This window comes from Balearica regulorum, chromosome 2 (genome assembly GCF_011004875.1).
Source record: "Balearica regulorum gibbericeps isolate bBalReg1 chromosome 2, bBalReg1.pri, whole genome shotgun sequence".
NCBI lineage: Eukaryota > Metazoa > Chordata > Aves > Gruiformes > Gruidae > Balearica > Balearica regulorum.
The window spans coordinates 88,371,354-88,515,532 of record NC_046185.1 but is presented as its reverse complement, the minus strand read 5'-3'; the positions used below and the strand labels follow the sequence as shown (position 1 = coordinate 88,515,532).

At 37.0% G+C, this 144,179-nt stretch overlaps 1 protein-coding gene across 1 annotated transcript; it reads left to right on the top strand.

Annotated features, from left to right (window-relative positions):
* Positions 1 to 36,224: 36,224 nt before the first annotated feature.
* On the top strand, positions 36,225 to 142,325 carry CDH9 (cadherin 9). Its single transcript, XM_075744855.1, has 12 exons — positions 36,225 to 36,514; positions 65,969 to 66,287; positions 91,160 to 91,454; positions 117,008 to 117,127; positions 119,468 to 119,635; positions 124,224 to 124,411; positions 125,740 to 125,993; positions 127,291 to 127,427; positions 128,806 to 128,927; positions 138,096 to 138,213; positions 138,305 to 138,556; positions 141,357 to 142,325. The coding sequence occupies exons 2-12, from the start codon at positions 66,054 to 66,056 to the stop codon at positions 141,842 to 141,844; spliced, it is 2,376 nt and encodes a 791-aa protein (XP_075600970.1). The 5' UTR covers positions 36,225 to 36,514; positions 65,969 to 66,053; the 3' UTR covers positions 141,845 to 142,325.
* The last annotated feature ends 1,854 nt before the right edge of the window (positions 142,326 to 144,179 follow it).

Here is a 144,179-nt window from a genome sequence, read left to right as displayed (position 1 = left end):
ATTAACCTAGCACGGCCAAGTCCAACCACTAAACCATGTCCCTAAGCACCACGTCTATGCATCTTTTAAATACCTCCAGGGACGGTGACTCAACCACTTCCCTGGGCAGCCTGTTCCAATGATTGACAACCCTTTCATTGAAGAAATTTTTCCTGATATCTAATCTAAACCTCCCCTGGTGCAACTTGAGACCATTTCCTCTTGTCCTATCACTTGTTACTTGGGAGAAGAGACCAACACCCACCTCACTACAGCCTCCTCTCAGGTAGTTGTACAGAGCAATAAGGTCTCCCCTCAGCCTCCTCTTCTCCAGGCGAAACCACCCCAGTTCCCTCAGCCGCTCCTCATAAGACCTGTTCTCTAGACCAGCTTCATTGCTCTTCTTTGGACAAGCTCCAGCACCTCAATGAGGAACCAGTGGCTCAGTTTTCTCATCACTCAAATATGCTAAAGATGGTTGTAGTCTACTCTATATTAGAGTTACCACATTAATTGGTGGACAGTGATTGGGGTTATTTCAACTCTTTTTCAGTAAGGCAAAAAAGGTTTATCACAGCTGTTAGGGTTAAGAAACACATGCCAGATATTATAAGTCAATTCAAAGAATAACTTTATAGTAAGAAGACACTTACAGCATATTATAAAAGACTTCCTTTAGGATTCCAACATTTATTGGAACCAAAAAATTGCCTAAAAATATGTTAATAAAACAATTATTAATATGAAATGAAATAATTATGAGATGCCACTTGCTTAACTTGAGATATTAAATGGGTGATAAGACAAAAAATATATTATATGGATTTAGACATATGCGTAGTAATTAATTTTATAATAAAACTTTAAAAAGAAGAATATGGCATTAATAAATTCACAGACTTTCTTTGGCAGAGCAATGAATGAAACTATCTTCTTCAGTGCTGAAGTGAAGCAATAGCTTTAAAAGCGTGTATAATTGTAAAAATAAATTGGATACCTGCAAAAACTCTTATTTTAAATATCTAATCCTTAAAAATCTTCCTCAGTACCAGTTTCAGAACATCTGACATAAACCCAAGCATGTCAAATTTACTGCTGTACTGAAAATAATTGTGTGAGCCAATGTAGACAGGATGCAGGAACAACCACAAAAGCACGGATGAAATGCAAAGAGTAAATTTATTTCCGTTACCTTGTGAACCAGAGGATCCCTGAAGCAGCACCCGGGCAGAGGCACACAGGCAGGGATGGCGGCACGGTGGAGCTTGGTCCCTGCTAGAGGATCTCTGAACCTGCTGTTTTCACCTGTTTATCAAGGATTCACGCAAGCGTAGTTTACCACTGTGCTTTGATCTTTCCCACAGCAGGGCAGGAATCTCAAGCGTGTTCAACCGGGTGCCTCTAAGTCTATCACAGGCCTATATTATCTAAACACAGATGTTCTACTTGTCCAACACACAAGGCTAAACAACAATTAGTATGATATTTGTGTTTTTCGACACCCCAGCTGAAAGTCACTTGAGTGTGTTTACAATCCTCCTTGCCAATCTTCCATTAGTTTCCCATAATTATCAAAATTCAGAACTCAATTAATGTAGAGATCTTTTAAACATAAGATTCACTGCAGTGCTACTTAGATAACAAAGGCAGGTGTAACAACTCCGCAAGGTGATGGAATGAGCTATGGAAACTAATTGTGAGTCTGAAAACATAATAAAAAAAAGAGTTCTGTGAGTTATGAAATACCCCAGGCAACTCCCTGGAGTCTTGAAGTAATCAGGAGAATATTCTGGTCTGTCCTTTTAATTTCAAATGTTTCTGTTCTGCAGAGAGAAGAGAGTTCCACAAATGACATTTTTTTAATGAAACACTCTTTATCTGAAAAATTATCAACCAGTTCAGTTATTATCTTCATGCAAGGCCACCTGAAAAGACATCTCTGACTGAATCAGGTAAGGAGGAATGAAGGTTGCCCAGGCCATTACTTATGCAGGCACAAATGAAATTATAATGAGACAAACAGTGGAAAAGGTTCTGATTCTTTCTTCTGTAAAGGCAGACAACAAAGAAAAGGAATTTTGGTCTGGTTATTCTTTGAGGGAATAAACGCTTGGGGTGGGGACAGGAGAGAGAAAAGATGCACATTGCTACTGAAAGGCAACAGGCAACCACTCCTAACAAGGATATCTAGAGTGATCTTACCACGGAAAAAGAAAAAGGAGAAAGAAATTAGGAGGAGATAAAAATAGCCAACTATCCCTCTGCATGAAGTTATCGTAATACAACCATGACAGACTGAAGGAATCCAAATTTTCAAGTGCCTTCCCTCCCATGTGTTCATGCAAGACTCCCTGTTTTGTAGTGACAGAAAATATTCCACATCAGTAGTGGGTGCTGTTTAGAAGTTAGCCAAGAGGAAATAACAGTTCTATTGTATATTTTCCTAAAATATTCACAGACGTTTTTCTGCAGAACTTGGAAAGATGTTATGGAGATACCCATATTCCAGATGCCTCTAAAAATTGGCATGTGGAAATGAATGATGTGTGGTTCTTCAGTGAAACTGCTTTGGCTGCCTCTAACAAAGACCCCTGCGTACATCTGAACACAACTTTGTTTTTCAGTGAGGTGACAAAAGAACACTTAGCTCTACTTATGTAGCAAAAGCTGGTCAAAACCTTGGGCTCCTGTTTCACTACAAATGTCATTTTTATTGGTATTTTTCTAATTTGTGGTGAAGGAAGGGCCCCTAGAGCTCTCTTCATTGATGACATGAGCATTTTTTCTGTGCTAAGGAAAAACGTCTGTTTCATTAAACTCTACATAAAGAGCTCTAGATCTTAATTTGCTAATATGCCAGAAATCTTTCAGAGGCCTCCTTAAGGGTTGGGGGAAAAGTCATCAGATGTAAAACCTGTCAAAGAGAAGATTACAAGCTTAATAGACCCACATTGTTTGAACCAAAAATTGTTCCACTGTATAATTTACAGTCACCTCTATTCATTGAAGACTGAACATCTCAACCACTCCAGATTTAATTAAAAAAAAAAGACATCTACTTATTGAATAAATATTGAATGTAGAAATTTTATGTAATTTTTGTGTAGTTTTCTTGAAAGCTTAGACTAGATGCAGTATTCAGATGGGATCTCACAAACGCCAAGCAGAGGGCAATAATTCCTCCCCTTGATGTCCTGTCTGTGCCTCTGTGAGTATCTCCCAGGGTGCTTGCTATCTCTGCAGCCAGGGCACACCGCTGGCTCATGCTCAGCTGGTGTCTGCGAAGGCCCCCAGGTCCCTTCCCTCAGAGCTGCTCCCAGCCAGGCAGGCACCAGCCTGTGTCCTTGCACCAGTGCTTCCCGCCCAGGGGCAGCGCTTGGCTTTATCCTCATCGAAATATATGTGGTTCCTGTTGGCCTCTTCCTCCAGCCTATCTAGGTCCCTCTAGATGGCAGCACTACCCTTGAGTGTCCTCAGTGGTGCCCCTCCTCCACTTCGATGTCCTCTCCAAACTTTATTAGAGTGCTCTCCCTCATCTTCTTCTCCAGGCCATTGATACAGATGCTAAACCATACAGGTCCCAGACTGAGCCTTGTAATAGATGCTTGCCACAGACCTCCAGGTAGAGTATGAACAATTAACAACTACTCTCTCAGCCTGACCATCCAACCTGTTATTTAGCCATCTAGTTCTCCATTCACCCAGAACACAAAGTTCCAACTACTTGGATACAAGAATATCTGGGAAACAGGTTGTCTTTCAGTTATTCATGGGTGGAGACTATTTCATGCTATTGACCTTGACTTCAGCAAGGCTTTCAATGCTATTTTATGCTCTGGGCTTAGAGAATGTTGGAGTTACCTAATAAGAAATTCAATTTTATTTAAACAATACTCCTTAATCTCTTTGAAAACAAAACTTCAAAGCAAACTTGTACTGTATCTATTTCAGTGGCACCTCAGCTCAGGAGCAAAGATCGCATCAGAGAGATTTCAAGATCCTTATTTAATCTGTAACAGTGAATGAGAACATTGATGGTAGCAGTTACTAACTTTTCTACAATTTTTTTTGTTTGTTTCAACCACTCAAAGTTTAGTGACTTTAAATGACAAAAGCTTATTCCCTCTCTTTTTGTCTGTGCATTATGATGCAATTTTTAAGACTAGCTCACAGATTATTTTTTTCCATAGGTATCTTCCCTACTTCATTCAGAAGGAAGCTTGTGTTGGTCACAAGCTATTGCAATTGCTTCACACAGATCAGTATGTGGCCTTAGATCTGTTTGCTAATCAAACCATTGGAAGAAATCTCCACGTCTTTCTCTCTGATCTTCATCACACAGTGTCTTGTGACCCCAGTCAAATTACTCATTTTACAAACAGAAAACTGACAGTTTAAGGCCAAATGCAGTCTTTCATTCAAAACACCCAATCTGAGATGCTTACACCTAGCTTCTCAGGACAGGTAGCACAATGCAGCATTTTATACGTTCTTAGTGCCTTTAGCTGCTCTTTGAAGAGTTCTGCTTTTTTGCATGCTAGACAGGAAGGTCTTAAGCACGGCACATAGAGAAAAAGGGTGCCCTGCGATTCCTCAAAATATTTTGCTTTAAATCACTGGTGCAGCCTAATGTACATTTGACGTGGTTTAGCCCCAGCCGGTAGCTAAGTGCCACGCGCCGCTCGCTCACCCCTCCCCCGGCGGGATGGGGAGGAGAACGGAAAAACAACGGCAAAGCCTCGAGGGTTGGGATAAGGGCAGTTTACTGGGACACCAAGGGAGGGGGAAACAATCAACAACAGTGCTGATAACAGATAGGAACAATGGTGATAACAGAGAACGATTTTACCGATCCCAGGACCAACCCACCAGATGCTCAGCCCGTCCTGGAGCCAGGAGGAGCCCACCCCTGCCTGACTAGCCCCCTTTTATGGTGAGCATGATGTCACATGGTATGGAATAGCCCCGGCCAGCTTGGGTCACCTGTCCTGGCTCCTTGGGAAATTAACTCTATCCTTGCCAGAACCAGGACAGTAATCTACGCTTCACAGATAAAAACAGAGGGTTTTTTTATGGTGATTTCCATTTACCTGTTCTCTGAGAGTTTTTTTTTCTGCTCATATTTAACCACATTCAACATACAGCTTACATATGAAAAACATAAAAATACATGAACAAATGAAAAAGACCAATTTGTATATGTGCTGGGTTTGGCTGGGATAGAGTTCTTTCTCTTCATAGTAGCTAGCATGGGGCTATGTTTTGGATTTGTGCTGAAAACAGTGTTGCTAACACAGGGATGTTTTCGTTACTGCTGAGCAGTGCTTACACAGAACCAAGGCCTTCTCTGCTCCTCACACCACCCCACCAGCGAGGAGGCTGGGGGTGCACAAGGAGTTGGGAGGGGACACAGCCAGGACAGCTGACCCCAACTGACCCAAGGGATATTCCATGCCATATGATGTCATGCTTACGTGTAGCAGAGCCCTGCTTTCCTGGAGATGGTTGAACACCTACCTGCTGATAGGAAGTGGTGAATGAATTCCTTGTTTTGCTTTGCTGTGTGCACAGCTTTTGCTTTACTTGTTAAACTGCCTTTTTCAGAACTCATGAGTTTTCTCACTCTCACTTTTCCGGTTCTTTCCCCCATCCCATTGGGGGGGGGGGAGTGAGTGAGCAGCTGTGCAGTGCTTAGCTACCAGCTGGGGTTAAACCACAACACTCTGGTGGTACCAGATATGAACTATCTGGACTCTGTCTCATTTTAGTCTACTCCGCTCAGCAATATCCTTTCTCTCCTGCTACAGGGCCTCATCACAGTTGTCCCACAAACTTATCTTTCTCTTTTTATTGTTTCCACTGGCTTATGCTGATGTCGTTGCCAAGGCAGCTAATGTCATTCCCTACTCAGCTCAAACTTGGTCCCTACATTTTTTTCTTCCCCATTCCCTTTTTCAGTCACAGTCCTGGTCTGGTTTAAAAACTTCACGGACAGTTACAGCACTTCCTTCCCTTTCTCACGAGCCTCCAATCAACATCCTTTATTTTTATCTGCTCAGACCTTTTACTGCAATGTTGCTCAATTTTCTCTGCACTCTTCTAGGATTGGTCTTTTTTCCTTCATTTGCTTTAGCAGTGGTGCATTCAGCCACAGGAAATATAGTTTTCCTGGCATGACTGAGATCCTGCATCCCAGCAGACAGACAAAACTGACACATAGGTTCTAAGGAGGACAGACATGTCTGTTGAAAGGGGTGGTTGTGGTTCTACTTAAGATATATGTCCTTTACCTCCTAAAGAGAATACTACACCCCTGAAGGAAGGTGATCCAAGAAGCCGTAGACAGCTGGCCACCAGAAGACCACACTACTTGTCAAATTATTAAGGCAGGACAGGTCAATTATGCTTTAGAAATTATTTCTTATCTTTACTAGTTTTACAGGAAAATCTAAATGACTACACTGACAACATTTACCTGAGAGATGAATCTCCCCTGTAAGGTCACTCTTAGTTCTGGAGAAATGTCTGCATGCCTGTATTAGTGTGAGGTTATATTGTTCTTAACCTTGGGAAGACACAGCATAATCAAACCATCCTTTGTGTATTACTCTTTGAGGAGATTTATTCAGAAGATGTGAGTCAACTTAAATATTTTACATGGTGACATACTAATAGCAACATATGCCACTGTGACCTCAAAGCTTGTTTATTAAGATTTCTTTTTCACTGAAATATTAGCAAGACTCATCTGCTGCTTGCAGCTTGTTCTGGATATAACATCATGATTGCCTATGAGGTTGAAACACTGTGTTAATATCCTCCCCAACCTTGATACAAGTAGTTTTATGAACATTGGAACAAATGCATAAATTTATGTCTTGAAGTTAATTGATTTTAGTGTCTGAGTTGCAAGCCCTGGTTGAAACTTTTCGTGTCGCTGAGGTGAGCAGAAGCAGTCACTCTAACAGATATTAAAAATATTTATAAAAAGTGGAAAATTGGAAAATCATATTCTAAAATTCCATTTTAGAATCTCTGGCTACATCAGCTGCATTGTCTCTCTACTTAATTTCCTCAAGGATTTACACATCTGAAAATTCTTTCCTTCAAAGATTTGATAGGGTACTGCACTTCTTTTGTGAGTTACACTGTGACAGTGATTTATGAAATATTTTAAGGTTTCCTAAACTTTTATGCTTATAAATTATTTCCTCCTGACTTGAATTCATGATATCACTATTTAAGAAGGAAAAAAAAAAAAAAAAAGGACTTTAGCTCCTAAAAAATTTTTTTTGCTTCTTTGTTTATTATATGGGGTCTTGTATTGGGTTTGTGTGGCAAGGTTTTGGTAGTGGGGGAGCTACAGGGGTGGCTTCTGAGAGGCTCCTGAAAGCTTCCCCCATGTCAGATAGAATCAATGCCAGCTGGCTCCAAAACAGACCTGCTGCTGGCCAAGGCTGAGCGCATCAGCAATGGTGGTAGCACTTCTGGGGTAACATCATTAAGAAGGGGGAAAAAAAACCACCATTCCAGCAGGAAAGAGCAGTGAGAATACATGAGAGTAGCAACTCTGCAGACCCCAATGTCACTGAAGAAGGAGGGAGAGAAGGTGCTCCAGGTGCCAGAGCAGAGATTCCCCTGAAGCTCCTGGAGGTTAACTGTGGAGCAGATATCCACCTGCATCCCATGGAGGACCCAACACCAGAGCAGGTGGAGGCACCCAAAGGAGGCTGTGACCCCATGAGAAGCCCGTGCTGGAGCAGGCTCCTGGCAGGACCTGTGGATCTGTGGAGAGAGGAGCCCACGCTGGAGCAGGTTTGCTGGCAGAACTTGTGACCCCGTGGGGGACCCACACTGGAGCAGTCTGTTCTTGAAGGTCTGTACCCCATGGAAGGGACCCACGCTGGAGCAGTTCACGACGAATTGCAGCCTGTGGAAGGACGCATGTTGGAGAAGATAATGGAGGACTGTCTCCCATGGGGGAGACCCCATGCTGAAGCAGGGGCAGAGTGTGAGGAGTCCTCCCCCTGAGGAGGAAGGAGCAGTGGAGACGACCTGTGATGAACTGACCACAACCCCCATTCCCTGTGTCCCTGTGCCGCTCAGGGGAAGGAGGTAGAGAAATTAGGAGTGAAGTTAAGCCTGGGAGGAAGGTGGGAGTGGGAAGGTGGTTTTTAAGATTTGGGTTTATTTCTCACTATCCTACTGTGATTTGATTGGTAATAAATTAAGTTAATCTTCCCAAGTTGAGTCTGTTTTGCCTGTGACAGTAACTGGTGAGTGATCTCTCCCTGTCCTTACCTCAACCCATGAGTTTTTGTTATGTATCTTTCCTTGTCCAGCTGAGGAGGGGAGTGACAGAGCAGCTTTTTGTGGTCAGCCCACCACAGCTCTGTGTACTGGGTCTGGTTTGGATGGAAGTAGCTTTCTTCATAGCAGAATGTATGATCACATGTTTTAAATTGGTGAATTAAAGAGTGTTGATAAAACACCTGTGTTTTGGTTGTTGCTGAACAGTACTTGCACAGCACCAAGGCCGCCTTTGTTTCCCACTCTGCCCCCCAGCAAGTAGGCTGGAGGTCAGCAAGAATTTAGGAGGAGACACAGCTGGGACGGTAGACCCAACCTGACCAAAGGGATATACCATATAATATCATGCTCACTAATAAAGCTTATGGGGAAGTCTTTCCAAGGTAGCCATTGTTCAAAGACTGGCTGGGCATCAGTGTGCTGGCAAGAGGTGGTGTGTCACCTTTGCATCACTTCTTGGATTTTTGGGGTGGTTTTTTTATCCACTTATTAAACTGTCTTTATCTCAACCCATGAGTTTTTCTTGCATTTACCCTTCCTATTCTCTCCCCCATCCTGCTGGGAGTGGGGAGTGAGCAAGTGGCTGGTGGGTGCTCAGTTACTAGCAGGGGTCAATCCACCACACTCTGGGACTGAACAAGTTCTGTTTCTGTAAGATAAGATGCATACACAAAACAGAAGATGTTATCATCCATATCACACACAAATATTTTTATGGTGCAGCTAACTTGAATTCTTTTGGTGAATTTTGAATGTTGCTTCATTTTTTGGACCTAGTCTCATTTTTTCCCATAGTCATATAGAATAAATTTTGTGTTTCCTAAGGTATCTGTGTATTTGTTTCATTCACCTATGTAGTCAGAAAAATTGTATTCTTGATCTCCCAAGTACCATAGTAATTTCTGCAAATAGGATTTACGCTTCATTATCTTGTAGGCATTTTGGAAAGTACTCAAACTGTATAGAAAATGAGTCAATATGTCCAAGTATTGATTGTGAACTTTCAACTTCTGGAGAATAGAATTAACATTTAAAGATAAGACTAAACTTGAAGTCAGAGATATTTCATAGTTTTATGGTCATTTGAATTGGAAATGAGAAATATTTATTTTCTAGCTTGGAAAGGGTGTCTCCCAAGGACGTGTGCATTTATAAGTGTTCTTAACTTTAGCAGTTTGAAATGTCATGAAAGTAATGGCTCTTGTAAGCTTTTCACTGGTGGAGAAAATAAGCCTTATGATATCTAGTGACATGGGATCTAGCTGTCAGGCAGTGTTGAAGTCAGATAAGAACAATTGTCTACATCCAGGTCTTCACCTTGCTTTCCATTTTGGTTCAAATTTTCTCTGAAGTTTCACATCCCTGACCACAGTGACATGACTGAAATTTAATGATAGATCAAATTATAGAGCTTTGAAATGAGGTTTTAAAAACCTCATGGAACAGTCAAAACACTTTTTGACTGTTTTCCAAGGCTATTGATTACACAAAAGCGACAGATCCCTCTAATACATTTTCAGATCAACAGAATTTTGTAAGACAGCTTGACCTTTGCTTCAGCAATAAGAAGAACAGATCTTGTCCATCTTTCTTACCAATGGAATACTCATTTGATGTAATTGCAGGCTAATTTATTCCTCTGTAAGCTCAATATCCAAATAAATTTTATATATATATATATATATATGTCTTCAGACTAGGTTCTTCTCTGTTTAAATTTTAATTACATGAATGTTTATTAACATAATTTGCAGAAAAACTGCAAAGGAAGGAGACCTCCTGGGCTGAAAGGACTATATCAGAAGGCTTCATCACACCTGCTAGCAGGTGTTATTGTGGGTTTCAGAGAAGACTGCTCCTTCTGAAGATAGCCAAGGAAGTGCCTGAAAATAATTGTCATTGACATCTAGAATTTAGAAGATAAAACTGTGAAGCAGTAACAAGCTGGAATGTGGGGAAAGTTCCTCTCAATGAAAAGGAATGCATACTGCAGCAGAGTGATGCAATTTGTGCAAGGTTGTCCAGAAGTTGTAAGTTAGCAGAGTCTAGAAGGTAGTTCACGGGAGGCTTTATTAATAAGGAATTAATACCCCACCAAAGAAAATCATATCCTTCATGTTTTACAGAAAAGCATTCTAGTGATGTTCCTGACAACAGTCTAGAAAAATAATTAAATAAAATACCCAGTTCTAAAAGCTATGTATGAAGGGAACAGAACATTTTTTGGTTTGTGTCAAGACAATGGACAGATGTAAAGATTTCATCACAAACGTGACTCAAATAAGTCCTGAAGTTTTGTGACCTTTCGCCTTCTCCATGCAGAATGGAATCCAGTTAACCCTCTCCCCAAATGGATAAAACATATTGGATTAGATGACCTTTTGGTCCGACCTGTTGGGGCTCTTCTTAGATTCTCATTCTAGGAACTAAAATCCATGGCTTTTGACTTCCTAACAGGTTGGCTAACATAAAGGTCCACCAAGGTTATTGGTGAGTATAATGTTGGGGTTTTTTTCTGCAGAAAAAATATCTTTGATTTCTATTGACTGTTTATAATTATTCATACGACTTTAATATCACAGTTCTGAACCAGCATCAAAGGAGGCAGTGCTGCACAGGTATAAAATAATTAAAAACTTGTGTACAACACAATTTACAGTCTATAAAACAAGAAGTATGAGATTAATAAGGCAAAAAACATAGATATGTATTGTCCTGGCAGGCAGTGATTTTGAAACATTAACAGCCTAAATACTGTCAAATTTCCTGTAGAAATTTTTGACAAATGAAAGCAAAAGAGGGTTTTGACAAGTAGCAGGACAATACCTGGACTCGTACTTCTCTTAAGGTGGAGGACAAACATTATAAAGAATTCTGAAGCTGTTTATTAAAATGTTTAGCAAAGTAACAATGGGAGTTAATGTTTGATCTTATCGGGGTTCCACATAACTTTTTTGGTAGGGAATAAAGAATGATAAGCAGAGTGAGAAATTGTGATTGATGTCCTTAAAAGCAATGCCTTCTTAGACAAGATATAGAAAGGTAAGCCAGAGGAAGGAGACAAAAACAAGGAGGCATTTATGGACTTGACAACGGAGACTATAAATAAACTTTGCAGCAGGATTTATATGAATACCAGAAAAAAGATTTCTTTTATTTATTTATCAAGGATAGATAGTAGATGGTATAGTAGCTGAGACAGGAGTTTAGCTTTGCGGGCAGCCATCAAAGAAGTTGTCTTAGAGGCATTATACAGACCAAACTGAAAGATTTAATATCTAGTAATTTTCTGAATTAATGATGTCCAGATGGAGTTGAGTGCCATTTGGGATGATCATGTTGTCAGCAAAAAATAAGAATACTCTTGGTAGATAAGAACAGTTCAGGGAAACCTTCTGGATAAAGAGGAATGTGAGAAGATAAGCTCTGCAAAATACATGTATTCACTGACTTTAATGGTGGAAGAGCAAATGGAGATGAGATGGTTATTGGAAAAGCAAAATGGTCACTGAAGGACTTTTTGAGGGGGCAGAATGTATGCTTTTATCATGAAGAAAAAGAGTCAGAAAAGAACTGACAATCAAGAAGATGATTGATTGTCAAGAAGAGAGCAAACCAGAATTGTTTTGAGAGACATTAGGGGAAGAAAGAGGATCAGGTAAAAGGACAAAATGAAGAAATGAGAGGGAAGAGCAGATGACTAGGAGATGTCTGGATGAATCAGGCTGTGTGAGCACTGCAGCAAGAGAAAAAGGATAAAAACCAAAAACAAAACAAAGAACAAACAAACAAAAAAACCCAAGTTAAAAACAAAACAAAACAAAATATGAAATGCATGAGGGTGACTCAATAGATGAGTTAGTATTTTCCAAGTGAAACCTTTCCCAAAACACCTTCCAATTCTTTCTATACAAATATGCAACATAAAGCCCCCTATTCAGTTTACAAAATTTTCTAACTCTTGTTCTTTGAAATTTTGTGGTCAGCAATGCTGCCCATTAAATCACTTCCCACAGTACCAAAATATTCCTTTGATGACTCTTGTCTGAATAGCTGACCAAACCCTTACTTTGAAGATCATTTTAAGAGTGGCATTGCTGCTGAAGAGAAGTAAAATGAAAATGCTGGAGGGCAAAGTCCAGGTACAATGAGACTTTAATTAGTCAGGTTGTTAGCCAAAGCTTATTTCAGCTTTCACTGAAGTCAAGAGAAAGCCTGCTACTGATTATAGTGGAATTGGATCAAAGGTTCATGACAAGATGAAGACTCTGTGAGAGTTCTTTGTCCTCAACTCTTTTTAATAATGAGGTCAAAATTAATAATTTTTCTTTGAAAGATATATTAATGTTTAGACTTATGTTCATATATTTTATAAAGCAAAAAAATAAAAGTAAATTTCCTTGGTTTTGTCAGTTTTTTTCTTTCTTCTTTTTCCACTAGACTAGAAAGGACAGAAAGAAACCAATTTAGAAGAGTCTTCAGCAAAGTGATACTTAAAAGCCCTCTTCAAAGAATGTTTCCTTCTCCCCTTTATATTTTTCTCCCTCCAGTGAATATTTATCTGGTCAATTGCCTGCTAGGAAGTTGGTTTAAATTGTTGCAGTAGTTTCCCTGCATGTGAGGAACCAGGGATGTTGTGACCTCCCTGCCCTCCTTGTTGGGTTAAAGAAAAGGGAAAGTCCTCTCTTCTCTGCCTATTACTATTTCCTGAAACAGTCTGCTTCTGTAGGTAATTGGATATAAATGAGAGCAACCTTTTCAATAAACTAGTGTTAATCAGAAAATTAACAGTTCCTTGGCAATGTCAGAACTGGTGGCCAGAAAATTTGCCGTTTAGGTGGATGAACTCCCTGTTCAGCTGTATTGATCTCACAAGCTCACAAGCCAGTCATATATATATATATATATATATATATATATATATATATCTATATCAGGGAAACCTTGGTTTAAATGCAGCTATAGAGAGATGACATTTAAAGTCTGATACAATAGTTGGTAATTCTGAAGAAATCACAGCTGCACTATGAGGCCTACACCTATCTCTAAGAAAATAATTATCAATGAAAATATGCAATATTTATAAAATAAAACTTACCTTTCAGTAATACACATTTTACATTTTTCAAAACATTTATGTGAAATTAGATAGGAAATATTTTTCCCCTTCCTAATAAATGAAAGGTGTTTCAAATTTCAAAAAAGAACAACTTCAAGTTTGGAAAATATTTTTAAACCTTTTTTTTATTGTTAATTAATATCTCCATTTATTTATTTTATCTTCAATTCACTGAAAAAAACCCAAAACAAAACAGAAGGGAAATGTTCTTGTTTATTTTTCAAAATGTTCAGCTTCAGATTGATAATTTTATCATTATTTTTTTTTGACTAAACTTCAAATCACACTCAAAATGAAAAATAACGTTCAATTCTAAAAAATATTTTGCAATCATTGCAATGGGATCCTTTTCAGCAATTTGTAAACATATCTCTGTTTCTTCAAAATGGGAAATTCATTGACACTATCCCTTTTACCTATAAATTTCAGTTTCCACAGTCATTATTCTGTAAAAAAAACCAAAAAAATTGAACTCTAGATTTGACTAAATTTATGAGCCACAAATTTGTCAGTTGATCAACCATATCTATATAGCATTCCAGCTTTCACATTGTTCCAACATTCCAGAATTTATTTAACATATTCCTTGAATTTATTCCCATAAAACTGATCTTGTACTTATTGAGTTGAAAAGAATCTTCTGAAAACACCTCCACTGCCAGCAGAGCATGAAGTAATAATCACAGTCACCTGAAAGAGAAATACTATCTATCTAGGAATTATTGTGTGTAATGATTAGTGCTATGAGGCATAAGTAAACTTTAACACACAGGGAACCGATCTTCTTTACAGAAATCCAAGAGTAAGTTAGATGACAACATTTTTTAATGGTTTGATAAATAGTCAGAATAAGAAGGCACTTGCAGTGCCTTTTAGCATTACCTTATAAAAACAAATTAAAATAAAGTAACAACAGAGTGAACAATAGCACCACAATTCCACCTTTGACATGTATGTAGAAAATGAATATTCCAATAAGACATCAGTGTGAAAGCATCTGTTACTGCAGAAAGAATCTAAGTAAGGAAGCAGAGAATTTCCTCAAACTGCTTAATATTTTCAAATATATAGGGTGTTTTTTCCCCTAGATTTTACAGTCACAAAAGCAAATAAACCACAATGCGGAAAAATATCTCCCTATTACTGACTCTGCAAAAAGCACACTTCATCCAGCTCCATCATCCTAAATTGTTCACTTCTTTTATAGCCCTGATATAGGGATTTAAAAATATATAGGTGTGAAGCATTCAAGTAAGTTCTAAATAAGACCTGTCAGTAAGACCTACCAAAATAAGACCTTCCAGAAGACTTCCTTACCTATAATGTGTTATTAACTTCAAACTCTGGAGATAAGGAAACAGAGATGCAGTTAAAACAGTGATAAGCAATATCAGAAGTTCATTGTAGAGTCCTATAACACTGCTGACAAAATGATCTGTCAGCCTTATACTATTTACCCTAGAGCTCTTGGAAAGCCCTTAGACTTCACCTGCTACTGAAACAAGCTTGTTAGATGGAAATTGAGCATTGCCATTAAACATCAAAACCAATAATTGGTGAAATAGTAGCCTGAGAATCAAACCCAAAAGGTTTGCATTCCACTGAAATTATTTTTTTTTTTTTTTTTTTTTGGGGGGGGGGGGGGGTAGGTGGGTAGGTTATTTATTTATTTTTTATTTTTAAATGAGTGAAAGAGGCTTTCAGGAATCTGAAGACTATCTGGTTTTATTGCTTACTGAAAATGTGCTTTTTTTTTTTTTTTCCTTCTTGTTTCAGGTTCTGCATGACTAAATTAAAAAAATTAATTAAAAGGAAAAAAAGAGCATCAAGTATATTCTTGGATTGTTCCTTACCTCAAGCCATGGTGATCAAGAATTATGTAAAAAGTTACATTGCAATGAGTTTTTCTTCACAGCTTTTGCTTCATTTAAGAAGGCCCCCTGGGCTCCTGATTGGATTCATGGAAGTTTATTTATAAATAACTAAATACAAGGTGTGAATACTGAAGATGCTTGTGGTCAAAAGCAGTTAACGTGGATTGTTGGAAATTGTCAAGATAGGCTATTTAAACTGAAGTTTGTTGCTTATTCTTAAACTGTCTAAGGACCTAATGCTTCATTTTCCTTGAAAGCCAAAGACACTAGAAGAAAATTCAGCTGGAAAACTAAGCAGTCAATGTGACTGGAAGAGTCACTTCTTCTAGTTCAAAAATAGAAAAAAACTCACAAAGATATTAAATATGGGGAGACCCAGGATCTGTACGACAAACTGAGCATAATTACGGAAGCATAGACATCTCAAAATGCCAAACCTAAAAAAATCCTTCATTTCCCTCCAGCTTGCTATTGTCTACATCATTCTTTCTACAGTTCAACAGAAACTTTTTTTTTTCCAGCAAAAAACCTTATTTCACTAAATTATTTTCCAATGAGAATAAAGTATATTGTGAAGAATGATTGCGTCTTACTGCATCCCTACTTGCCTTCCAGCAAGCACTATGTGGCTTCACTACAGGGTTCGACTAATGTGAGAACAAGCCAAGCCAACTTGTAATTTTCACATGAGTAAACATGTCAAAGTAAACTCTTGTCTTCTTCAAGACTTTAACTTGCAATAGTAACTCAGATTAAAACAACAAACCACGTTGTTTTCACCGATTTTTGTTTTAACTTGATTTCTTCAAACTAAAAAAGAAACACGAAACATTTTTTATTAGTTATATGAAGGTTAGACTTATTCTAAGGGGACAGCTTCAGCACTGTCTTAGAGAGAAGAAAGTATTCCTGGGTCACCTGTTCCTTGACTTTTATTGTGCTTCCAGCCTATATTTATCTCCTTCTCTCAAAAAAATTAGTAAGTGTCACTTACTGCCACCCAAACATTCATAATCCTAAGTTAGGCACTACACATTTGCTCAAATAACAGCTGAAATGAGCAGAAAATACAACTATAAAACATATTCAGTTATGAGATGGCGCTTTACAAAGGGCAGGCTGTCAACTCTGTCCCTTAGCCACATTTGAATTTGAAGAGAACTCAAGCAGAAGAAGAAATGAGAAGGACAATTGAAAAGTAGGTTAAGATAGGAACAAATAGAAATGCAATCTAGGATTATTGAGGACCAAGTAATTTCTATGCAAGCAAAGATTTTTTTCTAATATATATAAAATAATTTAGCATAGGAGAGTAGTTTTTTAAAACCCTTTTATAAAGTGACAGCAAAGTCTTAAACCCTGGCAGTACAGATAATAATAGTGGCCCATACTTATTTAAATAAATAGGATTCTTTCTGTAATCATACTGACCTGAGACAACTAATAGCTGTAAACCCTTCTAATTACTTCCTAGAATAGGATTACTTTCACCTGACTGAGTAAACTGACATTTTAAATTCCTTTTTACAATATAACAGAATGTGTTCTGTTCAATGCTGCATTTCTAATGTCCCAGTGTCTGGCAGAAGCATATTGTGAATTTCATTCAAAATACCAAAGCAGGTGTTTAAATAGATATCCCAAGCTCCAAAGAAAACACAACAAAAGCCAGCATTTAACTTTCAATGAGGAAGGAAAGGCAAGGAAACATGTCAACCTGTGCAATCCTTAAGAAACAGAATACCCCAGAATCTATTTAGATTTGCATCAAATTCATCTACCTGGTATGCAAATCTTTTCCCAAAGTCATTTTATTTCTTTAGAGTCACATTTCGTATGAAAAAATCACACACTGACTGCTCTGCTGAATGAATGTGCTCAGATGCAAATCCTGATATTACTGGAGTGGTAACAGTTAAAATCAGCAGAAAATAGAAGGACCAGACATGGTCACATATGCAACAGTTGTTTATAGCTAGATATGATGTAGGTGAGAAATACAGAAAAATTTTCACATATTTCTCCACAATGCAACTCAATTACAATAATGGAAAATGCCCTTGAAATTTAGTCTGCTTACTCAACCATGTAAAGATGATTACTTTTCCCACCAAATTCTTATTGGAGAATGAATGGATCTGGTTTTGGCTGGGGTACAGTTCATTATCTTCATAGTAGCTAGCATGGGGCTGTGTTTTGGATTTGTGCTGAAAACAGTGTTGATAACACAGGGATGTTTTCGTTACTGCTGAGCAGTGCTTACACAGAACCAAGGCCTTCTCTGCTCCTCACACCACCCCACCAGCGAGGAGGCTGGGGGTGCACAAGGAGTTGGGAGGGGACACAGCCAGGACAGCTGACCCCAACTGACCCAAGGGATACTCCATGCCATATGATGTCATGATCAGCATATAAGGGGCTGGGGGAAGAAGGAGGGGGAGGATGTTTGGAGTGATGGCATTTGTCTTCCCAAGTCACTGTTACACGTGATGGAGCCCTGCTGTCCTGGGGATGGCTGAACACCTGCCTGCCCATGGGAAGCGGTGAATGAATTCCTTGTCTTGCTTTGCTTGTGCATGTGGCTTTTGCTTTACCTGTTGAACTGTCTTTATCTCAACCCACGAGTTTTCTCACTTTGACTCTTCCGATTCTCTTCCCCATCCCAGCAGGGGACGAGTGAGCGAACGGCTGCGTGGGTGCCTAAGCTCCCAGCTGGGGCAAAACCATGACAGGATCTTATTGAAGAATTTGGAATATAAAGTAGAGAAAAAGACTTCAAGGATATCAGTTTGGCAAGGATACATGTGACTATACAGCTGAGTCATCCCACAAAGTCAAAGGACCAACTTATGTTAGCAGCCTAATGTTTGAGATTTAAAAAGTTAGCAGATGTAATTTAGCTAACTTCTTTCCTATAATTCCTCATTCAAAAATTTATTTCAAAATCTTTTCTGGGGGAGCTTTTGTAGAAACTCCAACTTCTTCCAGTGAAACCTGTTGGCTACACAAGACTGACTCCACAGAAAAAAGCAGAACTAAATAAAAAATTGGGGAAAAAAAAAAGTTCTTTTCAGGTGAGAATTGGTTATACTAAATGTATTCCCAAAGCCTGAAAATATATCCTGTGGAGACAAACAATTCATATTTTTAAAGAGTGTTAAAATGATCAGAAAGCACTGATCAGTAATCTGGGATTTAAGTGAAAAGCAAAACAAACATCCTTAAAAATTGGAAGTTAATGCATCAGAAAGAGGTGAAAGCTTGGCTCTGTAGTAGTCATTATATGATTTATCGTGAGCTCCAACGGATGCAGGATTTCAGTCAGGACGTTTGAATGTTCTTAAAAAGATTTTCATAATAAATGTGATTGTAAAAAAATGAAACCGATTATTACATAAAAATGTATAATCAAGACCACTAAACAACGTTGACTTTTTTCTTTTTATTAATTATACAACAGGAATACTCCTATACATTAAGAGTAATGACTGTTGGGGTCTTTTCATGAGATATTCATTACAGTTTTCCCTCTCTGGCATCATTGCAAAAGAGAGTTTTGGCAGTTTTAGAGTCTCAACTTGTGTATTTTAACATCAGTTTTTGGTTGTTTTTTTTTTTTTTCCAATAAATCTTAGAACTACATTTTCTGAATGTGTAGTGCTTGATTTTGTGATAATTATACTACTATAATCCTTTCTGCTCAGGAAGGATAAATATGTACTTCTAACTTTTCCTACTTTTCTTTGAGAACCTCCTATGAAAATATCTTAATCATAGACAAATACAAATCAAAGACATTCTGGAAAGAAAAGTTGTTATAGAAAGTTTATGGCAACTTAAAGATTTGTATTATAAAACATTAAGCTAAACTGAACATCAAAAAAGACCTTGCTGCTTTTGGCTTTTGGTTTACCTGTGTTATCTGGATCTTTTGTTTAACTCAGAATAATGGAAAACAATGAAAGCATGCTGACCAAATTAAAAAGCATTTACAGCTGATTTAGATTTCCAAGCATACCTGTCAGTTAAAGGCTGAAAAATCTAGTACACTGCACTGGAAAAACTCACAAAGGTGTATTTCTTCAACCAATGGAGATTGCACAATATGACTTTTATAAGGTGATTTGCATTGCAACCACAGGTATCAGGAAACACCTCCCCCTCTGTTTGTCTAAAATGTGGGATATTACATGTAATTTAGACAAAGTGATGTTCTTCTCCACAGAGATATTCAATTCTGTGAGTTCAGCAATGCCATCTCAGTTATGAGCAATTGTATCGTGAAGTAGATGGAGTTTTCCATTGAGAGAGCATCAGCTCTCTGATTTCCAGACTGATTATAGAGAAGCTGGGCTAATGAAATGCTTGCTGCAGGCAGTGTCACTGATGCTGTGAGAGGAGCAGAAGAGAAAAAAACTGGTTTGCTAGTGAGATGGGAACATACATGCCTCTTGTATCACAGATAATTGGATTAATCAGAGCTCAACTGCCAGCAGAGCCCCATATCCCTATCTCTTGATTTATCTGTCAAAGACTGGTAAACAGTGGCCCATGGGGATGTCACACCAGAGGCAAGGGCTGCGTCAGCACGAAGGCATCGTGGCATTTGATAGCATGTTAGGGAATCTGACATCTCTGTAAACAAGACATTTATATATTTGTGAAGAAGTTAACTATTGAATTTTTTAGCCTACCTAACCAAAACTTTCGAACTTTGGGGAAGTAAATGGTTCATATAATCAGGATCTTGAAAACATTTTATGTTAGTTTAGACTCTGGGATGTCTCCTTGCTGTGGACAACTGAAATTTGCCTGGCATACAAAATTTGTTCTGAATCAAAAGTGGTTTCTATGGAGAATTTATGCTTTCTGGATACTTATTTTAGTTTTAATTTAAAAAAATCAAAAACCAGGAAATGAAAAGCAGCTTCAGAAAAATATCAGAATTTCTTTGTTAAATTGTTTTCAATTTTTAAATTAAAGGAAAAAAGTTCTTGTTTGGCTTGTCACTTTAATGTTCTGTCAAAACTAAGTAATTTTCAGACTACTTTTTAATGCTGCTATTTTTCACTCAAAAAAGGACTTATTTAGTACTTTTTTGTAGGAAGGGGTAGTATAAGTTGTCCTGCCTAAATGAATAAGACTCCCATATTTTTCTGTGTGATTAGGGAACCCTGCTTTCTAATGCATGTGCTGTACACCCAGTTCTTGCACACATAACGTAGCTGATGCACGTGACACATACTATCCCTATTCAGACATGAAATTCACCATACATTAGCAGTTCAAGTGCATCTGGAAAGCCTTGGAACCAGGCTGCACATACTGTACTGTTGATCTACTTGTGAAGAATAAGACTGAAGCTTTCAACCAAGCTATAGCAGGCATGCCTACCCCAACTGGCTTCAGGACATCAAGAAACCACAGACAAATGACTAAACTTCTCAAATTTTGTATATTTTTTAATAGCCTAAACTACAGACAAATCTTGACGCATTATTGTCCTATGTATTTTGTTCCAAAGAAGTTAAGGTTGTTATATGCATAGTTTATTTCAGAAAGCAAAACCAAGGAAACAAAGTTAAATAAAAGAAACATAGATATCTGGCTCTCTCCAACAAAGAGGCATCAAATTTCCTATTATCACAAATATCCTGCACTCTAGACAAGTCATTGACACTTCAACTTCTATCATTATGGTTTATCAGGCTTTATATTCCTAACATTAGGAATATCATAGATGAGTTGTTCCGGTGTTTGGTAAAAAGAAGGGGTGGTTTGAACAAGGATTCAGTACAGGAATGTGATTACAGATGGAAAGGAGCAGGCTGGAACGCTAGTATTTCAGGGAATCTGGAACTGCTCTGCACATTGCAGTTGCACATTTTGTGCAGTACACATCAAAGCGTTTGAGAAACTTTCAAACTTTTCTGCTGGGGAATGTACTTCTTGTATCACCCTATAATCCACAACAATGCTACAAGCTGCTAATGTGCTTAGGCAATAAAGCATTAACCAGTGAATATTCAAGAAAGAATTGGGTGTCAAGTTGCATCTTTAAAGTTTAGTGAGTAAGTATCAAGTTTTCACTAATTCATAAATAAATTAATGGTTCTCGAAGTATAGGGACTGCTGTCTTTGCCCAGTGTGAAAGAGGGTCTCTTCTGGCACCTCTCTGCTCATTCTGTTTGCTGTATTTGCAGTGTGATCTTGCTGAGTTATTTGGTTTCCTTGGTTTTTTTATTCAGGTTTGCCATTCTTGAGGGGTGTTTTCAACATGAGCATCCTGAAAGCCAAATCATGTGGTATACTCACAACATGGTATCTTCAGACACCTCCTCCGATGCTGTTTGAAGCATACCACCTGATTTGCTGAATGACTAGAAGTCTGAAAAAAAAAAAAAAAAACCCAGAAAAAAAACAAGAAACCCCCCTCATACACACATTCCAAAACTTCTGAATTTTCTCACCGAAAGATCTAAAAGTATGATGTACTTTCTCACCACACGGAACACTGCTCCATCTATCTTCACTAGCATGCATTATTTCCTCTTTTGAAGCTCATGCTGTGTTAAAAGGTTGCTTTGTGTCTAAAAAAGGCAATAATTCATAATATATTTGCATGTGAGAACACAGTTTTATTATTATCTTGAACAAGTATTTAGATGGAAAGCAATGGTAATGACACACTGACAACACTAGTACATATAAAAAGGAGAATGAGCTAATGTTTCAATTGCAAAGAAAAACCTGTTATTGTATTGCCTTATCCAATAGGCTTAAATAATAACACTATCATGCCATGAAGTTTACGTTCAGTTTTAAACATATACTTTGCTTAAAATATCATTTAGTACAAATATACTTACTCTTTTTCCATGCTACTTTGAAAAATATTCTATAATACATCAGTTTCAAACAGTTGGAAGAATATCTTAATTTATAGCCTGAAGCTATACAAACTTGATCATATCAGTACAGCTGTCAGGAAGCAATTTTCCTGTCCTGTGAGAATTTTTGACATATCAAAAAATTTCCCATCTAAAAGGAGGTCAAAAAAGTAAAAATCCCCAAAATAAAATAGTGAGAGCTGATTAATCCTTCAGTCCACACCCAGTTTAGTTTCACATATTGTGTTTTGCATAGGCAAAAAACCAAACAAACAAAACTACAAAAACCAAAAAACCCAAACCACCGGTTGCTTTAAAATACATTGGTTTACTTTGGTAATTTTCTTTTAAACTATTTATTGGATATTAATTAAGATAGTTTTAATACCAGAAAAGAAGAAGAAAAAAAAAAAGTCAGCTCTAATAGAGTCAGCTCTATTTACTAGATCCCTAAATCTACACAGAGAACAACCATGACAAACTGATTTCTTCTCAGTAAGAAGAAGAGAGGCATGCATCTGTAAATGTGCTTAAAGGTAATTTTTGAACTTAAGAAACATCACACACAAACTAAAGATACAAGGTTTCCCCAGAAAACTACGAAAAAAATAAAATTAGAAGATTAGTAAATTCTTGTCTGATTATTAAAAATCTGGTTTGACTTTACACTTTTTTGAAGCCCAACTAATATTTATATCCTTGGGTTTGTAATTCTAAAAAATGCATTCATTCTGGGAAAGATGGGAGAAGCGATACTATGTATTCAGAACATGACTAGCAAATACTAATCATGGTAATAATAATAAATCCTAAACAAACAGTTCCTTAAGTCTGTTTTAGACAAACAAAAACATGTTATTTTTTAAAAAAATGTGGACATCTGTTGATATTATGTTATTTGCATGTTTACCCCGTGTTTATTATTTACATTTTGTACATTAAAAATCTAATTGTTTATTAAAAATGAATTAATGAAAGCAAACCTTATGGCAACAGAGGAACACACCAGGATGAAACAGAGACTGTCAGAATAAAGCAAATTTGCCCTGAAGCCCTATTAATCTGAGGCTTTATGATTGCCTGCTGCTTCAGCTAAGATGTCAACAACTGAAGTGTTGTAGGTCTGGGATATTTTTAATCTCTAAATGCAACAACTGTGAGTCAGAGGAGAAATTACATTTGAGTAAATGAGTGTGGGGTAAAGGGAAATGTGTCAGAATTATCACAGCGAGGCTGGCATGGTGTCTTGGCTGAATTCATCTATCTCGGAGGTCCTTAATGTCTCTGGAACAGTAGTGTCCGCGGACCGCGTGCTTCTTCTGACACACCAAGCGATTTCCCAGGAGACCTCGCTTTGGTCTGCAGTACCACAAACAGTTTTAGGCAGCTTGACGCAGACTGAGTTTCAGCAGTGGTCTAATTTCTCTAGGATTTACATTCCCCTTAATGCAAACAACAGTGTTTGTCCTTGGGGAAAGTTGCACATAGATTTATTTTTTTTTTCCTTCCTTTTTTCATTAGCATTATGAATGGCATTGTGGTTAAAAACAGTGAAAATACATAGTTTAAAGCTAATCAGTGACATGTAGAATATCATTAAATTATTTTCTCACTTTCACTACATCCCTAACTTGAAAGGGGAGGAAATTCAATTTAATCTTTTAAGAAGCTTGGCAGAAGGTATATAAACGGAAAGGCAACAAGACAAATAATTTAGAACTTATAAAAGAGAAGGGAGTCTTGGAAAAAAATCTCAGAGGGTAGTTTTAAAAGAATGCAACTTACACTTGAGGAAATCCAGCAGCCACTGGTAAGCTAGTTCCTGTATCGATTCTGACCGCAGGTCTGAGGGATAAAAGATCCCTGTCATGAAGGACCCTTTGGCTGCACTAGTTTTGTAGCTTAGCAGGAGAGAATTAATTTTACAATACAAGCTCTTCAGAGTCATACTGCAGAGGAAATTCCTTTAATTCAGAACCCCTTTTTTAACAGCCCTCTAACTGTTTGTTTTTCTCTGCTATAAAACATCCAGTTTCAAGCTAAAGGGCAGCGAAGTGGCGCCTAGGGCTCAGACACTGGGGAGGAGCATGAAAGTCCTGTCGTTCCTTCTCCCGTGAAGGTGGAAAAGAGCAGAGCAGTAACAGGAAAGCAAGTGTGGAGGCAGGATCCTGCCGGGGCTCTGGTTCGAAGGGGCCAACAAAAGGGTGGCTGCTCCTTTTGAGTCTTCCCAGCCGGGCCCATATTGGTCCCTGCAGAGAAGAATCATTGCTGGCAATGTGGTAAGATCAGGTCAGTGACTGAATCTGCATCTTTTATACCAAGAGCATCATTAACGGTACACTGTGGCTGAAGCTGAATGCACTGAGATTAAAACACAGGCATTTCTTTTATTTTGCTGAGCTCTTACACTCAAACTAAGTATTACTCAGAGCAATTTTTCTAAACAACTGGATAAGCTTGCAAAATTACATTTGCAATAGAAAAGTCAGCAAATCCCATGTAAAACAGTAAAATGATACCACTGTAATAAAAACATTTATCATTTGCTATATATTTGATTAGCTATGAAGGCCTCTAACCTGCAGATTTCCTTACTACAGTGGCCTCAGCTCTCTGCTTGACTTGGCTTGAGAAGTAGAAGATAACTTGCTGTTATTAACACCACATACAATAAGTAGCTAAGCTTATGTTCAAGACAATAATTTCTATTCATATAATGAAGATGGTTTCTAGGTAGCAAGTGGACAACATTGTCATTGAAGCTTTATAACAAAAATCCTTGTTGAAATTTGAGCAATAATGATTCTTACTCAAAAATATTAATATTTGAATTGGCCACAATATATTTCTACAATCAAAATTTTAGTGTCAGTACTCGGAAATAAGTAAGGCTATTGGAAAATTATATCCTCTTACTTATAGTATATATAAATTATTTGCTAACTAAATGTTGAAAAAAATGAGGAAAAAAATGTTACTGACAGCTTAATTAATGCAACACATCATTTGGGGTTTGTATTGCTTATTCCCATACTTTACCCCAGGCTTTCAAGAAAGGTGGTTTGATTTGGTTTGTTTTTTTTTTTATTTTCCCTACTGCTACAGTTGATGTAGCTATAATTTTAAGTTCTCTTCTTTATTTGTTCCAAAGCAAAGTTCTAAAAGTGATGTGCACAACAGCTAAGCTCAGAAATGTTACCACTTAGTTTGTCTGGCTCATCTCTTTAGAGTGATTTCTTTGGAAGTGTTTTGTTTTAATTCCAGTATGTGGCTTCACGAGTTTTGATCTTGGGGGGTGGTAGTGCTTCTGAGCCCTCTTTTAATTCAATAATAAATAATTGTCTTTAAAAGAGAAGGGCTCCAAAGGGAAAGAAATGGGAAGCTGGTAGGATTTGAGTATATTCATGTGGGCACTGTGATTTGCAACTGGCCAAAACGTGCAAGCAGATGGAGCTCTGTTATCACAACTTTAGCTTCCTGAATAATGTGTGTCATAGTCATTTGGCCACTGAATGCAATGATTAAAGTTGAGAAATACTGAATGTCTCCTGACAAGATGGAAGATAGCTCAATATTGTCAAATGTATGCTACATTTTCGCAGATGGTGGTCTGATGATCTATGATTATTTGAGGAAAGACCCCCTCATATAAGTGCAGGTGGTCCATTGGATTGTACCACTAAAAGACCACACACATGACACACACACACAAAGAACAACAACCAAAAAACCAGAAAATTCCAAAAGCTATCCATGGCAAAAACTGCTGCTGCTCAACCGGCAGGCAGAGTGCTGCTGAAGCACTGACTGATGCATCAGAGAGCCAAAGGTGCACATTCCATTCCCACTAATCGGGGCAATGTGGCCATGACTCAGCTTTGAACAAATTGCTGTAAAGTGGTCTGAAATCAGCATTATGGTCTAGGGGAGACACAGCACTCAAGGGGGAATGTGGAGAGCTGAGTCCTCCCATCCCTTCCCTAAGCTGCTATATGACTGAGAGGAGTTATTTCAGCATAGTTTCATATCTATTGTTCCTTTGCATCCCTTCCACTCACATCAAGAGGTCTTTGGCTATTTAAACTGTACATTCAATAATGTAAAAACACTGTCTTACAGCATGATTTCAAAGCATCTAGTATATTATGTTCCCAGTTCTACAAAAGCCCTCTATTCACAACAAAAATAGAATTAGGTAATAATAATAAAGACCGCCTGTCACAACATAGGGTTGGAGACTTATTCAAACACAAGTGTATGAAGCTGGCTACATCTAAACCACTGTGTTGTCCGTCTGCTGAAGTAACCTGACTATTTTGCTGTTTGGGGAGACTCAGAAACAAAGTACTCCACTACCCCATCTGCTCTTCATCCTAAGAGGATACCTATTCACTCCAGGATAATAATTTGAAGCTCGAGCTGTTCTGTACCTCTTAGGATAATGCATTTTTGGAGCATTGTGTATTGTTTTTCACTAACATGCAAATATCTTTCAGATTTTGAATAAATTCTGATTCTGAATAAATTTTGGATGCTATACTAGACAACAAAATAACCAGACAATCTGGCCTCACATTTAGATGCATTTCTCTAATATATTTTCCTCTCATTTCTCTCCTTTCTTTTTATCCTTATTGTGAGCTATGCTCCCTCCTGCTATTTTTTCGCCATCTCCATACCTAACTTAAGGTGCTTAGATAAGAGCAGAAAACAGTCACTGATTTCAGGTCATGCAAAAACAATAAGTAAAAAAAAAAAAGTATAATATTTTTGTGCTAACTTCTATAAGTTCAAGTGTCACTGTGTGCACACTTACAAAATATGGTTATGGATTTTCCATTAACCTCTTGGAAATATCCAGAAATTCAATATGATCTAGACAGTATTGCTTCTGATATTCATAAAGAATGGTTGATCTTACACAGAGTCCCCCGTAAGGGTCTCTCCTTTTGAATTATCCTGCTGTGGTTAGAGCAACAGTTACCAAAAATACGTGTTGTTTAGAGAAAACTGATTACATGGGATTTGAAACCACATCATTTTTCTAGTTAAGATAAATTCCCGTTAAGTCAATCACAGCATTATGAAAATAAAGGCCAGGAAACTAAGCACTATGTAAGATCATAGTCCCATAAAACAGGGCATAGGGTTTCGCATAATAAAACAAGAGACATATAACCATGAGAGTGCAATATTAGTTCTCTCTCTTCCTCTTGTATTAGGGAGATCAATGCTATTAGACTTGGCTGAAACAGAATTTGTTAAGTAGTTTAGGGTGGTTTGGGATTTTTTTTCAAATCAAAATAAAGGCAGAAATGCTAAAAAAAAAATCAAGAGGATGAAATATTCTGGAAAAACCCACAGACTCTTCAGAATATCAAAGTGGCCTGATTTTTTCAAAAGACAAGAGAAAAGTGTTTTCCCCATGTGCTTTAAACTGTCTTCCCAATGGGGAAGCCTACACAAGGCACCAGGAAGAGCTGTCTGCAGAGAATACTGCTTGTCCCTCAAGCCACATACCCCAGCTCAAGGCATGGACACTGGCTTCCCTCAGCACCACAGCTCCAGCGTGGGGCTCAGGCCTTGCTGTCTCCAAAACTATTGCTGAGTCCTCCAATCCGAATCAACTACCAAAGCCCAGGAACTTGCTGATTATCCTAAGAACAACCCAAAAGCAAAATCAGGTTTCATTAACTTCCTGATGCTGCTTTGGTGAAATCTTGAAGAATTCAAAGTGTTTCCTTGAAATCTACTGGTATTGCCAAACTGGTTTTGTTGTTGTTTTCTTGTTTTTCTACTCTAAATTATTTTTAATCAGAAAAATCTTAATCGTCTGTGTACTTCCTGTGCTTGCATGAGTAGTAGAATCTATCTACGGATTCTTTAAATCTGATTGGTTTGACCAGGTCAATCTGGTCAATAGCACTGCTTATTCTCTCAATATTGCTACATTTATATGATCTCTATAGGTACTTTTTTGTAATTGAGCAGCATGGCAAAGCCAAGCTCTGAGAAAACAGTGAGAGGCCATCATATTTTTTAAAAAACAGCATGCTAAAATCTTTCTTGCCCTCTTTTTCAGTTGCACTTTCATTCTTTCCTCCCAATTACGATGACTAGAAACATACTTTAACAAGTTAGGGGAAAAGATGAATCTTGAATAATTGGTATTATGAATCATAGATATTTCAGAACTCCAGGAGTTGGAACTTGAGGACAGGATTCATCTCGCCTATCATCAGCAGTTGAAAGTTAGGCAAACAGTTGAGCTTCTCAGCAGGATTCCCTCCATAGTCAGCTGAGAGAAAGAAAAAAAATCCAGATGAGGTTGCTTAGCAACTCCAATTTTCTTCAAATATCTTAGACAGCTATCTTAAAATGGGATGAATCTTCCTCTGGAGACCTCTTTCTCCTTCCAATGATTATAGATGAAATAGCTTAAAGTGTCTGCCTAACTTCCGGACCAGTAAAATAGGTGAAATTAATTCCATCTCAAGATCCAATTACAGCACAATTACAGATTTTGGTTGTGCTGCAAGGACTCTAGTGGAAGGGAACTTGAGTATTACCAGGCAGAAGATGAAGTAGTTCATCTAAACAACCTGATGTAGACAGAATAAAGATTTGCCAAACTGGTGGAGGACAGCAACAGCATGGACTGTGAAGATTATGCATTTATGCATTATTTTACATCCATAAGCAGAGAGCAACATGGGAGAAGTCTGGCAATTTTCTACATAGACAAACAGCCTCTTAATAGACTTATTTATGCATGTATATTTTTCCCCATGTAGAAAGAATGAAAGTTAGTTTATTCAGTTTTGAGATCGTTCTTTACCTTTCTCATATCAAGAGGAAAACATCATCAGACAGATTAAAAAAAAAACCAAACCACAAAACAACAAATGCTGCTGCTTCTGCTATTTTCTTTTTTCTAAATCAGCTTCTTCAATATTATAGGAAAACAACTCTCCTCCCACAATTTTTTTCAGTAACTCTTCACAACTGTCATATGTCACACACTTTAAGCAAAGAATTTAGGGATCAAGTTTATGAAGCAATGGCAGCTGGAGGGTTAGTGGTTCATCTAAATAAAATTTTGAACCACATATGAAGCTCATATGGTCTCTGGCTATGGAATTAAGGATAGAAATTTTATGTAAAGCTAAAGTACAGTGTGGGGTTTTTAAAAATCACAAATTTTACTGATATTCTAAAATTCTGCTCAAATTAATTATTTTTTTAATTTTTTGTGGGTCATATTTGAAAATTAATTTTAATAATTTTGGATATACCTCTACAAATAAATAACAAGTCCGACTACCATCGACGTGTGCACCCTCATTGCCTAGGGTTCATTATTTCTGTAGCAAGCAGGTGGCTTTAACACTGCAGAGCACTTTGCTTGTGTCTCTTCTGAACCACAAGGACTGCCATGCTGCCCTGAAACAGTTAGGTTGTTAGTTAATTGGTTGGTGTGTGCGTGTGTACACACATGAATGAGGATGGGAGCAGTTTCAGATCAAAGTGTCTGATCTAAGATGAGGGCTTTGCTGTGGCCCATCAGAAGGATGTTTCTATAATACAAAAGTGAGGGTGGGTTAGGTGTGCCCATGGGAGTGGTGCAGTTTCTAAAAGGAATTACATGCATTGTTTATACATTTATTTTCTCTAGAAGGTACTTAAATACCACAGTAGATCTGGTCTTCTGTTCTGTAAGTAGTGTGTGCATAGGTCCACCCTGTGCTGGAACATATGCTCTGTTGGGCTGGTCAGGAGTCTTGCATATTTTTAGTAATATATGGGAAGTCCTATTTTCTTAATGTTTGGAGGTTACAATGATGCTGCTTTGAGTAGAAAGTGGATTCAGGATACTCAAATCAAATTATTGCCTTAATTTTATTTCCTGTACCAAAAGAATATTTAACTTGACTATTTCACCCTTGCAGCTGAAGATAATTTTTTCATAAGTGCATCTTATAAAAATGTATTGCTATTACAATTAATTGGATAATTACTGTAAGGAGGTCAAGAAATTTTTCATTAAATGTGATTTTTCAAATTTATGAGAAATAAGACATCCTATCCCCAAGTAAAATAGTTTCAAAATATTTTGCAGGCTGAGATGCAAAAAAACCCCAACCCTCCAGAAAATCTATTTGGATTATGTCAATTAAAACAATGCATTTAAATCATTTTGAAAGGTTTCATTTCCTGCAGGAATCATGTGATCACAATTTTCTCTCAAAAGGATTGATAAATGAAATAAAAAGAAGCAACCAATATCTGTCAAAAGTTTCAGTAAATCAACATTTCAAAGAAAAAAACTGTGTTAAAGATTATGACCAGGTCTAATTATCCATGTAAAAAATGTTTTTATAAAACTGAAAAATAAAAGTGCTAAATAAGCCATATTATAGAGTTATGACTTGAAACTGAGCCTGGCACTCACTCTTTCATGTACATAATTTTATCTTCACTTTCTCTTCAACTATTAGCATCTCCCATCCAATATTTCTTGTTTCTATTGTGGTGGGTTGACCTTGGCTGGATGCCAAGTCACCACAAAGCTGCTCTATCAGTCCACTCCCCAGCAGGACAGAGTGGGGGAGAAAATAAGGTGGAAAAACCCTTGTGGGTCAAGATAAAAGCAGTTTAATATGAAGAGGGGTTGAGACAGTTGGGGTTGTTCAGCCTGGAGAAAAGGCGGCTCCAGGGAGATCTAATTGCAGCTTACCAGTACCTGAAGGGGCCTACAGGAAAGATGGTGAGGGACTGTTTATCAGGGAGTGTAGCAACAGGACAAGGGGTAATGGGTTTAAGCTGAAGGAGGGTAGATTTAGATTAGATATAAGGAAGAAATTCTTCACTACGCGAGTGGTGAGGCACTGGAACAGGTTGCCCAGAGAGGTTGCGGAGGCCCTCTCCCCAGAAGTGTTCAAGGCCAGGTTGGATGGGACTTTGGGCAACCTGGTCTAGTGGAGGGTGTCCCTGCCCACAGCAGGGGGGTTGGAACTAGATGATCTTTGAGGTCCCTTCCAACCCAAACCATTCTATGACTCTGTGAAAGTAAAGGCCACATGTGGAAGCAAAAGAAAACAAAAGCTTTGTTCTCTACTTCCCATCAGCAGGTGATGTCCGGCCACTTCCTGGGAAGTAGGGCTTCAGTACGTATAGTGGTTGCTCCTGAAAAAAAATGTCATAATAATGAATCCCCTCCATTATTTTCTCTCAGCTTTTATTGCTGAGCAGACGCCATATGGTATGGAACATCCCTTTGGTCACTTTTGGGTCAGCTGTCCTGGCCGTGTCCCCTCCCAAGCTCTTGCCCACCCCCAGGCTACTGGTGAGGGGGATGTTGGAGAGACAGCCCTGGTGCTGTGCCAGCCCTGCCCAGCAGGAGCCAAAACACCGGTGTGTTACCAACACCTTGCTGGCTGCCGAGACACAGCACAGCGCTGGGGGGGCTGCGCTGGGGAAAATTAACTCCAGCTCAGCCAGGCCCTGTACATCTACTTAAGTATACTGCACTTTATTTTTTGTTTATGCAGTAAATCATGCTTCTATGGTATCATTTTACTAAATTGATTGAAAATTAGAGCATTATAATTTTTATACATAGTTACATTGGTTACTATGTACTTTCAAAATCTTCACTAGCTTTGAACTCATTAAATGCTGAGACAACATTAAAGCCTCACTGCTGTAAAATTTGGCCTGATGTCTTAAAACTTCAGTTCAGCAAAACCTAACCAAGATTTATCTTATTTTGATATTTTGAAATAGTATATCTGCAGACTGAGGAAAGAAAACAAGATTGAATTGATCAATACCACTGATTTATGAATGACAAAATATTTAAAAAAAAATTAATAAATTTGAAGCTGCTAAGGATTTCTAAAAATGTTTTTCTACCTATTTAACCCATGAAATGAAGTTAATTTAATATCACTTTTGAATCTTGACTCAGATAAACAAACTTTGTCATAGCAATAAATGGAGAGGGTATGCATGTACGTAAATATGCATATGCATGTGTGTGTGTGTGTATGCAAATAACTGCAAGCATTTTGTGCCAGCTATCTAAAAAAAAATCACTGGGTTTTTACCAAGCTGGGAAAAAGTCACGTTTAGAGATTTAATTTATTTAAAAATGCTGTAAACAGAGTATACAGGTTAAGCTATGAAACTGATTATTGCATATATTCTTAACTAAAGATTTATATTGTATTTCTCAAACCAGAAACACAAATAAGTCTGGAGATTTGTTAACCTAATCCAATGGTCTATGTGGCACAGGGTTGCCTTACATAGGTGTTTTTTTAAACAGCTCAAAGTTTAGCAATGTGTAATTGTTCTTTCCAAGTTTTGGTCTTGCTACATGTTCTTCCCCCCCTCCCACACACACATCTTCCCTCCTCTCACATTTTTTTGTGAACTTGGAGCCATATACAGAAACACAATTCTCCTTCAGACAAGATGGAGAGGCTGTTCCTTGCATAACTGTACCAGAGGAAGAGGTTCAAAAATGAGAAAGGAGCAGAAGATTTCTTATTCTCTCTCTTATGCCCTATCCTATACATATCAAAGGAGGGAAGCCAAAATCTAGTGCTTGTCAGGTCTGATTTAGTAATGTTCTGACAATCTTTCAAAGTTACACACTTCCTCATATTCTTTAACAAATTAATCATTTAAAGTCTTTCACAGAAAGAGAGAAGAAAGCTTGAAGAAAAGCTGGAAAAGAAGCTAATAGCATTCTTTTGAAATGATTAACTAAGTGAAAATACAGATGTGTTTAGAACTAGTTTTTCAACTAGTGGTAATTATTTGATCCAGTGTCTTTATGTTTCAGAATCTTAAAGGCTCCAGTGAAAATGAACAGAGCTGAAGTTGCACAACTGTTAGCTTTGTTCTTGTGAATCTTGGGGAGCTTTTCTTACTTCTGTGCTTCTTGATTGTTCTTTTTTTTTTTAAGCTCTGTTCTTTTTTGGCATCACATAGAGTCTCTCATTTGAGAAAGATTAAATACATATTTAACATTTCTGACAATGGAAAAAACTCATATAAGTGGCATATTGAAGGGAAGTTGTTACTACCAAACCCCAGACCAATTTTTCTTTACAGATCCTAGGACAATTGGTGCGAAAACCAATTTGTGAGAATTCAGGCCTGCCTTGGCTTATCAGAAGCATGGGAAGAAATTGCATGAGATATCAAAGCCCTACTGGCAGATTTCTAGACATCATCTGCTGACTGGATATAGGTGGAAAAACCCAGGGATAAAAATAGATTATTCCTTTCCTCTTCTGAAGTTTTATTTGCATTTAGTTTTGCCTAAACAAGTTAAGTGTAAACATGTCAGGAGAAGAAAAAGTGATGGGAACCGGGGATTGAACTCAGAATGATTTAACATGGCAAACAGCCCAACTCCGTGCACTGCTGAGTGATCTTAGCCTCTGAGAAATAAGGAAATGCTCAGAATTTCAACAAAGATTGGGTATGTAATCACTGCTTCCCATGGATGCTAGCAGACAAATCTTTAAGAAGGTAAAGAAAGGAAGATGAATAGGGGTCAAAAGAAAAACGACTTGATTCCAAAAAAGACTTCATAAAACATAAAACTGAAGCACAGCATGTCTTGCCATAAAAACAATCCTGCCTTACCCTTTTGGTGCACTTTCTGCTTTTCCATATCTCTTTCTACTGCCCACTCTTTTTCAGAAGGAGCATTTTATTTTCCTCCCCTATATGGAGTAGCCTTCTGTGTGGTAGAGCACAGCCTCAGATTTCTATCCATCTCTCCCTATTTGCTGTCACACCTACACTTTTTCCTTTTTGGCCTACTTTTGATGTATACTCCATTTACAGTGTATATTGCAGAACTTTTTACCCCCGTCATGCATTGTTTGCATTAGAAGTGCCTCTTGTTTGTGAATGTATAGCATGTAATTTCAATTTTTTTTCCCCTGTAGTAGTTACTGTGCCGTATTTACAGCACCATGAAAAATACATGTGAGAGAGCAGGCATTATGCTGTCCAATATAAATAATGTTGCTTGTTTTACTACAAATTTGTAGATGGCATCAACAGAAATGGAGCCATTCCCATTTATCTGAGTGTCCTCTGCCTGGTATTGAACAGATCTATGCCTGCCCTTAAAGCAGAGGCCAGTACCCCAGCTGCTGCTGAATAATGCTTTCTGAAGCTCAAGGAAGTATTGTGCAAAGGTGCTTTGTACATCTCTCCAGTTTCAGGGATTCCTCTGTACCTGGATGGTCTCCTAATATTGATTAGAGTAGCCACAATGTTCCCAAAGAGCAGCCAAAAGAGTGAAAAAAAGCCAATATACTGAAAAAAGTAGAGCCATTCCTCATGCCTTTTTATCATCCAGACATCTTCCTATTAAGAAAATATCTTTTAGGATCCCCAAGATTTAAGGCTGCACTGAGACCATAGGGCATCAGAGATAGGCACTTGTCTGCAGCTTTTCTTTTTACTCTCCCACATAATTATTGAGACAAAAATTACCCTAAATATTTTTTTACAGTAGTTCCACTGCTAAAGTGGACTGACTGTGGGATGAAAATACTAATTAGAACTTTGCTTTATACGTTTTAGGTGAGGTACAGTAATTGATTTTGTTCTGGGCTTGGATTTTGCATTTTGATTTTCAAAATATTAGACCAAATTCTGCGCTCCGTTACACATAGGCAAATATTGTTTTAATGGATGTGTAGCATTCTCAGGGACGACTTAGTTCATGCAGGGCCCAATTTAACTGCCATTGAAATCAATGGAAAGGCTCTGACTGATGTCTATACAAATTCTATCAATCCCTTAATCACTTCAAATGGGAACTAATGGTGAAATGGTTCTCATTAAGAACAGTGTACTGTGAATGTGAGCCTGCTGAGCTCATCAATGGTAGTATTAAAGCAATAATAAGAGCATAAAGAAAAAGGAATAATTTACTTAGGTTTCTCAATTGGCTATTTAATGTAAACATTCCTTTTGTTATAGTAAAGTTTGTCTGCCAGAATAAACAGATTCCTCCTTTCACTCCAATTACTGAACCCATAGTCCTAATGATATTTCATAATTAGAAACTAGCCTCATGATCCATCCTTCCAAGAGGAAATGTTGGTACTACATTAATTATGCTACAAGCCCAGAGAACTACACTTTGCAGCATTCCATGCTCTTCTATTGGTGACCACAACAGACATCGGATGAGAGCCATCTTCAGGGTTTGCTGTTACAGAAAGTGATTGCAAAGTACCAGTTCCTAGAAGTCCCATTGCAAATGTTTATCTTAGGTCAGTGGCTGAAATAGTCATCAGTAACCAGAAACCCACATGCAAAACCAGCAGATCCAAAACCAGTTCTCCCATTTTAACAGGCAACACCTTATGCTTCAGTTGAAAATGCTGGTTCAAGCACACCACAATATTCTGTAATATTGCACATCTGGTGACACAGTAGGGAGCAGCGATTACTTGTACCCACACAGACTGCACCAGGAAACAGGAAATTCATTCCTGTTGCTGACAATACCATATATTTCTGTGAATGACCTGAACATTATTAGCCGTAATTCCTGAAATATACTTTGCCACTTCGCATAATGTCCACTTTCAGGTCAAGTGACAAGTCCATCATTATCAATATCTGTAAGTGACACTAGTGTTGTAAACCTATTGGGTACCAGGGGAAATCTCCCACACCTTGTCTTCTTTCAACTTAAAATCATTTGTCACTGTAGTGTTACAGGATAATTTTGCATTCTTCAATGAGTATGTGCACACAAATAGCACTGTACTGCTAGCGTAGACAATTAAATTTTTTCTCCACTTAATTCAGAGGTTATGGGCATGCCTTTACCCTTATTATTAAAACTGCTAACAGATCAAACTGAGCTGGTAGCATGGGTCTCCCTAGTTAAGCCTCAGTTAATAAAAGGGTTCTTAAGAAAGCCCTCCTCTCTGAACCCTCCCACTGCATTCATCCGCAAATCACTCTATGGCTGGCAAAGCCGGCGTCCCGTGCCCCCCCAGCCCCAAAACCTCCTCACGTTGAGCACTGCGGCTCTATCGGCAGCAACATCTCTCTCAGTGAGGGACGTTTCTTATTAATCAGGGGCACTGAATGGAAACCAATCAGACAGAGAGTCCCTTTGGCTTCAGCTCCCTGCCTGCCTGACTTAAAAGTGCTGCTGGGAGAGAGGGAGCCCTAGTTAGATGCGAGCGCACACAGCGCTGGAGATACGGGAACAGGCAGAAGGGAGGAAGCAGGTAGAGGAGCAGCGCTGGACCGACACAGCTAGGCTCAGGCTGGCGGACACGGTGAGCAGATTAACTTTCTTTAGCATTGATGTTGCTGACAGCAAAAGAGCAGATGCTTTTTAAAAAAAGTGTCTAAAGCACTACAGATGCCTTACAGATACTTTTTAGGGAAGGAGGGTGGGGGGCAGGGTCAGCAAAGCACTTTGGGGAGATTTCTTTTACGCAGTTCAGAAAGAAAATGATTGTACTAAATTGCTGACATCTAAACATCTGTTGCTATATGTATGACAACCGCTTGTGCATATTAGAAAGCTAGCAATGTGTATGCTATTTGGCAATACTATTAGGCATTATTCAGTTTCTACTGCGATATAGCTGTAACAATATAGTCTAACTTTTGTGCGAGACGCTTTTTTACCTGTCTAGAGAGAAGCTACCTTCCTTTTCATTCTTTCACATGTGTGTTTATTGAAAATGTCTAATCAAAACAAAGCCAGTTAAGAAGGATGAAAAAAGGAAGAGGTCTTTTACTACTACTAAGAATGAAGTACCGATGATTTGTTTTGTTTTTCTTTAGTGAAAGTAGCAAAATTAGTATTTTTATATATGTGTGTGTGTGTGTGTGTGTGTGTGTGTGTGTGTTACAGGGGGAAGTGGCAGCTCAGGGTTCAGAAAGATTGAGAGAGCTGAGGGAGATGTCCCTTTGGATATTCATAGCAGTAAATCAAACTCAACAGGCTTAAAGTGTAAGGCTGTTTTCCAGAAGTGCTACCAAACACCCTTATCAGCCTAATATATATAATCAGAGACTAGCACAGAAAACAAGGCGGAAAGCATAAAAGGTCAAAGCAACCTGCAAAAAAAATTGCCCAGTGAATGACATTTTGCTTTTTCTTTTCACATGTACGAAACGTGCAGTCACATCCACTCAATTTCACTGTATAAGCTTCAAACAAAAATGATGAATATGAACTGTAAGGAAATGTATATCCCTTGCAGTTGTACGGCAATGTGCAAACAGTGGGCACTTGCCTTCTCACAGATTTAAGCAGTAGGTCAGAAAATAGAATGGTATTTTCTTAGGATAATTTCCATTTTCAGTAGACAAATTTACAACCAACATATCAGTCTTGCTCTGGTTAAAGTCATTGACGAAAGTCATATTTTACTTAAATCACAGCAGGATTATGTTTCATTGCTGAGTACTACACTAGTTTCTCATGGTAAGGACAAATATGGATAAAAAAGCAAGTGTAATACTTGCAATAGTTTCGCTAATGGGATCAAAGGCTTTGTTTAATAACTAATATTGGTGGCAATTATAGGAATTGCTAATGATAGATCTTTAAAAATCATTGTTCCCAAATCATTTTCCACATCTAAAATGTTAATTTTTATTCCAAAAAGTGAGAATGGACTAATTAAATATTTAGAAGTCTTGTGTTATATTTTTTCTATGATTATTAAGAACTCTATAGAAGAGCTGTCAGTTTTAAAAAAGGTGTAGTTATCTGTATGTGAATTTGACAGGTAAAATACATTGTCCTGTCATTTGTCTTTCACTATGTAATAATATAAATTCAAGATAGGATTAAATATGTTTACAGCTAATGTGATTTTCTATTACCAAAAATATAAAACTTTTACAAGGTCATGTTATACAATCAAATGACTATGAAAGAAACAATTCTTGTTTTGTTTGTTTGTTTTAATTTAGATAAATAAGATTAATTTTAAATGAGGAAATGTAACTGCTATCAGTACTACATACTAAACTTGCACCTAAAATAGTTGTCAAGTCTTTTCAAACTTGATGGGGTGATTTCAACAATCAAAGTTTTTCCTATGTTTATTTGTGTGAACAAAGAAGAGCATTGCATTTCAGAGGCTTTCTTGCAGACGTTACTGTGAAAAAATATGTTTCATAAGTAACCAGTACACCTCACCTAAACACAAGAAGCAGTTTGGAGATGCGATTTGGAGAGAAAATGTAGAGAGAAACAGCTCCATGGTAAAAGTGCTTCTGCTTTTCAATATTTTCACACCTGTCTGCAGAAGTGACCATTTCGAGAAGGCTGTCCTCCCCTGTGGGCAGCAGCCCATTTGCAGGGATTTGCGTTGTCCCCTCGCCTGGCTGCTGCTCCACAAGGATGCTGATCTCAGCGGCAGTTGCGTGGTGTTGGCAGAGACACCCTCTCATCATTGGATCAGCCAATGAGGATGATTTCATTCCCCAACTTATCTGCCAAACAAAATGTAACAGTCTAAATCCACTAGTTTAAATGCTATCACCCACAATGCTGCAGAAAGAACCGTACAACTTAATTCTGACATTCACTTATGCCTTGTCATCAGGACATGGTTTCTGAAGCTGCACAACAAGGGTTATCCTCTGGCAGAAGCGTTGAGAAGTAGAGCTAGAAACTAACAGGGCTGACAATTTCCTCTGAGGACGAGTTTGTTCAGGAGATAAAACAAGGTAAACTGTGTCTCCTGTTGTCTGTCCAAAGCCTCATGATAACAGGACACATGAAAAAACAGTTATTATTTCAGAATTTTCATTTATCATAGGGTAACACACACACATAGAGTCTTGCACCTATTTTCAGAGATAAACGGAAACACAGAACTGTTCTCCTTTTCTTCCTCCTCCCTCTTTTCTGAATTTTGCAAACTGTTCTGGAGATACAGCAAGACCTTACTGAAAATCAAAATTCAGCGATGCCCACTGTTTAAAAATCCTCCCAGTTCCGGCACAAATCTTGTGCTTATAAGAAAACTGGGCTATATAGACCTGGATATAAGACAATATCGATATATAATTTTCTATGTTTCTCTCATGCAGTCAGTGCTATTTAACTGCAGAAGGCAACTGGAGCAAAAGCCTAGACAAAAATGCCTCTCCCACTCATATCAGAATGCCTTCTGAATTTCTAAGGCTTGCAGCAGGTGTTACATGCAAATGCTATCTGCAGAAGCACAAATATTTGAACATGAATAGGGATGTCTGAGTGAAAGCTAACTGCATTCTGCATGTGAGTGAGAGAGTTTATGAAAAGTCATTTGTAGGAATAAATCCAAAAATTTACTGAAAAGGGGTGGGAGGAGAAGGAAAATAAAGGAAAGGGAAATGATTCTTAGCTGTGAACAAGAAGAATCTTTGTAAGAGCAGTCAAGCATCATTTTAATAACTTTCTCCTTTTGCCTTTTAAAACAAATAGGAAATTGCTGAATGGCAAAAGGCAAGTTACTGTCCTGACTTTCAGCAACCGATCGTAATTAAAAAACCCCGGTGGCAGTGAGGCCTGCTTGCCGAGCATGACTGAACGGGAGAGACATATCTTGACAAGATCATACTATGTGTTTACAGTGCAAAATCCTAGCACAACTGGGCTTTGGTTACTTCAAGAAAAATGCTGTTACTAACTTCAGGGAAAAAGGAAAAATAATGGATATATATACTGTGGCTTACAAGAAAGCTCTGAAATAATTATGTTTTAGAGATAATTTTTTTTAATGCGTAGTATGTAATGTAATTATAGAAAAGATAGGAAGCGAAGCATGTAATTTATAATCTTCATCCTGCAATCTCAGAAAGATTACAAAAGGAGATGGTAGCATTGTCTTCATTGCATACACAGAGATAATTGCACTGAGAGTTGAATGGACTTGGCCTCAGTTACAGAGTAGCTCAGTGTCAGAGCCGGGGGTAGAATGGGGCCTCTGCTTTCCCAGTCCTCCAATTCTCTGTAGGAATGCACCAATGTTCATAAAAAAATGTGCTTTGAATACTTAAACAACACCATAAGTAGCTATGAGTGTTTCTCTGGAAATATATTTGTGCAACTGCAGAATGGAATGCCTCAAGTGATGACCAGTGTATTTCTTTGCCAGTTAAATGCAAATTTCTATATTTAAATTTCACACCTTTTAGTAGTAAGAGTAATAGCAACATCAAGACAACTTCACATCAAATTCAGTTTTCCCTGAAATGTGAGTTTTCGTATTAGAATCTCCTGGTATGAAAACACAAATGTCAGAGAGGTTTATGTAAGTACAAATTTTCTATGCACCAAATGGTGTTCAGGTTGCTTCATCTTCACAAACCCTAGTCAAGGGAAAAAAACAGCAGCTTCATTGAAATTCTGCCTGAAAGAATATTACAGTGTTGGACCATGCATGTCATTGCTTGGAGACTCCAATGTAAAAAAAAATAAAAATATTGAAAGCATTTTCCTATTATATGTAAATATGTTGAGAAAGAGCTCCTAAATTACTTGTCCAAATTCAAAAGATGTTCTTTATAGATGATACCCAAGAAATCATTCTGTGAAATAGAGAAAATTGTAGATAAAGCTTTTAAGTTTGGGGATGGAAACAGCAGGCCTTTGCATCATTTTAGACAAACTATACAACAACTCTCATAAGGAGATTATCTCAATTTGCATATTTTAATGGTTCAGTTGAAAGCAGTTAATAATGTATACAAGACTGTCTGGCAATGTATACAGACGTTATGACATTTAGCCATTACTTTCAGAAAATGATGATCAATTGCATTGATAATCAGTGGTGCAGAATTTGACATTTATATCTTGGCACCTCTTAAAAAGAATTCAATAAAACATCAGGGTGTATAAGGGTGTTCAATAAAGGAAATTTTAAAAGTATAACAATCCTCGGTTGAAGATCTTACCAAAGTAATTGTTCTTTATTTCCTCTGTATTCCATCATTCAATATTTGCTCCTGAGGAGATGACGAAGAGGTATAGTGAAAAAGGCGTGAGCTGGGGATAAGGGTGAAGTTAATCCCATTACTTCTGTTTTGAAAGAAAAAGTAGGCATAGTGCATATGAAAATTAACATTTTAAAATCCAGCAGTTATAGGTTATATATGATTAGAAGGTGCCAGTAAACTACTCATACCTGAATTTAACAAATCAAAGTAGCCTCAGTTCATGAACAGAGTTCTTCATATATATTCATATATCCATACATTCATATATATATATGTATACAGACATAAACCCAAGTATAATTCAGGTAAATTGTAAAAAGTATGATAAAATATTTATAAAAGGAATGGATTAAAAAGGGTTTGCTTAAGTTTGCAATGTTACTTTCTGGCTGAATTTGTTTGCCTGCTTACTTTGTTGTTTATCATAATACTTCATGTGATTTGCATTGTTCTTCATCATAATACTGTGTAATAATGGATTCAAATATCAAGTTTTGCAGTGGGAAACTATTGTAAACAAGTTCTGTTTTCTGATATTCGATACATAGGTGCTGGTTGTGGGTAATCTCATGGAAATTATTCTGCCTGTGTAGTAACATAAAAAAACCCAAAACAACGAACCAAATAAACAACAGGAAAATACAGTTATTTCAAAAGGAAAATCTTGCAGTTGTTTAAATTATTTGTTAGGAGAGCTGTTTGGGCTTGTGCCATATTCTGGAACCCCTATTCAGAATGACTAACATTTTGCAATAAGACTAGTCCCAGTGAAGCTGGTGAAATTGCTTTTGTGTATTTCCCTTACCCAGAGTAAAAATGAGTGCTGAATATGTGTTTTTATAATGACTCTATCTGATAAAAACATGTATTTTCCTCAGAGTAAAAATAAAAATATTATGTTGTAGAAAATATTTCTAATTTCCTGTAAGATTTGCAATAACCCTTACATTTGGGAAGCAAATGTAAAAGGAAATTTCACCTCTAATGAGAATTCTGACTTGCTGAAAAATGGAAATATATTTAAAAACTAATGTAGACTCTTCATTCCTTGCTGTTATCTGCAACCCAAAGATTACCATCAATTGATCCAGACCCTGCTCCTAATGGTTTTAAATTTGTGTGGTACATGCCTTCTTTCCTAGTCAAGACACGTTTTTGGATTGCATTTATATCTTTTCTAGGGGTAAGATACTAACTAAAACCCCTTGTGTTCAACAGAAAATTAATAGGTCTCTTCATTTTCCTTCATGGAGATAGAACCTCTTTATCTATGATACTGAAGATATTGTTCTTTGCTTAGTAGCAGCAGTAGCAGGAGTGGTTGTAGTCGTAGTGGTAATGGTAGTAGTAGTAGTAGTAGTATCAAGGCTGAGAACTCACCTATCACTTCAAGACAGGGTTTTGTAATATTTTAATAGCATTTGCCACATTTTAATAAAATCCAAGCTTCTGGTGCTGCCTGCTCTTCCAGTCATAGTACTACTGAAAAATCCTCACTACTCATGATGGCAAACCATCCCTGCAGCAAAAAAACAAGACTTACAAAACAGAAAGGTATGTCATGTATTTAATGTACTAACTACTTTTTAAGTCAATTAAAGAGAAGAAACTCTCCAAAAAGTTAGTACATCTGCTTTCAGCTACAAGTGGCCAAAAAACCAACTACTTGAGAACCTTTCCCTGAAGCTTTCATTCAGGAAAGGGGAAAATAGCACTAGGGAAGTCAAAAAGGGGAGTAAATTAGGAATTGCCTAGACTGTACCATACCTCAAAATTTTGGGAGGAAAAAAAAGAAAGAAAAAGTAAAATAAAAGATGCTTATTCATACTGTCTGACATAGATCTGAAAAGGTTTAATTTAATAGATAATGATTTAGGAACATACCTAGTGTTACACATTCAGAAACATAGCACTGTTAGTACTGCCAGAAGGAAAGATTTAGCACTCTTGCCAGTGATACTCACTCTATTTATTTATTTCCCATTTGACTTTACACTCATCCAATTCACCTTTACATTTTAGAGCAAATTTGTCTAACAGCCCCCTAGTATATAGATCCACAAGAATAAACTTCTCAAATATACAAAGATCATCTGTTTTTTTTTCTGTCCCCAAAATATTCAGATTCTAGTTCATAATACTTTCCCAAAGCTAAAAGCCTACAGGTAGAATAGATACATTTTTTAAACTACTTTAAGGAGTATGTTTACTAAGCATTCGTTTGATTAAATAGTGAACTGCACTGCTAGACACAGACACAGGACCATAGTTACCTTTGATTACACAAGAGATATACTCAGTAATAGCAAGTAATATATAAATGATGATTTCAAAGAAAACATACATCTGAAAATTTCCAAACAATTGCAGATGAGACCAGATAGTTCTTGTGTAGGTTGTGTACAGATCTGTGTGTGTAACACACTAGGAGTAGACTATATTCACAGCCTGGGTATTGAACAGAACAGCACCGGGTCTTAAGGGTTAACTAGCACAGGATTAAAGTTCCTGGTCTTGTGACATAAAAAGGATGTCAACTTCTATTACAAAAGGATTTCACTACTTTTTAACTGGCGGAAAATTGTATAAACTCAGGATAACTATTTAAATGATATTTTTTTCTGAAAGTACAGGTAGTTTGAGCAGTAGCTACGTCCCATGCGTGTCACTGGGAACTTCCCTAAGACCTACACACGGGGGTCACAAACAATACAAAGCCAGGGCAGAAACACACATTGAGTAACCCGATGCAATTGTTAAAGGACATGCCTAGAGCCACTAGAAGAAACCCTGAAAACCTGGCAGAAAGGATCACTAGTTCTCTTGGGAAGGGAGGAAGGGAGGAAGGGAGGCAGCAGGCTCGCTCTTCAAAAGTGGGTTCACAAAGCTGAAGCAGCATAAAGATTTGTATAAACCAGTGTAAGATTCTGGATTACTTGATCTGAGCTGTTTTAAAATGCAATACTGTGGGCAGCTACAATACAAACGGGACCAAAATGAATGTTGTAGATTGTCTATATCCTTTCTGTGCAAATAGCATCAGAATCATTAATTTGTACAGACCAAAAACTGAAATCTGAAAAGACATGTTTTTAAGGAACATAAATACGGGGTCATTGCTGTAGAATGGAAAATAAATGAGTCACATTAATTTTCTGCTTCCTTCACCTCAAGTTGATTAGCACTAACTAAATTTCATGCTAGTCAGCCTGTGAGTTTAGTAGGCAATGAAAAAATCTTGAAATATCATTGTGGTGAAAACGCACATGTGTTTATGTGTGTACATATATCTGTATCTGTATCAATATGTATAACATTTTAGAGATAGAGATGATAAAGACATCTAGAGATAGCTATATCTATCTATATATCTACATCTATATCTGTATCTGTATCTATATCTGTATCTATAATTATATAAATATAGATATATGTATATAAAATTTTTTATGTAGACAGCATCAGTGTCATGAAACCCATGCATGTACTCGCATTGTAAGGTCTCCAGTGGTATATGTTCTAGCCAGTGTGAGGTAAGGTAGGATGTTTATGTGCTCTGAGTTGAGGAGAAATCTGCAGGCCATTTCAAATTTCTGTTCTCTAGCTGCAGACACAGACCAGTAAATATCAGGGGAAAACAGCTGCTCTGCCTACACCATCAATCCAGATTCATGGAATCATAGAACAATTTGGATCAGAAGGGACATTTAAAGATCATATAGTTGAACTCCCCTGCCATGGGCAGGGACATCTTTCACTAGATCAGGTTGCTCAAAACCCCAACCAACGTGACCTTTGACAATTCTAATGATGGAGCATCCACAACTTCTCTGGGCAACCTGTTCCAGTGTCTCACCACCTTCACCATAATATTCCTTCCTTCTGTCCATAACAAACCTGTCTTATTTCAGTTTAAAGCCATTGGCTCATGTCCAGCTTTTCATCCACCAGTACCCCCAAGTCCTTCTCCACAGGGCTGCTCTCAATCCTTTCATCTCCCAGCCTGTCTTGATACCAAGGATTGTCCCCCAACCCAGGTACAGGACCTTGCACTTGGCCTTGTTGAACTTCATGAAATTCACACAGACCTGCTCCTCAAGCCTGTGAAGGTTGCTCTGGACGGCATCCCTTCCCACTAGGGTATCAACTGCACCACTCAGCTTGGTGTCATCTACAAACTTACTGAGGGTGCACTCAATCCCACTGTCCGTGTTGTTAACAAAGACATTAAATAGTACAGTTCCCAGTATGGATCCTCCAGGGACACCACTTTTTACTAGTTTCCACTTGGACATTGAGCCATTGACTGTAACTTTTTGGACACAGCCATCTAGCCAATTCCTTATCCATCTAGCAGTCCAACCATCAAACCCATATGTCTCCAATTTAGTAGCAAAAATGTTATGGGGGATCATATAAAAGGCTTTATAGAAGTTCAGGTAGATAACATCTGTAGGTCCTTGTCCACTGATATAGTCAGTCCATCGTAGAAGGCCACTAGATTAGTCAGGCAGGATTTGCCCTTGGTGAAGCCATGTTCACTGTCTCTAATCACCTCCCTTCCTTCCATATGTTTTCACATGTCTTTCGAGAGGATCTGTTTCATGATCGTACCAGGCACAGAGGTAAAGACGACTGGCTGGTAGTTCCCAGGGTCCACCAACCAGTCAGCCTCAGTTTATTCTTTCAAGATTTTGAGCACTTCATTCAATAACTTTGTATTGAGGCAAGAATTCCCTGGAAGAGGAACTGATGACTAAACCACCTTAATACAATTATGTGTTTTGACTGACTACTTGCAGTGAAACATCTGTATTTAATACCCATGCAATTTCTACCTGATTACATGTATTGACAAAATTTCTACCTTCAGAAAATTTAAGCGACTTTTTCAAAATGAGGTTTTGTCTTTCATCTCAAAGGACAAGGATTTGGGAAACTTGGAATCTTGTTGCTACAATGCAGGTTTAGGAATATCTTCAGCCTTACTATATGGTCATGAAAATTATCAGTCCCAAAGTAGACAAAGTAATACCCCTGATAACTTTCATTTAAATGTCCCTTTACAATGCAAATACAAAGTTGACTTCCTATTCCTGCTTCACTTAGTTGCTCCTGAAATTTAGCTTTATCCTGATAATTCACAGGTCAAGTGATGTGAGCATGCTCCTTTTAAACAGAAATTTCCATCCCAGTGGCCACTATCGGGTATTTGAAGGACTGGAAAGACAAGAAAGATATAGACATGTTCTTCCTCCTTTTCAGGTACTCTGTAGTGGTTAATTCTAAGGCACACTGAATGAAGTATGAGGTTTTCAGGATTGCCACAGAGCAGCCAAAATTTCTTACTCTATTTATAAAAAAGAGAATTATTAAGATTGAAACAAAGAGGTAGTCAAAGGACAAAACTATCACCTCCATTTAAAACCAATTGTTTTCTCAGGTGCAGATGACAAACAACAGCACCTATCCTATTCAAAAGATTAATAACTGTTATTTGCCCTGAAATATAATGATGTTCATCTTTGGAGGCAGCATGTATTGTAAATTTTTTTTTTTTTCTTCTTCAAGAAGTAGAATGTTACCATATGGTATGTTAAACTGTTGTGTCTGGGAGTTGATATATCTTAATACTTTGCCAGTCATATTCATTAATGCTAGGAATAGATGATAAAACTTGCAGTTCATCTCACTGAAAATTTAATAAGTATTTGTCAGTTTTCGTTTGGTTTATTGTCCACAGTTCTATGAAATTACATGTGAAAGAAATTTCAACATAATCAGGGTAAAAAAATTAAATATTTAAATGCAAGAACATACATATGCTTTACTTATGTATATATAGGTATTTATGGGCATAAATAAGTGTAATTAGAAAGTTGGAATTGCCTTACTAGTGAGAGTCAGGTGCATTATATTTTCATAGAGTGCATCTGCTAGTGAGCAGGAATACCTCAAGATCCCAGTAGAATCTTAATTTACGTGATGCCAATTACCAAAATTATTATCTGCCAGAATGACAGCAGTATCATAACATTTCCAACATTTATCTTTTCCATACTCTGTACTCTCCCTACGGTCTGGCCTCACTGCCTTCTGGAGCAACTGGCCTTGCTGTGTCCTTGCTGTGGTTTGAGCTGGAGGACTATTGAGTTTGTGGGGTCAGAGAGATTTGCCAGTTTGAAGAGATGACAGTGGAAGGGACAGAAGTTTCTGAGTGGTTCTCATTCTGAGGGAAGCAAGGAAAAAGAGGGTGTCTGTAAACTGTAGTAATCAAAAAGGAAGCAACTTAGAACAATATTTGTCTGCTGCATTTTCAACAGATTTGAGGTTTATAAAAAAAGATATGTGACCTAAGCAACCTTGTGTTCATATACTGCAAATACTGGAGGCACACAAAGGGAGAGGTTGTGAAAGGACTTGAGAGTGGAGAATTTTTTTATTCATACTTTGTTGTGATTTTGATATCACTAATAAATCTGGAGGACAGGAGAATAGACAGGAAGGCACAGTGCAGTTTTAAAAATTAGAAGTTTTAACCATTCCAGTTTTAATATACTGTTAACAAGTTCAGAAACTTGCATGGATATAAGTCTGCATTGCTTAAGTTCAAGTTTTGCCTTTGACTTCAGCTGAGATAAGAGTAAATGAATAATGTTATTACTGAATTTGAAGTTCTGTTACATTACTGATACAACAGGAGAGTATAGACAGATTCATAGTTTATTGTTCAGTAAAAAAAAAAAAAAAAAATACACTAACTTGAATCACGGATTTTCTTATTAAGCACAGAATAAAATATTGAAATTAAATCTTGATGAAGAAATAGTAGAACCTGAGAAAATTATGCAAATAATATTAGTGCATCATATGTAGTCTTTGTAACGATATGGTTCTATCTCACTATGACTGAATTGAAAGAAGATTAGTGTTGTATTAGAGACCAAACAAATTGGTATTCATGTGGTGCCCCTCAGAAATTGCCAATTACCAGTCGGTAATTACAACAAAGTATTTCAAAGTGTTCTATGAAAGGAGTTAAGTGTAAGCTCCAGGTAAACAACAGAAGTGCACATCGTCCTGATGGAAAGCTCAACATTGTCTAGCTGAATATTCCCTTGGACATTGGTAACATTTAGATTCAATCTTTATAAAGGGAGGAAATACTGTCACGGTCATTAATAAGCAGAGCAGAGGACCTGAGAGCTGCAAAGGGACAGAAAGGGCAGAATTCGCTATGCAGCTGAGCACCAGCTTGTTCAGGAATGCCTGAAGTGCCTGACCTGCACCAGAGCCCGCAGCCTGGGCAATAGCAACCAAACTAAGGGGCAGGGGGAATGGTCAACTATTGTCTAATCAGGACTAATGTTAAATGATAAGATTTTTTTTTCTTTTCAGCCTCTTCACGCCCTTCCTCCTACAAAGGGGTTGGTACGTGTGCAAAATCTACATTAATTTGTATACTGTGCATGTGAACTTAATGTGACTAGGTAGATAATATTAAATGGCAAAGACAAATTATGTGCAATATGTGAAATTTTTTTTTTTTTTTTTTTTTTTTTTAATGCATTACCTTCTGCAAATAAGTCATCAGTATTCAAACAAATAAGTGGAATAACTCCATGTTCCTTGCAAGGTAAATGTCAGAGGAAACAGTGTTGCAAAATGCCAACAAATACTGATTTCTGATACATCAGAGGATAAAGTTAGAGGAAAACCAAGATAATGTAGAGAGGCTTCTTCTTGCAAAGGCTGGGAGAGAAAGGGAAGTTATAGCTTGTTCAGCTATCAAAATCAGATTGAAATATAATTTCAGTATAACTTAAAATGGGATAAATAGAATATTGTGAACATATTGAACATGTAGCTCATGAAAGCAATAAATTCTTTTATTAGATAAAATAAATAGTTATACTTCAGTACTGCATAATTAGAACAATAGATAAACATGTAGTACAGATTTTAAAATTATACAGATGTCTAAGAAATCTTCGGTTTAAAAAATCAAAATCAAATGGATACATTAGTAACATGTTGAAGAAGCCGTTGCTTTGGAAGGCATTAAAATGTGTGTGTGTGTGTATATATATATATAAAAAATGAAAGAAAATTTCATTAGAAGTCAGAGACACTACACGACTAATGCCAGACAAAAAGCAGAAAAACCACAGAAACGCAACAAAAACCTAACTATAAGGCACTGAAGTTAGCAGAAACTTTTTACTGACTTGCATGACTTGGAAGAAAGTCCTAAAATTTCCTGCAAAATTAGAACAGCAAAAAATATGAGCACTATTACGCACACCTCAGCAGAGCGAATAGAGTGCAGGTAGGCAAGAGAAAAACAACAACAAACAACCCCCCCACACACAAAGATTAATAGCTTATTGAAATAATATCCTGTGTAAGTGATGGAGGAAAGAAGAATGGAAATAAAGAGTGCCTTACCATATTTAAGCTTTGAATGCATGACAAAATAAAGATGATACTGAAATAAACACATCAGAAAAATTTGGAAAACATTGGCTTTCCAAAAGAAAAAGCAAAATTATAATGTATGTGTCATAGAGAAATCACCAGAAATTGGGAATTCCAACTATGAACTAACTACCTAAATTCTTATTAAGACCACCTTTTCTAGTGTTGGTACAGATACAACTTGTGTTAAAAACAAACAGTAATAAATTATTAATCGTAATTCACTGTATGACAGAGGACTTACATGATTAAAACAAAATAATAAATGGAACATATGAATGTTTTCGACTTGGTAATGGAGTATTCAAAGTAAGCCTGATGGCACATAAAAGAACTTCAGTGAATGTAATTGGAGAAAAAGTGAACATATTTTCAAATGCCCACAGGGTAAACAGAAAGTAAAAATATGGCTGGAGTAAGTACTTTTATTTTTAATTACATTCACAAGGCTCACATCCAAATGAGGAACGTTTCTCGTGTAGTATATTTTCAATGCATTGTCTGTTATAATTTCAACACTCACAAGCTCATTAAAAAATGTATTTTCTTATTTATTCATCAAGACCAAAAGGGAAGCTAAATATCAAGAAATCGGTTTAACCTCAAGCTCATAATTTCTTTTATGAAGACACTTAATGGCAGCTGATAACATTTTTTTTTAAACTATTTTATGAAATTAACTTCTGTGCAAAATTACTCACTTTCATTATAACACAAGTGGGAGAGGGGTTCAATCTGGAAGTTAAGACAAAGTATTTCATTTTCTGTTAGATAACAAGGCCTTCAAAACTTGAAGTGGTTTTATTATTTCGTAATAATTACCAAAACATACCACGTCACAACAGAAGTGGTGAAGTGGAAAGCCGTTTACATATTGTGAGGCAATAAAATAAAAGCTCATGAAATATTAATACTAAAACTGAAAAGCATAAATTTAAAACATAACAACTAAAAAAATACTGGTAATGAGAGTAAATTATGAAAGGTGAACAACTCTTCACAAATAATAATTTGTTGAACATAAATAGCTGTAAATGATCTTATCTTTTTTTCAAGTTTTGAGTTCAAATATATTGTTAGAGCAAATTATTGGGAGGGCAAGTCACAAGCTGTTCCAACAAGGTGCATCATAGGCTGTACTGACCTTGTGTGATAAAGAGATATATGATAAGCAAAAGCTATCTAAAGAACGTCAGACTGAAGAAGAAACTGCCTAGATGCTTTGTTCAGCTAAACTATTTTAAGGTGGAATGTTTATTCTGTCATGCTTTATTCAGTTGATTGATATTTTTAAAAAAAAATCTGCCGTCCTACTTGTCTACTTTGTACTGGAGTCACTCAAAATTTATCATAACCCAAATAATACAGAAGTTTTCCTTAAATTTATCTGTATTTTATATTGCAGTAGAAACTGTTAGGTGACTTCAGATACCACTGTGGTAAATACTGATTTCTGTGAACAATGCTTACTCCCAGACATGTGTATCTTTGAAGTTCCACGAAAAGTAACAAAGGCTCTTCAAACACATGGAGAAAGTACTACTATTATATATGTTTCCAGTGAGGAAAAAGCTAGGGACAGAAAAGTTTAGTGGCTCTCAAAATAAATGAAACAATAGACCCAGGGTAACCTAGACTGTTTTTGGAGTTGCTGAGCATTTATAAAACTGGTTCAATTCCTGGACCAGCTGATACTCAGCAGCTCTGAAAAAGTCAGATCCATGTTTCTTGAACTGAGTAACTGAAAACAGTGATTCTAATGGACAGCCAAACTTTATCTAACAAATATATGCTATAAATGGAATGCTCACATTTAACTTTATACACTTCTCTGAAGAACACTTCTCCTCCTTTCCTGCAGCTTTTTTGTTCTCAAGTGTTTGTATCCTCTCTCTTCTCCTTTTTCCTCTCCTCCTCGGTACACTTGCACTGTGCCTTCCCTATATTTGCCTTCCTCTTTTAATCAGTATTCTATTCTATTTAATCAGTATTCATTTCACTAAAAAAAAAAACCATAATGGTTTAGATTATATAGTTTATGCATGTATGCAGGCTATGATGTTTAATTTTACTTAGGAATAAGAAAGAAAAATACCAGAAGCAATTAAAAAAAAATCACATTCCATGCAAGGGGTAACATATATTTTCACATAAGTTTCATATATAATTTCATATGTATTTGAGCATATGTTATTTCAACCACAGAATTTGTATTTGGACTTCCATCTCTCAGGTTTCAACTTGGCCTTTCTTTTCTTCTTTACCAAATAGGTCTATAATACCAACATTAACATTACTTTCTGCCAGCTACATTGCTACCAAATAATGAGATATGTTTATAACCAAACTAGCAAGCCAGCTTTTTTTGTCAAGCAACAGGCAAATTAGAAAGGGATTAAAAAAACTATCAATGCTCCTCTGATGCCAAAATACCAGAATTGCCTCCTCACATAGGCTTACTGGGGTGTGCTGGACTCCCCATGTGGTACTAAAAAACTCTCAGGAAGAGGTAAAGAAAATGCTCTAAAGAAATTACAAAAGTAAAGCAAGTGTTATTGATCACTCTGCGCTCTTCTGTTCTACTCCTTCAGATACATCCTAGTTCATTGACCTTTCAGGTATGAAGGCAGTCCAGTCCATGCTTTCCAAAACATAGTTAATGGCTTCACTGTGTTCCTCCAAGCAAAGGTCTTATAGAACGAGGTGTCTCATCAGGTATTAGGGGTGATATTTTATGTTGATCTCACTTTTTACAGAGACAAACAATTCAAGTATGTTTAGCAAATACCTTAAGCACTCTGCTTTGATAGTTACATATAATTATTTACATTTCATAAGGTAGGAAATGAGTACCAAGATTAAACACTTTGCTCAAAATTGGTAAAAAGGCATGTGGTGGAATCAAGAGCAAGAGGAATTACTATGACCTTTTTTTAATGACAGGATGTTTTTCTCTTGCTTGAGCATGTTTGACTTTAGTACTACCATTTCACTCAGCTCCAGTAAGATTATTAGCATTTATTATCTGGTTCAGAACTACATTGCTTATTCATATATATATATAAAAAACCAACCCACCCAAAAAAAGCCACCTCAGAGCAAACATCATCGTTAAGTACAATTAAGAAAAAGGAATAAAAGAATGTATGCAGTTTCACTGTCTCATAAAGTGGAAAGATATAGTATAATGTTATGGCTCCCTCTTTTGGATAGCACATATCTAGTATGCAATAATAAGAAAACTCATCATGTCCTTAACACCAAAAAAATAACATAAGCTTCTCTGTTTTTCCCCCAGATCCTGCTTAACAGTGATAAATGCAGCCAATAAACCCAAGCTTTTTAGAAGTTTCTTGCGAAATGCAATTATATTGCAGATCTTTATGTTCTGTTAAAAAAAAAAAAAAAAAAAAAAAAAAAAAAAAAAACATGCATTTCCCAGCTAGGACTGTAGCTAGAATATTTTTGAAATACGTTAATCATTAGTCTCTCAATACCTATAAAAACAGGAACATAAAATTCTTGCATGGATTGCTCCTTATTTTAGCAGTGCTGTTAATACAAAATGAAGCAAAACAATAAACAAAAGATTGATGGAAAACACTTAAGCTAACTTACTCTCTGGACTAGAGACCAGAAAGGAAAAAATTTTGTTCCTACATTATTATTACTTCGTTAGGAACTGTGAGTGAAAAATAAAATAAACGGTCATTTAGGTTGCTCTTTTAAAATCTTCAGCATAACAATAACTAGCTGAAATCCATAGACTTACATGCATTGGCTTCAGGAAGTTCTTGAACATACCCTTGAAGAATTAAAAGACATATAACATTTTTAAAAGGAAAAAAAGAATTCCTGTAAAATAAAAGGTATTTTATTAGATGGGAAAGGTGAGGAAAGAGTAAAACTGTTAAAAGGTATCAAAACAAAGTAGTGAATCCTGACAGAGCCTGAACTCCTATGGTTTAAGATTTCTTCCTAGTATAAGACTAGTAATCAAACAGTAAGCAAAGGTCTCATAGAACCGGGTGTCTCATCAGTTATTAAGGGTGATATTTTCTGTTGATCTCACTTTTTACAGAGACAAATAATTGAAGTATGTTGGCTTTACAGATATAATTATATTTAATTCTGAATTTGAATTTTGCTTTCCCAAGTATTGGAGGCATACCACCATTCTTCTACATTAATATCCAGGCATAATTCCACACTACACAACAGGTTCCATTTTCTCCATGTCTCCATGTATGCTACTGTGAGACAATTAGAAATAAAATTTTTGGCAAAAAATGTTTGTGAAAAATTCAGTAGCGCTATTCAATGACTTCAGCTGTGTCAGCTAGAAGACAGACTTTATTTCACCCAAAAATCCATCCTATTGCTTTCTTATTACCTTTATATAAAATATGGATGTTAGGTAGTTATATATAAATGAATTCTTCTACAGCATTTGTTTAGCACTTTCTATTACTAAAAACAACCATTTCTCAACATTCATTAAGATGTTGTGCTATACAATTAAAAAATTAGTTGGATTTGTATCAACTAACTTAAAATTGTTATATCATGATATCACCTTAATTATACCATTGCAGCATGTTTTCCCTTCACAGCATCTAGAATCGCAATAGGAGAATTGCATTTGACTATATTGGATCATTATTATTTGCTCTATTTATTAGTAACTGTTACTTTTAAATGTTTATTTTAAAACCAACACTGTAGAAATGAGGTGTAGATGAAGGTACATTCTTTTCCATGAAGAACTGCCTGTGGATAGTTCTTATGACATTTCTTCAGAGTTAGGAAAAAAGGGCAATTTAGCACGCTTTATTTACAGTAGTAATGAAACTTCTTCACTGATACTACCACTACTTCACTAATTTTACAACCATACTACTAAAAAGCGACATCGAAATTGGTCTGTAATAATGATTGCAGAATCAGAAAGATAGCAAGAAGGGAGCAAATTCACTTGTAGGAAGTATAATTTTATTTCATGTAAAATATCTATTACTACATAAACCAAGGAAAGATTAAAAAAAAAAGTGACTGACATACACATCCCTATGTACAGGTTATGTACACACTTTCTTTTTTCCTGTTATGTGATTGAATTGGTTTGCTTTCTATGAAGCCAGATATTTTATGAGTTGTCTTAGCAGTATGGAGCCCAAACATAGCTATGGTGCCTTATACACCCTTTTCCCTCATCTTCTTGCAATGCAAGAAGGAAGGGAGATGATAGTCACGCGCACTGGAGTCGCACGAGAAAGTTTTAAAGCTTGACTATGCCATGCCACTGCAGGCAAAGCTAGACAAAAAATACTAGAGCAGACAACATAAAGCAAATGCTTTGTTATTTCAACTTTTTTCAGGTATATTTCTACCCTCTTTTTTCACTCTGAAACTGGAACCATATATATTCATGCAGCTGTATCTTTTGCTTTTTACTGAGTTTTAATGAAAAGGACATGAAAATATAGAGGGTAATTCTGGAATGTTATCTGAAAGGTACTATATGTGTTAAATAAATCACATGAACATCTGCATGCTCTGGAAATTTATACTGAGATATAGACTATTAAACTCTCAAGTCTGGTTCAGATTTTACTAAAAGGAAACATTTCACATGTCATTTTAAAGCTAACTGGTATCTGAAGAGAAATAAACTAGTTATTTCTGTCTCTGGTTGCTAGAAACAAAGGAACAAAATAGTAAAACAGTTGGTATCAGAAATAAGAACTGCAGTCTCATCAGATCATGATTAAATGATTAAATGCATATGCAGATGACATATTTCCCCATCTTTAGACTCAGCTCCAGATGGGTCTGAAGTCTTCTGAAGTTGCCTATCATGGTAGCAACAATAAACCACATTATAAAGACTGCACTAAGAGTAGAATTTTGAGGACGGGAAATTCAGGAAATGCTATAGGAAATCTTGAAACCTCAACAGGGAAGGAAAAAGAAAAAAAAAAAAAAAGATGAGTTTTTAGAGGATTTTTTTCCCAGAGGGCTTTAAAACTTGAAGTAATCAAAATTTTAATATGAAATTTAGCAAAACTCTGAGCTATTGAGTTCTTGGTAAGCTTCTCTGCAGGACTGTCAAGCATCATTGGGAATTTGACTGACCACATCTCGGCTAGTAGTTCTTGGGAGAGAGCATAAACTCCTGGGAAATAAATAGCAGAGAGAGGCTCCGCTAGAACGGTATATACACCCAACAACCAGTGCCGTGTATCTGTGTGATAACCTTATTGTCATTCCATCAGAGGCTGGGGAAACATTTTGATTTTAACAAACTGCTATAATTAAAACCTGAAAACTCGTTTAGAAAGTTCCATGAAAATCTTTGCCATCAGCGCTATGCTTGTCACTACCTACTTCTCTATGGTTCATTTGTCACAGTTTTCAGGAAAAAACAGAAAGGGTTATAAACCTTTAAGGATTAAATGCCAGATTGTTTTATTATTTTACTTATTTACTTAACCAAGGACTCATCAGAAGATCTAATTTCAGTACAGTGGGATTTGAAGTTGTAGTAAATGGCAGCAACTTCATGCATACTATCAGGAATCTTAAAAATCTCAATGATGAAACTGCTGAAATATTCCTTGTTTTCTTTAACTTTTAACTTCAATTTCCTTGATACTTGACGGTTTCAAGGTATCAAATGCAATACCAACTTTTAAAAAAACAGTTTGAGTTTGACCAGGGACAGGTCACGGGGACAAAATCCGAGGCCTAAACTAGTGAAATTGCTAGCAACTCTTGTGAAGAATACATGTTGGACACATGACATACTGGGGAAAAGTCAGTGTAGGGTTTGGAAAGGGAAGTACTGCCTCACAGACCTATTCAAGACCTCTGAAAGAGTTATCCAGCTTATGGATAGCTTTGTCCTCTTTGATGCGACCTAGTTGTGCATCTAGAAGGCTTTTGACAGGGTCACTCACCAAAGGCTTTTAAGCAGCCATGAGCTAGAAGTGAAGGTCCCTGCATATATCAGTAATTGATTAAATGACAGGAGCCAGCAGGAAGAAGTAAATAACGAGTTTTCACATTGAAATAAGGTCTGTTGTAGTGTTCCACAGGGATCTGTACTAGGGCCAGAACTGTTCAACATACTCATAAATAAAGCGAAAACAGGTTTGAATATCAAGGTGAAAAACTTTGCAACTGACATTCAGCATAATAAAGCCAAGGGGCCTTTGCAAAAGCTTTCAAAAGGATCACATAGCTATGATTATACTAATATACTTCATCTGGCAAGGAAACTCACTTTTGCAATGTAATAGGCCATGCAATTTCACTGTTATTACAGTCCCTAACATCAGTTTAGCCTGTACCAATTGGCACTCTCCCAGAACATTCCTGACAGTGTTTGAAGACCAAGCCCAGGGTGATTTCTCATGGATGATATGGACATGGTAACTCCGCTTTGGAGGGAGGCAGGGAAGAGAAGAGAGTTTAGCCATATAGATTTGGGCCTTGCCATGCCAGGCAGTCTCTACCTTACAATGGTTTAATAATTATAGTCGTTTGCTATATATACAGTTGTAGTCTGTTCAATACAGTGAGTGGACACCAAAATGATGGGTGGTGAAATTGTTATGAAATTATGTAAAGCCACACATGTGGTAAACCTCAGATTTTAAGTTTAAAATAATAAAGTCTGACTATTGCCATTGGGGAATAACACCATAATGTAGCAATAGATAATAATAGGAAAACATTAGCCCAGAGCTCTGCAGTAGTCAAAAAAAGCAAACAATGTCATGTATCATGATGAAATTAAGTAGAGAATGTGATTAAGCTGCTGTCTATATATGCATGAAGCTCCTGCAGCTTGAATATTGCAACAAATTATGATCTACAATCTCAAAAGATACACCAAAAAAAAAGAAGAGATTCAGAGGAGGGCTACATGTGCTATCAAAAGTATGGCACAGCTTCCAGACAAGGAATGATTAAACAGGCAGTCCCAGAACTTTTCATCTTGGAAAAGAGACAACTGAAGGACAAGTTGATTTAAGTCTACACATTCATCAGTGGAAAAGAGAGTGAAGAGAGAATGACTGTTTACTGTGGCTCCCAATGACAGTACTAGTTGTCTAATGAAGCTGTCAGTTACAATGTTCAAAAACAAACAAAGTTGATTCTTTTCACAAGATTGTTAAACTGTGAATCTCCTTGCAGAATGTTCTGGCTCCTAGAAGCTAATATGGTTTCAAAGCAAAAGTGGAGAAAGTCATGGCAAACAAAATCTATTTGGGTGTCATGGTTTAACCCTGGTAACTAAGCACCATGCAGCCGCTTGCTCAAGCATCCTCTCCCAAGGGGATGGGGAGGAGAATGGAAAAAAAACCTTCATGGGTAGAGATACAGACAGTTCAATAGGATAACAAAGGAAGATAATAATAACAATCATACAAGTGATGCTTAAATGCAATTGCTCACCACATGCAAAAGGAAAAGAAAACAATCCAATGCCCAGTCTGATTCTGAGAAGCCAATCTGCCTCCTGGCTTGCTTCCCAGTTATATATATATATCCAGAGCATGACGTCTTACGGCAGGGACTATCCCTCTGGCCAGCCTGGGCCAGCTGTCCTGGCTGTGCTCTCCCAGCTTCTTGTGCACCTGGCAGGGCGGGGGAAGCTGAACAGTCCTGGACTTGGTGTAGCTACTACAACTACCCAGCAACAACTGAGATATAAGTCAAGTGCTTTTTTGGTTGTTTGGGGCCTGGTGGGTTTTGTTTTTAAGGAAAAGATTCAGACCTAAAAATAAGAAAAAGGAAAGTAATTGCACTTTATATTTCTGAGATCTCTATTATTCCTGTAAGTGGTAGAATTACCACTTGTAGGTATTTTAGGGTGTTTATTATGGAAATAAAATCTGAAGACCCAGCTGCATTAAACTCCTTTCAGATTAACTGAAATAACAAATAGCAAAAAAATTATGTTAAACCTATGCACTATTTCTGTGCACAAATTCCTATACTTGCGAGGGTCCTGCTCAGCTCTGAGGATGAGACTTCTCTTGATTTTGTGATCCCCTTGGAGACAGCAGAAGGGCATAAAAGGGGTTGAGCTCTGAAAAATGACAGCATACAGCAGCTGCTCAGTTCCTTCAGGAAGGAAGCAGCAACAACAGGCTGCAATTACCAGTCCAAATCTGCTACCTACCTTTAATTGGTCAGCAACTGAGTTTTTCCAGTCCAGAGAAGTGAATGTATATTACCTTGCAGGCAGTAATTAAGTCTGATTTTCATGATCCTTCTCTATAGGAACAAGATTTCTAGCAACTCAGATGTAAATGAGAAAAAAAAAAAAAAGATGGAAGAGATTAATGGTTTTTAAAAATCTGGGAAATACTAACTTGAAGATGTCTTTATTCTGAGAAATTCTGGCTTGTAACAACCTCTTGGACTATTATACAAGCTGTAGACCCAGAAAGTTTAGCAATCTCTCATCCTGGTACATGCTATGCTCAGGAGATATGCTGAGGTAGGAGGCACCTGACAAGGAATCTCAGAGTGATTTGTTAGGACCTACCGATGTGACCAGAGCAGACTGCTGCATAATAAAGCATCAAGAAAGAGGCATTTGGCAAAAGCACATAGTCCCAGTTATCAAGAGAACTGGTAAGTACATCGTGTCATTAACAGTGCTGCCATAAGTGAATCTCATCTGCTTCATGCAGAGACATTGATGAGAATTGATGCGTATGGAAAATAGGGGCTACACCTCCAGATAATGTTTTGGTTCGTATCAGGCACATAGAGGACTATACCGGTTTTGGAAAGAAAAAAAAACAAACCAAAAACCCATGCCTTAAATATTGCAGGGTATCAATATCAAAGTACAGCCAACCAGTTTATAAGTAACAGAACTTGAGACAATCTTAAAGGGGAAGCAAAGAGAAGAATTTTGCTTTGATGACAACATTTATTTTTCCTCCTGTCTCTGAAGGCTATTCTTTAAAAACCATGAATGTGATGAATGTGTTGCATTTGTAAATAAGGTGTGGTATAAAAACATATAATGCAGCTTCATTATATGATAAGAGTGAAATGTATTCCCTGCGGAGAAAGATCAATACTAAAGATCAAAGGAATATCTTCAAAAGGCCTTGTGTTAAGGATTTACAAGTGCTATATTTCCTAGTTCCCCTCATGTTGATGAAAAGCAGATCCTGTAAAAAGGTTCATTATTGGAGAAAAAAGAGTCTTCTATTTTTTTTAATGTGAAAGTACACATTTTGCTTTTGTAATCCATTGAGCTGCTGCCTCAGGAGTAGATATTTTAAAAGTCTCTTTTTAGCTTCATTGAATATCATTGCTAACAAGTGAGAGACCCTTATACAGGATGGGTTGGAAGTGCTGCAGGCTTCATTCACTAGCTGATGGAAGGATGGTTGGGGGAGAAAGAGTCCAGATACAGTTTCATCTGCACCTCAGAAGGGACTTGCTCCAGAGAAGGGCAGATGGTATTTTCACCACCCAGGGACAGTTGCTTTAAATCACAGCTGTGTCTCTGCACGAGTCTTTGCCAGTGGAGATTGTCCAAACACGAATCAACACATTCTCTTGCCAGATCCACCCACCTGGGGGACTGGCGTTACTCACTGCAAGTGCTGTAGAGAGGGTGACTCAAGCCATGTTGAGTTGAATTTGGACCAGTGTCTCCAACGTACATGCCCAAGAGGCTGGCAAAACTCTAAAATAAATGCTAACTCTCTCTTGTCACAGCATGATAAATGTTTCTTAGAATGTACCTACAAACCATAGAGTTCTTTGCCTAAAGACATTAATTCAACAGACATTTCACTTTCCCTAAAACTTCATATTCATGTGACTCCTTGACTCATGTAGCTTAGGGAACCTGCACTGGTGTCCCAGACATAAAGAATTGCCTTCAGCTCTTTCCTGGCAAAATTTTCAGCTGAGCTTATCTCCACTGTATATACTGCTGAACAGATCAGCAACCAAATGGGCAAAAAGCAGTTCTGAAAATCTGTTACGAAAGGTTTGCAGCAAGAGCTGCTGAGTGGGGAAGGGTTTCTTTTTTAGTGTAGCCCATGTTTCTGTGCCTGAATGGGATCTGAGTACTTGTACTCAAAGGATGGGTGTTCATCAGTCAAAAATCTACTCCTTAAGTTTTAGGGATGCCTCAAAAGGTACTTCAGCTCATACCAATAAATGAAAACACCTTTCTTGATTCTCCCAGGTTCAGCACGGGAGGTTGGTCAAGATGCACACTGACTGTTTTCATCCTTTCAATGTTACCCCCAACCCCATCTTTACCTGCGAAGAGGGGAGAGGGAAGGAAAAAAATTAGGAAGATGAAAACAAAAGGAGCTTGCTTTTTGAAAGTCAGCTGTCGGTGATACATCCACAGTCTGTATTCATGCTCGTAGCATGACTGCACTCAGACAGTATTTGAGCACTGCAGTCAGAGGGAAGCATGTGTATGCATACCTGGGCTATCTTTAATTAGTTAGGGGAGTAATAAAAGTGAACCTACAGTCACACAGACGTAGCCTCTAGCTAAGTCTTGGTATTATCAGTGGTAGTGTGCAGTTTATAGCACAGCCTTTTGTTGCTGCATCTTCACTGTTCTTAGTATTCAGGCTAGGTAGATTAAAGCTACATTCAGATTTTTTTGGCTTTTGTTTATTTTTTTGTTTTGTTTTTTGTTGTGGTTTTTTTTTTCCAAAAGAAACACAGCCAAAGTCAATGAGACTGCTACCATGCATGCAAGCTACACAAGATTTATACTTGCTATATCCTGTTAAAATACATATTTTAGTTTTACAGATTGTTTGGATCATCCTGAACATCAGTTGCATCCTTTCTATTTAAAGATTAGTGAGCACAATATGCAGCACTTCTGCTGCAGTTAACTCTGCTGTTTTTAGCTATACACGAGCATTAGGGCCTTTTTCTTTTAGAGCAGAATTTTACTTCACTATTAACAAATGAAACAAACTAATGTGGGATACATTATCAAGTTGCTGAAGGTTAGGTTTTCTTCATGTCATGCTTGTGAGTGACTGTGCTGCACTAATTAAAAACATTGCCATGGCAATTGCTATAGAAACATTTAAATTGGCATCATTGCTAACAAATCCGTGCTATTGATCCCAGCAGGGCTTATTTCACTCTACACCTGAAGAATCTAAATAGAATATTTTACATTCAAAAGGACTTTAAAAGATACGTTTTTCCAGTTGCTAATTTGCTCAGGAGAATGTCTTTCATACAGAGATAATTCATTTACCTGGAGCTGTTGTAGGATTCTGATATCAGAGTCCTTACTGGAAGGAGAGAATGTAATGGTTCTAGGCTACCACCACAGATCCCTCAAACCTCAAAAAATAAAAAAAACCCCCACATTTATTGCCTCCACACAGAACCTCTGATTTGCCAAGTGGGGAAAGAACGCAGATACTCCACAATTTGGGGCATTGAAATATTTCATACATTAATAACTCACCTTAAAAGAAATTTCCAATGCAACTAGGAAAAAAAATAATATTTTCCATTGTTTGACAAGAACGATAAGTTGACCATTGTACAGTGTAAATGGTGAGAAGAAGAAGTGAAGCAAGAGAGATTGCATATATAATTTTGATCACTTAGAACAAACCCTATTAAAATTCTTCTCTCTGGTTTCAGACTTAAGATCTTTGCTCCTCTTAGAAGAAATCAAATTAGACATTTACCATGATGTTCAGCAGATCCAGACTGATCCAGACTAATAACTCTTTAGACATAATACCAATTATTGTAAAAAGAAAAAGCGGGAAATGATAGACTTTTTTTTTTTTTTTTGTCATTCCAAAAACTGATTCTTATCCTTGACAGGAAGGATATTACTTTTCCTCTCAGTAGTAGTAAAGTCCTTCTGTTAATTAGCAAGGAAATCAGTAGAGGGCAGCACTACACAGAAAACCACACATTTTAAACAATCCCAGCTAAATTCTGCCCTGGCTGGGATAAAATATGGGAACCTAGATTCCTCCGAGAAAAAAACTCTGTTAAAAAATTGGTGTTCAGACAGAAATAGTTTCTTATAGCAGGCTCAGAGCATCTGTGCACAGTGCATTGTGGTCCCTTGAACAGCTGCTCTTACTTTTCCAGTCTACACCAGAATCCTTTGTTTCAGCACTAAAATATACCTTCTGAGTCTACCAAACACAACTCCGACCTGCTTGAACAGCTGACTACAAGACAAGATGCAGAAGCCAACGAACACCTTGAAGTATTTCTTTGAGTAAAGCTTATGCATTTGAATGAGTATGGCAAATAGTATTTGGAAAGAAAGGAATGAGGGCAATTTCAAGGAAATAAAAATGTGTAGTTTTGAAAAAGCAAAAGTGAAGCATTTGAAATTGGAAATTTCATTTCCATTTGAAATTATCACAAAACTGAACATACAATCATACATCTCCAAATGGTCAAATGAAAATATATTGATGTCCCCTATCCTTCCCTCTATTTCAAAAAAAGAGTAAAAATAAACCATACTAAATCATCTGAATGTTAGATTTCTCTAAGTTTTGAAATAATGATATTTTTGAAGAGAAAATTTAAACTGTTTGACATTTTTTGATATCTCATTTTTCTCAGCAGTCTTCCAAGGCTGAGAGGTTCTGTAAAATATATTTTTAGGATCTTTAGTAGTTTCATAGATTAACTATGTCTTAAAATTTTGCCAAAATTTTGCCAAATACATGTGTATTTTTCAGGGCTTTTAGTTTGTTTAGTGTTTTGTTTTGCTTTAATCCGGAAGAGCTGATATGTTCCAAGAAATTAGAGAAATAAATCAGTCATGACCTTAAATATATAAAAACATTTATTGGAATACTTAAGTAGCAACATATCATTCTTACACAAAGCAAAAGCAATCAAATCCTAAATTTGATCAATATGAATATTTGAACATGTTATAATTCAGAATATATGTAAAATGAATTATTGAATTATAGTCCAACAAAGAGTGCTGTAATGCAGCTGTGAAAGACCACTGTCTGAGGACACATCAAGCAAGAGTATCTCAAGAAGAGATAAGAGAGTTCAGAGCTACTGGACAAACTTGATAATCTGCCTTTTGAGTACAGTATTTTCAAAAGTAGTTCCTGTTGCTGTTTACTTTCATCCCACAATACCTTAACCAGGATCTAATTTACAAAGTCTGAAGAGGGCCTGCAATCTGCCTCAGATGGTGCAGTGGGCTGGTTTTGAGAATCTGGATGATCATGTCTTGTGCTCTACATCAATAAATAGTTTTATTCAGTGATAAAAACCATTTCAATCTATATTATACAGGGAATTAGAATCATCAAATGTAGACATGGATAAAATGTTGGCTGAGGGTTTTTTTTTTCATTTTGATCTGTATCCAGTAAGTTTCAATCACAAGGCAAGATCATCATGTACGCAATGTGTTTTCCAGTTAATGTCAAAATTTATTGGTGTGAAATTAGGCACAGGAGAGTTCGTCTTTGCCCCTCTGCATGCAACAGGAACATATTGAGCATTACAAGGGAGAAAATAAGATTTTGAGTATACCTACAGAATTCAAAGACAATACATCCACTAATGTATGCTAGGGTCTATGTACATGCATGATTTTATGCAAATAGAATTAATTTGCTTTATGCTTTGATTCTTCAATTAAAATAAAGAAGTAGAAGAAAATAAAAGTTTTCCTGCATTATATCCATGATCTTCTGCATAAATTTGACACCTATTAAATTCTTTTCTTTTTGGTTTTGAACATGATGTTAGAATGTGATAAATATTCCAGGCTTTCAACTCTTGCTCAGCTAAAACTCTGTTTGAAGTTACTAAAATGCTAAGACTTTGATCCTCCTTCAGGATTGCCAGTTAAGATCTTGAGACCATACAGAATATCATCATTTTAAGGAAAATTTCACACAAGGGCACAATTCTATCAATTTAATCATTAAAGCCTTTAGAGTACAATTCACTGAATGTTTTCTGTTAAATAGTTTTGGTTCTCAACTGACTAATAATTTTCACAAAAGCATCGTACTTCCAAAAATTTCTATCTTTTTATACAGAAAAATTCTCCCTTCCGTCCCCTAAAAAAACCACAAAGTGAAAGTAGCTGCTGGTAATGTTGAGTTATAGGAGAAAGGAAGATAGGTATGTATATATCTTAAAATTTCAAAATTTCAGTATTCTAAAATTTCTAGGTGTTGTGGCTTCATGCTACTATCGCTGTTCATGGACTAGGATTCCCAAAGCAAATGATGCTTTTGCTGCTGAATTGTTTTCCTATGCTTTCTGTAATATACAATGACACCTCAGCTAACGATATCCTAAAGCAAAATCAGTCTTCACAGGAAACCCAGTTTATGGAAAAGACTGGGACATCAGGCACCTCAGTTTTACTGCCAAGTAAAGACTATGGGTTTAAAAAAAAAAAAATAAAAAATTGATGGTTTTGATTAAATGCCGTTTACAAACTTCTACATGAAAATTCAGGGCCAGTTTCAGGAAAACAAAACAAAACAAAACAATAAGATTCTATATAATGAAAATTCCCATTGATTTAGGAGGGGAAAAAATAAAACACATTCCAAATGCAGAACTCTGTCCCAAATACAGAATTTTGTTACCCCCAGCAGGATTCCTATGAACTGAAAGTTATCTAACAAGTACTTTTTCTTTCTTTAATACGGAATCTGTTGAAGGCATCAATAATAGTTTAAATTTTATCTTGTTATGAGTTCCTTTGTGCAGAAACAGAAGCAGATCCTCTGGACAACTGGGGGATAGCAAAGGGGAAGAAGAGGTTCTGTTAATCATAAAGTACCAGAAAATTCAGATTCGCAGACAATTCTGAACAGGCAGTAAGAGAGGATAGCGTCAGGCTGAGCTGGGAGAGATTAGATTGGAAAGTTTCTTACTATTTGGGTTTTTTCGTTGTGCCAGGATGCTGCTGGTTACTAAAGTTTTCAGATGAAGAAGGATTTTACTCAGATTTTGCTTTAAATTAATGTGTGACAGAGTGAAATCGAGGAAGATGAAGGAGACATTAAAAATTTTGACTTAAAAATCTCTGAATAATTCTTGCATGTAGTTTTCTCAAGAAAATGTTCCAACATACAACTGGTCTTTGTTTTTATGGCTATATGTAATTTTCATGGGTTATTATCGTCATCACTAGGCTATTGGTATTCCTGTTTCCCTAAGACCATGGCCTTATGGAAACAAAATAATTGCAAATTAATCAAATACTTTTCTCCATCCCCTAGGTCGTACTTACAAGAGGAATATAACATTTGAAATATTTGTTCTGGTGAATTATTAGAGGAGTGGAGGCTAACAGCATCACTGTAAATGATGAGGACTTACTCCTTCTTGACAGTTTTGCTTTGGAGCTGTATGTTTCATGCAATTCATATGATGACATCCCAAAAAAGGACTAACAAGCACTCACTCATTGAAAGGATAACAGGATTGTCAGAGAAGAATGGTGGAAAAACATTGCACCGCACCAAGCGTGGTTGGATGTGGAATCAATTTTTCTTGCTGGAGGAGTACACAGGTCCAGATACTCAATATGTGGGCAAGGTAAGCCTTGTGTTTAAAGGATTTTTTAGAGATGATGCATCTGACACCCTTGGTATTTTCCCTCCTCCACAGTTGTTTTGCTTTTTATACAGCAATGGTCCCAATTTCTCATTTAAGTCAAACAAAGCAGGTCATGAACCACCCAAGGCTTCCATGATTGTTCAAAGTTGTGGGAGAAATGAAGTAGTTTAGTGAAGAGGAAAAAACAAAAAAAAAAAAGGAAACTGTTCAGACTAAAATGTTCCAATTTCTTATTATATATACCCGTGCCCCATGTAAGTTTTATCACTGAATCATTTTCAGTTTTCAACTGTTAAACATAGATATTAGATAAGGGAATAGAGAAGTTATGCCTTCACTCATCTACCTCATGGCATTTACCAGTGTACTGGGATGTGTACTTCCTCAAGTGAAATATAGAATTCTATTTATTAATAATAAAATTGCTGTCTATGCATGATTCTAAGTATGGATAAAGTGTTCAAGGAGAAAAAAAATCTGTTTTTCATCATTTCTGCAGTAAACTGAGGTCTTTACTTAATGGCTTGAAAGACTTTCTGTTTTTTGAGACCTGTCTACATCAGCTATTACCAACAACAGCATCTCTGAATTGCAGCTGTCTGCAGTCCTACCTTTTCTGATAACACACAACTCAAAGACTTCCAGATTTTTAGTCCTTTGTGGTGTCTCATCATCCACAGATCTGCTTTGTCATCTGGTATAACCAAACAATCTTGGTAGAGACCTAGAATACACACAACCACCACCCAGAATGTCTAACAAATTAAGGAAATGTTTATCATAATATCTTGAGTTAATAAATGTCCATTCCAGCTTCTGTCATTCATCCACAAATTGTCACTAGCTCAGATTGTCAGGTAGCTCTCTCATTTTCTGGTGCCTAACTACCAAACCAATTGAGACATTTTTAATTAAAAGACCCAAAAATGTTTTTGAATATTTGATAATATCTCTGGTCGTGGAAGGCATGATCATGTGGAAAATATGGAAATCATCTCTCCTTATTAAGAAACAAATGTCAAAGCAGCCAACCATGGTGACTATGAACTTGATTCTGACCTCATTTATGCCTACACTACACCCATACAATTCTGTTTTCAGTGAAATTAATTCTGACTTGCAGTACCAGAAATAAGATGAGAGTCAATAATCCTATTGCTGGATCTGTTTATCAGTGTGTAAAATAGGAAGGTTTGTTGTAGGCAAAGAGATCTTCAATAAAAGGTGAACTAACCTAATAGAGAGATTTCTAAACAAAATTTGGTTGGAAGTATCTTTTAGTATTGAGTAAACTTGCAAAGAAATCATACAATACTATAGATCTCCATAGCTGGAAGTTCCACCTAGGCTCACAGAACTATTTTTTTTTTTGTAAAAATAGAAAACTATCATAGAGAAGAAGTAAGTATCAAACATGAGAATTGATTCTAGTTTCACTCCCATTGCTATAGATTAATGGACTCCAAACCATCTATGCCATTCTAAACATCAAATAAATTAAGCTTATATCAAGACTGCCATCACCATCTCTGTTTCACACAAGGAATGCCTACATGGTATATTGCAACAGATGGAAACTTACTCTGCACGTATTCCAAACTAACTAAAAGCCATTGGACCTTATAACGATAGAGCTAAGTCCAGGAAGAAAAACAAATGGCTGTACAGCAGTTGGATCTGAGATGATTCATTTCTTACAACTCAGATAACATGTTGAGATTTTTCACATTTCATCGCAAAATATTGTCCAGAGGTCCTGAGGGAGGGGTCAGAATTACTGATTCTCTAAACAGATGGAAAGCACCCCAAATATTACCCCATGTTGCAAAGAGATGGAGCTGGATTGAAGATAAACTCCATATGGTTCCATTAATTTTGGAACAGCTTATGACATGGCAAAATGACCATAGTTCTGTCCTCAGTGGTATAAAACTACAGTAAATCCATTTGAGTTAGTTCAAATTATCCTAGGTACATGTGACATACAGCACCAAGAGGGACCTGCTACAACAAGAAGTCAACTAAGGAATTTCTTTTCTTTAAAAAAAAGCAACAACTTTTTTGAACAATATTATTCTGAGAAAGGCTTAAATCTCTGGTTTAGTATTCTTCTGCTCAAAGTGATGGTAATTAGCAAACTGGTATGTGTGAAGAGAAAGCACTTTTATTCCAACCCATGGGAACTAGTTCACAGCAAGTATTCTTATCCAGTCCCTCTTTAATATGGATATGCACAGGCAGATGGATTACTGGGGTAGAATAATAAATATTGTACTAAAAATTAAATAAACTGAATTAAGAAACTTTATCAGGAAATAAACTTCTAAGGGATCATACACTAATACTAAAAAATTAGTTTTCCCTCCCTAGTTCAATTTGCAAACAATTTTAATCTGTTAGGTCATTGTGTTTTGTTGGTGATGCTACTTTGTTCATGGGGGTTTTTCTATTATTTATTTATTTTATTTGCAGTGGGGTAGGATCACTCGGTATGAGATAAAGGGATAAAATTTATTTACTAAGAAGGATAGGTACATGGGATGGAGAGCTATTCTGTGATATCCACACACCCCTCCCTCCCACTGTGCAACCCCCCCAGCTGAGTTTAGACCAGCAGCAGGGACCCAGGGGAACTGGACACTTGCTTTGACCACTGGGCTGCCCAAGTCCTGGCTGGCAGTCTGGCCCCTGAGGCCACTTCTGCTTGGGCTCAGGCCCCACTTGGTGTCAGAGGTCCCTGGAGAGAGGAGTTTCTCCCCCACATGTGAGGTGTTACCATCTTAAGTAGTGCTTTTTAAAATTAGGTGGTTGGCAGCCAATGGCCTCACTAGCCAAGTAATCCTGGGAAGATCTCTTTCCCCATATCTAAGGCCAAATAGCAGTTGTTATCTGGGTTACTCTCGCCCTCTGGTCTGCTTCCCAAATATCTTCCAAGAACAGAAAGTCACTAACAGCTCCAACATCCCTGACTTTTTGTTTCTTTCCTGCACACACCAGACTAATTTAAGCAGTTAGAGCTGGCAGATGCAATCACAGTCACATTTATGTGAGTGGTGCTAGAGGGTAATGTTCACCCTGTGACAAGAAGTAACTAAAAAATCGGTCTGGTGTACTTGTAAGGTGGATGAAAAAACCAGCTCCACGCAAACCTCGCACGTGGCTCCCAGACTGCCAACAGAGGTAACACGGTGTTAATGGACTCCGAATGGCTGGAACAGAACTTACGTTGCCAATTATAGTTAGATTTTAGACAAAGGCAGTGGTAGTGATCATAGGTGACATAAAATGGAGACCAGTAAGTGCATTTAATGCACTTAGCAGAAACAGAAAATATTTTTTGATGAGCAAAGGAAGTTAGCATTCAACAGCTGCAAAAAGGCTTGATGGCTAGAACAATTGTGGTAAGGAAATTACTCAAAGAACAGACCTACATCACCAACCATCCTTGAGGGACCGGGCATATATGCAGAACAATTGTCTTGTGAATGTGATGGGAGCCAAGGTAAATCCAGACAATCTACAGTATATTCATCACATATCTTTCTTTGCTCAACTCAGAGGACCCATCTGTCTCATATACTGGTGCATGCATAAAAAATAAGTGCATAGGAAGTCTTTAAATTTGTTAGGTCCTATTACTCGTACCTGCAACAGTACAAGAATTGCTTATGACATCTTTCGATTTCTTATCTTTTAAAATTATATTTAGGAAATGCTTAGAGAAACCTGCGGCTCCTTCATTCTAAGTGTTGTATAAAAAATGCATAGGGAGATAAACTTTGCCCTGGAGAGTTTCCAGCTGAAATATTCAGTCACAGGTAAGGTAAGCAGTATCACAGAGTCCTGTTTACAAACTTGGCCCAGAAAAAAAAATAAAAATCAAAAACATAAAAAATGACCATATTCTTTCAAGATACCTGTTGCCTAGTGTGAATGTTGAATATATCAATGAGCTCATCAGTGTGAGGAATTTTCAGAGGATGTAGTGAGTGGAACTGTAAAACTCATTCTGGCTACTAAGAATTCACAAAAAAGCAAAAGAAAGAGTGCGTTAAAATATAATATTCAGAGTTAAATTTATAAGAGAAGTTTCTTTTTGAAGGAAAAGAAACAACTGGCAATTTTTTGTGAAATATAAAGGGGTTGAGAAAGTAGAACACCTGACTATATCATACTGTGGCGTTCCTTCGTTTCTGGGATCTCCTTTTCTTTCACTAGGGAGGGGCTGTAGAGCCAACTTCTCAGCTGCTGCTAACTTTAAGCCTGATACAGAACCTAAGAAATAGAATCTAAAACACTGACCTTCTCTGAGAAAAAGTCTACCAAATTTACTCGCTTCCTAAACAAACAATCCAAAGAGATAATAATCTTTAAAAAAAAAAAAAAAAAAAAAAAAAGACATGCAATTTAGGAAGTATTAAAATATTGATGGGATGATGTTTGTAATTGAAGAAAAAGCTAATAAAATGTGCAGAAGGCTCTAACCAAGTAGCCCTTTAGGGATGATTAGTTTTCTTTTCCAAAGCTAATACTGATTTTATGTGCCTCCATTTCTAAATAACTTTCGTGATACCCACTGAATGGGCATCAGTTGTGGAAAATGCCAAATACCCTGTCTCTTTAATTTAACCTTATGAAATATCCCTAGGTGAGAAGAAATAGGCCTTATCAAAACCATCAGTCATTTTGGAAAATGCATTCCTTTATGTTTTGCAACATTATACTGAAGTGATTTCAAGAGACAAGAGATTTTCCCCTCCATTTAAGTCACTCAATTACATTTTTTACATTAAAGCTAGTCTCTCCCTATATCAAACGGGCAGTTTGCTAATCAAAGGATGCTAATCTTGATGGGCAGGTAATGTATGAAGTTCCATGCAATGTATGTTAGACCAATCATAAACTGAGTAATCACACACCTGTCATATCCCAGAATTTAAAAACAATAAACAAACAACAACAACAAAAACATTTTTGTACACCACCTGCAACCTTTCTTTTTCATATTAAGGGGCAAAATACAAAATCAAATAAAAAAGAACTGACACTGCTCAAAATTAGCTGCTCCATAAATAATCTCATGTTTAATAACTTCCTTAAAAATAGTTGAACTAGGCTTTGCATGTCATAAGCCTCATTTAAATTGGATGCAATCTGAAGAAAAATTTCTGTTCTACCTCCAGTTAACCAGTGAGCTTGATTCATGACATTTACCTGTGTGTTATTAAATAGGATAAAGTGAAAAGAAATATATTCAGGTTTTGGGGGTTTTTGTTGTGTTGTTTTGTTTTTCAGGGAGGAGCAAGGTACAACATATGTTCAAATGCAACTATTTATTTCTTTATTTAAGTCTTCACTTACAAATATTCAGACATCTACAAGTGAGGTTGCCCACTCTAGCGTTCTTCCTCATAAGAAAAGGGAGAGACAAGAACAAAAGAACTTCGTGTAACAATTCAAGCACTCTCACTGAATTACCAACCTCACCAGATTTGCTGTTATTTAATACAAAACTTCACTAAATTGCCCCATTATACTGTGTGGGTTTTTTTCTTATTTAATGGAATTGTATAGTATTCCTTGCAAATATAGACCGAAAATGTACTAATGCCTGGAAATATTATTTCTAATTATTTTGCTGGCTGCATTTTGGTACACCACAAAAGTCCAGAGTAGGCTCCCTCTTAATATGCAAAGCAACAGAGAAGTCAGAAAATGGGATTAGTGAAGCCCTTACTCCATTAGTCTTATCCTGGTTCATCCATGTCCTCTCAACCACGTTGCCAAGGCCTTGGCCATTCTCAGCCTCTGCTCTGAGCAGTTTGGGAGGAAGAAGCTTATGGCCCAAACTGGTGACCCACTGAGCTATCTCCTGACAACACAGCAGTGCCAAACTCTGCAGTAACCTTAGTTTCTGCATCCTGAAGCATAATGTTCTCATCCATCTCAAAAATATTTTTTTATGAATTACCTAATATGGTTTTCTTTATTTATTGAATTTTATCTTAATCTTGCCTTTAGAGTACGTGAGAGAACTTACTTTTTCACTTGTGCCTTTAATCAATTTATGCAATTAATGCATAAGAATTTCTTTACAGCATTCGTTATTTTCCCTCCACAGAGTCAGCTTAAGAACCACCTATGCTTAGGATGAGAGAACACACAGGTGCACTATCCTTTCAGTGTTTCAAGTGTGCCCTCCACTTTGTTGTAGATGCATCCCATTTGTCTCATTTGAAAAACTGTTGCATTCAGTACAGCACCTAAATGCTGTTAAAACCAGCGTGTTTGCCATCTTTTGACTTAGCAGTATATTAAGTTTAAAAAAAACAACAGAACTATAAACAATTGTATGTTGCTGACATATAATCAGTTAGAAGTGTAATTCAACTGTGGGAAGATTTCATCACATCCTTAACATGTTCCATCTAGCATGAGCTATAACTCAAAGCCATCTTTTAAAAGACAGCTTTTGAAGAAAATTTAATAATATGTTTTCATTAGAATCTCTGCTCTTAAAGTAAAATCAGTATTTTAAGATTAAATAAAAGAAAAATTAGTGGGGTCTCCTGAGTGTCCTCCTTCTGTCTTTACTTTCCTCTCTCAAATCCTGTTTTTCCTTATCTTTCAATGAATTCTGCAGAAATAATGATGTATCAAAACAGAAAGAAAAAAAGTCATAAGGACAGAAAAGTTCAAAGAAATAAGAAAAGGAGTCTGACCAATATTTTAAAAAATAAGAAACAGAAAACCAATTTGATTCCAAAATTAATAAATTAGTAAATTATCTCCACGTACATTGCATTCTTCAGTTAGCACATTTTTTGAACAAACATTTGATCTAGTTTCAAGCAGCCATGTCTCTAGGCAGACGAATCCCCAAAATAAAACTAAAATGGAAACAAGCAAACCAAGAAAAAAAAAAAAGTTTTTTAAAAAAAAGCCACAAGTCCCTGTCTCTAGATACATGCATAACTTAATTACAAATACCAATGAAGAGCCATAGCTTTACTTGCTTAAAACCCCCTAATTTTCTGAAGGCATCCAATGTAAATTTTATTGAAAAATTGCTGAAAGTAAAATTTATTTTTGTCAAAAAATAGTAAAAATCAAAGTTTTCAATAAAATTTGATTGATACTTTTAAAAAGAAGGGTGGAGGGTCAGGGAAGAAAATGGTGAAAAAGAAATGCTACATCTTCCAAAACCAATAGGACTGTTTTCTTTTGGAGAAAGGAGAGCTGCTAATTTCTGACAAACTAAATACATTTTTAATTGAAATTTCAAAAACAGTGAAGACATCTAATCACATCATGCATAACTTAAGTATAAACAGTTTAAATATGAAATATCTTGAATGTTACATTGCACTGATAGGCCTAACCTTGAATTTTACAATGAAATTTGGACATCATATTTCACAAAATAAAGAATCATTTCTGAAAACAACTGCAATGATCACAAACTACAAATATATGAATAACAAGAGTGAGTTGACATTGTTTGGTACAGGTAGAGCAGCTGTCATGAGATGTGACAGGTTTTCTTTCTTCAACTACATAAAAGACTGCTAAAAAAAAATATCTCAAGTTCTTGTCATGTTCAGGGCAAGAAGTTGGGTTCATATTGTCATAAGGTTGCTTTACATTCAATATCAAAGGTTTTGATGGTATATACAGTCAATACAGTGAAGTACTAGGTAAGGATCACTCTGAGAGATTCAGGATTATCTTGATAGCAAAGGTTTTAATGAACTAAAAAACCTACATGCCAGAAAGTCCACACTTACCCTACCTGGAGGAAGGAGGATGGCACAGATAATCTCTTTAGGTCCCTGTCTGTTCTGTTTTCAAGGATTCTGTGTGTGTTTTTCAAGTTCAAATGCTAAATCAGCTAAACTGTTTGTGAAAAACAAGACTAGCAAGAAAAACCCCAAAGACATAAGAAATGAGGAAATGCTCAAACTGTTTATTCCAAACTCTTCCCTTTCCCTTTCCCTTCCCTGTTCCCTTCCCCTCCTCTCCCCCTCTTCTCCAGAGACAGAACATCCAGTATGCAATGATTTTCAAGTTAAAAAAAAAAAACCAGAAAGTTGCCAACTATGTACCTTTATAAAGCCTTTGTTCTTAATGGATAAAAGAGAACGTGCAAGATATTTTTTGAGAATTTAGCAAGGTTAAATGAATATTTCATCCATAGCATAAATACAGGCATGTGAGAAAACTACCCAGCTAATTTTAAAGCCAAAGCCCATACAAAACAATACAATACAGGCAAAACAATAATAATTCCTAATTCCTCTCCCTCTGTCCTTCCATGCTCCTCCTCTCAGGTGTGGAAAAATTACGCTCACGCAATACCCAACATAGCAAGAAAGGCTACCTTGTGGAGTCTAGTTTATTGTTCACTACATTGCTTCCTCGCTGCTTAGTCAGTGCTCCCCTTCCCCGGGGATCTCCTGAGTGTGCTCAGGACAGCAGTAATGGGGGTCTGGGGCCCACACGGTGGAGATCCCCCCTATGGAGTTTGCTGGGATTGAGGGTGTTGACAAGCTAACAAAAAGCCAAGGCTCGAAGTAAAAAAAAACTGATTTAAAGACAAAGTGGGCATGGAGAGTTCTCTTCTGTCTCCAGTGGTAACTTCCAGTTGCCATTTAAAATACCATTTTTATTTTAATAAAAACTGACTTTTCTGAGCTTAAAAGCCTCTTGGTCTTGGCAAGCTCCTTATGCTAAAAGGGCTAAGCAGGTCTGCCTCCAAGATCTGGCTGGCTCAGGAACCTGCTACAAAAGGTAACCGTTATTCATAGAACAGCCCCATCTTCTTATTAGAACTTCATAGGCTGATATTTCTCAGCCTTGCAGCTTTAAGCCCGTGGGAAGAGAAGATGAGGCTAGCGGCAATCTGCAGACCTATCATTATCTGTTATCAGGCAATCATTTATTGTGCATGAAAAGGTGGGAGGGTGACGAAAATGTATTTCACAAGATACTTCTCGTGATGTTGTATATTTATTACATTGATTACATTATGGGAGCAATTCTGAAAAGGGGAAGTGTTTTGAGTGTATTTTGGTTTACTGGTACCTGCCAGCCTGGTGATAAAAAGAGTGCAAAACCCATCAGAGCAAATCAATATGTGACTACTTAGAAAGGGCAATTTGACTGCATCAGAGGGTGGTATTGTGTAACATCTTGTCTGTCGGAGAAAGGTTTATGAATAGTCACCTTGAAGACAAACAGAGGAGCTGTCAACAAGCAACTCTCAAGAACAGCAAGTCTTTTCTTTCTGTAGGTATCTGATATATCAAATCCTGTTCGTTGCAGGAATCATCACACATTTCAGCCTTCTAGAAACTGAAAAATATGTTAGTCTAGCCAATGTAATCAGTCAATTTAACACTATGCTGGGTAGCAATCAAAAGAAGAATCTGTGATCTCTTACTGGTTATGGAAATACATAACTACGGTCAAATCATTGCTGTATGTATTGCCGTAGCAACACAAACACACTGGACTAACTTCTGCTCTCTATCAATCAATGGTCAAGAAACTCTGCTGAAATCTCTCTTTTCTGTTTTTACACGTCAGAGTGTAATAAAAAGAGTGAGAAAGCATTCTTGCCTCCATGAACATTTCAGAAGTTACAAATTCCTCCCTATTTTGCTTCACATTTCAGGGACGAGCATGCCCATTTCAGATGGAAGCCATCATACTCTTTTTGTCAAATTGGGAGAAATTGAGAAAATGAGAACCAGACTGATAATAGTAAATGAGTTTTAGCCTTAACTGAAGAGAAATTGTTTTTATGTATTCTCCATTTCCATAAAGGAAACCTACGGAGAAATGACATAAATTCCTCTCTGTTTAAGTTATAGAACTCTTAACAAAATCTCAAAGAGGTCTTTTGAATGGTTCATTCAGCCATAAAACTCTGCCATAAAAATAATTGGTGATGCTGGAAGTAATTATTAATAAAATTTAATTGAATGTTTGCTTTATGTACATTTTACTTTATTTTTTTCCATCTGTAAAATGTAATTGCCAACACTTATCCTAATGAAGCTTTTCCTCAGAACACATCTATGTATGAAGTATTCCCAGACAATACTACACAAAGTGCTCTGGAATATCATGAAAACAGCTTTGAATAAGCCATTTGATTGAAAGCAGGGTTTGGAAGTATTGGGCTGAATAAGATATCAGGACACACTATGAAATCGAGGAAAAAGCAACACTAAATATTTAATAGATACCTACCTAGTGAACAGTGCTTGAATACTTGAATTTGTGATATAAACAATTGCTTTAACTTTTCCTAATGCATAAAAATGACAAACACAGAAGTATTAAGTGGGATATTGTTATACTTGTACTCAAGCATTCATAAATGTATTTACCTAACTTAAAATTTGTGATTACTATCACAACCTGTAGCCATTTTAGCTGCTTGAACTTTTAGCTGTTGCTACATATTTCTGATTAAGAGCTGAAATAGAGTTAGCTTTGAAATATCAAGAGCAAATTTAGGTCTTATAAAAAAGCTCTGGTTTACAAATTCTATGCAGCTTCAGTGGAATTAACATTACTGTATCACCCTGTTAAAAATGTTGCAACTACTGACGCAAGCTTTAAAAATGATGTTTTTCTGATAGTTCAATCTTACACGGATTGTGGAAGTAAGCATATTTTTCTTTTTAATCAGCATTTGTGATGAATAAACACTGTCAAATACCAGGAGGCAACAGAGCATTAAGTGTTCAAATGTAACTGGGTCAGGTTGATAGGACTGAATTAACAAATGAAAAATAAAATATAAAAAGTATTTGCTTACCTTGTCTCTCTACCACTGCAGCATTTACATTTAAAATGCTAAGACTAGAGATCCTTTAAATCAATATTTTTTTTAAAAAATGGAAAAAGTAACACAAGTAACTAAAAGATATAACCATGTATATTTATCTTTAATTTTAAACCTATATTAATTTGATATAAACAAGTGCTGCGGAGAATAAAATGAATGTAAAGAGGAATTTGGATGCAAGCAAGTATTGCCGCTGAAGTAAATGGAAGTAGGGTTGTTACAAGAAAGCAAAACATATTAAAGTTTTTTTTTACTTCCTCCTTAAGTTTCACAGAACAGGAAAATACATTCATCTCTGTACAGGCTAGTAATTGTGAAGTGGAAGAGGTCACAGTCTGATTCCCACCCATTCCATATGGAAGATTTAGAATCACATGCAGAAAGGCATGAAGTGAACTGCAAAATGTGAATCTATCCCAGAAGAATTTCTCTAGTCCTTCAAAAACACTGTTAATGGAGGGAAACAGGACTGACCCATTCCGTTTTCATTGCATTAGAGGTACTGCAATGAATTATCCCAGTGCTTCAGGGGGCTGAATTTGGTCTAACTTCAAAGTGTGTAAAAGAAAAAGAAACAAGAAAAAACCCCACAGTTTAAAATAATTTCATGCTTCTAAAAAGCTATGAGAATGTGTGTGTGTGTATAAATCATTGTTTTTCTTCAGGATAAAGAAAAGATTTATTTTGATTTGTTTGATGAGGGTAAAAGAGAAAAGGTTAAATAAAACTTAATATTGATGATGCTATGACTATTAATAATGATTCCTGCTTCCATAAGTACCATTTGATAAAATACATCAAAGTAATTTATATTAAATGAACAGTACCTATGGTGAGGCAGGCAATGACATAATATCTGTTCTGAGGAGAAAACTGTAGCAGAGTTGCTGAAAAAGTGATTTGAAGTCACAGGGCCAGTCAGATGCAGAACTAAATAGCCACTGCACAGGGACAAATTCAGCACAATGGCAAGGCTTATCTATTTGAAGAGAAGATCAAGGCAGAAAGGAGAGCACACACCAAGAGCAAAAACCATTTGAAAAGGGAGCACTCCTGACCCCTCATTTTCAATATTAGCAAAATCTCAAGTTCTATCTTAAAATCTATCTCTAAATGGTCAACAAGACCATGATCAACATTTTACTCCAGATGAAGTCAGAGGATAATTAGCAAAACAATCAATTTTACTTTGTGTGCTTCTCCAAAGTACAGAGTAACTCTATAGAAAAAAAAGAGATTTCAGCAAAGGATGCAGACAGTCAGCACTGATGACTCCAGTTCCCCTAAAAAGTCTAAAGTTTTTCATAAAATTAATACAAAATGAGCGTTGATACTTTCAGATTTTTATCTACTTTAACTAGATGCAATGCTTTGACTATTCATGCTGTTAAACTAAGATTAGTTTAACTCATCCTTTATGTACCTCCTGCTGGGCTTCTTTTTCGTTGATATTTGCCTTGAGAATCTAAAAAAAAATAAAATAATAATAATAAAAAAATCCCTCTTAAATAGCTCCTGCACTGTCTAATGTCTCCATATTAATCTCACTGCATCTGATCAGCTTGCAGATTCAGCTATTAAATCAAACGTACCCTTGATGAAGCAATACTGTTGGTCTGCAGGGCTTTATGCTTGGTTTGGGCCTTACGCTTTGGCTTCTCTAGGCACTATTTCTCTTTCTTGGAGTTTTCATACAAAGCCGCAGGCAGCTTTATCCTAGTTTTCCTCTAAGCCACAGTCTTCATCCCTAATCAGACAGGTACAATCAGCCTGTGGTTTTTGTGGAACCTGAAGCCCATCTCAGGCCCCCCCCAAATAGCATTGTACTTATCAAGTTCTGTTGTGCCAGGAAAATAATTTAAGTTGTTTTGATAACTGTTCCAGCCACTGCCTTGTCTTTGCCATCACTAGTCATACCCTTCCAAAGATGGTATTTTGAAATAAGATTTAAAAGAATCATACAAGTAGGTAATGTAAATTTCAATAAACATAAAATCAGTGACAAATAAGAAAAAGCAAAACAATTACCCTAAATATTTCTTTCCTAACTACTGGTTTTCAGCATACTGTTCTTGAAATAATAACTTCACTTAGGAATCTACGTTATGACAACAGAGATTCAAGGACTGGTGCTTATTATGTCCCATCCTGATTTCAAACCTTATGCTTTGATATACCTACTTTTGAGAATCTGCTTCTCGGATTTAACCAAGAATTGGGCATGTACCTATGTGTCTTGGAGCAGGCATGGGGCAGGGGAATTGCACTCAGACTGAGAAAGGCATGAGATAAATACATCTACAGTACACATTCACCAAGTACCCTTCAGTTGGTATGACAGCTTACATTTCCAATACAGTTTGCAGAATACAGAAACAGTATAATACCTTAAATTAATTTCAGCCTCTGTTGTTCTTTTTTGTTTGGTTAACTTTTTCAATAAACAAGCAGTAGCAAAGGACCTTAGAGATACTTTAAGTCAAGCCAAGGCCTTACCTACCTTCCACTACTGTTCATTTGAAAGTTTAGTTTCAGATAAACATTTCAGGCACTTAAACAATCACCATTTAACAATCACATTCTGAAATGAGTATTGAGGGATGAACAGATTTCTACTTGTGAGGTGTGTACAGTGTCCACAAAATATTTAGCTTGCCAGTTTGCAAAGTAGTATCTTAGGAAAAATACATCTTTCAAAATTGTGATTTGAAGCTTTGCGGTAGAGATTCTTGTGAATCAATAAGCATGGAACTCAAAATCATCACATCTTTAGGCTTGAAATGTTTTCATGTAAAAGTAAATATGTTTTAAGGATAGTAAATTAAAATATTTTTAATATTTCTGAAAATAACATATAGTTGAACAGCTTAGGACAAATACGCATTTTGGGATCCACTTACTTTGAGTCAGCAGGCCTACAGTCTGGTTTTGTTTGGTGCTGCAAACCTGGAAGCGTGTTTACATATTTTGGGCCAAAAAAAGACTCTTTGATCATTTTGCCTCATATCTCGATACCTTACACTATTACTCTTGTATTATGCTGCATGACTTTCTGAAAAACATTGTCCTGATCTGTAGACATCTGTCTACATGTATACATACATAAAATTGTGATTAAAGGTAGTAAAATACTGCTGTTATTGATGTATTCTTCAGATCATTGTGGACGACCCACAGCTGGACACAGTAGAACATCAGTCAGCTCAGTTTAACTTCAGTCAATGCAATACTTGTCTAGTTACTCATTGCCCAAACTTTGGACAAGTTCAAGGACATCAGATTCAGAAAACAAAATAAAACAAAACAACATGCCTATTCTAATCTGACAGTTGTAGACGCTGGGGATGTGTGGCAGGGAGTGTAAAAAAAGAAGAAATTATAGCAGACAGATTTGCATGCTCTCTCAAGCCAGTATCTCCTATTGCCACTGAGATGAAGTACTTGGCTAGACAAACCATTGGTCTCCCCTACTAGAGTATTTCTTATATGCTTATTAGTGTAGAGCTGAGTCCAGATCAATTAGTTCTGCAGAAGGTAAGGAATAATCCATCCATATTACAAACTCATGTTGCTTCCAGGGCCAGAGCTTTCATTCCTGCCTATCTCTGTGCACATCTTTTGGAACTACAGTGCATTTTGAGTGCTTCTGAGACAGCAAGAGATATCACACACACGGAAAGATTTCACTCAGAAGTTTCTAGTGAGAGAAACATCTATGAGAAAAATATTATTGGAAATAATTATTGGGAAGCCTCTAAAATAATGATGGATTTACCACCTGTTCTGGAGATTGATTAATGTGACAGTGCTTGATGTTGTGATGTGATAATTTCTGACCTCTGGACATAACTGATGACTACAGTCACTTCCTGTAAAGCTGTATCTCATGTTATGGAACAGCCAAATGACAGGGTATGGCAAACCATAACAAAACAGTTTGGCTCTTTTCATCAGGCCGAAAACCTGCAACCCAGCTGTTGATTTGGAGAATAGAGAGAGGAGAACAAACAAATTCTATGTGCTCTGAAATTCAATTTTTTTCTGCAGAAATAAGAATGTGACCACCTTTCCAGATTTGACTACAGTCTAGCACATAGAGCACAGGAGACATAGAAGGTATGCAGGGGAAGGAGGCACTTGAGAAAATTGCACTGGTTTCCAGGACTCCCCCATAGGTATGTAGAGATGTACGTGGAGGGAATGAATTTCCCCATACTGTGTTTGTATCAGCAGAACCAAAAGACTAGTAAGAATTCTGCTGAACCCTTCCTGAATGAAAACCAGATTTACCCTTACCTACTAAGTCAAAATCAGCACCTGCAGCTGATGTCAGCAGTGTTTTTCACAGTATCATTCTCTAGAGAATTTGTAACAATAGACAGCTGAACACAAGAACCAGATGCTGGAAAACAGAAGATAAGAAAAGTAAATGTCATTTGCCTTGTTTAATATACAGTCACTTAGGTTACCATCACACACAGACTTTGGTTGTTTAATTAAGAAGTTTGTGCTGATGTCACAAATTCAAGCCAGGTAAATACATTGCCATTTAGCACATACATAAAACTTTTGATTAAACACACATAAATAGAAAATTAAAGCAATGCAGATACTGCTACTGAAATCCACACCGAAGAGCTACCGCAGTTATTAAGATATCTTTAGAGTTTTTAATTAGTTAAAATGCTAATGAAGGCGAATATTGGTTGAGCTGCTGCCAGTGCTGTATCCTAGCTGCTAGAAATCTCACAAAGGTCTGAAATCATACAGTAAGGGCACTGGTTAATATCCTATCTGTCACCGGAACTCAACATATTTTCTGTGGGATTTTAAGGTTGGCTGGGATACTACAAGCTCTTATTTCAAGTACACTCCTTGCATTTTTGGTATGAATTAATTTATTTTTGTTTAGGTAATACTCATCCATTCTCCTTCACAAATACTGTTGTCTTTTCCACCTCTATCTGCATAACATTCTTTACCTGGAGTAAGCTTAGAGTGATAATTGCAGTCAAATTTCCTGGGGTCAAATCAATTTGTGCTTTAATATATATTGAAAAACTCAATCTTTTTGTGTACCACAGCTTCAGAATAAATAGCATAGTACAATCACCATATATGAATAGAAATTCGTGGTAAATAGGCACATGACTTTGTAAAAGTAGCATATGCATGAGCTTGTGTTTTCCTGTATTTTGCATATTTCTTCCCTCAGCCCAGGAGCTTTAGCTCGAAACTGTGATTAAAAGATATTTGCAGAATCCTAAAAGTACAGAAACTTTCTTCTTTTCCTCTCATTTTTGACTTTGAACGCACCTGAATAGTTTATGCTTCCCTGTTCCTTCCCATTGCTTACTATTTATGCTTATTGCTTTCACATTTAAGAAGACATAAGTGTGTCTAAAAGAATCCTACTAAATCTGACAGTTAATGGCATTTTGCCGAGTTGATCGTTTATGCCATGTACAGTAGTCTGTTATAGTTTCCCTAGACATTTTCCAGAGTCAGTAGGTCTGTATATTTTACAGCCAAAACTCAACATTTCCTAGCTGTCAAACTATTAATATAATGCTTCATTATGTTAATTTTATGGAAAACTTTTTCAATCTGAAGTTATACATGGCTTGAGTCTTTTGTCTTAACCCATATAGAAAGCAATGTTATGAAAGGTAAACTCAAGGAAAAGACTTTGTAGAAAAGGCAAAGTTGTGACTGGCATGTGGGAAGCACCTTAACTGTACCAAGAACTAAGAGGCTGAACATACAGCATTTTGGAGGGGAGGGGGAATGTTTTCCATCTGAAGCATAAATTGCACATGAAAAATAAGAAGATTAGAGATGTGTTCAAGACAGCTGTGTTACAGTTTAGCAAAACTTTAAATAGAAATACATTTGGTATAAAAAGACAATAACAATGTAACTCTTGGTTGAGCTTTCATTTTCACAAGGGGAAAAACAGTCTTTGTCTTTTATAGCTTCCAAGTTTCCCCTGCTGACTTGTGATAGCCTCAAACCAAAATTATGAGATCCATTCACACTTTATGTTTTTATTGTTATGCCTCCAGCATCTCGAATAAAAACAAAACAAACCCACCAGTAAGTAAAGTCTAATGTCCTCCTTTAAGAAAGAAGTTTGAATTACACACATTGAAACAAGACCCCATTCCAGCCAAAATTAATGAAGATCATGAAATAGGCTACTGCTCCAAACATCTAAAATAAATATACAGGTATACACAAACTTACCATTGGTATTTTCAGAGTTTTGTGTAAATATAAGTACAATCTAACTTTACTGGAGAAGGTAGAAAGAAATAACAGAGAAGACTGCAGTAGAGTAGACTCCTTAGAAATTGCTTCATGCAACTATCATAAGAAAGAGGAATTAAGCCCTTTAGATTATCATAGCAAATTTATAGAAATTATGAAAATACCTTCACAATTCTACAGGATGAATTTAAAAAATACTGTAAGGACATTAACATTTTCTAATGTAATTTGTAGGACTTTTAGTCAAAAAACTTCTTACTTCTACTTATACACAACAGTAAATAGCAAGTAAGGATGAACACCCAAGTGCAGTACTGCACAATATGCAAGGCAATGTTGGTGACAGTGCACAAAGGAAGAAAGGTAACACACATTAGCTCTATCTAACCTGTGGGTCCCAGAACTGCTTTCCCATGCCAAGAAAAGGCTCAGTTTTGCACATTCCTCCCTGTTCTGGTTTGACGAGAGCAAATAAAAATAGCTGAGACAGATAGGAGCCTCCACTCTCTCTAATGTGTAACCAGGATGTTAGAGAGTTTGGAGCTTCAGGTGTTTGGGCCTGGGAGTGGGCATGCCCATGAATTCACTTCTCATCTAGGTCAGATATTAATCACCTAGTAAGTTTATGACACATCTGGGGAAAAAAAAATGATAAAAAAAAATTTCTGACTTCAAAACTCCGTGTTTGCATCCTTTGTTCTTCCCATGTGCATCCACATTCTAGCTGTGATTGCAGCTGCATGCAAGCCTATATCCTCAGCATACCCTTGAAGAGGTTCGCTTGTTTTCTGTTAGTAGTTTCACCATAAAAATGTGGAAATCAACATGGTCTTCATCTCCCACTAAAATATGCAGATTTACCAACTTAGTGACACTAAAAAGTGTTTATTTGACTACAATAATCGCCCAATGTATGTTCACTTAAAAAGATAGGAAAGAACATTGTTGACACTTTCTAGAAGGGATTTACAGGTAAATATGGTGTGAGACAGAAGACTATGGTATATCAGGATTCCTCTGCTGGAGACGACTGTCTGGGTGGAGGCAGTGTAGGTAAGAAATCTGTAGTGATGGCCCTTTTTCCATACCATGATACAGAGGCACACTGTAATCCGTCTAAGTTGTAAGCATTAGTACATTACCTACCAAAATGTAAACATGGATCTACCCACTCCTTGATGTGTCTTTGTCCTTTTTTTCCCCTCATGCCTCTCCACAAGAGACACCACACCTCTTTTCTGAATTTAGGCAACCAAATAAATGTTTTCAGTGTATTTATTCATAACAATCTTGTTAGCCATAAGTAGCTCATCTTGCTCTTTTTTCCCCCTTTTCATCTGCAATAATAGTTTAATGGAAATAAATTGCAAATAAAATGAAATCTAAATGAAGTCTGGCAATTGCTTGCTTCTAAATGGGGAAAATTCATTCATATCACTATATAATTTGTTAACTGTGTCCATTGATTCTCCCCTCTTCCATTGATTATATGTCTGCCTAACTTGAAAAGAGTTACTCTCTATTACAAAGAGCTGAGAACCAGATCAGCTGCACAGTTTACAGGAAATTTAGTAAATTAAAATGGAATTAATATGAAACAGTCATGTCCTTTTAAACACAGGCCTTTGAGGAACTCTTTTCTAAGGCACTATTTTTTTCTTTTTCCTCCATATTTTCTTTTGCCATTCCATATGAATTCCTGAACTTGACAATTTATGAGATATCTTTTCCCTCCAAAGAATGCTGATATCTACTGTGTAAAATAATAGCAGTTTTGAGAGAAGTTATGCATTAGCCTTGGACATACTGAGAATGCATAGTCAAATAAAATATTTCCTGAAACCAAGAAGTTATGTGTTATAACCACCATCTGCTGATAAATGTTGAGTGCTACGTGAGGGTGAAGTGTAAACCAAAGGAGCAGGGTATTAATTTAGGGAAAATAGAATTATGTTACAGAACTCTGAGATAATCTGTTGTTTGCCTACTCATTTACTTATTGGAAATCACAGTAACAGGGACCCATGTAAATTTATGTCAAGATTTCTTTTGAGAACATCAAGATCTCAATTATCACACCACGTAAAAATTCAGTTTCACAGAACTGGATAGACAGGCTAATTTGAGATGCACACTTTTCCTATGTAAATAAAGAAAAAAAGATTGAGAGAGCTTTTATAAATATGCCCATATTTATAAGACATACATTGTTACAGAAATAGCTAATTGTCACTCCCATAACCATTACCAATGTCTTTGTCTCTGATGATCCTCAGGAAAAGTTGTGTTGAGAACATGTTTAGCCAGCCATACAGAAGACTACAGAAAAAGAAATGTGTGCAAAAGAATACTAAGAAATCAAGATACTCAGCAGTGTATCTTCTAAATTATGTCTTCATCCCAATGTGTTTCAGATTACTTGATGCTGAATATTGAATGGAATGGGGATAGTATTTGTCACTGGTTTGGTCACTATATGCTAAGTAATCTAATATATTACCTGGTTTGGGTTTGGGGTTTTTTTGTACTTATTCATTTGCTTTCCTTTATCAAAGTATTTCATGGTTCTCCTCTGACCTGCCAGCTCTTCACAGAAATTACAGAGCAAACTATGATATGAGAAAGGACACATTTGATACGTTCATTTTCCACCCATGTAGGGTTTTTGCTTGCTAATCTACCCCACCACAAATGAAAAAAAAAAAAATCATATAGAGTAAACCAAACCAAAGTATTTCAACAGGAATTACTTTCTGCTGATAGTAAATTGTGGACATCCCCAGACCTGCTGAGTATGTAAAATATAGAGGGAAACCACAGCAGTCAAAGATTACTTCAGATCAAATGTATGAAGTTTTCCAGTTTGCACATCTGAGCCCCCTTCACACATATAAACAGTTTACTAATTAAAAAAAAAATTAAAAAATCCATGAACTATTTTGTATGTAAAAGTATTTACTATAACTGGAAATAGCATTTAGAAAATTTGTCTGTTTTTGTTCCTTGGTTTTAGTGGATAAAGGGCATGATATTTTGTAAACATATTATAACACACCACATTTTTGCATGTGATTTCCTGTAGATTCTCTGTAGAACAATTAAAATTGAAAAGCTGAAATCATATTTTCTATTATAAACTCAAAATATTTAAGCAGTTTATAGAAGTCTATCAGTCATACAGAAACATAATATTGTTTGGTCCAAATGAAATTGCAGTATCTTTTTACAAATGTGTATGTCCCTATACTTATTTTGCACAAACATCTACAATCTTACGAGGAGTTACTCTGTCTCATAAATTAGAAGCATGTTTTGTAATTATGTAACTCTAATATAGTGAGAGAATGGTTTGATTGTTCTGTTTTACACAACTAGTATTTTATTTCTATAAGATGCTGGATAATTTTTGCTTTATTTACTTGTACTTAAATATGAAAATGGTCCCATTTTTTTTCACAAACTCTAACGTTGCAAAATTACTCCACAGATTAATGAAGATTCCTCAAATGAGAAGTGCAAAACAAAACATACATGACAAATAGAAATTGTTACATGTACAATATGTTATAGTTCACAACTGTATTTCAAGTGATCTTGCTAATAGAAAACTGGAAATAGGAGGTGGAACTCTTCATTGCTAGGAAATCACATTCTATTCCCAAATTTATCATGCTTGAAAATTATGTTTATCATTTGGTAGAAACATGCGATAAGTAGCAAGCTTAAAATACCCATCACAGTTTGAGCTACCTGACATCTTTGTAGATAGGTTGTACAAGCAGATAAAATAAATGAACCTATTCTCTTAGGATCTATGTATATTTGAGGAGCAGGGTAAGGGAATGGCAATGAACAGATGTGATTTTGTTTTTCCAGAACCACTTGTTAGTGCAGAAAAGATCACTGCTCCCACTACTTGGTTATTGTTGCCCGATTTCAGGAGGTTATCGACCCTGGATTACCAGCAGAGTTGCTCAAACATGTAAACAAAATGAGGTTGGCAAGCTAACAATTTACATTCACAGCCTGGATCATAGAATCATAGAATCACAGAATGGCTTGGGTTGGAAGGGACCTTAAAGATCATCTGCCACAGGCAGGGACACCCTCCACTAGACCAGGTTGCCCAAAGCCCCATCCAACTCTGGCCTTGAACACTTCCAGGGATGGGGCATCCACAGCTTCTCTGGGCAACCTGTTCCAGTGCCTCACCAGACTCACAGTAAAGAATTTCTTCCTCATATCTGATCTAAATCTGTCCTTCTTCAGCTTAAACCCGTTACCCCTTGTCCTGTCACTACACTCCCTCATAAACAGTCCCTCTCCAGCTTTCCTGTAGGCCCCTTCAGGTACTCGCAAGCCGCAGTTAGATCTCCCCAGAGCCTTCTCTTCTCCAGGCTGAACAACCCCAACTCTCTCAGCCTGTCCTCATAGGAGAGGTGCTCCAGCCCTCTGATCAGCTTCGTGGCCCTCCACTGGACTCGCTCCAACAGCTCCATGTCTCTCCTGTACTGGGGCCCCCAGAGCTGGACACAGTACTCCAGGTGGGGTCTCACAAGAGCGGAGTAGAGGGGTAGGATCACCTTCCTCGACCTGCTGGTCACACCTCTTTTGATGCAGCCCAGGACACAGTTGGCTTTCTGGGCTGCAAGCGCACACTGCCGGCTCATGTTGATCTCTGCTACTCATCTGCATCTGTCGTCTTTCAGTATATAGGACCTCTGTTCCACAGATGACCAGCTCACTAAGTCTAGAAAGAGTTTGCAGGAAGAAAAAATTTCAAATAGCAAAATCTGCAATCGTACTAAAAGTAAAGTGCTAACTTTAAGTCAGTTTACAGTCTCTGAAAGATTCTTTAGGTAGCAGAAAAGCCTAGGAAAAGCATTCAGCAGATTTTCAAATACGAACTACATTATTACCACACTTCCAAATAAAATGACATTAAAAGAACATTCCAGATATAATTTCCAATAAAATGCATAAAATTCCACATATGCAATATATGCCTATTTAAACTAAGAATTTTGTTTTCCGTTCTGAATCAAGGGAAAAAATATAAAAATCTCATTTTACCCCCTGCTCCCTTCTTTCTTTTATTTTCCAGTTCAGCACTGTGTGATATTTTGTTTTAGTAATGGCTGCTTGTTTTTAAAGTGGGAAACTTCTAGTGTCTCTGGACATATTCCATTCTTCCTGTGCATAGCAGTCCTGACAATTAAAGACCAGGGCTCCTGTAAGTTAAATCTCTTTCTTTGCAGTCTGCCAGGCAGGCTGCTATGGAGATAATACCTGTGGGCCAGACTCTAGTTTAATTCATATAACAATAAGGAAGATAAATAAATGTCCATCAATAACAATGTGTGTTGGAGTCTATACATGTGCAGGAAAGAAAAAAAAGCTCCAGGGAGACTGATGGAAATTATTTCAAAAATACAAAAAGTAACTTTGTAAATACAGGACAGAATGTGCAGCTACTCACCTTTTGAGAATTTACATGTCTAATGTAAGCCCTTAAATGACTAATGTTAGTACTGCAACAAATTTAACAAATTACTGATCAGTCAGTGATGACTTATTGTGGGAATCAAGAAGTACTTCCTCATGTTCGGTGTTGGGAAAGGATGTTAGCTTCACGGAGGCTCCAACCTCCCTAATGCCTTATGTTAAGTGATTTCCCTTCTCTTGACCCATGAGACTGATCCTTCACCAAGTTCCCAGACATGGCTCTTGCTCTGGCTGCTCCCTGGCTGGTGGCTGAGGAGTTGGTCAGGAGGCACATAACAACACAGGGCATCGTAACAGGCACTCGGATATTTTAAAGACTCAAAAAGAAGCTGGCCTGTCTTCAGGAGAAAACTAGGTTCAGGTGCTAGTCATCAGTCATGAGATCTGATTCTTATCTGGCATATTTTAAAAAGCTTCCACCTCAAGAAAAAAGGAGAAAGCTATATTTATGCCACAAGGTAAGGAATGTCTTAACAAGAATGAATATGCACTGTTTCTTAGGGACAGGAAACTGTCCTGTGGCACAAAACAAAATCATCTGACTGAAAGAAGTATGCTGTATTTTGTACTTGACATACAAATAAGTTTAATCTTTTTTTCCTGAAAATAAGAATCTAATACAAAAATAAGTTAAAATATAAAAATAAGAATCAAATATTTTTAACAAATTTTGTGTATTGATTACATAAAGCTCCACATTCTGTGTCAAGATACCCATGCAATATTTAAGTTTATGTTCTCTGTATTACCTGCAGAGCTGGCAAGTTGACAGGGACTTTTCTGAGTGCTGTATGCATGTTGTATATAATTATTTCAACCCATTTTATGCAATCCTTAAGATTTTTCACAGATATTTATTACAGATATACACTGAATATATTAAGCGCTAAAACTGTTTGGATAGTGATCTTATCCAGTCTTACATCTAGAAGGCCATAACAATAATCAGATCACATTTGGTGACTGCTGTTAGGCTACAGTGTTAAACTAGAGGAAAAAAATCAAAGTGAAGAAATTTAACAAAATCCACCACAACTATCCTTCATACAGGTGGAGTAATAAAAAGATGCAATGGCTCAGCTAGAAAACATGGAGATAAACACTGGCAGGAATACAGAAATGAGGAAACAAGGAAAGAAGTGGTATAAAATAACTTATCTGGCTCTTGAGACTATCTAGAGTAATACCTTTACTGATACTGAACAATATTTTCTCAGGTGGATGATATACTATATTTTTCTACTCAGAGAAATAAAAAAAAAAAAAGCTGGGATAACATTCTTACTGTCCGCATTTGAAAAACACTAAGGTCACCAGTCTGTGGCCAGATGTGACTGTAAGCATGTATCTGAGGAAAATATACTGCAGATGCTCATAAAAAGGAACTGTGGGACTCTGTAAATGAAATTAGAGCAATAGACTTCTGAAAAAGTGTATTACGTGAGAATTTCTAGCACCTGGGTCAGCTTTAATGGCTTGGTTTGGCTTTGGTTTTAGGCACTTTTTCACAATGGTGCTATATGGCAAACTAATCAGTGCCTGTAAGTTCACAGGGATACAGTTTTGAACTCTGATGAAGAGGTGTAGTAGGAAAAGGACTGTTAAACCCCAGTCGATGCTTTGAAAATTTACCTCCTAGTGTTCTTGAAAATTATTTCTCCTGTGTGGAGAGGACTAGAAGGAAGGAAGTAATTAACTGAGGTAAGATGTTCCTAAAGAAAAAAAAAATATAACTAGAAACACAAGTTGCTTAAATCGGAACATTTATAGGTGATTATGGGAAGTTCAGAAGCTGTAATCCTTAAAATCCATTTCTTCTATGTTGTTACAAGGTAACTGGTTGCCTTATCAGCAATGAATAAATGGGAATACAAGTGTTATTTTTGCAAATAGAAACTTGGGAATTTTACACTCCCTGTCATCTTCAAAAAAAGAGACTACTAGTAGATTTTGGACAGAATATTAAAAGAAATTTATTTTTTTTTTAAATTCAAAATCTTCTACATCCCTATGTCCTTATGAGTTTGTTTAGAGCTACTTTTTGTGTATGACTGAGTCTCAAATTTGCAATTTTTCCAACAGTGAAACAGAAGATAACCACTGCTGACCCCAATTACAGTCAAGATTGTACAGACTTATTCATATATACTGAATGATTTGGTCTGTAATAACAATACATATATTTATAGAATTCTTCTTTTCTACCTCCCTGAAGCTACACACTGACCAAGATAAAGGAGATGGAAATTTAAAATACATATTAACAGGAGATGGGGCTGGCAGTCTGTTCATTATAGATGAAAATACAGGAGATATTCATGCTGCAAAGAAATTGGACAGAGAAGAAAAGTCCCTGTATGTGCTACGTGCCAAGGCTATAGACAGAAAAACTGGAAGACAAGTGGAGCCAGAGTCTGAATTTATCATTAAAATCCACGATATCAATGACAATGAACCAAAATTCACCAAGGACATGTACACCGCCAGTATTCCGGAAATGTCTGGAGTTGGTAGGTAAAAACTTATCCTTATGTAAAATACAAATGGGTTTGAATTGATTGGAACTTATAAGTCATTTATTCTTTGAGGCACTTAATACTAGCTTCTGTGAATATCCATGGAACAATTTTTGTTGCCAGTAATGTATGATAAATGATTGGCTCCTGCTTTTATTTATTTGCTTCATCCATTTTTTAATCATTTTTCCACACTATAAGCTACTCTACTCTTTCAAGCCCACTGGAACCATCAAGGAATGTATCATATATGGTTGTGTTATCAGTTACTATAGAGTTTTGCCATAGCTGAGAATATCACTTGTGTAAAATGTATCCTCTTTGTATTTTTAAAGTCTGATTTACCAAACCTTTCTGTACCTTTAGACACAATCAACTTTAAGCACGTAAGTATGCAAATCAATTAATGTATCAAAAGGATGCAAAATATTTTCCTACAAATACCTAAAATTTTGGTTTGGTTTTTAATTATTTTTTCCTCATGATTATCAATATTAGTAGTTGTTGTTGATGTGTTTTTTAATATGGACTTGTCTGGGGTTTGGGGTTTTGTGGGTTTTTGGTTTTGTGGATTTTTTTGTTTGTGTATTTTTTAAGATAACAGACATATGAACCCCTTCTCCAAAGAAATAACTCTTCTTGTTTAAAAAATATTTTTCTTCATGAATAAAAACTTACAGCTTTTCATAGCTGCTGCACTGAAAAGTAAAAATGTGGAGTGACAGTAGAAGACAGGTGAGAAATATAGCGTCAAAGGAAAATAATTCTCTGAGTTTTGTTCAAATAATATAAAGTGATAGATAATATTGACCAGCACACATTCATCAAAAGTTATCATGATTTCCTAAATGTTCCACTCTTTTACAGTAGAGACAATCTCACTGATGAGTAAGCATAAAATACATAGGCTATGGGGAACAAACGACAGATAAATCGTCAAGGGTTATTTACTTATCATGAAATACTGTAATGGTTTGCAAAATCAGCCCTGGATGATGGCATTGCTAAGAAAGACATTAAAATACCAATCAACATTTGTGACTAATATGTATCTTCGCAAAATAATTTCCAGAAGCTAATTATTGTCTCTGAGATCATTAGCAGAAATATAACATAACAGGACTGTAATTTATAACTCTCTTTTATAATCATGAGAAGGGAATACCTACACTACTATGTATAATGTGAAGAGCTGAAGAATGGTTCTTTTAAAGATAATGGAAAATAGAGAAAGCCTTTACATTCATAATTTACTTCACTGATAATTTGTGAAGGAAAAGTGTTGGCAGTGCACTTGTCATATTTAATTTGAAATATATTTGTAAGGAAGGAACTCTATAGGAATAGATAGGGTAAAAAGCATGATGTCCGTGTTTAACCTTATCTCTTAGTCCAACTTCATTGGAGTCAATGGAGAAGCATGAATAAAAGAGAAAAGAATAAGATCCAGTGCTTTGACACTGCCTGTGAAATTTTTTCTATGAAATGTCTATATTTGATGAGGATGATGATAGTATAAGTGCCGTTACATACTTGAAGCTGAGAAAGTGTCTATAAAAGACCCACATGAAGGTGAGTTTTACTGTGAAGAAAGAATTGGAGGAAAAAGATTTAAATAGTAAGAAAAGCCAAACCCTAGCTTCGGATATGAAGCAAAAAAGGGATCTGAGTTATTCTTTGCTTTGTTTAGTTGCCATTTGCATTTGGGGATAAAAAAACTACTCTGAAATGGCAATTTTTAGCATTTGAATTTGAATAAGTAAAAGTAGTTTGTAGTTTCTAAAAGGACCAAAGAATAAGAACCCAAATCCAGATCAGTTCATTCAAGAAGCAGTAATTCTGTATTTCTGAAATCAGTCATAAGAGTGCTAATTCAATAGTCAGGATGTGCATATAGGTAAATAAGAAATACACAAATACATTCCTTCTTGAAGTCCCTTTGTCCCACTCCTCCATAAATGAAGAAAATCATTTGGGAGTGAAAAGGTGAGATTCTTGCTGTAAGTGGAATACAACTTAGAGGTGAGCAAGTGGTACTCTTGTAAACCTTCCCATAAAGCACACAAGAGAAGACATAAAATACAGAATGAGGATAGTGTAGTTCTTGAAATATCTAGACAAAAGAAAGATATATGAACGTAAGCCAGCAGCACATACAACAAAATGCAGGGAAAGGAAGAAAAAGAAGAGTGACAAAAATTAAACTCAAAACTGATACAGCGTGGCAATGGGCTGTGTAAGTATCTCCTGGTTCATACTTTCCACAGTGCATAAGCTATCCATTTAAAAATCTCCAATGCATTATAAAAATGTCATTTAAGCAGGTGTAATTATTCTTCATTCAATAGGTAGGATTTGATGAAAAACTAATAGTTTTTCTTTTGCCTGGATATGCAGTCCAAAGAATTTTTTCCTGAACATAGTGCTTATTGCAGCAAATCACAAATTTACAGAACTGTCAGTTATGCAGGTAAGTTCATTACACCTCAACACTTAATCTTTTCAGTGATTTTTGTATATATTGCTGTTCACAGATTAGTAGGTGTCAAATAGAAGTCCAAAAGCTAAATTTGGTAAGGAAGTTGGGCCAAACCTTTTAGTTGTTTCTGGACCGTAGAATTTAAAATAGAATTTGAGGTTGGAAGGTTGTGTAAAATAAGTCATTAAGAAGGAACAAACAGGAATTATTAAGTGAGCAATGCATGGTAGGGTTATTGCTGCTGTGAAAGTAAGTGCATCTGAAAGAAAAGGACAAAAAATATACTGAAAATGAGAAGAAAGGGGAAAAAAAACCCCTGAAATCACAAATGTGTGTTCCAGAAAACCAGAAGATTTCAGAATAAAAAATTCAGTTCCCCTTAATTCTATATGTTCCTCTATAACAAATGGAAGAAAATGAGACCAATAAACTAAAAGCAAGAATCCCTGGAACAGGGTGATCGTCTTTACTAAGACTATATCAAGTTAAAAGGTCAGTGTAGTGCTGCATTACTTGCATAAATACTTACAGTGATGAAGGTTATTTGTTTTAACTATATATGCACTGATTCTTGCATATCTAAACAGATAACTTTTCTGACTGGAAAGAACTACATAATTACACTATACACATTTTAAGAAACAGATATACTCATGATGACTAGGTCAAAAATTTGTGGTAAAATCTCAGGTTCTTCCCATCCTTCACTTCCTCCCAATTTTGTGTCTTAAAATACATTTTTTTTTTCTTAAATATTATATTTATTATATTTGCCAAGTTCAACAAATATGACAGCAGATATTTATGAAAGCTCAGGAAAATGTCACTAAGATTGAGAAATTGAAGAGGAATCATTACTACCAATGTCTCCTGCTGCGTGTGTATCTGTTATTCAAATGACATATCATACTACATATTTCTCACTGTGTTACTGACTGTTTCTTGGAATAACTAGATTTAGAGCACACAAGGAAAAATGATAAGTCAACACCTCGGACAGAATGTGTGATTTTCAGTACCAATAGGCAAACCTCACTCATGTTTAACTAGTTTGATAGCAAGAACAGCGAAAGCGTAACATGCATTTTCAGCACAACCTATCCAAGCCCGGAGGGAAATATGAATGCTTACTTGTGCACTAGTTTGTGCTATGTTGTAATATCTAGACTGCAGCCATCAGTCTATACATAAATTAGCCTTGCTATGCCTAAATGGGATCCAGTCATATCTTCAACAGCATTATGGGTATACCCAAAATGCTGTGTAGCAAAGTTAGTACTGGAAGCAATCAAAACCACTGAAGTGAGCTGACTGCAGTGTCATTTCAGATAGCTTTTACGGAAATGATCATGCTAAATGCTCCCAGTGACATTAACTTAAAAAATTAAATGAGAAAGTTGGTTTAAGAGATTCTAAAACTCAATAACACGGAATTTCTCATTAAAATCAGCTACTATACTGAAGAATCGGAGGATAATAACTGCTGTGGCTATATTTTTAAAGAGTGCTAGAGCTGACTGGAAGAATCATGAAATTTATGTCAGACTAGGTAAATTGATTCAATAAAAAATAGTTCAAAAAATGAGAAGAAGATGCTAGACAGACCCATAAAGGTTAATAAAAGCATAATATAAAAAGTAAAGGAACAAAAGATGTTCAACACTTTAAATTGATGGAATGCCAAAGCTATAAGATATAATCTTGGTCACAATGAAGAGCAGGTGGATTTGAACCATGACCTATTTGGCTATATGTTAGAAATACTGTAAGAGGAAACTTCAGAGAAGCAAAATACATATTATACATCTTGAGAACAATCTTTTCATTTCCTCTTCATGTAGAAGGAAAAGTACATACTTTAAGATCCTACTTAAAATCTACTCATTTCATCTTCAAGGCTTACACAAGTAGAAGCTGTGATCCAAGTATTTTTCCAAGTGAAAGATGATTGCTAAAAAACCAAAATAGAATGAAATAAAAACTAATCCTACACCTCATTATGAAAACAAATTTTTTCAGGATATAAATAAGGTTATTAAGAAATTTTTAAAAAGGGAAGTTAGCAATGAGATGTCCTGTGCAGTTCAATCCCTTTTGACTCCTGGGTCAATATTATTACAACTTCCTATACCTGTCTTGCTAATTTTAATGAGTAAAGCTTACCATTTTTTCTCATTAAATATTTTTAGCATGCAGTTGATGAGTATTTTATAACATATTTTTAATCTTTTAATTGATCCTATTAAGAGAAGGGATAATGTCAAATTTAACTTTGCACTCATTTCTTCATGCTTAACTGTTGCTTCCTAGATTTTATGCATCTAACCAAAGGCACCTCCTGATTCAGTTTTTACGTGATAAGATTTGTATAATGTATAAGTATAGAGGGCCATATTTTAAATGGCTGAATTTTAAATTTATAATTTTTCCATTAAATTACTTTTATTGCAAATACAGTCAGACTAAAAGAGTTTTCCTTTAGCTGAACAGTGAAGTTTGATAGAAGATCATTATATATGAAATATAGATATGGCAGCTTTCAGTTTAGGCATATGGGATTACAGCATGCCTAAACATGCCTTGTATTTAACAGCTACTTTAAATAAAAGATATATATATATATATATAAAAAAATACATACACACAAAGAGAAAGAGAGAAAAAGAGAGGTGAAATTGCAGTAAAACACACAGGGTAATATGCATTACTAATACCATTTTTATTATCATGGTCTTGTCTGTGAGGGCAGTACTATATACTGCAACATCAATAACATTATTGTGTTAGAAGTTTCATTATCATTGTTTACTATTTCTATATTATCTCTTGGGAATCTATAAGCATCACAGCTACCACTGGATTTAAGTAAGACTGCATTCTGATATTTAGTTTTAGTTATATGACTTTTTCAGCATCACATAATCATAAACGCATATTTCTCAAGAACAGTTTGTTACTTTGTATAGGAAGCCCTTACAAGAACAAGTAGGCCTTACAGGAAAAAAAAAAAACAAACCCAAAAAAACAAAAACAAAAAAAAAACCCCAAAAACCGAAAGAAAGAAACAGAACCAAACACAGTAACCATCCCATTTTCTATTTTTGAATTTGCTTATGTCAGTAAGCATTAATCTACAGATGTGTGTAAACGACTAAATGGAGGCAGCTCTCATCTTTCATATTTCAGCAGGAAATAATTATATTTTCTCCTCTGCATATTTTCCCTGGTTTCAGATGCTTATAAAAAAGCTATGAATGACTGTCTTGACTTTGCCATAAGCTTATGAATACTACTTTGCTAAGTTGCAAAATTTCAGAATGCTAATTGTTAACATATAATCTATTTTAAAACGAATTATTGACTTAGCTTTAAGAGAAACATATATTTCAAATAAATATTTTATCCACAAGTTCATATTTTACATTCCGCAGTTAAAATACAGTATTAGAATTCCTTTCAGTCAAACTAAGCATGATGGCAGAAATCCTGTAGCTAGAATACTTTCTATATTTCTGTTTACATTTGCCACCATAACTAAAGAATTTCAAAACCTCTATAACTGTCAGAATCTGCATAGGGTTCTCTTTTTTACAGGCAGTATCTTTATCTTTTTAAATTTATCTTCTTTATCATTTTATACAAGTCTTTATAATAAAAAATACCTATCCCTTTCAACAAAAAGTGAAAATATAAAATGAGTTTAATGCCTCATAATGATTTCTTAAAATAAACCATAAAGGTGAAAAAGGCAAAAACTTCTTTGTGTTAAACATATAAATAAATGTAAATCTAGTTTTCCAATAAATTTGAGATATTTTGGGGTTTTATCAGTTTTGGACATGTATTCTCTTAGATACATGCATAGCATTTTTATTTACAATAGGCTTGAACTACATTTTTAGTAGGAAAGTACATTCAAAATGACGTCTACTCTGCAAGGAACTTACTTGCTAGAGCTCTGATACTAAAACCAGGTTATTTTGAATTTGTACAGCTCCATTTACTTTAAGCTGGATGTTATGTAAAAGTTAGTATCTCCCTACATGGGCTTTATTTCATGATTAATGTATATAATTTCTGTAAAATTTAAATGTCCATTTACAACTACTGTTTTTTTTCCTTAGGTTTCTCCTATGTTTAGTTAGATAAACAAAACCTTGTGTAAAGTACATGTTTTGATTTTTCAAGGAGCAGAATGAAAACATCCTCAGAGGAAAATCTATGTGTTTGCAACACACCCAAATAATTATGTGACCTCAAGAAATAAACAAATATACATTCTCATTCAAATGAAATGCAATAGTTTCTTTTTAGGATCCAACCAAGTGATGTAACTAATTTTTAACAATAAAGTTTTGGCATGATTATTGTTGTACAGCTCTATGCAACATCCAAACATAACATATGAAATTAAAAGTAAACATTGAATTTATATTTTTTTCTCCTTCACAGCTTTATTAATTTTATCTTTACATAAATAATTTTATCTATCAGTGATACTGCATTATTCTTTGTTACTGACAGAAGAAAAGATAAACAAAAAAAATCAGAAATCACATAAAAACTAATATGTATATATTATGTATATGTGTATGAAGGTAAAGAGGAAACTTAAATAAGTAAATCGTGTTTATAAAATTTGGGAAATTCCTCATATGTCATCAGAAATACCATAGTGCCTTTAAAATTTATGCAGAATGTATTAATGTCACACTTGAAAGAACTGAGAGACACTGTACATTCAGAAAAATGAGGGATAAAAATCAACCTTAATGATTAAAACAGCATTTCTGAAGAATTCAAATTGTTCACAAATTTAAGATTTACCAAACATTTTAACATTGCAGATAAGCAGATCTCAAGCTACAGCCAAAAGGAGTGGCTCTTTTTCTTTTTGGTCTCTCTGTTCCGAGTTGTGCTCTTTTATGCCTTACCCTCTGCCCACGTTATCCCAAAGGAAGGAATTTTAAGGACCTAAATCATCAGAAAAAATGGATTGTTTAAGGCCAATATTCTTCTTCTGCTTCTTCTGTTCCCTGGGTCAGATCGCAGAGCGAGTGCTGGGGAAGTGGCAGCAGCATGCAAAGTATAGCAGGTAAAAGCAGAAGAGGCTGTTCCATCCAGCAGTAGCTAACCTCTGCTAAAAATATCACTTGACATATACACATTTTTCTTCAGCTACAAAATCCTCATATCTTTTAAACAGGACTCCTCACTTCCTTTCTCATATTTTGTTGGGGAGGAAGTTTGATTTCTTATTAAGACATTGTAAGACTGAGGCAGCATAACGGGAAAACCAGAACCATCTATTCACCTTCTGTAAGTAAACGCTCACTCTTGGTGCTAGAAGAAATCAGGGGTTTGTAGAATTACTGTGAGTAAGTAAAGGTAGCTACTGCTTGCTGTAAACACAGGAAAGTATAAATAATTTCCATATTTCTGTCCTGTGGGAACTGAGCCACAGTCAACTCATTGTTAGAAGTTTGTGACCTCCTCTGAGCTCCCATAAACCTCCACCTGCTGACCCTTCATCACGTGCTGGTCTAAACTATTTCTCGTAGGAAGAAAAAGATGACTGCAGTTGAAATGTAGCAATTAGTAAGCAGGATGGATGACTTTTAAAGCACTATATAAGGCTTTAGGATTTGTAAACTGGTTGGCCTAAACTTTGGAGATGCAATTTTAAGGTGACCACAAACTCATTTAATCGCTGTATGTCTCAATTTCTCACCAATTAGTGGAAGACTAGAACAGCTCTACTCCATAGATATGTCAAAATGTGTTCAGCTACTGCAGCAACAGATGTCACAGTGCCCTTGGAGTGACAAGTCTTCTTGCCAAGTGGCATTTTCAGGCCTGGGTTATGTTAAATGTGGCTCCCCTTTATATCTCTCTGAAATGATTCAGTGCAATGCTGTTTCCCTGGCTACTTTATTGCCACAAATTTATCATCTCCCATTATCTGTGTACATTGAAAACGAAACAAAACAAGAAAACCCAAAGGTCTGGACCTCTTTAGATTAGAGCTTGAAATTAGCATTAAAAGCGCCTGTATCATACTTATACTAAAAATTGTTTGATGTATCCATTTTCCTTCCTTTTATTTCAGTAGATTTTCAGCTATAACACTATAATCTTTGAACAAAAGCATAATGGGCCTGAATTCTTTACATCAGCACTTTTGCTCACACTGCAGCGCAGTACAATGGGATATGTTCTGCATTGTTAGAGATGCTGTCCTTCAGACAGGATGTTAAACCAAGGTCCTTTCATCTTTTGTGACTTCACATCTAAAAAGTAACAATCGCATTGACATTCTGAAAATTTTAAGGAACAGCCATGTTGCTTCAGCCAGTATATATACTTATTGATATGAACATACACTCTTTATACATGTGATATAAACGTGTTACAATACACAGCCATGTGCAACTTGTTTTCAGAGCCACATACTGAGTTCCTATGCATGATGCCAGTATGCAGGCACCTAATTTATTCCCTTATGAGCTCTTGCAGCTACTAGCCACCAAATAATTTTGTTTCTTTTAAGACAGGCTACCGTATAACAGGTGCAGTGAGCCCCTTCTCACATTTATGTGACCATACTGGAGCCTGTGGCAATTGAACTGCTGGTACTAAGGACTGGAATAGCTGGAACTAATTAACATTACTAACACCTGCGTCTTTATCAGAAGGAACATGTTATATCCTTTATTAAAACTAAAGCATGGCAGACACTAAAATAAGCAAGTTAAGAGTGGAGAGGAGGTAATCTGTTGCCTAAGGGCAGATCTTGCTCTTAAAGTGCAAACGTTAATGTCTCTATATCACGCTAATGCACAGGGTTCTTTCCTGACACCCTGTAGTTAAGTTACTTGTGTAGTTTTAAGTGTCTGAAAAAAAAAACTTTCTTCATTTAAATGATTTTTGAGAATGGGATTTCGCAAGTGTTGGATCTTTACTAGGCTGGAAAGACTGGACACAGAGATCTAAGTCAGGAATTGTAAATAACTCGAAATAAGTTAAATCAGTTTGAGAATTGGTTATATGTAGCCAGAAAACAAATTTAAAAATTATATTGAGAAGTATTATTTCATTTTTTTATTCTGTTAAAGCAAAGCATATCTGGGGTGCTTACTTAGTCTAATCTTCTGAACACAGAATCTCTTCAGTTGTTTTTAAAAGCAAAGGAAGCTTTCTGGATGCTTGAATATACATTTTAGTTGCTAACATTATGCAGCTGAGTGTAAAATGTCAGGTTTATTTTTTAAAATCGTGCTGACACATACATGCATCTATTTTGAAAGTAAAACACAAAGGCAGGGTAGTTGGCTTTTTTTTTCACCAGATTTCTCTATAAATTCTAAGTATTTCCAAAACGTGCAAATAAGACACAATGGATCATATTTGGGTGTAAGATAAAACGCAACTTTTTTTTCTAATATAATATAAAGTAACTACATGTCACACAAAGTAGAATGTACATAAGGATGCTTTGACATAGTTTTCAGTCTTCCATAGAGGTAACAGTCTCATCAAACAGATCAATCTGTCACAAAACAAAGGTCCAGACCCCTACATCTTTATTTATCCTGTGTAGCTCATTTCATGAGCTATCCCCCTCCACCCCCAACCCTCAGTTTTAGCAGAGCTACTGAGAAATGAAAGCTTTATCTCATATGAATCTGAATGATTAGGACTACTTTATTACAAATGATTTAGCTGCAGCATTCCGCCAGCCTAAGAGTAGTAAGCTTAGGAAAGGAACGTTGCTCTCCCAAAAGAAGTCTATTATTCTCCCTAAAAGAGACCATCAAATGGCTGTCTACTGAGATGGAAAGACTATGAATTCCTGCCCATAAGTAAAAGTAAATTTCTCACTTAAAATGTGCCTGTACATATATAGATATGTATATATCATAGATATGTATGTTTATATATATTACAAAATAAAATAGGAACTTTTTCAATTAAATAATGAAAATAGGTATGAGAATTGATAATAAGTTTCTAGCAACAGAGAAGATGAATTATAGAAATGGTAGTTACTCTGTGTGTGTTTTTCTTTGTGAATTAACAATTCCATTTGAATTTTATATTACATCACCATTTTTCTTTCCTGCCAATCACATAGTCATTTTGGAAATTTTCTGTGTCATACACAGTCTTCACAGAGTCAAGAAAATGAAGGTAAGAAAAGGCTTATCCTCAACTATCTTTTCTAACTCCTTCTTATTTGAAAACTACTCTGTATTATTCCCACTGATACTCATCTTTTACTAAGTACATGGAACAAGATAGCTTACAGCATTTCTCTTGGCAATCACTATATTTTTCATAATATCTAGCAAAACGCACATCTGCAAGTTTTCACAATGACAGCAATCCTGATGCTTGCATTTATTTTATTATCTGCTATCTAACCAGATGTCTCGAAAGACTTTCCAGAATAGCTTTTTCCTACAACCTCATAGATATGCGACACTCTGAAATTAAGATCAAGCATGATTAAGATCTGTGCAAGTATCAATTTTATTCCTTATGAAAGTAGTTCATATCTTCATAGTTAAAACAGATATTGCTCACACCTAATTGGTAATTTAAAACAAAACAATGTAACTTGCTGAAGTATGTACACATGTGTGTGAATATCCTGCATCTAGCAGAGTTGTTGCCAATAAACTGCAAATTCTCGTCAAAGCTTCCTGTCAGAAAGCCAACTCAATAACAGTTACTTCACTCTGCTCTGAGGAAAATGATAAATAGCTTGTGATAAATAAGGCTATAGACACACTATATTGGAGACATAAACAAAAAATTGAAAGGTTTATTTCCTCATAAAGTCAAAATATGTGACAGTTGTGAAAAAAAAAAACAAAACCACACCTAAATAATAACCACCTCTTTAGCGCACTGAGGTGGTTAAGAGAGACGACAGAATAAAAATAAGTCTTACATTTCATGGTCCAGAAGACTTCATGAATAAGATTCTAAAAGATACCTTGGCTCTCAGGAACATGTGTCTACCTGAGAAAGATAAACTATTTAAGAGCATATGTCCAACTAATTTTCACTGAGACATAGATACCCCAGTGTCTAAAACTTTGGAAATTAACTCAGACATTTCTAAGAGTATTTCACAAACAAGCAATTTGGAATCGATATGTTTAATCTTTTTGAACCAGAAGTTTTCAAACCTTTGAGATTTGTCCAAATGAGATCATTCTCATGATGTGCATCATTTACTGTGACTGTAATCTCGCAATCAATAGCCAATGCACTTGTGATCAATTTGCAAATGTAATGAAAACTCAACAGTCTTTAGCAGAACACTTCTGCATGTGAATCATTTGACAGATTATACTCAAGATATTTGAACATTTTTGAAGATAAATGAAATGGCTAGAAATAATAACAGAAAGTTACCCTATTTAATATCCTAATTTTGTCTACATGTGCATATACACACATAAGTATATACTTACATCTGTATTTACTTACATGCAGCCATGCAAGCTCCAGCAATGTTTTGGTTTTGTCTAAAAATAGTACTCTAACTAATGTTACTTTTAAAAAGCCCATGACTAAACCCTGGAATTTGTTTCATTTTCTCTGCTTTAGACTCCATTTCTCTTCCAAATTACAGGTCTTTATTGTCGTTTCCACAGACAACATCCACAGTATCCAAACACGACAGAGCAAGAGGCTTTCATGAATCACATGTTATAAACTAATGTAAATTTGAGTTTACCAATAATATCTTCATTTACTGCATTTGCATAGAAAATTGCTATTTTCCAAGGCTGTATTAATGTTTAAAGAGATGGACTTTATCACCACCCAAACAGGAGTTCCCTCAGATGATGAAAATGCCCCCCCCCAAAATAAATATGAGGCCAGCCTGTTGTATTAACAATAATATACTACATTCTCATGGACATAATAGACAGTCACATATGGTTTCAAATTGCACCTGTTTGCAGACCTGGCAAAAGGTAGAAAGACTTTTAAGATTTCTATTTACTTGTATTACAGAAGAATTTTGAAGATGTAAATGAGAGTGAGGTTCTAGTTCCCTGTCATAGACAGAAATTCATAGTAAAGAGACTCTCCATAATCTAATAAACAGATACAAAAGCTAAGCACAAAATAAGAGAACAAATGAAAAATAGGTGCAGAAAGCTAACTTGTTCCTCCCCCCAAAAAAAACCCCATAAACCTGTCTGTGTTGCATTGTAAAATACAGAACTGTACACGTATGTATACCAGAAACTCAAAGTTTAGTCCTAAAAAACGGCAATTATTGAAAATTGTTTCTTTTAAGCTTGCTTTTTTGCTCTTAAGTAAAACCTTTAGAGATTGTATGGAGGACTCCAGGTAACTTCTTTTAAGAAAAGAAAAGGGCAAAGCAGAAATCTTCTTAAAGCTGTGCTACTTGAACAAAGGGCCCTGAAAGTAGTGAAGAAATAACATCCCTATAATTACGTCATTATTTTATAAATTAAAAATTATAAATAGAACTAAAAACTTGGTTGGAACTATTAGCTAGGAATTGAGATTTTTAATCAATAGATAACCACATTGCAGCCTTTATGAACTACTACTTCTCCTATTAGGATCAATGGGTACAAGCTCTTCCTAAGTTTATCATATAAACAGCTGAATGCTGTTTCTCATTTGGAGTATTCTAGAAATTAATATAGGGCAAAGAGCCAAGATCACCAACTCTCATCTTTAAAAAGGGAACAAGCCTTCAAGGATTCTTAAGTGATGGAGTTCCTGTGACTGACCTGCCATGGAGGGCAGCTGTCAGTCGGTAAAGCTGGCTTATTTCCGCATGCTGTCAGAGAAAGGGTAACCAAGGTAATTAACTGCCATATTATGTCATTATTTGTTGCTCCTTCAACATATTGGTTTCACTAGCAACTAATTCTAGTTGGAACAGCTTTACAATATACATAGCAGCTCCAGGGCCAGAAACATGCTACCAGTGAATTTCATCATTATTTTGAATAGAAATTTTAAGGATAATTTTGTGATTCATTCTTTTCATTTTTGATTTTAATTTCTTTTCAAACATAGACTGCAGATACTTTCCCTGCCTAAAAGAAGTGTGTTTTCTAATTGTAAGTATGTACAGCATGTTGAACAAAATGAAAAAGACTTCTAAACTACAGTTCATTTATTATGGATGGCATATCACTTTATACTTGTACCTCTTTAGTAAGTAGGAAATGCAATGTAAAAGCTAGTCAACATTTAACACTTGAAAGAGTTTGACTACTCTTTTGTCTATATCTTATCACTGCCAGTTGATGGCACCAGTATCACTGTTTCAGAGGTGATTTTATTTAAGGTGAGACGGGGAAAAAAAAGCTTCCCAAAAGAATAAACATACACAGAGCTGTTCAGCCACCAATACTTCAAAATATTTCTCATTCTTTTTACTGTTATCCACTTGTTATGGCATCTATAATGCTTTTCAAATTCTCATGCAGGGCATATGATGCACTTCACAGTTACAATTACTGCCAAAGGAAAACTAAAGTTACTATACCAAGGTATTGAACAGCGGGAGGGCAAGGGCTAGAGGCTTTGTTCAGCTTTAGCCATTCTTTTCCAGTTCAATTTCAGACACTATTTTACAATGATGTATGAATTGTATTCACTGGCAAAAGCCTCTACCCCACACAGCATTTCAAGCAGATTAAAGACAGAGTAGTTTAGTCACATTGCATTTTTCTATGAGATGAGACAATCATTAGTACATACATACTTCTTTAATGCAAGTTCTGATAACACATTCTAAAATGTCACTTGATTTTGTCATAAAAAAGGAAGCATTGAACAAACCAAAAACATCAAAACACAGCATAGATAAGAAATCATAGAATCATAGAATCACAGAATGGTTTGGGTTGGAAGGGACCTCAAAGATCACCTAGTTCCAACCCCCCCTGCCATAGGCAGGGACACCCTCCACTAGATCAGGTTGCCCACAGCCCCATCCAACTCTGGCCTTGAACACTTCCAGGGATGGGGCCTCCGCAGCTTCTCTGGGCAACCTGTTCCAGTGCCTCACCAGACTCACAGTAAAGAATTTCTTCCTCATATCTGATCTAAATCTGTCCTTCTTCAGCTTAAACCCATTACCCCTTGTCCTGTCACTACACTCCCTCATAAACAGTCCCTCTCCAGCTTTCCTGTAGGCCCCTTCAGGTACTCGCAAGCCGCAGTTAGATCTCCCCAGAGCCTTCTCTTCTCCAGGCTGAACAACCCCAACTCTCTCAGCCTGTCCTCAGAGGAGAGGTGCTCCAGCCCTCTGATCAGCTTCGTGGCCCTCCTCTGGACTCTCTCCAACAGCTCCATGTCACTCTTCTACTGAGGCCCCCAGAGCTGGATGCAGTACTCCAGGTGGGGTCTCACAAGAGCGGAGTAGAGGGGTAGGATCACCTTCCTCGACCTGCTGGTCACACCTCTTTTGATGCAGCCCAGGACACGGTTGGCTTTCTGGGCTGCAAGTGCACACTGCCGGCTCATGTTGATCTCTGCTACTCATCTGCATCTGTCGTCTTTCAGTATATAGGACCTCTGTTCCACAGATGACCAGCTCACTAAGTCTAGAAAGAGTTTGCAGGAAGAAAAAATTTCAAATAGCAAAATCTGCAATCGTACTAAAAGTAAAGTGCTAACTTTAAGTCAGTTTACAGTCTCTGAAAGATTCTTTAGGTAGCAGAAAAGCCTAGGAAAAGCATTCAGCAGATTTTCAAATACGAACTACATTATTACCACACTTCCAAATAAAATGACATTAAAAGAACATTCCAGATATAATTTCCAATAAAATGCATAAAATTCCACATATGCAATATATGCCTATTTAAACTAAGAATTTTGTTTTCCGTTCTGAATCAAGGGAAAAAATATAAAAATCTCATTTTACCCCTTGCTCCCTTCTTTCTTTTATTTTACAGTTCAGATCTTTACGTGGACATTAAGCGTTGACCACAACTCTTTCAGTCCAGCCAATTCCTTATCCACTGAGTGGTCCATCCATCAAATCTATGTCTCTCCAATTTAGAGACAAGGATGTCATGTGGGACAATGTCAAATTCTTTGCACAAGTCCAGGTAGATTACATGAATTGCTCTTTCCTTATCCACCAAAGCTGTAACCCATCATAGAAGGCCAACAAATTTGTCAGGTACAATTTGCCCTTAGTGAAGCCCTGTTGGCTGTCACCAATCACCTTCTTATTTTCCATGTGCCTAAGCATAGTTTCCAAGATGATCTGCTCCATGATCTTGCCAGGCACAGAGGTGAGATTGACTGGTCTGTAGTTCCCCAGGTCTTCCTTTTTTCCCTTTTCAAAAATGGGGGTTATGTTTCCCCTTTTCCAGTCAGTGGGAACTTCACTGGATTGCCACAGTTTCTTAAACATGATGGAGAGTGGCTTAGCAACTTCATCCATCAGTTCCTTTAGAAACCACAGATGCATCTCATCAGGTCCCATGGACTTGTGCACCTTCAGGTTCCTTAGTCTCAAACCTGATCTTCTCCTACAGTGGGCAGTTTTTCATTCTCCCAGTCCCTGCCTTTGCCTTCTGTGATTTAGGCGGTGTGCCTAGGGTACTTGCTGGTGAAGACTGAGGCAAAAAAGTTGTTGAGTACCTCAGCCTTCTCCACATCCCAGGTAACCAGGTCTCCCATTTCATTCCAGAGGGGGGCCACATTTTCCCTAGTCTTCCTTTTATCATTGATGTACCTATAAAATCTTCTCTTGTTGCCCTTGACATCCTTGGCCAGGTTTAATTCTATCAGGGCTTTAGCTTTCCTAACTTGATCCCTGTGTGCTTGGACAGTTTTTCTCTGTATTCTTCCCAGACTACCTGCCCTTGCTTCCACCCTCTGTCAGCTTCCTTTTTGATTTGAGTTTATCCAAGAGCTCCTTGTTCATCCATGCAGGCCTCTGGGTGTTTATGCCCGACTTCCTCTTTGCTGGGATGCATCTCTCCTGAGCTTGGAGGAGGTCATCCTTGAATACTAACCAGCTGTCTTGGGCCCCTCTTCCTCCCAAGGCTTTGTCCCATGTACTCTGCCAAGCAGATCCCTGAAGAGGCCAAAGTCTGCTCTCCTGAAGTCCAGGGTAGTTAGTTGCTGCACACCCTCCTTGCTGCCCTGAGGATCTTGAACTCCACCATTTCATGTTCACTGCAGCCAAGGCTGCCCTTGAGTTTCACATTCTCCACCAGTCCCTCCTTGTTGGTGAGAGCAAAGTCCAGCATGGCACCTCTCCTCGTTGGCTCCTCTATCACTTGGAGAAGGAAGTTATCATCAACACATTCCAGGAACCTCCTGGATTGCTTGCGCTCAGCTGCACCGTCCCTCCAACAGATGTTGGGATGGTTGAAGTCCCCCATGAGGACCAGGGCTTGTGAACGTGAGGCTGCTCCTATCTGCCTATAGAGGGCCTCATCAGCTCAGTCTTCCTGGTCAGGTGGCTGGTGGCAGACCCCCACTATAATGTCTCCTGCCCTCCCTCTAATCCTGGCCCATAAGCTCTCAGTCAGCTCCTCATCCATTGCCAGGCAGAGCTCCATGCATTCCAACTGGTCATTGACATAAAGGGCAACACCCCCCTCCGTTGTCTCCCCTGCCTGTCCTTCTTAAAAAGTCTGCATCCTTCCATTCCAACACATCAGTCATAGGAGCCATCCCACCATGTCTCCATGATGCCAATGAGATCATAGCCTGGCAGGTGTGCACATATCTCCAACTCCTCTTGTTTATACCCCATGCCACATGTGTTTGCATAGAGGCATTTAAGTTGGGCCCCTGATGGAGTGGCTGGAATTCCCTTTGAGGTTCTTTCCTGGTGTTTCCCTGTTGATTCCTATTGCCTCAGAAGCCCCTGGCTCATGTCCATAAGACTTCAAGCATGTTGCAGTGTATCTATCTGGCATGCCTCCAAGCAACAGGCTGAGGGCCGTTGCTAGCACCCTGTCCCTCTAACCTTGGCACGTCATCCCACAGCTTGTTGCAGGCAAGCCTGATATTATCCCCCTCCTCCTTCAAGATTTGTTTAAAACTCTATCAATGAGCCCCACAAGCTCCTGGGAAAAGACCTTTTTCTCCTGTGAGAAATGTGAATCCCATCTGACTCCAGCAAGACTGGTGCTGTGTAAGCCATCCCATTGTCAAAAAAACCAAAAATTGTGGTGGTGACACCAGCCACAGAGCCGTATATTCATAGACTGGCTCCATCTGTTTCTCCCAACATCACTGCCCACAACTGGAAGGAGAGAGAAAAAAATAACCTGTGCACCAGATTCCCTCAGTAACCACTCCAAGGCCCTCAAGTCTCTTTTGATTGCTCTTGGACTAGACACTATGGCTTCATCACCACCCACATGAAAGAGCAGTAGTGGGTAATAGTCTGAGGGCCATATCAGGCTGGGAAGTTTCCTAGTAATGTCCTTAGCCCAGGCCCCAGGGAGGCAGCAGACTTCCCTAAGAGGAAGGTCTTTCTGGCATATCGGACCCTCTGTACCCTTCAGAAGGGAGTCGCCTATAACTATAACCCACCTTTTCTTCCTCGTGGAGGTGGTCGTGATATTGGGGGTGGGCCTTTCTGACCTTGGCGACACCTCTGGTGTAGCTCGATTGTCATCCGTATCATCCATTGACTGGGCTTCCATAGCCAGACCCTCATACCTGTTGTACAGAGGCACCTGTGAGGGTGAGGTGGGCAAGGAGTTTCGCCTGCCACCCTGAGTGTGGACTAGCTTCCATTCACTCTTTTCTTTTAAACTACTGCCTTCATACTGGCAGGGGGAGGATACAGGATCCCCTTGATCTTGGGTTCTGTCTGGTGGCTGTCCCTGTTTCTGTCTCAGGGAGGGCAGAGCTTGGCTCCACCAGTCTGTCTGTTTCACAGACTCCCTGATGCTCCTTCCCTTTCTACTGCCTCTTGTAGCTCTGCCACCGGGCTGAGCAGATCGCCCACTGGGTCACACCTCACACAGCCATTCTCACTACTGCCATCTATTCCCAGTGACAGGCTCTGGCACTCCCTGCAGCCTGAGACCTGGGGGGCTGCAGGTTTTCGTGGGAGCTCTGTCTGGGTTGCCCCATCCATTTTGGTGAGCGCAGAGGACAGAACTTTCTGCTGGGTGGATACCCTAAGCTCCTTCTGAGAGGGGTTTGAACTTAACTCTTGAGCTGGTAGGGTGACTAGGACCTCCCTGCGTGCCCTCCCATGCACACTGCCATGCAAACTGCCACACCACACCCTGGCTGACATGTCACACCCTGTTTGCGTGCTCTGTTCCCAGCGCTCTAGGTCAGTTGCGCTCCCTAGGCTGCATTTTATAGATATGGGGGCGTTCACTGTTGTTCTGGCAATGCCCAGGCCTTGTCAGCGGCTCCCACAAGAATGATGAGAATTATTTCCTCATTATGTTTATAAAACATACATATGTTTTATATGTATGCTCGGGCCTGCTCTTGGGTCACAACAAACCCATGTTGCACTACAGTCTTGGGGGAGAGTGGCTGGAAAGCTGCTTGGCGTGAAAGGACCTGGGGGTTTTGGTCAACAGCCGGCTGAATACAAGCTGGCAGTGTGCCCAGGTGGCCAAGAAGGCCAACAGCATCCTGGCTTGTATCAGAAACAGTGTTGCCAACAGGACTAGGGAAGTGATTGTCCCCCTGTACTCGGCACTGGTGAGGCCACACCTCGAGTACTGTGTTCAGTTTTGGCGACCAGAAAGGCATTGAGGTGCTGGAGCTTGTCCAAAGAAGGGCAACGAAGATGGTGAAGGGTCTAGAGAACAAGTCTTATGAGGAATGGCTGAGGGAACTGGGGTGGTTTTGCCTGGAGAAGAGGAGGCTGAGGGGAGACCTTATTGCACTCTGCAACTACCTGTGAGAAGATTGTAGCCAGGTGGGTGTTGGTCTCTTCTCCCAAGTAACAAGCGATAGGACAAGAGGAGATGGTCTCAAGTTGCACCAGGGGAGGTTTAGACTGGATATCAGGAAAAATTTCTTCACCAAAATGGTCATCAAGCATTGGAACAGGCTGCCCAGGGAAGTGGTTGAGTTACCATCCCTGGAGGTATTTAAAAGTTGCATGGGTGTGGCACTTAGGGACATGATTTAGTGGTGGACTTGACAGTGTTAGGCTTATGCTTGGACTCGATGATCTCAAAAGTCTTTTCCAACCTAAACAATTCTATGATTCTATGAAAATACAAGGGACTGTTTCCAGAGTAAAGCTGCATAAAAATAGCATCTTGTATTTCCAGAATGGGTGGTAAGGTCTATCTGGTTTTGCTGGTATGGAATGACAAGGAGAGGAAAAGGTAGGGAAGAAGTAGGGCTATATCACACAGCATAGCTTGGTTTTCTTCCATGTCTCATAAATTACCTTTAGTCACATTAGCAGGGATTATAGTGACTGTGTATTTACACCACAGTGGTGCAAAGTTTGTGATTGCTGGATGGGAGATCACTGAACAGCCAAAACAAAGGTACAGTACTCATCTACAGGAGCTAGCACATCAACTGACTTTGTGATCAGCCATTCTGTGAGACTATATACACAAAAATAAGAAACATCATGTTTTCAAGTGAAATTAAGTTTCACTTCATACTTACATGGTGGACTATTAAAAATCATCAACTTGGTAAAATATAATTTATGAGATATTGCATCTCCTGTTTTATGCCATGTTTTTGCCTCCTCTCTTTTCTTTTTTATAAATTTCTGCTCAATATGTATGGCTGAACTACATTTTAAGTTCCTTCTTAATTTTCCAGTATCATGGAAAATTTGAACCTTTTGAGTCTGGTTCCTCAGGTTCCTTATTTGTTCTAAGTTGGCTTTATTTGCTTTTCTCAAGTCATGCCCATTTATTCCTCTTCTAGCTTGGATCATTTATCTATTTACCTGTTGACTTTTGCTTCTTTTCTGCTTTTACTCTTCCTTTTCCTTTGATCTTACAAATCTTTCATGCTACCAACCTTCTGGCCTTTTCCGCATCAAAGAAAAAGCAGTCCAATGAAATCTCTGCTAAATTGTGGTCATGTGCAAAAGAGCAAAGTTAACTTTGCCGTTGCCTATTCCTTCAGCTTTCTAGATATGGTTGTCTTCCAGTCAAAACATAAGTTATATCTCAACCTTATTTAGCCCTGCCCTTTGTATAGAAAGCATTCTGAAGTAATGTGGTCCAACTGATGTGGTAATGAGATCCTTGGTGGCGAATTCTATGTGTTCCTAAACTTTTTAGGCTTGGGTGGTGCCATATGCCTGCTCCTAGTTCATAATTTCTCCAGTTCATTGCCTAAGCACAGACTCCTATCCAGAGAGAAAAACTTGGTCTCAAAACCTAAAGTGGTTTAATACCTCTCAATATTTCTGTAGCTTACTTAAAATTTTACTCATATATTCAGCATGGGCATTTCCATAGTATGTCCGCATGAAAATAATCCTTGGAGCCATGCTGTCTGAGCAAACTAGCTGTCCACGTATCTTCTTTAGGCTTTTAGACAAAGAAAATTCCTAATTTTGCTTCCAGAGGTTTTCCAGAGCTCTCCCAAACCTTTTCAGCTTGTGAAAGTAATCCACTTCTAAAATCTTCCCTCCATGAATAAACTTGATGAACAGCAGATTGACATTGTGCTTGAAAACAGGAAGCAAGCACAAGAGCTTCTCCTTTAGGGAGACAAAGTCCTTCCTGCCTCTCCACTTACCCAGCTGGTCTTCTATTTCTGAAAACGAAACAGCCTTTCTACTTTGAGTGGAGCTCTCTCTTAAACAGAGCTAGATACACGCACACACATACAAGTTCTGTAAAAATCAGAACTTTTCAATAATTGCCAATTTTGAAAGAAGTTGACTTGAGAAAAAATAGAAAGGAAGCTGTCTGATAAAAGTATCCTGTTTCAGCATTTTCAGATTTTTTATTTCCAAATTACTTTTTGAAAGCTTTATATTAGAAGGCCGAAGTCTAAACCAAACATCTTATTTTTTCTTAAAATCAAAAGTTCGAATTGATCTGAAATCCTACTTTTATAAAAAACGTCAGAATCAAACTCTAAATGTATTTTCAAGTTACAGAATTCCCTTTGGAAAAGAAATTTCATGGTTCTGAATGATATTTAAATCACTATCTGTCATTTTTTGATACAGCGTTCATGGTGGAATCTTGAAACATACTATGCTAACCACGTAATCTGCTCATTTTCTTCACCCAACTGGAGATTACTTTTCAAAATGAAGGTTACAGAAAAAGTTATCAGTAAAATAGCATTTTCGAATAGACATAGATATATTCTTCTGACTGGCAGAAGCGGTTTTAATTCATATCAACCAATGGAGCCAAGTAGGAACAAGAGTTACATGCAGAAGAGTATGACTTTACATGAAAAGGTAGCAAAATGCATGCCTATCGCAACTGGTGGAGGATCTTTTTTTGCACTACAGCAATCCTCTGCGGGCTATTTACTTCAGCTTTGCAAGGCACTCTGGTATTGTACTAGGAGACCTAATTATACCAGACGGATTCCTTCAAAGACTGAATAGCACAAAAAATTAGAAAACATTTTAAACATGATTAAGAAAAGCATTCTCATTTCACATGCTTTTTCAAATTTATGTCTCACTCCTCATGAGTTCTGGAAATCTGTGTTAGTGGGACTTGATTCCACAGTCCTAGATATGGAGTGATGCTCTTTCTAATTCAGTTTTCCTTTTCAGACTCTACATTCTTACATGCACGTACATGCATACACACAAACCCACACACACAAAGACATTACTTACACAGATTTAGTCTAGATTTATCTTCTCTCAGGTTATCTTCACAATTATCCTTCTGCATTTTTCCACCCTTACATTAGGACCCCAACCATCACAGATGTTGTCAAAGTGCTTAATCTTCAAGACTCAAGTGTACATCTAAGCAAAGAAGGGGGGGGGTGGAATGCTGATGCTATAGCACTCATAAAGCTTGGCAAATTCAACACACTCAGCAAACTGCTATTCCTTGCTCATTGTTGCAGACAAAGAGAAAATCTTTGAAAGACCAAGCCAACAAAACAATCTGCAAGTTGTGTGAAAGAAACATTGAGAATTCCTCAAAACAAAACAAAACAAATAAGAAAAAAAGGAAGAAAAACCAGAAAAAGGAAAAAAAAGGAAAAGAAAATAAGATATATCTCTTGAGAACTCTGAGATTTAGTTCCCATCCTGAGATGGGATAGGCTTGCTGGGTAGGATTGGGTTGAAGTTCACTTTATTTTAAAGAAAAGTGATGTTTTAGTGTGATGTGTAAAGCAAAAGATATTTTAAAGAAAAGAAATACTCCTTTGACTGGTATTGTAGTCATATTGTAGTTTTCTCTGCCATCTTTCACACCAGTTTGCTGAAGTGGTGTGTTTTTTCTCATCTGGCTGCCAGAGGCCCACCCAGCCACTCTGTCACTGAGTGCTGAGTTGCTTTATTTCATTGCCTTCCTGGTTTAATTTCAGACCCCAAAAGCTGAGAAAAGTTTCCTTTCTCATAAAGAAAAGCTGCACGAGCATTGCCTATCATCCGTGAGGATCCTCCTTTATGACACAGCAGACTGTTGGCAGAGAAGACAGTGAAGTGCACGCTGACAATTTTCTGAGGATATACCTTTTTTAAATAATTTTCATGATTGTACTATTAGTTTACTAGGAAGCAGCAGCTGTTATAACAGTGTTCTTTCACCACTCTAGAGAATTTGACAAATAAAAGAAAACATCAATATTTTGCAAACTATAATGAGATCTCATTCTATATCAGATGCACTTGAATTATCTGATAGTGACCTCTGAAGTTTCTGTAGGGTTACAGCTTCTGTACTCTCCTCAGCAACCATAATTATATTGTACTTGAGCCTCAGGAAACAAAGATATACATTTCAATGATTCAAATACAGAAATTTCCCACAGACTGCCCTGAGCTCTGAAATGCCTTTCTTAAAAAAACCCACAAAAGAGTATTCTAGGAAAAGAAACTTAATGTGCATTCAGTTGTCATGACCATACTCAAACTTCTGTATCAGTCCTAAGACAGTGCCTGGATTGGGAGGCCACAGCAACAAGTTTTCCTGATGAAGATATTTCAGTGGTTTTTTAGGGGGAGAGTGGGATGGACATGCGCACTCCCCTGATTGTTAACTTCTAGATGTTACTGTGGCACACAGTATAAGCATATGGTTCTACTGATGACGTTTGCATTGTTTATAGGCTAGCAAGTGATATTGACTCTCCTTTCCCTGTTAGTCTTGAGGAGGCATGGGATTTAACTTTTTTGCTTTTTTGAAAGCAGACAGCCCTCATAGAACTTTACATTTCTTAGAAAACTGTCTTCATTTTTGTCCAGATGAGAAGTTCTGCTGGACACTGTTAGTGACAAAATTGTCCTTAGATATTGACTTCTTCAGGATTATCTTTACAGCTCAGCTTGGCACGCAGATGACCTCTAACTGTTAACCAGGCATAAAGAAATCTAGATTGCTGATGGCGAAAATGCTCTTCAGAGTTTGATGAATTGTGTCAAAGCGTTTTTATAACTTTTATAACTGCTGGTTTGTTGCAGAGAAAGAAGTAATCCTCCCCTCTTGTCATGCTGTTCAGGTAGCCTGAAATAGTGGGAATTGCTACTATTATGTAGGTAAAACTGTTATGTGTAAAGCAGTGTTACGTACTATGAGAAAACAGGTGCATCTAACAGGACCCAATAATAACATGTAGTCTCATAAATCTGTTTTGGTTACTCTGGATTTCTACTTTCCCCAATCCCTCATACACACTGACAAGCTACATTAGAGGTGATTCACCACAGTTCCGTTAGTCACAGATAAATGAGCATCCTCTAAATTTATAGTCCAGACAGATACTTGACTGCAAGTTATCTGGGTGAACTTCAATCCAGAGAGGCTGAGCGTGAAGAAAAAAAGGAATAGGAAATGATATCCTTTAAGTGGACAGTGCTCACTAGACCTTTTTCTTATAAGGAAAGTGAGATACATAAAAAATACCCAGCCAAAAATAGGGTAAAGAGCTGCTTCTCAGTCAGCCTTCTGCCCTTGGCAAGGAGTTAAGGACCTTTGCACTTCTAGCGATTGGACTGCCTGCATTTATCCAGACATTTGTCAGCTCTAGATTGTGTTAGGAAAACGTATCCTGACATCCTGAAAATTGCTTAGAAATAAAAGCTTGTGAATAACAGTTTTGTCCTTTTATTTATCTTATAAGAAAGGCTTTACAGAAACTTTCATTTGCTTCTAATCCGTAAACTCTAGCAAGTGTATTGGCTCACAGTGCTCTTAATCCCGCATAGCCTATATTCTCCTCATTGTGATCACAGGAGACGAGTAAGGCATTTTCATGGAAAATAAGTGAATGCTGAAAAATATATTATTATCATTTAATGAATATTATTTGCCAAATAGGTGGATAATTTAGATCAAGAGAAAAAATATTACAAAACTAAGCTAATTTTTTAAAAGCATCTGAAAAATTAGTTCAGATGAGACAAAATTTTTTATTCAGTCTGATTTCAGACATTTGGAGGTTGTCATCTAAACAGAAAATGAGTATGGGAAAATTTGCTCTAGGGTAATTTACTGATTAAGCCAAACTTAAGAATCATAATGGTACTTTTCACACAGCAGCTACCTGCCTTTTAAGTGACTAACTTCAACTGAGGTCATGTTATTACCAGAAAACAATCTTCAACCCTGTTTCATCACCAAAAAACCCGAAATGCTGTGTTGGGTTTCAAAAAGACATGTGTCAGTCCCTACACATTTACTCATATTTAACTGAAGCATGAAACTTAAGTGATAATGATTTTAGTCATGAGGAATATGAGACTTTATTTTACTGTTTGGTTGGGTAGGATAACACTGGCTTTGTCCACCGGATACTGTTTGATTTTTTACAGAATTCAGTAATACTGAAAATACTGTATGTGGTTTACAAGAAGTAATTGCCTTTTTAAAATCTGCTGATACCTTGTTTGGTACCCATTTAGGTACACCTGTTATTCAAGTAACAGCCACAGATGCTGATGATGCCAACTATGGAAACAGTGCCAAAGTGGTGTACAGCATCCTCCAGGGACAGCCATATTTCTCAGTGGATCCAGAAACAGGTTAGCAATTCACGCAGTCTTAATTTTGCAATGACAGAGACAAGATGCAGGAATCAAGACACTTCTCACTTGCATTTAAACATTGGAACAGGCATATGGCATCATATGACTCGACATGAAGCTGATACACTTTTTCTAAATGGAAAATGGAATCAAATAAAAGTATGCCTTTTTTCTTAAAATAATATTGCAGAAGAAGAATTGTTTTACTTGGTATGAATAAGACTTCTGGAAGATGACTATTAACTGTAAAGGTCAACAGTTCAGAAAGGGTGTAGCATACTGTAAAGGGTCCAAAGAATCATAAAAGTATTGAAGCTTGTTTTACACCAGTTTCTGGGAATTTCATCTGTTTGTCTTTAAGAAAAGAAAAAAGGAGCTGGACAATTTCAGACTATAAGGTAAAAAAAAAATAAATTCCCGAAGGTAAATTAATTATTTCTAAAAGTCTGCGATAGATTCTTGACTATTGACGATTTTGAACTCAAGATACTTTTTGAAACTGTACTCTGATTCCAACAGCTATTAGAATTGAAGCAAGAAGCATTAATGCATTCAAGTTGTAAAGCACAAATGGAAGCCTTTTTCACTGTTATGCAAGAATCAGATAAGACAGACACAAAGAAGAAAATCTTATGTGAATTTTGGATATTTATAATCCAAAATTGGGGTTCAAAACCCAAACAAACAGCAACACCCTCCCCCACTCCAGATGCCTAATCCTAATGCACGCAAAATTTAGCAGGCATTGCAACTAGCTTGTTCCTGCACGTTATCAAAATTGTTTTGGTTTGAGAATTCAGAATTTAAGTGCAATTGTGCACAGAATCCTTAAAGTTCCTAATCCATTGAGCATGATAGCTAAATTCCTTTTGAAACAATTTCTTTTTTAAATACAGCAAGGGCATTATAGCAAACAGATAAGAGTCACATGGCTACAGTTTTAAAAGGGAGCATATTGTTTTTACCTAGGATTAAACTCTTTGGGTTTTTTTCACCTTTTCTTATCTCTTTCCTTTTTCCCTTTTTTCCTATCCCCTACTCAAACTGTTTTTAGCAGGCATGAGCAGGGAAACAGCACCAGTATCACATGGTCATTAACTGATGGCAGTAGGTGGTTAGGCAGGCAGAGAATTTGGGGGAGACCTGGGCTCTCATCTTTGGTTCCAGAATTATCTTTCATTGTTATCCAATTTTTTAATGTTACGTATAATAACAAGCCTAGGTACGGTAGTCAGAACCTGGTGATCCTGGATCAGATGTAAATGCCACAACCACTAGACTACAGATGTTTTTTTCTTTGTTTCACTCTCTTTCTAAGAGTAGGAGTTTTCCAGGGTTGCTTTTTTGCATAATAGGACAGCTTCCATATCAAGCCAAGCTTGTAATGAGAGCCTTCTTCTGAGAAATGAAAGGCAAGGGTGTGAATCCTACAAGCAAAAAAGGACACTGTATTTAAATTATCCCACTTCACAAGAGAAAGCTTTCATCACTTCAACTTTGCAAAGCCACCACCCTTCTAAATAAATAAATAAATAAATAAATAAATAAATAAAATTAAGTAAATAAATAAATAAATAGATAAATGTAAAAAAGAGCTCTGCTTGGTTTTCTAAAAGAAAACATGAGTGTGTCCACTTTAATGAAAAGGTCTTTTGGGATTTGGATCCCTGGAGGACTGAGGTCACTTCTCTGTTCTGGGTATGGGATTTCTGGGTTTCTCACCTGAGATCCATACTCTTTTTGTGTGCTGTACAAGAGTCTGCGCCATTTACATTACATTTATGAAATTCTTGAGATTGGACGCCCCAAAAAAAGAATTTCCAACACTTATTTTACAGTTTTTTCAATTCTTTTATTAGTTATAGCCCTAGATGACTTACAGTTGCCATCACTGAGCATTAAAATCTATGATCTATTACAGTCCAAAAGAATGAATCCAGGGCGTGTTAGAGTTCAGCCTTGTGCTATAATGTCAAAACCTCACCAGGGCTTGAGATTACATAATGCATTAAAATAATAACTGGGAACAGTAACTGAAAAAATTAATTAATTCAACACACATATTTATCTTTTTGTCATTGAAAGAATAATTAAATTGATTTAGCACATCACAAACAATGAATAATTCTCTGTTACACTTATTTCTCTTTTTTCTTAAAATCACATCAAATCAGCCATAGCTAGAAAGGCTTATTGCAGTATAACTTGTATCAATTGCTATGGATTAACATCTGCACAGTATATTTTACATGAATACATCTTAAAACTCTGAGATTAAAGTGGGTGGTGCTTCTTCTCCTTCACCTCTCTGTCTCTCATATTTCTCTCTTCTCCAAGGCATAATCAAGACTGCTTTACCGGACATGAGCAGAGAAAACAGGGAACAGTATCAAGTGGTCATCCAGGCCAAAGACATGGGAGGCCAGATGGGAGGACTATCAGGGACCACCACCGTGAACATCACACTGACTGATGTCAATGACAATCCGCCTCGCTTCCCCCAGAGTATGGAGCATCTATCAGTTCTGTTGTTTTCCAAAGAATCTCTCTAAAATCAGCTGTTTCACTGTCACCATCTGGGCATCTGGGATCTTCTTTCTTCTCCTTTTTTTTTTTTTTTATATATAAATACTAGCCCTCTGCTGTGTGTGTGTTTATGTTGCAGCATTATTAAGAAAAATGGAAATCTGCCTCCATTTTTTTAATAGCAAAATATTTCTTGCAATGATAAACTTCCCATTCTTACTCTGCTTCCAGGAATGTGAGCTGTAACCATAACCTAGGCCAACTGCAGGGACTTGAAAGCATTTACAGGAGTTTAATTACAAAATCTATGGTTCAGTTTTTGAAGACACTTGTAGTTCCACATGTTAGGGCAAGCAAATAGGTCAGGAAATTTTCTAATGTACCACCTTGAACAGTCAGAGTTGGTCAGGTGGTATGCTCTGCTGGAAGTCTAAGCATTTGGTTTAGGTACTTGTAATCTCTGTTCAGCTCTTGATGTTAAATGATTTTGATGACCTAGACCAGTTTGACACAACTAAGTTTTTTTTTTTTTTAAATATCTCTGTAGAATAAAAAATGGCAAACAACAGAAAGCTGCACAATGCAGAAAGCTTCACAGCATACTGCAGATCCTTTCATCCCAGGCCAGTGGTTTAAATCCAATCCCAAGTTATTATAATCAGTGTCTGATAACTGTTTGATAGGCTGCAGATATAAGACATTTTCAGCCTCAGTTCAGTGCCTGCTGGAAAAATGTCCACATTATAAAATTTGAATTACTTGTTGGCACTGATTAGGGATCTGACTGGCTCTCTTTACTGATTCACCAAGGACTGAACAAACAGAGCTGATTTAGAAAATGCTCTCCTGGACTTGAAGAAACTTGAAAAGCACTTCAGTACCATGGCAATAAGTACACTCAGAAAAGTATAAACAGGTCAACCTACAACAGATTTTTAAAAACATTAGAAAACTCTGACAGTGTAGGAGAAAGGATTCTTGAAATTGCATACAACTTTTTTTATCTCTGTTCGTGATAACAGAGTGCTTTTTAAAAAAGAGAGGGGAGGGGAAGTACTGCAGTCCTCATAAAGAAAATATAATTTGAATTCACACTCAGAGTTTACTTGCTGAGAATCACCTTCACACGGCAAACTCAAACAGCAATTTTTAACCAGCCTTTCTGTTTGACTTCAGGAGGGGGATACTTCTTAAACACGTATAGCATGAGATAGCCCACAATATTTTGGCAAATAAGAATTCTTGAACCTAAATTAGAATACAAAGTACCACATTGCATTTTAAGCTTTGCTGCTGAATTAAATTAAATTAAATTAAATTTAATTTAATTTAAAAATTAAAGAATGAAGAATGCATAGAACTGCAAAATAACAGGGTTTTCAGTCTCAGCCTTTGTTCCTTATGATGTTCTTTCAAGATTAGCTGAAGCTTGAAATCTATGGAAGTTCTGATTATTTCAATGAACTTTGGGTTTGGTACTTAATTATAGAGAAATTTACACGATTTGATGCCTCATACAATATTCTCTGTAGCTTTCTACTTTGAACATCACTGAAACACATTGGATAGGCTATAGAAGACCTGCTGTGGGATCTATTCAATGGTGCAATTTTCATTTTGCTGACGACCCTTCCCTCTCATTTTCTTTCTCCTCAGCAGGGTGGTTTTCAACACTTTCTAGGAAATCAAACATAGAGAAACATCTGGAGGCTTTAATTTCTTCTTAGACAGTTATGAAGAGAGGCATATCTTTCAAGAACTATCTAGTTCTGGAAGTCTGATCCTTCCAAAAACAATTATCTCCCATTTTCTCTTATGTAAGGCAACTATAAGTGAAAATGTGGCCCAAAGCAGAGAGTGAATTGCAAATGGAAGCAACAGGAGTTAATGTCAAGGTATCAAAGAAATAAAGATTGATTTCTTACAGAAGACAGGAAAATGGCAGAGTGCACTGTGAAGTACTGGTTGTTCAGAATGCATTAAGGGAGAACTGATTTTCTAGGGGTTTTTGTTTCCTGGAAGGAATCCTGGACAGTTAAAAGACATAGGCTTAAACTGAATTTAAATGGCACTATAATGAAAATCTTACACATTTTGAATTCAGTTGTACTCTAAACCAAATTAGCCATCTCGCATGCCGAAAATGCATAGCACTCACACAGCACCGCAAAAATAAGGAATGCTTTTAGATGCAAAAGCAATCAAGGGAGTTATTTATTCTGGAAGAAGTCATAAGTACTATGATTAAATCCGTTCTTACAGTATTTCTGGCTCACCTGCCAGGCCCTTGACTTTGAGCAAGCCTTCAAACTTACAGTTAGCTGCCAGGAATCCTAACTTTTGTCCCATTTTCAGCCTGGTTTAAGGGAATAACATGCATTTTAGTCTGTGCGGATTGCAGCCAAACAATTTACTGCTGAGTTTTCACTTGCAACCTTGAATTTGTAACAGCAAATACAATTTAGCATCAAGCATTAGCTTCCATTTTGTTACACATCTATATAAATATAAGGTATTTGCAGTGACACTCTTTTGTACTTAGTCTGTACAATTGGGGATAGAAACTCATTCAACACTCAGACATTTGGTTTAGTCCTTGTACTTAAAAGGAACCTTCAGGACCCTTTAAGTGTCTTAAAAGAAAGGAAAGGACATGTAAACATAGGAAAGAGGCTAATTGCAAGAAAGATCTTTGACCGTACAAGTCAATACAATTTATGCAGGTTCTTATTGCACCCTTCAAAAAAAGATTGTGCATTTAATCAGGTGCTAATTTTGTCAGGTCCAGACTCTTAAGGTATTTTTCCAATGCTACTACTTCACTCAGTAAATTAATATTAATTAATATTAATATAATATTAAATGACTTAGGAGTCTTGGTGGACAGCAAGCTCTCCATGAGCAAGCAATGTGCCCTTGTGGCCAAGAAGGCCAATGGTATCCTGGGGGGCATTGAGAAGAGCGTGGCCAGCAGGTTGTTGAGAGAAGTTATCCTCCCCCTCTACTCTGCCCTGGTGAGGCCACATCTGGAGTTCTGTGTCCAGTTCTGGGCTCCCCAGTTCAAGAAAAACAGGGAACTACTGGAGAGAGTCCAGCGGAGGGCTACGAGGATGATGAGGAGACCGAGGCATCTCTCGTATGAGGAAAGGCTGAGAGAGCTGGGTCTGTTTAGGCTGGAGAAGACTGAGAGGGGAATCTCATCAATGCTTATAAATATCTAAAGGGCAGGTGTCAAAAGGAAGGGGCCAGACTCTTTTCAGCAGTGCTCAGCAACAGGACAAGAGGCAACCGGCACAAACAGGAACCCAGGAAGTTCCGCCTGAGTGTGAGGAAAAACTTCTTCACTGTGAGGGTGACCAAGCCCTGGGACAGGCTGCCCAGAGAGGTTGTGGAGTCTTCTTCTCTGGAGATACTCAAAATGCACTGGACACCATCCTGTGCAACCTGCTCTAGGTGATCCTGCTTTACCAGGGGGGTTGGACTAGATGATCTCCAGAGGTCCCTTCCACCCCCTACCATTCTGTGATTCTGTGAATCTGTGTAATTTACATGAGAAAACACATCAAAAGAAACATCACATTCTGGAGTGTCACATGTAAAATGTTGAATATATCAGAATCTGTTTTACATTTTCTTGGTAGCAAATAACTGAAAATACTGATTTAGAAATATTTCTGTCTTGCTAGTGATGAAAGGTCTTCATTGTCTAGTTCTGACTGGTCAAGAAAACCATTTGATTAGTACATTTTCTGCAACAGCATGTCTTTATTATTAGATTTTTATTGCAAATGCTGTCAGAAAATACATATAAATTCACTTTTCATGTGTAATCAGAATTCTTTCTAGCAAACCCTGATTATAAAAACATTAAATGAAACCAACCATTTGAAAGAGCACAAAAAGTATGTGCAGAGTAAATTAAAGAAAATCTGAATGTATCTGCATTTCAATTAACTATAGCAATTAACATGAACATGTATCCAAATGCTCTTTGCCATGACTCTTTAGTATGTATTACCACTAATGGATGAATGAATTACTTTCACACAGAACACCTACAAATCTTGAATATATTTTTCAAAAGAATTAAGAAAAAAAGCCTATTTTATTTTAGTCTCTTTCCAAAATCCACACTGGTTTTTACAACTCTTGTGCATTGACAAAACAAAACAAAACAAAATCCCCTACTACTTCTAAATATATCTGGGAACATATCTAGAAAACTCGAAAAATATATACATATACTGTTAAATAATCAAGGTTAGAACTGGTGCCTTATTATTGAGCTTCTCTGTTCCTTATAGCTGAAGAACAAAAACAAAAAAACCAACCAAACAAAAAACCTATTAAAAGCACAGCACTAAATGGCTTTGAAGAATCACTTGAAATTCTTGTGACAGTTTGTCAATCAACTCTGTTTTAAAGTTTAGTATGATGACTAACAGCATTTTTCTTAAAGTGTTTCAAACTTCAAGTTACTTAAAACACCCAGGTGAAAATGAAGATGTTTATTATTCAGAAGAACAAAGCTTCTCAAAATAATAAATGCTTGATTTCGCTCTTCCAGGCACCTACCAGTTCAGCTCTCATGAGTCTGCACCGCCTGGGACTCCTCTTGGCAGAATTAAAGCCAATGACCCCGATGTGGGTGAAAATGCAGAGATTGAGTATAGCATCTCCAATGGGGATGGATCAGACATGTTTGATATCATCACTGACAAGGACACACAGGAAGGGATTATAACTGTCAAAAAGGTTTCTTTTTTCTCCCTCTCTTTTATATGTACTTAGCTCTCCAGGTGTTATGTTTTTTTTTCTTTTTCCAGGGGAAGGGAGGGTATATCTCACAAGGGGTCAGGCTGCCAAGGAGTTGTTGTATTAGTTTTGTTCTCTTTCTTCAGCAGATATCTGTTATTTTCAAGTCTCAAGGGAAATTTACTGGCATGTCACTTCACATAAAGCAATATTTCAGTGGCTGCTGTCTGTTCAATATATATACTCTCACACACAGTACTTTTGAATTAGGGCTGTGAAAACCTGGAGGGGTTCAGTTCACAGTGGGGTTTGTCAGCTGAATGCTGGAGTGAGGCTCACAAGGGTTGGAGGCTCACCTGAAGTTTGATGAACTTACACCTCCAAGGCTAAACTGTCCCGCTCTAATCTGTCCAACGGTCAGGTATCTCCAGTACCTAAAACCTGTCTTGGTGTAAGTCTAATCTTGGTGAAATTTAAGTTGTTACATATTATGTCAATGGAAGTCCAAAAAGCAAAGACATGGGCAGAAATTTAATCCAAAATACCATCTCTGACAGATGTACTGGTTGCTTTTTTAGTGTTCAGACTGTTAAACTGTGAACATTGTTTGCAGTTCTATTCTTATTGAAGACATCAGTAACAACTAAGTGCTGTCTACGTATATATATAAAAAAAATATAGATCTATATACATATATTTGGAAATATACATATATTTATGTATGTGCATGCATATATATGTGTGCACATATGAATGTATATATACATATGCATGTATGGATATGCATAATATAAATGTCACATAGATTGGAAATCAGACTTCATCGCTTTTCTTCTCATTCTGGAACGTAGAGGCGAGGGACAGGTCTGGGTTGCTCGTGATGCAAAAATAGTCAAGGGTAGATGGTGGTGGAGTAGGAGTAAGGGAATGGGACAGAGAGCATTTAAGAACTGGGATAACTGTTATTGTTTCTACCAATGAGGTGAGACAAATGAGACCTTTAGCAACTCCTACTTGTGGGTTGAGTCCAACTTCCATGTTGCTTACTTCTTCTATTTTCTATAGATTGACCCCTCCTGGTTTTCCAGGAATCTGACCAAGTAGTAGGCAGAGGGATCATAATTGCCTTGCTGCCCTACAATACTCCTTATTTTTCTTATACCTAGAACAGGCCCTAATATACTCCATCTTCTCCAAGATGCATTAAGTTTTAGAGCTTTTGCTCCTAAAAATGCGTACACTTCTAATTCAGCATTATAAACCTGACTCACATTTCTTGCAAAGTGACACAGTTTTCTTTATTATCATTATTATTATTTGCTCCCCAGCATCTGGATTTTGAAAACAAGATGTTATACACCTTAAGAGTGGAAGCAACCAACACTCATCCTGATCCTCGTTTTCTTCAGCTGGGGCCATTCAAAGACACAGCTTTGGTCAAAATTTCTGTGGAAGACATAGATGAACCTCCAGTGTTCAGCAGACCCTGGTATTTAATAGAGGTAGATGAAGATGCCAAGGAAGGAAGCATTATTGGGCAGGTTGTAGCCCACGATCCGGATATAACAAAGAACGCAATAAAGTAAGCCATTACACAATATAAATGCTTTAAATGTGGGTCAAGTCTCATGCACAAAGTGTAGTTAGAGTGCAATGTAATAGGGGACCACTTAAGTAATTAAGGCCATAGGGGCTACTGAAAAGCATCAAGCGGAGAAATATCTATGGGAGCCTATGAAGGCAAACAGTTAACAGCGCAGAGTATGTTTCTGAAGGACAGTCTATAGCCACCAGGTAAAACAAAAGGAGAGATCAGCATTTAACTGGCATCGTGTTCTAGAACTTTCACAAAATTGTTCATCAGATTATGCTTGTTTCCAATGGCAAACTTACGTAAAATACTCAAAATGATGTGTTTCTACACTCCCTGCTGGTTGATAGCAGTCAGCCTTCTCTACCTTTATAATCTCCTAGACATAACACTGTCTACCATGTTCCATAGCCTAACTGTTATAATGATCACATTATATTAAAGAAGAATGACTGTGAGAAAGTCATAACATTAGAAGTAAGAGTTCAGGGCTTTGAAATTGTTGTAATTGTTAGACATGTGCTATTATAATCTGCAGTAACAAACACAGCACTGAAATTTGTGTATTTACCATGATTAGGAAAACTGATTTCTGCATTTCTGAACAAGCCTGTTGTGGCCTGCAGCAGTAAAGTCTGGGGTAGGAGGTGGGAAAGGAGAAAGAAAATAAAAAATTTTTAAGTGATCTATGCATAAAAATCTCAATTTAACCTGATAGTGACTGGCAACTAGTAGACCAATTAAAAAACACTTGTAAAACAAGTTTTTCTTTGTTGGGAAAGAACAAAGCAAAAGCAAGTGTTATAAAATAAAATTTTAAGAACTTTCATTGTAAACAACAACTAATCCAAAGATTTTTTTTGTGATTTTGATGGTCCTTGTGACATCTCAAAAATATCTTGTTATAAATTGATACTTAATTATATCTGCAACGTGTGTCCTATGAGTTGTCAAAGAAACAATTAATTTGAAAAAAAAAAATCTAAGAATGTTCATTTTTAGTTGTTATTCCAGCATTCACTTTATAAGCTAAAAATGCAATTTTGAATATCAGTCTAACAAACTGCCCACATAAACAGTTTGCTCTTCATCCCGCTCACTAGTATTAAAAAAATTGTTTTTCAGTATTTGCAACATGCTGCACTCCTCAGGCAGCTACAGGAAAGCTTAGGTTAATTGTAAAGAAAATGTTCTTGATTAACCACAGTTAAAATTTAGAGGCGGCTGTGAGCTAAAGTAGAGACTGTAACAGGAAATAGTGATGCTCAGTTGTACTCTATCTTGACAGATACTCTGTGGATCGACACACTGACCTTGACAGAATATTCAACATCTATTCAGGAAATGGATCCTTATTCATCTCAAAGCCACTTGACCGGGAAGAAACTCCCTGGCACAATATCACTGTCATAGCAACTGAAATCAGTAAGTTGGAGATCATTTATCTTGGAAGAACATTAGAACTGAGAAAAGTCTGAAATTTTACAGCATCTATGAATTATCTTGTTTCATTAGTTTTGCCCTTATTCAGATATTATCAATAGACAGAGTATCTTTAAATGCACATCTAAAAGTTCAATTTACTACTTTAGGATTATCTTTGCCTGTTTATGAAAAGATAATTTGGAATTCTCAGGCTCAATGAAACCACGTACAGTATATATTAGGCAGGTTAACTGGTTCTCTGAGAATTCCCAGCAAATAATTTGGTGCAGGTGTGATGCACTGGCTTTATCCTAAGCTACGTCTTTAGGAGAATCCTTGGGAAAAAAGCTGTCCAGGATGGACAAATAACATGTTGTCAGAATGACCGCTGTAAACAGGGGAAGAAATTATGCTTTACCTCAACTGCTTTATCTTATCCCAGGAAATGGCTTCATTTGAAGCTAAGACTAGAGGAAGTTCTTTCCCTTCCATTTCTGAAGCAAACACTGGCCCTAAGTCTTTCGCCTGGGTTCTTTACTGTTCTGTTGGACCCTTTTAGATCTGGATGTCTCGTGCTTGCCTTTTCTTTCCAGCCAACTGATAACAGTGATCAAAGAGGACGCAGAGACACCAATTTTAGGAAACAACTTTTCTCCCTTCTTTCATTCTCCCTATAGATTCCTCAGGAGTCTATGTGCTTAACAGTGTGGGAGTCAGGTAATAGGGAAAGATGAATTATATCCCCATTTTCAGAAAGACTGATAGCTTTTCCTCATAAATGCTTTTTCATTGTTTGGTCAAATATGGTCTCCATTTTCAGTATGTGTACTGCGAGATTCATCTCCAGCAATAGCTTGACCTTGCAGGTCAAGTTTGTGAAGACCAGTTGATGATAACATCTACCTATCTCTCTTTTTTTGTTTTGTTTTTACATTTTGGAGAGAAAGGACAACTTTGGGTTGTTGGGGTTTTTTATGTGTTGTTGGTGGTGACTGACGCTGTTTAACTGCTTTACTGATTTGAACAAGTAAATGTTCTTGACAGATCGACCTCAGGAAACAGCTTTTGCAGTGAAACATTTACTGCACTGATGTATGGAATACAAGTCAATAACAACTCAGTGACCTGTTTTTAATGCAAATCAATTTAAATATACTTTCTGTTATTTCAAAATACGTATACCATAATAGAACAATTTGTTTCAAATATAAATACGGCTTTTATGCATATGGAATGTATGTCAGTAGAAAATGAAATACAGCTTTAAGATAATCAAGATAAATGAACATATCTAATGTATATTAGATAATTTCAGGTCCTTTCATAGTCGTAGACTGTAAATCTTTGCATTGTAATATAAATAATTTTCTTGTTTCAGATAATCCTAAACAAAGTAGCCAGATATCTGTCTTCATCCGGATTTTAGACATAAATGATCATGCACCAGAATTTGCCAAATACTATGAGACATTTGTTTGTGAAAATGCAAAAGCAGGACAGGTAAAAAAAATACTTATGTTACTGAAAAACTTGTAATGAAACTATTCTGGAATACCGTCATGAAGACTTCAATGTATCTTAATTTCAACAACTGTAAACCAACAACCTCTTTAATCCCTGCCTTCTACAGAAACTACTAGTTGATTCAAAAAAGATTTAAGGAGGTAAAAGATGCAAGATTTTACCCTAGTATAATAACATATATAATACAAAATCATACTTTCAGGTGGTTTTTCGTTCCTAATATCAGAAAATATTTTTTCAGAACTAGTTATGCATAATGCTACAAGACCCTTTATACTATTTGATAATTCCATTTCTTTCTAGATTTTTTTCAAAGCTGAGGTAAAGTAACCACCCCTTCAAGTACACAAAGCAGGAAAATCTTTTATTATGCTTCAGTAAAGGAGATATGAAAAATAAACTTTTACAAAAATAAAAGATAATGCAAGTAAGTTAAATTTGAATTTGGAGTTGAGTTGAATTTGGTGAAAGCTCATGTATATCTCTTTCTGAACTATCATCTGAGCAATTCTGTAATAATCTAGAAAGAAAAAAACAAGATTTGTAGAGAAAATAAAGTGATGACTGGGAACTGAGAAAGAAGGCATACCAACAGAACTCAGAGGCAAGATATTACAGAAATCTCTTAATATTATTGCCACTACAACCAACATCTATTTATGCTAATGCCAGTCAGCCTTTCAGTTTTAAATCATGTGAAAAAAATATAAGTTTTGCTGATTTTTAATTCTGAAAGTATTTACTAAAGAACTGGATTTAATAGCAGAACAGGTACTTCCAGATTGTCTTTCAAGCATGGGCCTAAGTCCATGCATGAGCCTTTTCTATAGACTGATGCATCTCTGAGTGGAAGACAAAACTTGCGATCATTATTTTCTCTAGCACAAATCTGAGTGGGTTCCTGCTCTGATGGAAAGAGGCAAGGATGGAGCCCTAAACTCATCTTAGGTCTGTCCTTGTGTCTCACTAGTTTTATGTTGCCATCATCCGACTAATACTGGCTGACTTCACAGAAATATTTGGAAAGGATCAGAATATAGGATATTTTGTTTGTCCTTAGAGCACAGTGACCATACAACACTCAAAGTCTTTACAGGACTGTGGGATATGGATACGCATCAGGAAGCATGCTCGTGTTTTACCTTGGTCGCTACCCAGTGTTGTATTTAACATAGTCATGGGGACTGCACTGAAAGTAGCACAGACGTTACCTGAGATGAGTCTAGAATTTCAGGTCCTGCAGAACTCTAGACAGAGTAAGAACACGCAATTTACCAGTTGCAATTCAAATGATGTTTTATGAATCGTTTAACAGATTAAAAAAAAATAAAGAGACCAAAAAAGGGAGAAAAAGAGGATACAGTGGATTGCTGAAGTTTGTGTTAAATTCTACTTATTTTTCATTCATTTCACCTAATAATGGAATTTAGGTAAGTAAGTGGGTTAGAAAGACAGAGGATATTTTGAGTGAAATCACTTGGCTTTGAAGAAGTGCTTGACCATTATTTTAATTCTTTTTACAGGAAAGCCTTACTATTTTTGATGCAAATGACATAAATAGAGGAATATGCATATCAAAGGCAGTGATGAATTAAATTAAAACAGTGGAAGGAATCATGATATCAGAAAAATGAACAAGGAGCGCCTTTCAAAACAAATGAGGTTTATGATCAGAACATTATGTCTTAACCAGTGACATAAATTGTCACATAAGAATACAGTTCAAGCCTTATAGAATGAGCAAAAAATCCCTAAACTTCTGGCTATTGTACCTTCATAGTTTTGTTTTATGATTTATAAGCTGCTTTTCCAGGTGGAATACATTCAGATTATTCTAGCCGTTATTTTCAATCAGCTGGCATATGACCTAAATTCTGTCTGTGCAACGAAATCTCTTTGCATAAGATGAAACTGAGACAAACCTTAAAATCTTAGTATAATGACTGATAGAAAAGTGAGTCATGTACTTCAATTGCATAACACAAAGAAAGGTTCCAAAGCTTACAAACGAAGATGTCATTGAAATTAATCGTGTGCAATTTCATCAACCAGCAAACACATTTTGTCATATATTTGAGCCAAGTTCAATCCCAGCATACTGCTTGTCAGTTTCCTTAACCCAGTTTCCATCTAGTCTAGCATACTTGATGAAATATCCATTAATGTATAAAATTGCATTTACCTTTCTCGTAAATTCTGGGTTTTTTCTAACACCAGAGATGACAGAGGCCCATAAGATAGGCATATTGTTATTCAGACCTCATATCTAGCATACCAATGTAATTCCAGGAATTATTATCCCTAATTGGAAAAATCCTCAAAAATACTAGAAAGACAGTGTGCATCAAGTGCATCCGCAGAAGAATGAGAAATCCAGACCGTTCTTCTATTTATTAACAGTTGGGTTCCTCAAGACAGACATCTGACTTCACATCTGGACATTTACATATAGCTGACTTAGTATTTCAGAAAACAGATTACTTTCAGCACATGAGACTACTTTTATTTTGGTGCCTAAAAATAGCAATGAATATAGAGATACAAACTTGAACATTTTGGCCAAGTTCCAGATAGCCTGTATTGTTCATGTTTAGCAGTCCTCCTATAATACAATAAAGATACAGAATCATGTTGTATTCATTTAGTACTACTCCACCTTATTTTAGAGACCCCCTAAAGCAGCTGTCGTATTAGAATCATTACTGCTTCTTGACACTTCACAGCAGTGCTTCTACATCTGGTGCCCATAGCAGGAGAGCCAGACTGAGAAAATAAATACATTTAGTTAATTTTTAAATTTGTTTTTTTGTTAATTGGACCCAGCTACTAATCACACCGCTCTCTAAATCTCAGGTGCATCAGGAAGCAGTCAGAATGATCACATATTCCTCTCTGCTGCCAAGTGACAATACTCATTCTCAACATCAGCAGATATTAGGGGCTGCATTCATTGTGTTTTTCAGATAGCCTTAGGATGGTCACAGGAAAGAAAACCCTACAGAATCTCTCCTCCTCTCTTGCCACTCTTCTGTCTCCAAACCACAGTGGTATGACTGGGAAGAAATATTATCACTAGAGGTGCATAAACAATTACATTCATTAGGCTGGAACAGATTTGTCACCATGCGAGTCCCATTTCACCAGCTAATACATGGGATAAAGAAAAGTATGACGCAGCCTTCCTCTCGCAAAATTTAGAAATCCCTAATCCTTTGATGGCGTGCTAGAGCCCCAGGGACTGTTGTGGGGAAGGCTCTGGTACAAGTTCTCTCATGCCCTTGTCACGGGAATTAATTGGGTCTTTTTAGCTGGATTAGAGGATGAGTCCTCTCCATGGAAACCAGGAAGATTTACTTGAAAAGGAGACTGATTTAACTGAACAATTTGCTAGTAATAATTTAGCTAATTTCAACACCCATCAATAATAATATTTAAGAAAATAACCTAGGTGGCTTTTTTTGCACTGATGCTGTATTCTTTCCTGCCGTTCAGGGGCTCTCAGACATCAGAACAGAGAGTTTGTTTCCTCTTTCAGAAAGCCGGCAGATTTTTCCTTTCATTAGTCTCCATACTCACTCTCCCTTTTTTAGATGGAGCAGACAGAGATCACATTTTTCATGTGGCCACCGCTAATTATCAGTCACGAGTTGTTTATACATTGTAGCAGCCTTTTCTAGGTAGACGCCTATTGGCTTAATTCAGTGAGAGACCCATGCTAACAGTCTGTCTCTCTTTTGAAGTAAGAATTAGAGTTCAAGGGAGAATTTTCCAACTTCTGATAAGCATTCAGTCCTGCTTTAAAACTGCCAACACATTTGTGGAACAGAGCCAAGACTTGAAAACGAAACTGATTTGCATTACCAAACGTGAGGCTTTGTTAAGTGGCAGGCACATTAGAACATTTCTTAAGACATAAAGCGTCAAGATCAAAGGTGTGTTCAAGCTTACACACACGTGATGGAGGCCGCTTTCTGCGGCTAGCGCCGTACAGGTGTACAGGCTGGAACTGTGCCTGAACGTGTGTGACCGCTCAAGCCGCAGAATGACCAGATGGGCATCCACTGGCAGCTGGATTGATTTTGAAACATTTCTATGTGGGGACACTTGGACTATATTATTACTTTACTCCTAGAGAAATGTAGCCACTTTGAAATCTTCTAGAAAATCTTCATCCTATCCGCTTACACTGTGCTATGTTCTTAATACCTTCAAGAGTAGTTAATGATTTGCCCTACCAGATCGTACAGGCAGGAAAAGGGGCAAGAGAAAGAAAGAACAGGAGAAACACAAAGCTGCTATTCCACCATTCCCCCATAGCATTTGCACACTGCTATGTTCTGATGATTGTCAAAAGTGCAGTCTCGCCCACATGTTTTTTCATAGTTTATTGCAGGCAAAATGGTGAGATCTTTCCAGATTCCTTGAGAGATATTTGCAGCATAAAATAAGTTTAATAAATTTCAAGAATGACAAAGCCAGTGCTCCAAGATCTAGGATTTGTTCTGTTTTCTCCTATACCACTTCTGAAAAAAGTGTCAGACAAAAACAAACAGTAAAGTGTCCAAACATTCCTTTCTCAAATGCCTAATGATATTTTTTAAGTCTTATCTCAGAAGCAGCTGAAAGTAGGTAAATGACATTTGAGAAATTTCTCTGTTGTACAATATCCAGGTTTAACTAAAAGCATAAGAAGAACAAAACCCCAAATGATTCAAGTGGATTGAAGGCCTACTCCTCTGCATATCTATAATTGCAAACAAGAAACAACAAAATTCAACAGCTGTTACTCTATCTCTAGCTTAACAATGTCTGTCTCCAGTGGTCTTATTTCTCTGAGACTGGAACTACAATTTTCATGCTATATGACAATTACATTCTTTCAAAACTTCACAAAGGCGCTGTCTACAACAGCAGACCATCTTTAAATTCCAGTGAAAGTGACATTATTTTTCACTGTCATGTTTATAGTGAATTTTAAAAGAAGGAATTTTGAAAAAAAAGTTTAAAAATACGATAGTAACCGCCAATATGCAGCTTGTTTGAAAAGAAGCAGCAGCGGATTCCATTGCAGACTCAATTTTTGTGTCAAATTTTGTTTTACTAATAGAAATTTTTAACCTGAAAATATATTACATCTGTCCACCCATAGACCTCATCTTGTTCAGCTTTCTTCAATGAACCTTTCAAGAATCTGTCTGAAGTATGTTGCTGCATTTTTAAAGTGTGTACCCTGGAGCCAATGTGCAGCTGTGGTTTATTCGCATGACATGCCAAGCCAGCACAGGTTGAAAAGTCCATCTAAAAAGTGGCTAGCTGGCACTGACCTCTATACTGTTAAAGATGCACTACTAGCTTAACATTTGCTTTAATGGTTCCTATATTCCTTTTAAAGGCAGCCCCAAGGCTGAGTCCATGATCCAAATCTCCTACTTGTGCAGCTCTCCATGTCCACAAATGCAGCCTCAGGAACAGTAAGGGCATGCTCTGAAGTGCACAGGGACCCTTGTGATTTCAGAATGCCCCCACCTAGCTTTTACTGTCTTTAAAAGAGCTTAAAGAAAACTGGAGAGCAGGTTACATCTAAGGATGTACCAGATATATGTCAGGAATCTGATACTAGGCAGTCTATTCATCCCCAATCACTTTTTCAGAGATGAGTATGAATAGCTGTAAAATAGCCTGAATATAAACTATAATCACAGTTTTGACTGTGGTGTAAGTCATGGCCTTAAAAATACAGTATCCAGGAGGAAAAAAAACCCAACCACAAAACAGTATTATAATTGATCCATTTCTACATTTGAAAAAATATGCCAATGGAAAATAGGTCCAAACCCTTTAACAGAATCTCTGGCTTCATCATGAAAGTAATTCTTCAAGAAATTTTTCCAGTGGGAATAATTCCTCATTTATAACTCATCTTGCATTGTCAAGCTGCTGCAAGCACTTTGTCCTGAGTGTAAAAGAGAAAACTATCTCAATGCCTAAGTTTAAATTTTCAGTACCCTCAAAGACAAGTAACCCCTAAGAAATTAAATTTACCCAATAAGATCCACTCAAGAGTACGAGACTGTTTCTTTAAACACACAGAAGTGCACATACACATGCAGCCCTCAAAATAATGACAATAATGCTGTATTTTCCAGATTGTATTCATTTGCATGGCAAACTAAGGGTGAAAGAAAAAAATGTGAATGCTTTTTATCTTCTCTAAGCTTGATATGCTTGAAACATATTTGAGTAAAAGTCATTTTCTTGAAATAACTCTTCCCTCATAAATCTTACAGTGTCAGAGATCTTTCTCTGAACTCCTGGTGAAGAGTGATTATAAGTCAATGCCCATAACTACTTCAAAACAGAAGAATACATTTCCAACATGAAATTACAAAATATACACGAAACAGTACTAATTTTTTTCATATAACTGTGATACTTAAAAATAGCCACCTCTCTCCCATTTCTGCAGTGATTATCATTAACATAATTCTCTTTTATTTACAGCTGTATAACTGAAAAAAAAACCCAAACCCTTAATTAGATAACATTTCTAATTTCCTTTCACCTATTCATCATTTGAAAACATTCACCTGCAATCATTCGTTTTCATTGTTCTTTTATTCTCCCATCTTTCCTGGTGGAAGAACAGCTGGTTCTCAATTTATGCAGCCAACAGTTAGAGCAGGTAATAAGTTCTGGGTGGGTTGGGTTTTTTTTCTTTTTTTCAGCCTTACCCTCGACAATAAGTTTTTCAATGTAATTAGGTTCCTCTATGCCTGGCACAATTGTCCTACTCCATGTGATTTACACATGAAGGGAATCAAATCCAGATCCTACAAACATCCCACTGATTACATCTCAAAAAGCCCCAAGATACTCAACTGCAATTTCTGGTAGCTATTATATCAGGATATTTTCTCCTTGAGTTTTTCAGCAAGTAATTGCACAAATATTATCACTTATTCTAATTCTCTCTCTTCTCCCTGGTACTTTTACACTTTTTCTGTCTTTTCAAACTTGTAAAAATATGAGAGGAAAATTTTCTCATTTCAATTTGGTATTTTAGTGCTGTCAGAAGAAAAATTTTTTTTTGGTAGCAATATTATGGGTTTGCATTAAGCAATGCAGAACTAAAATTAAGTGCCATCCTGGTCTTGCTCTCTGTATCGTCACACTCAGAGGCAGATTATAGCAAAGAGAAAAGCAATGGGACATTGGAAAAATGTTGGCATAATGAGAGACTTGGCAACATATTGAACAGGCTACTTTGCCATAAACAGGGATTTGGTTAATCTTGGGGAACAGCTAAAACTTAAAAATAAATAAATAAATAAATAAAAATATGTGGAGACCTTAATATGTAGTTATTATTCTAATCGCACTTAGAAAAACTGTATAATCCTGCTTTCAGCAGAGTCATATCATTTTGTACAAGGCTGATGTTCACAAGTTACCTTTCAAGTTCCTCAATATGCCTCAAAAATAAAAAGAAAATGTTAAAAAAAATAATCTCATGGTTGTTTTAGAAGGAGCTGCTAGGAAGTGAATGAGCCAAACTCAGACCTTCTCTACTGTTTTTTTCTTATAACGATTTAATATTATTAGCTGTAATAAAAGTATCCCAAAATTAACTAGAAAAAAATGGGCCAAATACTCATTGTGCAGTATAGGACTAGCAGCAGCAGGTTTCTGAACGATACAGTAAGAAAAACACTTTAGTATTTATGGTAACCCTATAATTATGTTTGTCTAATACAGTGTTCCATCCTAAGACATGTTAAATACCCTCCAAAATTTAATTGTGCGCTCAAGTCCCACTCAAGCTGATGTTCAGAGAAAATACATAAGAAAAAGCTATTCCTTATTTGATTGCTGCAAAGATTAAAAATTGTATTAGTGTTACTTGTCAGTTACTGTATTTCTTGAAGAAGTCATGCTGTACTTTCCCTGGAAATATCAGAAAAGCAAGCAGCAAAGTAAGTCTTTGATAGCAAGTGGCTTTGATGTCTGTGGGATTTCAGGACACCCTACACACTGGAAACACTTGAAAACCTCAAGACAGGCATTGGATCTCTCATGGCTTTGAAAGAAACAAGTCTGCTGAGCTCTTTCTGCCTTTAAGTTTAGGTGCTGTAGAAACTTGCTGAGCTGCAGCATCCTCAGTTGAAGCCTACTCCCATTCTCATGCCACCAAGCTTCCTCATCTTGTGATTGAACTCAAATGCATCCGTGCAAGCCAAGGTGGAGTATGGGTCGCTCTGCAGTGCGATACCTGCTAGGGAGGGCAAAGGACGTAGCAGCCATCCATATGGCTTACTGGGGTTACCATGACTCGTGCAACCCGGCGTGGTGTTAACTCATTTCACAAACCACAGCTATTCCCAGGTAGCTTTTCCTTCCTCAGTTCTGCAGCTGATTTCCTTAGTCTCTATCAGTCTAGCAGTAGATAGATAGAAAAAGAGCCAAATTGCTAGTGTATATGTCTGTCTAAATATACGTGAGTACACGTATTTGCACATGTAACGCCTATGCAATCCACAGGTACTGCTGACGCCTCTTTTTAGGTCTACTCTACTCTGACCCTATGCTGGCACTGTTATCACCCCTTCCCAGCTGGGCTTGAGTGGCCTTGTTAGGGCAGCTATAAAGCTCCACAGCCGGAGGTTTCAATTTAGGAGGGAGTAAAGCATCTCTTTTTATTACCTCAAGAGAACTGAGCATCCTGCCAGTGCAGTACTCCAATTTATCGCCAGGAGCAGATGAGGTGGTCTGGGAATTAGATCCACTTAACAACTGGTTTACACGCTACACTGTGTCATTGCTACATGAGGCCACAGGAGGTTTATGGCTTATTCAGAAGGGCAACTGTTTCTGCACCACTGCAAAATATTGAGTACAAATCAAAGCATGTGGCTGTCTTGCAGTGAGAACTGGCCCCTTTTTCATCCTCCATTATGTGTTTAAACAATAAAACAACAATTAGCTTACTATAACCTCTCCTGTGTTTATGTGGGGGACATTAGGCTTAGGACATGACTTTGTGTCTTCAGGTAGAGATTTGTTGGATTTTTACTGGACATGAAAAGCAGAGACCTTATTTCAAACACAGTATTTCTAAAATAGCATGAAATACTATTTTCTTTATAGCTGATACAGACTGTGAGCGCAGTTGACAAAGATGAGCCTCCTCGAGGACACAAATTTTTCTTTGAGTTGGTGCCAGAATTTGCTGTTCATCCAAACTTCTCCATTGTAGACAACAAAGGTAACTTCTGACTGGCACCATCCCCTCCCCACCCCCATACCACATAAAACTTCATCGAGCAACATTTATTTATTCTGCTTCTCCATTCTAGATAACACAGCAGGAATTATGACTAGAAGAAATGGATACAGCCGTAGTAAGATGAGTACCTATCTCCTGCCAATCATAATATTTGACAACGACTACCCAATCCAGAGCAGCACTGGCACGCTAACCATTCGAGTGTGTGCCTGCGACAGCCGGGGCAACATGCAGTCCTGCAATGCGGAGGCCTTGCTCCTCCCTGCTGGCCTCAGCACGGGGGCACTGGTGGCCATTCTCCTCTGCATCATCATCCTGCTAGGCAAGTACCTGTGATGAGATGTTTAATTGACTAGGCAAAGGTCTGGGTCACTTCTAGACCACTGATATTCTTCAACCCCTTATTCACATGTCTCTGCAGAACAATATTTCATACCTGATGTGGTCTTACTTTTTTTATTTTTTTTTAACTACTGTTTTCTAAGATGGCAAATGAGCTACTAGTGTGGGAGAGGGAACTACTATGGGCTGTTTGTCATCATTTCTGTTCAGAAGAATGTGCAAAAGGAATGATACTATCAATGTTATTTAGATGAAATAAACTTGAAAATCTAGGGTCAGTTTTAGATATCTTGCTCATTTGAGTAATGTTTTATGTTATAAACAGATTTTCATTTGGACGCAGGGCTTTAAAATCATACTCCTGAAGCTGAGTGATAAGTTTCTCAGTGATTAAAAAATCATCAGTTATACTAGCTATTTAATCATGAATGATTTGTAATTTTTATACTCAGGAAATATTTAGCTCAAAAGCATAGAAAAGAAATGTTCAATTGCTTGCAAGCGGTAGCAAGAGCAGCTGATTAAATAAAGTGTGAGCACAGAAATTAGATGGGTGGTAGGAGAGCAGAAGCATTAGAAAGATGAGGTGATATATGAAGGAACAAGAATAAATGTTAGCTCATAATCTGGTGTCAAGAACATCAAAATTGCAACTTGCATGTTTTGCATAACAGAGAAGTGCCTCCTTAAAAGTGCCAACATCTGTACTTTCCAGTCAATCTCTGTGGAAAACTTCTTTCCCTTTCTCCGTGTTCTAGCAAACACAGCTTGCCAAGGGGTCAGTGACAAGCTTACAGATGTCAGTTTACATATTTCTAGGGAGATCAGTATTTTATCAGATTTTAGACTGGGTTCAAGCTACCTCAAGTAAATACTGAGAGGACCACAGAGGTTGTTAGGAGAGGGGCAATACGTAGGAACTGTATCTATACTGTTGGGCATAGGGAAGGGAGGGTACTTGAACTCTGAAAAACTGATTGTCCAGTGCTTAGGTTCAAGCATCGCCACTGGCCTGGTTTCAGCACGAGCCATCTTGGATTCCAAGGACATTGCCCAGGCATAGCCTGAACAGCAGAACTTACAGGGCACCACTTGCAGCAGACAATTATTGTTCAAACTCTGCCGGATCTGGCTCTCCACCTTGCATAGTTCTTAACACCATGTCAACAGGCTCCGCACCTTCAAAGCCATCCTTATGCCCCAACATAGAGCATGAAATATATGCCATGAAACACATGACCTTACTCGTTCACTATGAAAACATCACTGATCGGTTGCAATACTTTAATACAGAAACATTGAACTAAAAACAAAAATCAAAGTGTGCCTTAGGACCACAGCGATAGCACATGAGACTCAGAACAGGCTCAGGGACCAGTGCTGTGCAAAACAAGCGTGACCACTTTTCGTCTCTTGGCCCCAGGGTCAGGAACCCTGCTCTACTTAGTGCGACATAGCCGAAGCCAGAGTAGCATAAGACTGAAGAGCGTCTAAACATAATTGTTGGTCCACAGCTGGTGTGGTTCTTGGCACCTTATTTAATTGTTCAGCAAGATGTAGTGTGTTAGGATAGTAGACTGGTATCATTGTGCCCAAACTAAGGGAGACGTAGTAAATACCTGGCTGTGAAAGACACTTCATAATAACCTTTTAGTGATCTGCCCTACTCTTGTATATGAAGTTCTTGGACTTACTTAAGTGGGCTATTACTTGTCTAGCATTAGGAAAACTTGAAAAGAATGGCTCCTGTACAGATACAAAACCACAAACAGAACAAAACAGCCTTTACATTCATAGCATTGTACCATGGCATGTGGAAGATCTCAGTGCCCCTCTCCCTACCCGCAGCATGTCCAGTGTTCCCTTTTATTCACCAATATTTAAGTCACTCAGAGTAAAAACTTTGCTCCTAAGCCTCAACAAAAGTGGTCAGCAACCACTCTTATGCCTCATTGACAGATGGTTTTGCTGGCCCCTCCTATTTACTCCAGCTGCTGGAGCTAAGGTCGGATTTTTAAACACATTTAAGCATTGAATTCCTACTGAAATCAATAGCATTTAGACACCAGAATGTATTTAGAAATCTAACCAGTTTTTCATCTCCCTCTGTAGCGGTTCACTTTTGTGTCAATCCTTACCCCTTCAAAAGAAAGTTATTCAACTAATATTCCTTAAACTAGGAGGATCATGTTTTTAAAAAGAAACATTTAGTAGCAAAGATTAGATTTCAGTTCTTGCAGTCATTGAAGCCAAAAATAGTTTGTCAATAATATTGATAGCTGAAGGTCTTCAGGTTCTTCTTTTCATAAGGACCCGTAGATCCCGTTTGCAAAAGCGAATTAGGCATTTAGGAATACCTAAATCACTAGCTTTCCAGAGTGTGAATTACTTTTGCCTAGGAGAGTCACCTACATTTGGTGAAATCACCCTTAGTGACTTCCAAGAAGGCAATATTTCACAAAACTAAAATCAAAATCAAACCATAGTAAGATGATATATTTTAAGACTGCCTGATCTTCAACTTCAGATTAACTGTAGATCTATTTCAAATATATAATATTTCAATCATTGCTCCCATAGGTTTAAAAAACCATAAGTCTTTGACTGCTATAAAATCATTAATATTTTTCCTTCTTAACTTCAACTTGGAGATAGTTTTTATCACTATTGTCCTACTAAAAATCCCATTCCAGCCTTAAAACTTTTCCAGTTCAACAGATAATGCAAAATATTTAATTTCTAACTATCCATTTCTTCATTCATCATTTATTTCCTTTCAGTATTAGTTGTCTTGTTTACGGCTCTCAAGAGACAAAGGAAGAAAGAACCTTTGATCATCTCAAAGGATGATGTTCGGGACAATATTGTGACCTATAATGATGAAGGAGGTGGGGAAGAAGACACCCAGGCTTTTGACATTGGCACACTGAGAAACCCAGAAGCAAGGGAGGAAAGTAAGATGAGAAGAGATGTTATCCCAGAAACTATATTTCAGATACGACGGACTGCACCTCTTTGGGAAAACATCGATGTCCAAGATTTTATTCACAGAAGGTTAAAGGAAAACGATTTAGACCCAGCTGCCCCTCCTTATGATTCACTAGCAACATACGCCTACGAGGGAAATGATTCCATAGCAAATTCACTCAGCTCCCTGGAATCACTTACCACGGAGGGCAACCAAGACTATGATTACCTCAGTGACTGGGGACCTCGGTTTAAAAAACTAGCAGATATGTATGGTGGAGAGGACAGTGATCGAGATTGAGAAAGTAATCTGTGACCTAGTCAGTGTTAGTGGAATTCATGTCTATGTTACTAGAGAAAGTGGCCTACTCTCTCTTACTTGGGAATAAAAAATTTACAAAAAATAGATGTTGTCTTAGTAAGGGTTTGCTTAATCAATAAGTCAACGTGAATGAATACAATTGATTTAGATTTTTAAAAATCTATAATTCACCCTCTCTGCCTAGAAACCTCTGATGAAAGGTTTTCACTGACAATGAAAAGACAATAAAAGGCTTTTTGTGCCTTTAATAGTGAGATGGAAACTTAATTTTTTTTAATTGCTTTGCATTATCTTTCCTACTAGCTGGGACAGTGTGCACCCACATTGTAACATAATCTCAAAAATATACTTTAAAAAAGATTAATATTACTGCCATATCTATTGATTTAAAGAATGTCTGTGTGTTGATTCATCATGATATTTTTATATATGTATATTTATATTTTTGTATTTTTATTAAATAAATTAGTATTTATAAAAACACTACTTAATCATGTACTTTGTTAATCATAAGGAACTGTCCAATCTTTCTGAACAAAGGAAACTGCGTATTGTGCAATACTTAATTTTTGAATGCATCTTCTTATATTGGATTAGTGGTTGAAATGTACTGTGCAAGAACAATATGGAGAGAGTGCTATGTAATGGAAATGCAGTGTAGAAAAAAGAAAAATTATTTTGAAAAAGTGCTTATAAATAAATGCAGTCTGACTTGCGATGTGTATTACTATATGGCATGATAATATAGTTTCATTGTGAAACTCACCCCCAAATATGTTCTTATATGGACAGGTGACCAGTGAGAGGATTTAACAGATATATGCCTGGGGATTTAAGGAACCATGAAGGTTTATTTGAGTAGATATGAAAACAATTTTATAATATGCCTTTAAAAAAATTGGAATAATTAAGCAAACATCAATAATGAAAGGAAGGCTTTTGTATTATAATCTTAGTTTTGAGACAATTAAGCAAATCAGACATATTACTAATAGTTTTTTGTTTTAAATCTAAGTGATAGGCAATAAAAAAAAAGTCCAACTAATATTTTATTAAAGATGTTAGTATTCTCTTCCTTCAAAGAAGTATATACATCTATGTATTTCCTAAAGTGCTAATGACAATCTTCAAGTATATATTTCTGTTTAAACTTTATTTGCTGGATCAGCTTTTATGCAATGCACATTTTTTTCACAACACAGTATAGGAGGAATTTATCTGGATGACATGTGATCTGAGAGTTGCATGGTTTATCCACATTTGTTTAAAAAATAAGAAAAACACACCCAAATGTGTGAAAAAGAATCAATGATGTCAACAATATAGCATGTACATTATCCATAGGATTTCCATTTTTAATATTGACTTCGGGAAAACCAAGTGCATAGAGATGTCCAAACTAATCATGTTGTAAGATTTTCTCTAGATTACTTAGTTATTTTTCAGACTTTTTCAGAAAGAAACTTAAGATACACATTGGCAATGTTATGTGGACTACTGAGGCACTCACCTCTTACCAAAAAAGATAATAAAGAGGCTACATACAAGGTCACTTCACCCTGACATAGGAACACACTCCTGCCAAATATTTTCTTCTATATTGCCTTTCAGATTATTTCTGAAAAAGATCTCTTTACTATTATTTATTTTATCCCTCTACCATATTCTTCTGCTGGGCCCAAGGATGCATCTCAAGTTTTCTGACACTGAACTGTGTGTGGGGGGTGGGGGGTGTCCAAACAAGCACCTGAACAGGTCACTGTGAGCTGTATATCGGGTTTGCAATGCTATGTTGCGAGCAAAAAACTTTAGTGACGCAAAAAAGTCAAAATAACCTGCAACCATGTGGCGGCCATGTACACGAGTGTGATGTAGTAACAAGACATCAGTGTATGGGTTGATGCTGTAAGAATGCATATTTCTTTTTTGTGTCTTTTGACGGTGAAAGCAAAAGAGTGATGGAAACTATGTTCTCAACAGCGTTGCTGGCAAAATGAGAGTACGCAGCAATGCATTAGTCTTTCAATGCAATTTTCATAACTTTAAGGCACTGTCTTAAGATGGGATGGGAGGAAGAAAATGTATGATAAAACAACTATGTCCCTGAAGAGAAATGACTGGGGGCGGGGGAAAGGAGAAACAAAACAAGAATATAGGAAAAACTTCATTGACTTACAGAAACTGTACACCCAAACTTCATCTCCAGTGACAAACACAGTAGATTGGACTAAGAGGAGAGCTTTTAGCAATCTTGTAAGTTGTCATCTGAAATCTGAATATCACACAGTGATGCAGAATGGCAGGAGAGAGGAAA

Excerpts from the sequence above, each read along its gene's own strand:
- CDH9 (XM_075744855.1), top strand. The coding sequence starts at position 66,054 with ATGATGAGGACTTACTCCTTCTTGACAGTTTTGCTTTGGAGCTGTATG. Across the intron at positions 124,412-125,739 it reads GGATTATAACTGTCAAAAAG|CATCTGGATTTTGAAAACAA; the intron begins GTTTCTTTTTTC and ends TTTGCTCCCCAG. Across the intron at positions 127,428-128,805 it reads TGTCATAGCAACTGAAATCA|ATAATCCTAAACAAAGTAGC; the intron begins GTAAGTTGGAGA and ends TTCTTGTTTCAG.